At 41.0% G+C, this 144,179-nt stretch overlaps 3 protein-coding genes across 4 annotated transcripts; 2 read left to right on the forward strand and 1 right to left on the reverse strand.

The window, feature by feature from the left end:
• Nucleotides 1-25,048: 25,048 nt before the first annotated feature.
• On the reverse strand, nucleotides 25,049-116,427 carry LOC145875797 (uncharacterized). Its single transcript, XM_082971611.1, has 2 exons — nucleotides 115,878-116,427; nucleotides 25,049-25,411 (listed from the first exon to the last, which is right to left on the reverse strand). Exons 1-2 carry the CDS (start codon nucleotides 116,206-116,208, stop codon nucleotides 25,398-25,400), a joined length of 345 nt encoding a protein of 114 aa, XP_082827737.1. The 5' UTR covers nucleotides 116,209-116,427; the 3' UTR covers nucleotides 25,049-25,397.
• On the forward strand, nucleotides 26,911-29,892 carry LOC145875796 (haptoglobin-like). The gene is made up of 4 exons (XM_082971610.1): nucleotides 26,911-27,066; nucleotides 27,395-27,507; nucleotides 28,674-28,942; nucleotides 29,128-29,892. Exons 1-4 carry the CDS (start codon nucleotides 27,062-27,064, stop codon nucleotides 29,689-29,691), a joined length of 951 nt encoding a protein of 316 aa, XP_082827736.1. The 5' UTR covers nucleotides 26,911-27,061; the 3' UTR covers nucleotides 29,692-29,892.
• LOC145875795 (NLR family CARD domain-containing protein 3-like) lies at nucleotides 36,209-60,963 on the forward strand. Of its 2 annotated transcripts, XM_082971608.1 has the most exons (9): nucleotides 36,209-36,324; nucleotides 37,146-37,334; nucleotides 44,042-44,158; nucleotides 46,072-46,188; nucleotides 48,908-48,997; nucleotides 57,480-57,596; nucleotides 57,950-58,034; nucleotides 58,164-58,392; nucleotides 58,750-60,963. In XM_082971608.1, exons 2-9 carry the CDS (start codon nucleotides 37,162-37,164, stop codon nucleotides 60,543-60,545), a joined length of 2,724 nt encoding a protein of 907 aa, XP_082827734.1. In that variant the 5' UTR covers nucleotides 36,209-36,324; nucleotides 37,146-37,161; the 3' UTR covers nucleotides 60,546-60,963. The 2 variants fall into 2 exon arrangements, with proteins under 2 accessions (XP_082827734.1, XP_082827735.1); XM_082971609.1 differs by lacking the exon at nucleotides 46,072-46,188 and having other exon boundaries at nucleotides 58,750-60,962.
• Nucleotides 116,428-144,179: the final 27,752 nt, after the last annotated feature.

Below are 144,179 nucleotides of genomic sequence, written 5' to 3' on the forward strand. Positions count from 1 at the left end.
TCCTACAGAGACCATCAGGTCATCATCAATATAAAGGATATTTAAAACATTTCCTACAGAGACTATCAGGTCATCATCAATATAAAGGATATTTAAAAACATTACCTACAGAGACCATCAGGTCATCATCAATATAAAGGATATTATCTAAACATTTCCTACAGAGACCATCAGGTCATCATCAATATAAAGGATATTATCTAAACATTTCCTACAGAGACCATCAGGTCATCATCAATATAAAGGATATTATCTAAACATTTCCTACAGAGACCATCAGGTCATCATCAATATAAAGGATATTATCTAAACATTACCTACAGAGACCATCAGGTCATCATCAATATAAAGGATATTATCTAAACATTTCCTACAGAGACCATCAGGTCATCATCAATATAAAGGATATTATCTAAACATTTCCTACAGAGACCATCAGGTCATCATCAATATAAAGGATATTATCTAAACATTTCCTACAGAGACCATCAGGTCATCATCAATATAAAGGATATTATCTAAACATTACCTACAGAGACCATCAGGTCATCATCAATATAAAGGATATTATCTAAACATTTCCTACAGAGACCATCAGGTCATCATCAATATAAAGGATATTATCTAAACATTTCCTACAGAGACCATCAGGTCATCATCAATATAAAGGATATTATCTAAACATTTCCTACAGAGACCATCAGGTCATCATCAATATAAAGGATATTTAAAAACATTTCCTACAGAGACCATCAGGTCATCATCAATATAAAGGATATTATCTAAACATTTCCTACAGAGACCATCAGGTCATCATCAATATAAAGGATATTTAAAACATTTCCTACAGAGACTATCAGGTCATCATCAATATAAAGGATATTTAAAAACATTACCTACAGAGACCATCAGGTCATCATCAATATAAAGGATATTATCTAAACATTTCCTACAGAGACCATCAGGTCATCATCAATATAAAGGATATTATCTAAACATTTCCTACAGAGACCATCAGGTCATCATCAATATAAAGGATATTATCTAAACATTTCCTACAGAGACCATCAGGTCATCATCAATATAAAGGATATTATCTAAACATTACCTACAGAGACCATCAGGTCATCATCAATATAAAGGATATTATCTAAACATTTCCTACAGAGACCATCAGGTCATCATCAATATAAAGGATATTATCTAAACATTTCCTACAGAGACCATCAGGTCATCATCAATATAAAGGATATTTAAAAACATTTCCTACAGAGACCATCAGGTCATCATCAATATAAAGGATATTATCTAAACATTTCCTACAGAGAGCATCAGGTCATCATCAATATAAAGGATATTATCTAAACATTTCCTACAGAGACCATCAGGTCATCATCAATATAAAGGATATTATCTAAACATTTCCTACAGAGACCATCAGGTCATCATCAATATAAAGGATATTATCTAAACATTTCCTACAGAGACCATCAGGTCATCATCAATATAAAGGATATTATCTAAACATTTCCTACAGAGACCATCAGGTCATCATCAATATAAAGGATATTATCTAAACATTTCCTACAGAGACCATCAGGTCATCATCAATATAAAGGATATTATCTAAACATTACCTACAGAGACCATCAGGTCATCATCAATATAAAGGATATTTAAAAACATTTCCTACAGAGACCATCAGGTCATCATCAATATAAAGGATATTTAAAAACATTTCCTACAGAGACCATCAGGTCGTCATCAATATAAAGGAGATTATCTAAACATTTCCTACAGAGACCATCAGGTCATCATCAATATAAAGGATATTATCTAAACATTACCTACAGAGACCATCAGGTCATCATCAATATAAAGGATATTATCTAAACATTTCCTACAGAGACCATCAGGTCATCATCAATATAAAGGATATTATCTAAACATTTCCTACAGAGACCATCAGGTCATCATCAATATAAAGGATATTATCTAAACATTTCCTACAGAGACCATCAGGTCATCATCAATATAAAGGATATTATCTAAACATTTCCTACAGAGACCATCAGGTCATCATCAATATAAAGGATATTATCTAAACATTTCCTATAGAGACCATCAGGTCATCATCAATATAAAGGATATTATCTAAACATTTCCTACAGAGACCATCAGGTCATCATCAATATAAAGGATATTATCTAAACATTTCCTACAGAGACCATCAGGTCATCATCAATATAAAGGATATTTAAAAACATTTCCTACAGAGACCATCAGGTCATCATCAATATAAAGGATATTATCTAAACATTTCCTACAGAGACCATCAGGTCATCATCAATATAAAGGATATTATCTAAACATTTCCTACAGAGACCATCAGGTCATCATCAATATAAAGGATATTTAAAAACATTTCCTACAGAGACCATCAGGTCATCATCAATATAAAGGATATTATCTAAACATTACCTACAGAGACCATCAGGTCATCATCAATATAAAGGATATTATCTAAACATTTCCTACAGAGACCATCAGGTCATCATCAATATAAAGGATATTATCTAAACATTTCCTACAGAGACCATCAGGTCATCATCAATATAAAGGATATTTAAAAACATTTCCTACAGAGACCATCAGGTCATCATCAATATAAAGGATATTATCTAAACATTTCCTACAGAGACCATCAGGTCATCATCAATATAAAGGATATTATCTAAACATTTCCTACAGAGACCATCAGGTCATCATCAATATAAAGGATATTATCTAAACATTTCCTACAGAGACCATCAGGTCATCATCAATATAAAGGATATTATCTAAACATTTCCTACAGAGACCATCAGGTCATCATCAATATAAAGGATATTATCTAAACATTTCCTACAGAGACCATCAGGTCATCATCAATATAAAGGATATTATCTAAACATTTCCTACAGAGACCATCAGGTCATCATCAATATAAAGGATATTATCTAAACATTACCTACAGAGACCATCAGGTCATCATCAATATAAAGGATCATATCTCAAGCCTGCTCTCTCTATTGAATGTTTGACGACTTAACTTCATAATAATTAGCCTAGACTTACCAGAGTCTGTCTGTCTTTCCTTCAAATCAACACATTTATCCGACTTCTAATTGTACAGAGAAATATGTGCCACAGTTTCTACAGCCATTTTGTAACTGCGTGGGCTACAAACTTATTTATAATTTCACGTGAGGAAATCACATATTTTCTGACGCTCTTGCAGAGGAAGTAGTCTATATTACAAACTTCAAAATCCTTTTTATATTAATCTCAAATACACTACAAGTTTTAAATTCCCTACATTGCAGGAAAGTTCTCATGCAAAAGGTTATACAGTTCAGATCCTGTACAGAGTTTGTCTTTGGTTTCGGGAAGGCTGAAAGATAACATTGAAATCCCCCCAAGTATTGAAAACAGGATGTTAACTTAGTCACAAGGTTGCGCTAACTACAGTAGTGTTGCAAAATCCTTTACACCCCACTCTTCCCCATCAGTCTTAAGAACAAAACATGTGGTTTAATGTAGATACATTTAGATACAACAGAAACAATATGTGGTATTCTCAACTTCTCTTTTAACAGAACAGAGACATTTCAGAGGAAAGGCTGGTGGGAAGTGTTATAGGAGGACGGGTTCATTTTTATGGCTGAAATGGAATAAATAAATGAATTCCATTTATTCCATTCCAGTCTTTACACTGAGCCTGTCCTCATATTGCTCCTCCACCAGCCTCCTCTGGTTTGTATGTGAAAGTATGCAGGTATTCATGTTGTTGTGGAGGCAAATTATATTTAAACAAAATACTTTTAAAAGGTATAATGCAGCCGTAAAAATAAAATAAAATCAGACAGTAGAATCAGACCTGCTCCCTGACTTTTAACACTAGAATCAGTCCTATATGATAATATCAGTTTTTACCTTTATTTAACTAGGCAAATCAGTTGAGAAAAAATTATTATTTTCAATGACGGCCTACGAACAGTGGGTTAACTGCCTTGTTCAGGGGCAGAACGACAGATTTTTACCTTCTCAGCTCAGGGATTCGATCCAGCAACCTTTCAAGTACTGGCTCAACACTCTAACCAGTTGGCTACCTGCCGCCTCTACACTCTAACCACTAGACTACCTGTCGCCTCTACACTCTAACCACTAGACTACCTGCCACCTCTACACTCTAACCACTAGGCTACCTGCCGCCCCTCCACTCTAACCACTAGGCTACCTGCCGCCTCTCCACTCTAACCACTAGGCTACCTGCCGCCCCTCCACTCTAACCACTAGGCTACCTGCCGCCTCTCCACTCTAACCACTAGGCTACCTGCCGCCTCTACACTCTAACCACTAGGCTTCCTGCCGCCCCTCCACTCTAACCACTAGGCTACCTGCCGCCTCTACACTCTAACCACTAGGCTACCTGCCTCCCCTCCACTCTAACCACTAGGCTACCTGCCACCCCTCCACTCTAACCACTAGGCTACCTGCCGCCCCTCCACTCTAACCACTAGGCTACCTGCCGCCCCTCCACTCTAACCACTAGGCTACCTGCCACCCCTCCACTCTAACCACTAGGCTCCCTGCCCCCCCTCCACTCTAACCACTAGGCTACCTGCCTCCCCTCCACTCTAACCACTAGGCTACCTGCCCCCCCTCCACTCTAACCACTAGGCTACCTGCCGCCCCTCCACTCTAACCACTAGGCTCCCTGCCCCCCCTCCACTCTAACCACTAGGCTACCTGCCCCCCCTCCACTCTAACCACTAGGCTACCTGCCGCCTCTACACTCTAACCACTAGGCTACCTGCCGCCTCTACACTCTAACCACTAGGCTACCTGCCGCCTCTACACTCTAACCACTAGGCTACCTGCCGCCTCTACACTCTAACCACTAGGCTACCTGCCGCCCCCAAATGAGGCCTAACTGAATGATAAGAAGGATGAAGGGGTTGATTTAATGTAGAAAGACAATAGTGTAATGATGAGTTTGTGTTCTGCCTATTTATCAGCAGCAAATCATTTGACCACACCCCCTTGTGGGTTAATAATATTCTCTTTTATGTTTTACTTTCCACAAATAAACTGTTGTGGGTCTGTTTTATTGACTGTAACTCGAACACTAATCACATGTATTGTAAGGAAATGAACACATGCTATGAGTTACAGTAGGCCTTTAGAGTGATGTAAAACATGTCCTGGACTCTGTCCAAGTTGATGAGCGGGAAACAAACAATAGCAGTCAACCTTCACAGCCGGCCCATCGACACTACTCCTAAACTGTACCAAAACTAATTTCACACATGATAAGAGTTATCCTGATCAGCTGGCCCATCGACACTACTCCTAAACTGTACCACAACTAATTTCACACATGAAAAGAGTTATCCTGATCAGCTGGCCCATCGACACTACTCCTAAACTGTACCACAACTAATTTCACACATGATAAGAGTTATCCTGATCAGCCGGCCCATCGACACTACTCCTAAACTATACCAAAACTAATTTCACACATGATAAGAGTTATCCTGATCAGCTGGCCCATCGACACTACTCCTAAACTGTACCAAAACTAATTTCACACATGATAAGAGTTATCCTGATCAGCTGGCCCATCGACACTACTCCTAAACTGTACCAAAACTAATTTCACACATGATAAGAGTTATCCTGATCAGCTGGCCCATCGACACTACTCCTAAACTGTACCAAAACTAATTTCACACATGATAAGAGTTATCCTGATCAGCTGGCCCATCGACACTACTCCTAAACTGTACCACAACTAATTTCACACATGATAAGAGTTATCCTGATCAGCCGGCCCATCGACACTACTCCTAAACTATACCAAAACTAATTTCACACATGATAAGAGTTATCCTGATCAGCCGGCCCATCGACACTACTCCTAAACTATACCAAAACTAATTTCACACATGAAAATAGTTATCCTGTAGACAAGGTTACGTTTACAATAATCTGATGAGTGACAATATTAGGCCTATCAGTTGTCATATTGAACATGAAGAGGTGTGAGCATCTTGTAATTGACAGATGCAGTGAAAGGAGCATCTCTTTATCAAATCCTCCTTCAGAGTCACATGCAGGTTAAACATTGTGATTTCTATATAATACTGTATCTGAAAGAGCAGATTCTGCAGGTTAAACATTGTGATTTCTATATAGTACTGTATCTGAAAGAGCAGATTCTGCAGGTTAAACATTGTGATTTCTATATAATACTGTATCTGAAAGAGCAGATTCTGCAGGTTAAACATTGTGATTTCTATATAGTACTGTATCTGAAAGAGCAGATTCTGCAGGTTAAACATTGTGATTTCTATATAGTACTGTATCTGAAAGAGCAGATTCTGCAGGTTAAACATTGTGATTTCTATATAATACTGTATCTGAAAGAGCAGATTCTGCAGGTTAAACATTGTGTTTCTATATAGTACTGTATCTGAGAGAGCAGATTCTGCAGGTTAAACATTGTGATTTCTATATAGTACTGTATCTGAAAGAGCAGATTCTGCAGGTTAAACATTGTGATTTCTATATAGTACTGTATCTGAGAGCAGATTCTGCAGGTTAAACATTGTGATTTCTATATAGTACTGTATCTGAAAGAGCAGATTCTGCAGGTTAAACATTGTGATTTCTATATAGTACTGTATCTGAAAGAGCAGATTCTGCAGTTTCCTTGACACTTACCTTTATCAAATAACTCTCAACATTCAAGAGGTGCAGCTTTATTTCCAAAGTTCAATTTTTCTTCAACAATATCCGTGTTGTCCATGTTTTAATCACATGACCACTCCAGCAGCAGCATTGATCTGGCGACTAAGCAAAAACTAGTAACACAATCAAATTAAAATCAGCTATTCTGTCGTCAATGGATGAACGGCCAATAGAAACCAGATAGAAACTGATCGTGGTGCATGTGACTTCAGGTCTGGTTAGCCACAGATGTAGAAACCAACTTGCTCAATGTCTTTCCATGTCTGGGGAAAGATGAAACCAGGCCAGCGGGTGACTGTCTGAGACTGTCTGAGACTGTGGTTTTGAGTCACGTGGAGCCTTACATGGGCAAATGCAGAAATGTGACCATGGACAGCTTCTTCACATCAATTTCCCTCAGACAAGTTGATTGCGAAGAAGACTAGCATGCTAGGACAGTGAACACACAAAGAAGACTAGCCTGCTATGAACAGTGAACACACAAAGAAGACTAGCCTGCTATGAACAGTGAACACACAAAGAAGACTAGCCTGTTATGAACAGTGAACACACAAAGAAGACTAGCCTGCTATGAACAGTGAACACACAAAGAAGACTAGCCTAGCCAGGTCATTACAGTATATACAGTATCTCTACCATATACAGACACCAACTAGTATCCCCTTTATGATCTAGCCAGGTCATTACAGTATATACAGTATCTCTACCATATACAGACACCAACTAGTATCCCCTTTATGATCTAGCCAGGTCATTACAGTATATACAGTATCTCTACCATCTAGCCAGGTCATTACAGTATATACAGTATCTCTACCCTATACAGACACCAACTAGTATCCCCTTTATGATATAGCCAGGTCATTACAGTATATACAGTATCTCTACCATCTGCCAGACACCAACTAGTATCCCCTTTATGATCTAGCCAGGCCATTACAGTATATACAGTATCTCTACCATATACAGACACCAACTAGTATCCCCTTTATGATCTAGCCAGGTCATTACAGTATATACAGTATCTCTACCATCTAGCCAGGTCATTACAGTATATACAGTATCTCTACCATCTAGCCAGGTCATTACAGTATATACAGTATCTCTACCATATACAGACACCAACTAGTATCCCCTTTATGATCTAGCCAGGTCATTACAGTATATAAAGTATCTCTACCATATACAGACACCAACTAGTATCCCCTTTATGATCAAGCCAGGTCATTACAGTATATACAGTATCTCTACCATATACAGACACCAACTAGTATCCCCTTTATGATCTAGCCAGGTCATTACAGTATATACAGTATCTCTACCATATACAGACACCAACTAGTATCCCCTTTATGATCTAGCCTGGTCATTACAGTATATACAGTATCTCTACCATATACAGACACCAACTAGTATCCCCTTTATGATCTAGCCAGGTCATTACAGTATATACAGTATCTCTACCATCTGCCAGACACCAACTAGTATCCCCTTTATGATCTAGCCAGGTCATTACAGTATATACAGTATCTCTAACATCTGCCAGACACCAACTAGTATCCCCTTTATGATCTAGCCAGGTCATTACAGTATATACAGTATCTCTACCATATACAGACACCAACTAGTATCCCCTTTATGATCTAGCCAGGTCATTACAGTATATACAGTATCTCTACCATCTAGCCAGGTCATTACAGTATATACAGTATCTCTACCATATACAGACACCAACTAGTATCCCCTTTATGATCTAGCCAGGTCATTACAGTATCTCTACCATATACAGACACCAACTAGTATCCCCTTTATGATCTAGCCAGGTCATTACAGTATATACAGTATCTCTACCATCTGCCAGACACCAACTAGTATCCCCTTTATGATCTAGCCAGGTCATTACAGTATATACAGTATCTCTACCATCTGCCAGACACCAACTAGTATCCCCTTTATGATCTAGCCAGGTCATTACAGTATATACAGTATCTCTACCATATACAGACACCAACTAGTATCCCCTTTATGATCTAGCCAGGTCATTACAGTATATACAGTATCTCTACCATATACAGACACCAACTAGTATCCCCTTTATGTTCTACCCAGGTCATTACAGTATATACAGTATCTCTACCATATACAGACACCAACTAGTATCCCCTTTATGATCTAGCCAGGTCATTACAGTATATACAGTATCTCTACCATCTGCCAGACACCAACTAGTATCCCCTTTATCATCTAGCCAGGTCATTACAGTATATACAGTATCTCTACCATATACAGACACCAACTAGTATCACCTTTATGATCTAGCCAGGTCATTACAGTATATACAGTATCTCTACCATATACAGACACCAACTAGTACCCCCTTTATGATATAGCCAGGTCATTACAGTATATACAGTATCTCTACCATATACAGACACCAACTAGTATCCCCTTTATGATCTAGCCAGGTCATTACAGTATATACAGTATCTCTACCATATACAGACACCAACTAGTATCCCCTTTATGATCTAGCCAGGTCATTACAGTATATACAGTATCTCTACCATATACAGACACCAACTAGTATCCCCTTTATGATCTAGCCAGGTCATTACAGTATATACAGTATCTCTACCATATACAGACACCAACTAGTATCCCCTTTATGATCTAGCTAGGTCATTACAGTATATACAGTATCTCTACCATCTGCCAGACACCAACTAGTATCCCCTTTATTATCTAGCTTGGCCATTACAGTATATACAGTATCTCTACCATATACAGACACCAACTAGTATCCCCTTTATGATCTAGCCAGGTCATTACAGTATATACAGTATCTCTACCATCTGCCAGACACCAACTAGTATCCCCTTTATGATCTAACCAGGTCATTACAGTATATACAGTATCTCTACCATATACAGACACCAACTAGTATCCCCTTTATGATCTAGCCAGGTCATTACAGTATATACAGTATCTCTACCATATACAGACACCAACTAGTATCCCCTTTATGATCTAGCCAGGCCATTACAGTATATACAGTATCTCTACCATATACAGACACCAACTAGTATCCCCTTTATGATCTAGCCAGGTCATTACAGTATATACAGTATCTCTACCATATACAGACACCAACTAGTATCCCCTTTATGATCTAGCCAGGCCATTACAGTATATACAGTATCTCTACCATATACAGACACCAACTAGTATCCCCTTTATGATCTAGCCAGGTCATTACAGTATATACAGTATCTCTACCATATACAGACACCAACTAGTATCCCCTTTATGATCTAGCCAGGTCATTACAGTATATACAGTATCTCTACCATATACAGACACCAACTAGTATCCCCTTTATTATCTAGCCAGGTCATTACAGTATATACAGTATCTCTACCATATACAGACACCAACTAGTATCCCCTTTATGATCTAGCCAGGTCATTATAGTATATACAGTATCTCTACCATATACAGACACCAACTAGTATCCCCTTTATGATCTAGCCAGGTCATTACAGTATATACAGTATCTCTACCATATACAGACAGCAACTAGTATCCCCTTTATGATCTAGCCAGGTCATTACAGTATATACAGTATCTCTACCATATACAGACACCAACTAGTATCCCCTTTATGATCTAGCCAGGTCATTATAGTATATACAGTATCTCTACCATATACAGACACCAACTAGTATCCCCTTTATGATCTAGCCAGGTCATTACAGTATATACAGTATCTCTACCATATACAGACAGCAACTAGTATCCCCTTTATGATCTAGCCAGGTCATTACAGTATATACAGTATCTCTACCATATACAGACACCAACTAGTATCCCCTTTATGATCTAGCCAGGTCATTACAGTATATACAGTATCTCTACCATATACAGACACCAACTAGTATCCCCTTTATGTTCTAGCCAGGTCATTACAGTATATACAGTATCTCTACCATATACAGACACCAACTAGTATCCCCTTTATGATCTAGCCAGGTCATTACAGTATATACAGTATCTCTACCATATACAGACACCAACTAGTATCCCCTTTATGATCTAGCCAGGTCATTACAGTATATACAGTATCTCTACCATATACAGACACCAACTACTATCCCCTTTATGATCTAGCCAGGCCATTACAGTATATACAGTATCTCTACCATCTGCCAGACACCAACTAGTATCCCCTTTATGATCTAGCCAGGTCATTACAGTATATACAGTATCTCTACCATCTGCCAGACACCAACTAGTATCCCCTTTATGATCTAGCCAGGTCATTACAGTATATACAGTATCTCTACCATCTGCCAGACACCAACTAGTATCCCCTTTATGATCTAGCCAGGTCATTACAGTATATACAGTATCTCTACCATATACAGACACCAACTAGTATCCCCTTTATGATCTAGCCAGGCCATTACAGTATATACAGTATCTCTACCATATACAGACACCAACTAGTATCCCCTTTATGATCTAGCCAGGTCATTACAGTATATACAGTATCTCTACCATATACAGACACCAACTAGTATCCCCTTTATGATCTAGCCAGGTCATTACAGTATATACAGTATCTCTACCATATACAGACCGTCTTCCATCTGCCAGACACCAACTAGTATCCCCTTTATTATATTACATTCATATTATTACTTTTAGATGTCAAGACTCTGTAAAATGAGGTACTTGCTGCTGGACTGTTGCAGTGTTCTACAATGTGCTCGACATGGCTGCTATCAACACGTGTTGTACAAGCAATGCCTTGTCAAGACAGTCAGCAGGAGAGATTTCATGATGGATCTGGCATGTGAGCTTTGTGAGAACCACATGAACGCAGAGAAAGAAGCTACAGTCACCAAGCAGGAAGCAGGTCCTGTTCTCTCTCTTCCCCCAGGCACCACATCTCCCTCGGGGGAGAAAGAAGCTACAGTCACCAAGCAGGCAGCAGGTCCTGCTCTCCCTCTTCCCCCAGGCACCACATCTCCCTCGGGGGAGAAAGAAGCTACAGTCACCAAGCAGGCAGCAGGTCCTGTTCTCCCTTTTCCCCAAGCACCACATCTCCCTCGGGGGAGAAAGAAGCTACAGTCACCAAGCAGGAAGCAGGTCCTGTTCTCCCTTTTCCCCCAGGCACCACATCTCCCTCGGGGGAGAAAGAAGCTACAGTCACCAAGCAGGAAGCAGGTCCTGCTCTCCCTTTTCCCCCAGGCACCACATCTCCCTCGGGGGAGAAAGAAGCTACAGTCACCAAGCAGGAAGCAGGTCCTGTTCTCCCTTTTCCCCCAGGCACCACATCTCCCTCGGGGGAGAAAGAAGACAGAATGTCAAGTCGGCAGGTGCCCACCGAACAAGGCCAATGAAAACCGATTAGATTTGTTTGTGGACGCGAAGCATAAAGAGAAGATGGGATTGATTCACGTGTAAAGGCGCGGTACAGTGTCTGATACAATCAACAAATTATTGTTTTAATATCTTGTCATCAATATATTTCCACAAATATTTATTTATGAAATTCATCTTTTACAATTGTTCACTGTTTTTTTTGTTTCTAATTTGTCAAAAGAAACTGTAAATTGACTTTATTAATTACTATAACTCCATTACTAATCAAATCTACAAATACAGTTGATCAAATGGATTCCACTGTAGTGTTTTATTGTCAGGGAAATAGGCTGTAGGACAATTTTATTTTCTACTTTGTAGAATTAACAATTGTTGTTATTTTATTTATATATTTCCACTCATATTTCTTCATGTAATTTATCCTTTACAATAGTTTATACACTATGTATCAAGTGTTTATTTAACAAACCATGTTTTCACACTTTGCACCTTGCTGGTTGATATGCATCTGATGCTTATGCTAATGTGGACGCCTGGCAACTTTCTCTAGCGGGGACGTATATGCTGATAGACCAGGTGGTTCTAGTGTTAATGACTGGTAGATGGGTGTTCTGATAGGCTGGTAGACCAGTTGGTTCTAGTGTTAAGGACTGGTAGATGGGTGTTCTGATAGGCTGAAAGACCAGGTGGTTCTAGTGATAAGGACTGGTAGATGGGTGTTCTGATAGGCTGATAGACCAGGTGGTTCTAGTGTTAATGACTGGTAGATGGGTGTTCTGATAGGGTGATAGACCAGGTGGTTCTAGTGATAAGGACTGGAAGATGGGTGTTCTGATAGGCTGAAAGACCACGTGGTTCTAGTGTTAAGGACTGGTAGATGGGTGTTCTGATAGGCTGATAGACCAGGTGGTTCTAGTGTTAAGGACTGGTAGATGGGTGTTCTGATAGGCTGATAGACCAGGTGGTTCTAGTGATAAGGACTGGAAGATGGGTGTTCTGATAGGCTGAAAGACCACGTGGTTCTAGTGTTAAGGACTGGTAGATGGGTGTTCTGATAGGCTGATAGACCAGGTGGTTCTAGTGTTAAGGACTGGTAGATGGGTGTTCTGATAGGCTGATAGACCAGGTGGTTCTAGTGTTAATTAATGACTGGTAGATGGGTGTTCTGATAGGCTGAAAGACCACGTGGTTCTAGTGTTAAGGACTGGTAGATGGGTGTTCTGATAGGCTGAAAGACCAGGTGGTTCTAGTGTTAAGGACTGGTAGATGGGTGTTCTGATAGGATGATAGACCAGGTGGTTCTAGTGTTAAGGACTGGTAGATGGGTGTTCTGATAGGCTGATAGACCAGGTGGTTCTAGTGTTAAGGACTGGTAGATGGGTGTTGACCATTCACTCATGCTGACCGGCTCCAGTACTTTGTTCTTGACTAAAGCCTCCAAGTCAGCCTAGACTTTTGGTCTGATAGCATAAGATACAGGTCCTGCTTTCAGAAACTTTGGTTTGCTGTCTGGCTTAATGCCAAGCTTCCCTGTGATGTCGTTCATACAACCCTGTTGTCCGTTAAATCCATCTGTTTCTTTAAGATGGCAGGTAGGTCTCTGTCTCTATATGTGTCATTGTATTCCCTGATGGCCAGTCCAGTGTGATTTTCTCCAACTATGAACATCCCAGTAGTGATGTATAGTCTCCCTTCACAACATAGCAGCTTTTCAGTTGGTCTGTTTACCTGAACTGTGACTTCAGTGATGTCTCTCAAGGTGACAGATTCACCTGTGTAAGTCTTTAACACGAGGTGCACTGGTTAAAGTGGAAGGTGTTTCAGTGTCTTTTTTCTGGCACAAGAGATACAGCTGCCCCTGTGTTAATCTCCATACCGGGAGACATAGTAGCCGTGCAGCCCGCCAGGAAAAAGTCTGTATTTTCAGTGTGACTTCCTGGTCTGATGAGTCACTCCCCTCAGTGTTCTCTTACTCAGCAGTGTGAACATGTCTATTTGTCTTTCCTTGGAATGTCTGTTTCTTGTTTTCAGTATGATGCTTTCTCTGTTCTCTTTTTGTTTCTGGAGACTTGTTCGATGTGGTCCTTTTTAACAGAGGCTGGACAATCCATGTCCTTACACCAGCATGTAGAAGACTGATGTCCCACCTTGCTGCAGTGGAAGCATGTGACTTCATTTCCTTTCCCTTGATTTTCAGTTGAAACTCTGCGCACTTCTCCTTTTTTGTGATCAACTTTTTATTTATTATAAAGAAACACAGACAAGAACAAATAGCAGCAGGAATGGTTATACAGCTAGAGACACAATACTATCAAAAAATATATATAAGTATAATATGTAAACCAGGTATTGCAGGTAAAAACAATTATAATTAACCACATATACAATCACTCACCTGAGCCGCATCAACCCCTCCTGGGACCACCCCACCCCACCCTCCATCCCCTCCTGGGACCACCCCACCCCCTCCTGGGACCACCCCATCCCACCCTCCAACCCCTCCTGGGACCCACCCCAACCCCTCCTGGGACCACCCCAACCCACCCTCTAACCCCTCCTGGGACCACCCCAACCCACCCTCCATCTCCTCCTGGTACCACCCCAACCCACCCTCCATCCCCTCCTGGTACCACCCCAACCCACCCTCCATCCCCTCCTGGGACCACCCCAACCCCCCCTCCAACCCCTCCTGGGACCACCCCAACCCACCCTCCATCCCCTCCTGGGACCACCCCAACCCCCCCTCCAACCCCTCCTGGGACCACCCCAACCCACCCTCTAACCCCTCCTGGGACCACCCCAACCCACCCTCCATCTCCTCCTGGTACCACCCCAACCCACCCTCCATCCCCTCCTGGTACCACCCCAACCCACCCTCCAACCCCTCCTGGGACCACCCCAACCCCCCCTCCAACCCCTCCTGGGACCACCCCAACCCCCCCTCCATCCCCTCCTGGGACCACCCCACCCCAACCCACCCAACCTGATCGCTATGAAATAAAATACAAAATCAGTAAAAAATCAGTAAGGCCACATTTGCACTAAAATTAGAATGAACGTCAATCAGTTGGGTAAAAAACTAACTTGTATAGTTTCAGCTGCAGATAACCAGCTGTCAATTGTTTTATAAATGATATCTATAAAAGTGCTGATCCAATGAGGTGTGGTGGTAGACATCTTAGGTCCAACATCTGTTTAGCTGCTGTCAAACCTGACAACATTAAAGCTATTTTCTGTAATGATAGTGGTGAATGATCATTAAGTGATAACAGTTTGGGGGAACAAGGTATGATGATATCCACTACAGCAGATAAGACAGAGGGTACCTCTTTCCAAAACATGTCCCCTGGTCACTCCCAGTTGATAAGAGAATTATCTAATAAAGGTAAATGAATCAATAAACCATGATGAATTATTAGTCATACAGCATGGTTAATGAATAATCAATGTAATGATCAATGTAGGGATCGATCAGTCTGATTAGTTCCGGAAAGTCCAGGAACCACTGGAGAGGGAAAGAAATGTGTGTATGCAATTAGTATAGAGAGATAGAGAAACAGATGGTAAAGGGGGTGAAAGCTTCAAAGCATTTCTAACCTTGAGGGAAAGGAACAGGCTGAGCTCGGGATAGTGATAAACAGTGTGAGAAGTTTATGGGGGATGCAGGTGACCAACGGATTGTGTGTAAATGCATGTGCGTAAGTAAGCAAGAACTATATAATGACTGTTTTGTTATCCTGACGGCAGAACGTTCTCATGAATAAAGCTACAGAAACCTTTTGCAGAAAGCTGAGTCCTTGACTAATTATTTTAACCCATGGTCTTACAAACCTTGGGCATTAGTCAAGGCGAATTGATTATTGATTATTATCATCAAGATATAAAATTCCTTTAACAATTGGTCCTTCGAGCCGGATCTCAAACTGCCGCTGTCGTTCCAAGGAGACACTGAAACCGGGCGGATGAAATATCCGTAAATCACCTGGCCCTTTACTGTGGGTTCTTTACAAACTGGTACGCGACAGAGGTGGTGACGAGATTCAACGAACATTGAAAAACTCAGCTGCAAATAACAAGGTTAGTAAGCTTTATTCATTGTTTTGGGGAATAGCACCTGCATGATTACATTAAATAAGGAATGAGTGAGAGCACCTGAATGTCTGCGTTGCATGATGAGTGATACACCTGTAGGTCTGCATTACATGATGAAATGAGGAATACACCGGTATGTCTGCATTGCATGATGGAATAAGGGACACAATTGGGTGTTGGCATTAAATAGCTCAGTCTTATCACTCAATATGAGTCAAAATCTGTCACTTCCAGGAGTGCTCATTTTGTCAAAAATGAAAAAATAACAACTCACAGCTGTGTTAATAGACCCAACTCAAACATCTGCTATCTTGAAATGTCCAAAAAAGGTATTTAAATGGGCCTACCAGACATCTTCTGGAGAGAAGATAAGGTCAGGGACTCCTGTCTTACTCTCCGTCATGTTGAAATAGGTTTCCCTGTCTTACTCTCCGTCATGTTGAAATAGGTTCTCCTGTCTTACTTTCTGTCATGTTGAGATGGGTTAGTTCTTCTTGAGAGAACTAACCCAAAATGAGTCGAACTAACCCAAAATTAGTCGAAAGGCTAAGGGATTCTCTTCCTGAGAAGAAGCTGACAGCCTTCAAACAGAGCAAAAAAAGTGGTCCCAAACAATATGTCAAAATGAATAAAAAAATGATACAGCTGTCTTTAATAAGATCAAACTGAACTAACTGCTATCTTGAAATGTTGAAAAAGTGTTTTTAAATAGGCATCCTATCATTTGAAAATTAGTTGAAAGGCTAAGTGATTCTCCTCCTGACAAGAAGTTGACAGCCTTCAAACAGAGCAAAAAAAGTGGGCGTGAACATAGAATATTTTTGGGTCCAAAAAAAGAATATACAGCTGTCTTAAATAAGATCAAACTGAACTAACTGCCATCTTGAAATGTTGAAAAAGTGTTTTTAAATAGCTCAGTCTTATCACTCAATATGAGTCAAAATCTGTCACTTCCAGGACTGCTCATTTTGTCAAAAATTAAAAAATGAAAAAAATAACAACTCACAGCTGTGTTAATAGACCCAACTCAAACATCTGCTGTCTTGAAATGTCCAAAAAAGGTATTTAAATGGGCCTACCAGACATCTTCTTGAGAGAAGATAAGGCCAGGGATCTCTCTGGTCACCCACAAAGCCATTTCCTCCTTTGGCCGTCTCTCCTTCCAGTTCTCTGCTGCCAATGACTGGAACGAACTACAAAAATCTCTAAAACTGGAAACACATATCTCCCTCACTAGCTTTAAGCACCAGCTGTCAGAGCAGCTCACAGATTACTGCACCTGTACATAGCCCATCTATAATTTAGCCCAACTACTTCTTCCCCTACTGTATTTATATATTTATTAATTTATTTTGCTCCTTTGCACCCCATTATTTCTATGTCTACTTTGCACTTTCTTCTACTACAAATCTACCATTCCAGTGTTTTACTTGCTATATTGTATTTACTTTGCCACCATGGCCTTTTTGCCTTTACCTCCCTTATCTCACCTCATTTGCTCACATTGTATATAGACTTATTTTTTAACTGTATTATTGACTGTATGTTTGTTTTACTCCATGTGTAACTCTGTGTTGTTGTATGTTGTCGAACTGCTTTGCTTTATCTTGGCCAGGTCGCAATTGTAAATGAGAACTTGTTCTCAACTTGCCTACCTGGTTAAATAAAGGTGAAATAAATAAAAATGTATATACTGTATTCAAGTCATGGTTCATCCTATATAACTACTGCTGTCCACTTCATATGTATATACTGTATTCTAGTCCTGGTTCATCCTATATAACTACTGCTGCCCACTTCATATGTATATACTGTATTCTAGTCCTGATTCATCCTATATAACTACTGCTGTTCACTTCATATGTATATACTGTATTCTAGTCCTGGTTCATCCTATATAACTACTGCTGTCCACTTCATATGTATATACTGTATTCTAGTCATGGTTCATCCTATATAACTACTGCTGTCCACTTCATATGTAAATACTGTATTCTAGTCAAGGACTATCCTATTTAATTATTGCTGTCCACATACTATTCTTCAGATATACTACATATTTGATCCATATTACCTATACATCCCTTTACATTTATATATACACTACCGGTCAAACGTTTTAGAACAATTAAGGGTTTTTCTTTATTTGTACTATTTTCAACATTGTAGATTAATAGTGAAGACATCAAGACTATGAAATATCAGATATGGAATCATGTAGTAACCAAAAAAAGTGTTATATTTATATATTTTATATTTGAGATTCTTCAAAGTAGCCACCCTTTGCCTTGATGACAGCTTTGCACAATCTTGGCATTCTCTCAACCAGCTTCATGAGGTAGTCACCTGGAATGCATTTCAATTAACAGGTGTGCCTTGTTAAAGTTAATTTGTGGAATTTCTTTCCTTCTAAATGCGTTTGAGCAAATCAGTTGTGTTGTGACAAGGTAGGGTTGGTATACAGAAGATAAGCCCTATTTGGTAAAAGACCAAGTCCATATTATGGCAAGAACAGCTCAAATAAGCAAAGAGAAACGACATGAATGTAAAAATAAAGAAAAACCCTTGAATGAGTAAGTGTGTCCCAACATTTGACTGGTACTGTATATACACTGCTCAAAAAAATAAAGGGAACACTAAAATAACACATCCTAGATCTGAATGAATGAAATAATCTTATTAAATACTTTTTTCTTTACATAGATGAATGTGCTGACAACAAAATCACACAAAAATAATCAATGGAAATCCAATTTATCAACCCATGGAGGTCTGGATTTGGAGTCACACTCAAAATTAAAGTGGAAAACCACACTACAGGCTGATCCAACTTTGATATAATGTCCTTAAAACAAGTCAAAATGAGGCTCAGTAGTGTGTGTGGCCTCCACGTGCCTGTATGACCTCCCTACAACGCCTGGGCATGCTCCTGATGAGGTGGCGGATGGTCTCCTGAGGGATCTCCACCCAGACCTGGACTAAAGCATCCGCCAACTCCTGGACAGTCTGTGGTGCAACGTGGCGTTGGTGGATGGAACGAGACATGATGTCCCAGATGTGCTCAATTGGATTCAGGTCTGGGGAACGGGCGAGCCAGTCCATAGCATCAATGCCTTCCTCTTGCAGGAACTGCTGACACACTCCAGCCACATGAGGTCTAGCATTGTCTTGCATTAGGAGGAACCCAGGGCCAACTGCACCAGCATATGGTCTCACAAGGGGTCTGAGGATCTCATCTCGGTACCTAATGGCAGTCAGGCTACCTCTGGCGAGCACATGGAGGGCTGTGCAGCCCCCCAAAGAAATGCCATCCCACACCATGACTGACCCACCGCCAAACCGGTCATGCTGGAGGATGTTGCAGGCAGCAGAACGTTCTCCACGGCGTCTCCAGACTGTCATGTCTGTCACATGTGCTCAGTGTGAACCTGCTTTCATCTGTGAAGAGCACAGGGTGCCAGTGGCGAATTTGCCAATCTTGGTGTTCTCTGGCAAATGCCAAACGTCCTGCACGGTGTTGGGCTGTAAGCACAACCCCCACCTGTGGACGTCGGGCCCTCATACCACCCTCATGGAGTCTGTTTCTGACCGTTTGAGCAGACACATGCACATTTGTGGCCTGCTGGAGGTCATTTTGCAGGGCTCTGGCAGTGCTCCTCCTGCTCCTCCTTGCACAAAGGCGGAGGTAGCGGTCCTGCTGCTGGGTTGTTGCCCTCCTACGGCCTCCTCCATGTCTCCTGATGTACTGGCCTGTCTCCTGGTAGCGCCTCCATGCTCAGGACACTACGCTGACAGACACAGCAAACCTTCTTGCCACAGCTCGCATTGATGTGCCATCCTGGATGAGCTGCACTACCTGAGCCACTTGTGTGGGTTGTAGACTCCGTCTCATGCTACCACTAGAGTGAAAGCACCGCCAGCATTCAAAAGTGACCAAAACATCAGCCAGGAAGCATAGGAACTGAGAAGTGGTCTGTGGTCCCCACCTGCAGAACCACTCCTTTATTGGGGGTGTCTTGCTAATTGCCTATAATTTCCACCTGTTGTCTATTCCATTTGCACAACAGCATGTGAAAGAAATGTATTGTCAATCAGTGTTGCTTCCTAAGTGGACAGTTTGATTTCACAGAAGTGTGATTGACTTGGAGTTACATTGTGTTGTTTAAGTGTTCCCTTTATTTTTTTGAGCAGTGTATATTAATTTAACCTTTATTTAACTAGGCAAGTCAGTTAAGAACAAATTCTTATTCACAATGACAGCCTACCCGGCCAAACCCGGACGACACCGGGCCAATTGTGCGCCGCTCTATGGGACTTTCAATCACGGCCGGATGTGATACAGCCTGGATTCAAACCAGGGACTGTAGTGACACCTCTTGCACTGAGATGCAGTGCCTTAGACCGCTGTGCCACTCGGGAGCCCCAGCCTCCTGTACATGTACATATTTACCTCAACTACCACGTATCCCTGCACATTGATATGGTATTGGTACTCCTTGTATATAGCTTCATGCTTGTGTGTTTTATTTCTCGCTTTTTTTATCATTTTATCTAAAACTCTACATCTTTGGGAAAGAGTTTGTAAGTAAGCATTTCACTGTTGTATTTGGCGCATGTAACAAATAACATTTGATTTGACACACACACACACACACACACACACACACACACACACACACACACACACACACACACACACACACACACACACACACACACACACACACACACGTGAAATGCTAAATGTAATGTAATGGCTGCTGGCAGATGGGTGTTTTTATCTGTACACGTACCTGTACATCATGTCCTGTCCTGTAGTGTGATACCCAACACAACACACAGGTTCCAGTCTGGAATCACAAGCACTAAGGACAATCAGTGGTTGTGACAGTGTGACATAGAGCCACAATGACGTTACCAGTCTTATGTAACATCAGGCACTAAGAGCATGACAGTTCAGAGACATCAACAGCATTACAGTGCCAGGCAATCCATCCCTCTGTCCTTGCATCAGTCATTGCGTTATGCCAGCCCGCCCACTTGTTTCAGAAACATGAATGAATGATACCGATGAGACCATCTGAGAGACAATCTGCTAACTCGTTAGCCCTGACAGTTCCTATTAACAATGGCTGTTGTATATGCTTTAATTACACAGATGAGGTACATGATACTGTTCAGCCAGTATCAATCCCTAGATCTACAGCAATATAAGTACACGACAACATACTGTACGTTGTACGCTCACCTCTTTGCTACAAAGCACTGCAGCTTTTTTTCTGTTTGTCAATGAAAGCCTCTCATTTTACATTTAATCGATACTATAGCAAAATAATTTTGCACGGACAAAAAGGAGGATGGCTATGAACAAACTACTCCACTCCAACGAGTGGCCATAAGAATGAGATCGCACACTGATGCATGTCAGAAGGTGCTTTCAACTGGGATGTGGTAGTATCCCTGTCCTGCAGTCAAATGATCTAGTGGCCTCACGGGTGGAGTGATATCCTTATTTTTCATAATTTAATCATTTATAAACATTATTCGATTTTTTTTTATGCAGAAAATCCGGTGTTTCTATGTCTAACAGTTTTGTTATATTCAGTATTCTATGACGTATATAAAGTGTAATATTGGGATGCAAACTCAGAATTGAATACATCAGATAATGACCAGATCTCCCAGTGGAAGAAAGTCACATAATACTACAATTTCTTTCCCCAACACCAGCAAATTCTTTAGTTGCAAGGCTGGACTTTTCCTAATGTTGTTGAGAGACAAGAAGCATGGCAAAGGGACAGACTAATAGTTTACTCAACTTTACACTACTAGGCTACCTGTTCTCTCTCCCTCTGTCAACAGCCAAGTGGAATTCACATGATTTCACAAAGCTGGAACTCAGTCAGCTGTATAAGGAAATAAGCAAACAGGAAACCACTCACCCAGAGGTGGAGCTCCTAGTGGCCGGAGACTTTAATGCAGGGAAACTTAAATCAGTTCTACCAAATTTATATCAACATGTTAAATGTGCATCCAGAGGGAAAAAAATTCTAGATCACCTTTACTCCACAGACAGAGACGCATACAAAGCTCTCCCTCGCCCTCCATTTGGTAAATCCGGCCACAACTCTGTCCTCCTGATGCCTGCTTATAAGCAAAAATGAAAGCAGGAAGCAGCAGTGACTCGGTCAATAAAAAAGTGGTCAGATGAAGCAGATGCTAAACTACAGGACTGTTTTGCTATCACAGACTGGAAAATGTTCCGGGATTCTTCCGATGGCATTGAGGAGTACACCACATCAGTCACTGGCTTTATCAATAAGTGCATCAAGGACGTCGTCCCCACAGTAACTGTATGTACATACCCCAACCAGAAGCCATGGATTACAGGCAACATTCGCACTGAGCTAAAGGGTAGAGCTGCCGCTTTCAAGGTGCGGGACTCTAACCCGGAAGCTCATAAGAAATCCTGCTATGCCCTGTGACAAACCATCAAGCAGGCAAAGTGTCAATACAGGGCTAAGATTGAATCATATTACACTGGCTCCGATGCTCGTCTTATGTGGCAGGGCTTGCAAACTATTACAGACTACAAAGGGAAGCACAGCCGCGAGCTGCCCAGTGACACGAGCCTACCAGACGAGCTAAATCACTTCTATGCTCACTTCGAGGCAAGCAACACTGAGGCATGCATGAGGGCATCAGCTGTTCCGGACGACTGTGTGATCATGCTCTCCGTTGCCGACGTGAGTAAGACCTTTAAACAGGTCAACATACACAAGGCTAGCCTCCCGGGTGGCGCAGTGGTCTAAGGTGCTAGCTGTGCCACCAGAGATTCGAGGTTTGAGCCTAGGCTCTGTCGCAGCCGGCAGCGACCGGGAGGCCCATGGGGCAGTGCACAATTGGCCCAGCATCGTCCGGGTTAGGGAGGGTTTGGCCGGCAGGGATATCCTTGTCTCATCGCGCACTAGCGACTCCTGTGGCGGGCCGGGCGCAGTGCACACTGACCAGGTCACCAGGTGTACGGTGTTTCCTCCGACACATTGGTGCTGCTGGCTTCCGGGTTGGATGGGCATTGTGTCAAGAACCAGCGTGGCTAGGTTGGGTTGTGTTTCAGAGGACGCATGGCTCTCGACCTTCGCCTCTCCAGAGTCCGTATGGGAGTTGCAGCAATAGGACAAGACTGTCACTACTACCAATTGGATACCATGAAATTGGGGAGAAAAAAAGGGGTAAAAATAATAAAAAATAACATACACAAGGCTGCGGGGCCAGATGGATTACGAGGATGTGTGCTCCTGGCATGTGCTGACCAACTGGCAGGTGTCTTCACTGACATTTTCAACATGTCCCTGATTGAGTCTGTAATACCAACATGTTTCAAGCAGACCACCATAGTCCCTGTGCCCAAGAACACTAAGGTAACCTGCCTAAATGACTACCGACCCGTAGCAACAGTTAGTGGAAGGCTGGTAATGGCTCACATCAACACCATTATCCCAGAAACCCTAGACCCACTCCAATTTGCATATCGCCCTAACAGATCCACAGATGATGCAATCTCTATTGCACTCCACACTGCCCTTTCCCACCTGGACAAAAGGAACACTTATGTGAGAATGCTGTTCATTGACTACAGCTCAGCGTTCAACACCATAGTACCCTCAAAGCTCATCACTAAGCTAAGGATCCTGGGACTAAACACCTCCCTCTGCAACTGGATCCTGGACTTCCTGACGGGCCAGGCGGTGAGGGTAGGTAGCAACACATCTGCCACGCTGGTCCTCAACACTGGAGCTCCCCAGGGGTGTGTGCTCAGTCCCCTCCTGTACTCCTTGTTCACCCATGACTGCATGGCCAGGCACGACTCCAACCTAATCATTAAGTTTGCAGTCGACACAACAGTGGTAGGCCTGATCACCGACAACGACGAGACAGCCTATAGGGAGGAGGTCAGAGACCTGGCCAGGTGGTGCCAGAATAACAACCTATCCCTCAACGTAACCAAGACTAAGGAGATGATTGTGGACCACAGGAAAAGGAGGACCGAGCACGCCCCCATTCTCATCAACGGGGCTGTAGTGGAGCAGGTTGAGAGCTTCAAGTTCCTTGGTGTCCACATCAACAACAAACTAGAATGATCCAAACACACCATGACAGTCGTGAAGAGGGCACGACAAAGCCTATTCCCCCTCAGGAAACTAAAAAGATTTGATATGGGTCCTGAGATTCTCAAAAGGTTCTACAGCTGCAACATCGAGAGCATCCTGACTGGTTGCATCATTGCCTGGTATGGCAACTACTCGGCCTCTGACCGCAAGGCACTACAGAGGGTAGTGCGTACGGCCCAGTACATCACTGGGGCTAATCTGCCTGCCATCCAGGACCTTTACACCAGGCGGTGCCAGAGAAAGGCCCTAAAAATTGTCAAAGACCCCAGCAACCCCAGTCATAGACTGTTCTCTCTACTACCGCATGGCAAGCGGTACCGGAGTGCCAAGTCTAGGACAAAAAGGCTTCTCAACAGTTTTTACCCCCAAGCCATAAGACTCCTGAACAGGTAATCAAATGGCTTTTACTAGAATTAAATGTCAGGAATTGTGAAAAACTGAGTTTAAATGTATTTGGGTAAGGTGTATGTAAACCTCCGACTTCAACGGTATATCTCCCTGACTAACTTCAAGCATCATTGCAGCTGTACATCAGCTGAAATCTCAAAGTGCTGTACAGAAACCCAGCCTAAAACCCCAAACAGCAAGCAATGCATGTGAAAGAAGCACGGTGGCTAGGAAAAACTCCCTAGGAAAAACTCCCTAGAAAGGCCAAAAACCTAGGAAGAAACCTAGAGAGGAACCAGGCTATGAGGGGTGGCCAGTCCTCTTCAGGCTGTGCCGGGTGGATATTATAACAGAACATGGTCAAGATGTTAAAATGTTCATAAATGACCAGCATGGTCAGATAATAATAATCATTGTAGTTGTCGAGGGTGCAACAAGCACGTCCGGTGAACAGGTCAGGGTTCCATAGCCGCAGGCAGAACAGTTGAAACTGGAGCAGCAGCATGGCCAGGTGGACTGGGGACAGCAAGGAGTCATCATGCCAGGTAGTCCTGAGGCATGGTCCTAGGGCTCAGGTCCTCCGAGAGAAAGAAAGAAAGAAAGAGAGAAAGAGAGAATTAGAGAGAGCATATTTACATTCACACAGGACACCGGATAAGACAAGAGAATACTCCAGATGTAACAGACTGACCCTAGCCCCCCGACACATAAACTACTGCAGCATAAATACTGGAGGCTGAGACAGGAGGGATCAGAAGACACTGTGGCCCCATCCGATGATACCCCCGGACAGGGCCAAACAGGCAGGATATAACCCCACCCACTTTGCCAAAGCACAGCCCCCACACCACTAGAGGGATGTCTACAACCACCAACTCACCGTCCGAAGACAAGGCCGAGTATAGCCCACAAAGATCTCCGCCATGGCACAACCCAAGGGGGGGGGCGCCAACCCATCCCCATATTGTTTTATTAACTTTTTTTGTTCTTTTGCACACCAGTATTTCTACTTGCACATCATCATCTGCACATCTATCACTCCAGTGTTAATAACACTGGATTTTTTTATTGTGTTATTGACTGTACTTCTGTTTATTCCATGTGTAACTCTGTGTTGTTGTTTGTGTCGAACTGCTTTGCTTTATCTTGGCCAGGTCGCAGTTGTAAATGAGAACTTGTTCTCAACTAGCCTACCTGGTTAAATAAAGGACTTGTTCTCAACTGGCCCACCTGGTTAAATAAAGGACTTGTTCTCAACTGGCCTACCTGGTTAAATAAAGGACTTGTTCTCAACTGGCCCACCTGGTTAAATAAAGGACTTGTTCTCAACTGGCCTACCTGGTTAAATAAAGGTGAAATAAATGTTTTTGTTTATAAAAAAAAAATGTCTGACATCAATGTGTGAGCAACTACAATAATTGAATATGGTCAATTTCAAACATTTGTATATAACATAAACATACTGTTGACATGTAGGCTATGGTGTAATGGAATGGTTTGCCTTGTGTGGTAGGTTTTGTGGGTTTTGACACTCTTATGTAGGTGTTATAACCAGCCATAAAATAACTCAATATATGTCACAACAGGTCCAAATATGTGTCATAAGTGTTATGACCATATTATAACAGGCTATGACAAGTTATGTCAGCTGTTATGACATATTATGACATGGTTATGACTGTGTCATAATGTTTTATGACGCTGGATGTCAAGTACAGTGTTACCAAAGTGAGTCGTAAACAGCAAATGTGAGTCAACAACAAACAACAACAACTATGACGGTATCACATTTTTTAAATAACACACTCTGATGCGGCATTTATATGCACCTCATTTACTTTCAATAAACCAAATTGACGCACAAATTATAGATGTGCTGTATCCTGTTCTGATTTCATAATTCATACCCTATGAAATGATTTATCCCTCAGATGGTCTTCTCTGATACTAGTTGGCTGTGGCTGAGCTCCAGATGGGGTCAGGGTTAGGGTTTGGACACGATTCCAATAATGGGTTGGCATGAACAGAGATTTTGCAATCTCTCCGATTTTCGGGAATCAGAACTGAAGCTGTGTCCAGCAAAATTCCCAGCGGTGGGCAGACAGGGGGTGAGTTCTCTCCTCAGCAGATATAAGGCCTTGGTCCTATAACTTCTCACGGAGTACCATCGTCTTTACAGAGGAGACACAGCTCAACATACAAACTGATAAACAGATATTTCCATCAAAATGTGGTATGTTATACTTTTCATATTCTTTCTTCAACAAAACCCTAGTTGCCTGGCAATTGTTGTCATTGCAGTACCAATCCAAATGAATCTCTGAAATGTCTTTGGACAATGGATCTTTGTAAAATGGCAGGGAAACACAGCTACTTAAATCTTTCAAAAAACATTCAAATTGCTTTAGCTAGAGACCTTTTCTAAATATAGGTTAACAAGCAAGCCCAGAGACTTCCTAAGTAAAGGAACCGTTAGTTGTGGTACTAGTGAGTGTTTGGACGCTGTCTGTCAGTTGGCTCTGTGTGTGTGTACTGTACTTATGTGTTCCTTCTGTCCGCAGGTCATCCCTGGTAGTGCTCCTCGCGGCCTCCTGTGTCTGTCTGGAACAGGACAAAATCAAAATCAAAATCAAAATCAAAACCAAATCAATTGATGAGATGTCAGACAATTCAGGTAGCTATCTGTCTAACTGACACATAACCAACTCCCTGCCTTATGCCAATACGGGCTTACTTTTTCTGATTTAGATTGAAATGTCAACAAAGTGAGAGGGATGAAACGTTTTCAAACAAAAACATGTACATTTTAAAGATCATTGACAACCTTTCTTGTCCCATGTCTATGTTAAGGTGGGTGTTAGTGACACCATTGATGCAGAATATCGCCCAAAAATATTGGACTTACACATTACACGTGTGTTTTCACACGTGCAATTTGTCTATTTCCGAAACATATTATATTTGCTGGCCCATTGTGACTGGTTCGTGTAAGGATATCACTCACATTTCAATTACACTGTCACTCTCATCGGATGTTCTGAAGCCAATCTTCACTATGGATCCCCTTACGCAACTCTGAGCTGAGCAGACACAAGCTGTTCCTATTCAGCCTGTTGGAGAATACAGTAGCTGTGGCCAAAATGAGGATGTCACCATCACTTTCAAGTGAGAACCTTGTTAAGTCTCACGGCTCACAGCTATTATCCCGATTATCTTAAAAATCGATTCAGCAGCGACACACATGAGATGACAGGGATCAAAGAGAAGGCAAGCAGGGAGGAAAGGAAGGAGAGATCCTCAGTCTCAGCTTCCTCCAAGCTGGATGGTAAAATATGTCATTAGGAAAATCTACAGAGCATGAAAGCCTTGAAAAGTAAAATTCCTCAAAATCCACCTCTCATCAAACGTTTCAGGAAAATGTTTGAGAAGAGAAATGACACTAATTCCATCCTCATCTAGGTTTCTGCGTATTGTGACCTCCAAGGTAATTCTGTGAAAGCTAGCCTTGTCTGGCTCAAGTCATGACAACACTTATTTTTTTTAGATAATAGTAGATGATTAATGAATTTACTGAACTTTTGTCAGGTCAAAGCTAAAAGGTTCCAGAAAGCTACTACCAAATGTTATGTGTATTCAAGTGAATAGTGTTGATTTTAGCAAACTCAAACTCAAACTAAAACCAAGGCTGGAATTGTATTGAGGCACATTTCATTTTTCTGCAATAATCTTTTATGGTTGTGTTTGAGTTGCACAGCAGTAAGTGCTAGGTGGTGCTGAGTTGGGGATGTTTTAACCATATAGAGATTGTATAGAAATAATGTTGTTGTGTTTCTTGCCCAGACCTGCGCTTCAGGCGTATGGTTGGGGGCACCCTGGCCCCTCATGTCCCCTGGCAGGCCATGGTCTATCTGAGTAAAAACGTCATGAACGGGGGCTTCGCTGGGGGAGCTCTAATCTCTGACCGCTGGGTCCTGACCGCTGGCAGGAACTTGTTTGTCAGGAAGAGTAGGCAGGACACCCAGGGGAAAGAACCAATCATCCCCAAGGTGTACCTAGGCATCACGCGATACTCCCAAGCCAATGACTCCAAAGAAGTTGCTGTAGAAAAGGTGAGCTAGTATACCCATTACCATCTCTTTCAAACAATATACAGACAATTCAGTATTTACAGCAAGCAGAACTGCACTGGGCTCTCTCACCTACATCATCATTTTCAGTCTTATAGGTAGTTAGAGCACAAATACAGTAGATCGTCAAAAAAAAGGTCCTATGAATTATTCCCTTCCCCTTCTAGGTGGTTCTGCACCCAGGCTTCCAGAGCGTGTCAGACTGGGACAACGACCTGGCTCTGATTCAGCTGAAGGAGCCATTCACCTTGAGCGAGGCTGTGATGCCCATCCCTCTGCCTGAGAGGGGTGAGGACCTGGCTGAGGCAGCCCAGGAGAAAGGCATCATCACAGGCTGGGGTTGGGGGGTCCACTTCACCCCCGCTGAGTCACTGAAACACCTGGTATTGCCTGTGGCATCGCATAGCTTCTGTAAGGCAGAGTACAACCGTGGTGGCAGCACTCCAACCATAGACGACAACATGTTCTGTACTGGAGCCAGCAAGTACCAGGAGAATGTGTGCTTTGGGGATGCAGGTGGTGCCCTGGCAGTCCAGGACCCCAAAGACGGCAGAGTGTATGCTGCAGGGATCCTGTCCTTCGATAAGGCCTGTGCCGTGAGGAAATACGCTGTCTACATGAAGCTCTCTGCCTACATGCCTTGGATCAACAGTGTCCTCAGGGGTGACAGTGAGAAATCAGCCAGTCTCCGCTCCAGTGTAATGTCTGAGATGTTTTCGAGGCAGTTGTAGCCTCCACTCAGCACAGTTTCAGATATGAGAGCCGGGGCTCATAATCTCCATTATGCCTTTGCTAACAAAGTAATTTTCTGACTTGATCTTGTAAAACTCTCTCAAGTTTCGACTTTCATTGAGTGTGTGCCCCCGCCTGATTGAGTGTGTCTTCCGATGTTGATTTCAAAGGATTTTCAATAAATTAATCTCTCCTAAGAAGTTTGGTTTCCGATGTTTCACCTTATAACTTTTATTCACATTTTCTTCAACTCCTTTTAGAATGCTGGGAAACATGTTTTAGATCATCTCTACAAGCTGGAACCTTAGAGCATGTTAGAGCCATTAAAACAAGTAGCCTACAGCTAGGACATGAGACGATTCTGAAGTTCATTTAAGTAATGGAATTATTAAGGAAAATTGTTATCTGGCCAAGGAGGATATTGTGTTGAGACCAGCAAGGGTTTTTTAGTAGATTTGTCATGAAAATCATTCAAGAAGGAAATAACTTGTTCTAAAATAGAGCTACATAAACGAGGGTCTAGAATCCCTCCCAGCAGGGGAATGGAGGTCATGTCACTCCTGGTTAGTGACTAATTTAAATACAGAAGACAAAAGGCTTGTCATCACAGCTCAACACTAGTTAATAGCTCTCTTGCTTTGGAGCAGCCTGCTGTACCACAATTTGTTCAGTTTCAACAAGAGATATCTCAGAAATGGTGCCGAAGAGTATGGCTGATGTTTTACATGCCCGTAATCAATTGTGCTATTTTGTTAATTTTTTTGTGTTGTTTGTAACTTATTTTTTAACTTATTTTGTACATAATGTTGCTGCTACCGTCTCTTACGACCGAAAATAACTTCTGGACATCAGAACTGGGATTACTCACCACGGACTGGTAGAAGCTTTTTCCTTTAATCTCTATGTACTAGGGGCTATGTGGGACGCATGCGTCCCACCCCTGGTACACCCTATCAACAACAGGTGAAATATCAAGAGTGCCAAATTTGAAAACAATTAAATGTCATAATTCAAATTTCTCAAAAATACAACTATCTTACACCCTTTGAAAGATAAACATCTCCTTAATCTAACCACGTTGTCCGATTTCAAAAAGGCTTTACGGCGAAAGCATAAAGTTAGATTATGTTAGGAGAGTACATTGACAATAGCTGTGTGTAATGTTTTGTCAATTCAAAGACAGGCATCACCAAAAGCAGAAAACCAGCTAAAATTATGCACTAACCTTTGACAATCTCCATCAGATGACACTCCTAGGACATTATGTTAGACAATACATGCATTTTTAGTTCTATCAAGTTCATATTTATATCCAAAAACAGCGTTTTACTATGGCGTTGATGTTGAGGAAATCGTTTCCCTCCAATAACCGCCAGTCAAATCAGCACGACAAATTAAATAATTACTATTCGAAAACATTGGTAAAATATTATATTGTCATTCAAAGAATTATAGATTTACATCTCTTGAACGCAACCGGATTGCCAGATTTAAAAATAACCTTACTGGGAAATCACACTTTGCAATAATCTGAGCACTGCGCCCATAAAAATACGCTTTGCGATACAGACTAACCGCCATGTTGGAGAGATCTAAAATCGAAAATACTATGTAAATAATCCATTACCTTTGATTCTCTTCATCAGATGTCACTTCCAGGAATCCCAGGTCCATAACAAATGTAGTTTTGTTCGAAAAAGCTAATAATTTATGTCCAAAAAGCTCTGTGTTGTTAGCACATGATCTATGCCAGCCGAACTTCTCATCATGAACGAGGGGAAAAAAAATATTTATGTTCGTTCAAACATGTCAAACGTTGTATAGCATAAATCATTAGTGCCTTTTGCAACCAGAACATGAATAATATTCAAGGCGGACATTTGCATTCTCTTTTCAAACGTTTCGGAACGAGAGTACCCAACATGAACTCGCGCGCCAGAGTCTAATCGGCCACCACCGTTCCAAGGCTCTTGTTCGTTCAGTTCTCACAGTATAAGACTCAAACCACTTTCTAAAGACTGGTGACATCTAGTGGAAGCCATAGGAAGTGCTCAACAATTAATAAGCCCCTGTGTGTTTCAATGGCATAGGCTTAAAGGTAATTCAACACATCAGGTATCCACTTCCTGTCAGAATTTGTCTCAGGGTTTTGACTGCCATATGAGTTCTGTTATCCTTACAGACACCATTCAAACAGTTTTAGAAAATTCAGAGTGTTTTCTATCCAAACCTGAACAATAATATGCATATTCTAGCTTCTGAGTTGGTGTAGGAGGCAGTTAAAAATGGGCACATATTTTTTTCAAAATTCTCAATACTGCCCCCTAGCCCCAAGAGGTTGTTCCTTTTTCCCCCACGCTGTTTGTGGGGTGTTGCCTCTTTGTGTTTTGAGCAGTTAACGTATCTGCATTTTCTTGGTTTTGTGTACGTGTTTATTTCAGTGTGAAGAATAAACATGTGTTTGCTCCCAGCTGCGCTTTGGTCCTCTTCCTCATCACCCGACGACGATCGTTACACAGAGATGTTAAAAATCTGTTTAAAAAATCGTCAAAGAGTAATTATTTTAACCTAAAGCATTTAATAAAGACACTTATAGTACAATATTATGGGGAATAGGAATGAGAGGGCTACGTACACCATTTTAGGAAGGGATCACAGCAGTGATTGAATGAGGGTATGAGGCATGAGTTGAGGTGTTCAGAGGCTTGACCAGTGCAGGACAGGATTTGACTGGGAAGACAATAACACAAAAACACTACACAGTGAGACAAAAGAGCTAAGAATGAGTCATAGATGTGTAATAATGTGATTGTGTTTGTGATTGACTCTACACAAAGTAATGAGAGAAAATTGACAGGGGTTTCCTCACAGTGCTTGGAGAGGAAACATTCAATGTGCCAGTGGATGAGTGGGCCACATGAGACATGGCTTCCAGTTCATGTGAGGAGGTAGTTGACAATGGTAGTGGAGTGGTCATCGCTTGTTAAATCATGGAACAGGAGGGAATTCAGTTGGAAATACAAATAGCAGATACGTTCCCTTGAAGCTGAGCCATCGTAGGTTTGAACAACAAGTTTGTCCATGAAGATAAACACGGAATTCAAATCTCACCCACTTGGCAAATCAAAGTAGCCCAAGAAACTTTTTCTGAATAAAGCCCTGATCATCCACATACAGTACCTGACGATAACTGAGAACGGCAAGCAGACTGGTGGCAACCATAGGTCCCAGAGTGGGGGGGGGGGGGGGCAATTTTTTTGCCCTGGGACCCAGAGTTTATCCTTATCTGTTGACCTAACCAGGAAAACTCTGGACCCTATGAGGTATGACAATGATGAATCAGTTGTAAAAGGTTTTGTAAGGGCTCTGATGGAACCAGTTTTAACTAAATCAGGGCACATGGTTTTAATAGCTCTTAGGGCTCGCGGACCGCTACCGGGACACCTACGACAACATCCGGTGAAATTGCAGAGCACCAAATTCAAAATAGAAATATCGTAATATTAAACATTCATGAAAATACAAGTGTCATACATCATTTAAAAGCTTAGAATCTTGGCAATCGAACTGCGTTGTCAGATTTCAAAAAGGCTTTACGGTGAAAGCATAGCATTCGATTATCTGAGGACAGCACCCCACAATAACATATTTTCCAAACAAGCACAGGCGTCACAGAATCCCAAATAGCGATAAAATAAATCACTTACCTTTGAAGATCTTCCTCTGTTTGCAATCCCGAGGGTCCCAGCTACACAATGAATGGTCGAGTCCTTCTTTATATCCCAAATCAGTCTGTTTAGCAGGCGCCATGACTTCAGAAATCCACTCCTTCAACATGCAGACACCAGCACACCACTGAAGCCATTAAGAACTATATTCAAAAACACACCTGGTAAACTGTTCAATCACCAGGCACACGACTCAACATAGTTCAATGACAGAGACTGTGGACTTAGAATAAAAAATAAAAATTGTGAAAATTAATAAAATAAAGTTGCAGCTGTCTTTGATATGCTCAAAATTAACTAACTGCTATCTTGAAATGTAGAGAAAGTGTTTTAAAATAGGCATCCAATCATTTGAAAATTAGTCGAAAGGCTAAGTGATTCTCTTCCTGAGAAGAAGCTGACAGCCTTCAAACAGAGCAAAAAAAGTGGTCCCAAAAAATATGTCAAAATGAATTTAAAAAATGATACAGCTGTCTTTAATAAGATCAAACTGAACTAACTGCTATCTTGAAATGTTGAAAAAGTGTTTTTAAATAGGCATCCTATCATTTGAAAATTAGTTGAAAGGCTAAGTGATTCTCCTCCTGAGAAGAAGTTGACAGCCTTCAAACATAGTGCAAAAAAAGTGGGCGTGAACATAGAATATTTTTGGGTCCAAAAAAATAATATACAGCTGTCTTTAATAAGATCAAACTGAACTAACTGCTATCTAGAAATGTTGAAAAAGTGTTTTTAAATAGCTCAGTCATATCACTCAATATAAGTCAAAATCTGTCACATCCAGGAGTGCTCATTATGTCAAAAATGAAAAAAATAACAACTCACAGCTGTGTTAATAGACCCAACTCAAACATCTGCTATCTTGAAATGTCCAAAAAAGGTATTTAAATGGGTCTACCAGACATCTTCTGGAGAGAAGAAGGCTCGATCTTTTCTCAAGAAGAACAATCTTCATACCATAAGACAGTTCTTCTTGAGAGAAGATAAGGTCAGGGACTCCTGTCTTACTCTCCGTCATGTTGAAATAGGTTCTCCTGTCTTACTTTCTGTCATGTTGAGATGGGTTTCCCTGTCTTACTTTCTGTCATGTTGAGATGGGTTAGTTCTTCTTGAGAGAACTAACCCAAAATTAGTCTAACTAACCCAAAATTAGTTAGGTGTGTCCATCCAGGGGAACGTCCCTGGTGGTGTGTCCTTCCAGGGGAACGTCCCCGGAGGTGTGTCCTTCCAGGGGAACGTCCCCGGTGGTGTGTCCTTCCAGGGGAACGTCCCCGGTGGTGTGTCCTTCCAGTTGAATCAGTGCCAGTAGCTCTTCTTTAAAGTAATTTCCATGAAAATAACAGACATAAACACACATCTGTGCTACATGGGTGTTGTCAGTTCTCTCATCAATAGCCAGGGGAAAATGCTCAGCCTGACTGAGCCCCTCCAGAACAATCCTATACACGTCATCCGCCAGAGCACAGACACGGCGTCCGGCTGATGTCACAGACAGGGGCACCTGTTTGACAGACGCAATTAGGCTATCCATAGACTTGTCTGTAGCCAATTCCTCCAAAACTGTCACCATGCATTTTTTAAACAGCTCTGCGTCTGTGAAGGGCATGTTGTGTTTGGTTAGAACCCAGGATGCTTTTAGGAAAGCACTTGTGACCTTCTGTTGTTGGATCAGGCCATGAAGGAGGATTCTACTGCCGTGTTTGTAGCTTGTAGTTAATGCTTCAGTGATTCTGCTTCAGGCCTCTGTCTGGGGCGGGAAGGCTACTTTGAAAGTACCATGTTTAGATTCATAATGCCGTCTGAGATTGAATTCTTTGCAAACAAGACACACTCTGGCTTGGCATTGGAGAAATATGGTAAGATGAATGGATCTCTCTGTCCGTTCTTCCCTGAAACTTTGATTTTCATTATCCACCTTTCTTTTGTTACTTTTTGAGAGCGACATGTTCTCTTGCTATCAAGCTCATTGTTCTGAATGAATGTTGACATTAATAAAGTAGTGTAGACTACAGTAGGCTACGTAGACCTGTTTTTCCCCACCAATCAACGCACAGAGAAATAAACAAAAAGTTATAATTGAATAGAGATATTGGTGATTTTATGATTTTATCAGATCTAAATTATTTTATTGTCACTGAATGTACTATGTACTAATCAAATGTGTTAAACATGTTGTTAAATTTGTAGTGTAGGCCTATTAATTGTGCTAATATTATACGCTAATTATGTTCTGGCCCGCCCACTTTAACTCAGAAAAACATTCTCCCGATGTCACGTCCTGACCAGAGAAAGCTGTTATTTTCTATGGGAGAGTAGGTCAGGGCGTGACAGGGGGGTTTTCTAGTTTAGTTTTTCTATGTTGTTTTCTAGTTTTGTATTTCTATGTTGGGTTTTGTTTGGGATGATCTCCAATTAGAGGCAGCTGGTCATCGTTGTCTCTAATTGGAGATCATACTTAAGTAGGTGTTTTTCCCACCTGGGTTTGTGGGAGATTGTTTTTGAGTAGTGTATGTTTCACCTCTGCATCACGGTTTGTTGTTTTTTTGTTCTTTAGGTTATGTGTATGTATTGCATAGTTTCACAGTTCAATAAAATATGTGAAACGATAATCACGCTGCACTTTGGTCCGCTCCTCTCTATGACAACCGTGACACCCGAAGCCAAATCTAGTTGACAAACCCTGTTTTATAGTATGTCATGGCCTTTACTGGCCAACTGCTGTTATGTTTATGATATACTATGGTGTTGTGTCACTAGACTTTGACCAGATATTATTGCATCCAAAGATCGACTGTACCTAGAACATAGATACAGAGACACTTGTTATCAGGAAGGTGCTCTCTCAGAACAACGGAAAATATCTCAATGACTTGACATGTTCTGGTTGTGAATTCAGGCTACAAGGTAAGAATCTTCCCAGGGATTATTGTAAAGTGTGTAGAGAAATTAAATGTATGGTGTTATTTTAGTATAGTGACTGACAGTAAAACACTCAGATCTAAAAGTCCATTTCACCTGGGACAGTTATGTGACAGTTCAATCATACAAAATGGCGCTAACTGGGCGTAGGCAAGTCAAATTCAATAACATATTGTTCATATATTCGTTTATTGTGGTTATTTTATAATTTGTATATTTTTATGTATAAGTTGTAAATCGTCTTTCAAAATATCGTAAAATTTGTTTTCTAAACTATAATGAGCTCCTCTTTCCTGTGTAATTTGGTTTGAAACCACTGAACATACTTTTCTTAACATTGTTATTATGAACTGAATTCAGTAACAGCATAATAATATCATACCTGTTAAACAAAGCAACACACTAGAATGAGAGAAATTATTAAAAGAGAAAGTGAGACATTATTATTATTATTAATATTATTGTTGTTAAATTGTTTTATTATTATTAGTTCCACTACATGGAGAAAGGGTGAAAAATATTAAATCACCTGACTGTTTGGATGTGTCTTTCTATGTCTGTTAGTAAATGTTTTATTTCTAAGAGATAATGAATAAAAGAGAACAATTGACCTTCAATAATTAGTTGGCCCTGTGTTAATCACAACCAACATGCTGGATCTCTGTTTAGTTGTCACTGTGTTGACCACAACCAACATGCTGGATCTCTGTTTAGTTGTCACTGTGTTAACCACAACCAACATGCTGGATCTCTGTTTAGTTGTCACTGTGTTAACCACAACCAACATGCTGGATCTCTGTTTACAGGGGTCAGTGCTCTAAAATGAGTCTCTCTGGGGAGAGAGAGGAGGGGGGCCCTGCCTCTAAAATTAGTCTCTCTGGGGAGAGAGAGGAGGGGGGCCCTGCCTCTAAAATTAGTCTCTCTGGGGAGAGAGAGGAGGGGGGCCCTGCCTCTAAAATTAGTCTCTCTGGGGAACATGACAACAAAGCTAAGAGGTAAGATGACTATGTTGTTTAAGGACTGTTTCTAAAACATTATTTCCACCATTTTTTCACATTTGTTATTTTTCATGGGATATGATTGCTTACGGGAACCGTCATGTGTCTGTAAAATATTGTTGTTGTAAGATTTTAATTCATAGATTTTTGTGTATTAATTTTTGTTTTGCAAAACGCTATATAGCTGGAATGAAATGTTTGTATCCTGTATATTTCACTGTGATATGTGGTTGTCTCACCAGCACACACACACACACACACACACACACACACACACACACACACACACACACACACACACACACACACACACACACACACACATCTTTACCAGTATACACACACACATATCTATAGAATTTTAGCATGACACAATCATTTAGTCTACTCTTAATTATTGCCTAATATGTTGGCAGGCATAACTTTATTGTTCTTACTAATTCTGATCGTTGTTACAAGCTGAATTTGGACAATATATCCGTTATATCAACCCAGTCTTCACTCCTGTTTAAACCAAAAAGGGTTCTATCTTTCTTAATATACGGAACCACTAAAGTTCTACATAGAACCCTTTATAGGAGGTTAGCCTGTCTGAGTATACAGTATATATAGAATATATATAGAACCCTTTATAGGAGGTTAGGAAGTGTCTGAGTATACAGTATATATATAATATATATAGAACCCTTTATAGGAGGTTAGGAAGTGTCTGGGTATACAGTATATATATAATATATATAGAACCCTTTATAGGAGGTTAGGAAGTGTCTGAGTATACAGTATATATAGAATATATATAGAACCCTTTATAGGAGGTTAGCCTGTCTGAGTATACAGTATATTTAATATATATATATAGAACCCTTTATAGGAGGTTAGCCTGTCTGAGTATACAGTATATATATAATATATATAGAACCCTTTACAGGAGGTTAGCCTGTCTGAGTATACAGTATATATAGAACCCTTTATAGGAGGTTAGGAAGTGTCTGAGTATACAGTATATATATAATATATATAGAACCCTTTATAGGAGGTTAGGAAGTGTCTGGGTATACAGTATATATATAATATATATAGAACCCTTTATAGGAGGTTAGGAAGTGTCTGAGTATACAGTATATATAATATATATAGAATCCTTTATAGGAGGTTAGGAAGTGTCTGAGTATACAGTATATATAATATATATAGAATCCTTTATAGGAGGTTAGGAAGTGTCTGAGTATACAGTATATATAATATATATATAGAATCCTTTATAGGGCTCTTTGATCAGAACTCTAGAGGTTCTTCTTCGCTGAATTGATCTTCATTATATCCAAACACACTGGTGGTCAGGGAGGCTTCTCTTTGTTTGAACGATGGCCCACGTCAACTCTGGCTGACTTTTTTACAATATGATATATTACAACACTTTACAATACATTATAATACAATATATTATAATTAAATACATTATAATACAATACATTATAATACAATACATTATAATACAATACATTATAATACAATAAAGACAGACAACAACTGACTTTTTTACATTACTATACATTACTATACAATACTATACATTACTATACAATACTATACAATACTATACATTACTATACAATACTATACAATACATACATTACTATACATTACTATACAATACTATACAATACTATACATTACTATACATTACTATACAATACTATACAATACTATACATTACTATACAATACTATACAATACTATACATTACTATACATTACTATACAATACTATACAATACTATACAATACTACACATTACTATGCATTACTATACATTACTATACAATACTATACATTACCACACAATACTATACAATACTATACATTACTACACAATACTACACATTACTATACAATACTATACAATACTATACAATACTATACAACACTATACAATACTATACATTACTATACAATACATTACTATACAATACTATACATTACTACACAATACTGCACATTACTATACATTACTATACAATACTATACAATAGTATACATTACAATACATTACTATACAATACTATACATTACTACACAATACTATACACTACTATACATTACTACACAATACTACACATTACTGTACAATACTATACAATACTATACATTACTATACATTACTATACAATACTATACATTACTACACAATACTATACAATACTATACAGTACTATACATTACTATACAATACAATACATTACTACACAATACTATACAATACTATACAATACTATACATTACTATACATTACTATACAATACTATACAATACTATACTTTACTATACAATACTATACATTACTATACATTACTATACAATACTATACATTACTATACAATACTATACATTACTATACATTACTATACAATACTATACATTACTATACAATACTATGCAATACTATACAATACTATACAATACTATACATTACTATACAGTACTACACAATACAATACAATACATTACAATATATTACAATACAATACAATACTATACATTACTATACAATACTATACAATACTATACACTACTATACAATACTATACGATACAATACTATACATTACTATACAATACTATACAATACTATACAATACTATACATTACTATACAATACTATACATTACTATACATTACTATACAATACTATACAATACTATACAATACTACACATTACTATACACTACTATACATTACTATACAATACTATACATTGCTACACAATACTATGCAATACTATTCATTACTACACAATACTACACATTACTATACAATACTATACAATACTATACGATTCTATACATTGCTATACAATACTATACAATACTATACATTACTATACAATACATTACTATACAATACTATACATTACTACACAATACTACACATTACTATACAAGACTATACAATACTATACAATACTATACGTTACTATACATCACTATACAATACTATACATCACTACACAATACTATACAATACTATACATTACTACACAATACTACACATTACTATACAATACTATACAATACTATACACTACTATACATTACTATACAATACTATACATTACTACACAATACTATACAATGTTATACAATACTATGCAATACTATACATTACTATACAATACTATACATTACTACACAATACTATACAATACGATACAATACTATACAATACTATACATTACTATACATTACTATACAATACTATACAATACTATACAATACTATACAATACAATACATTACAATATATTACAATACAATACAATACTATACATTACTATACATTACTATACAATACTATACATTACTATACAATACTATACAATACAATAGAATACAATACAATACATTACATTATATTACAACACAATACAATACAATACATTACAATATATTACAACACAATACAATACAATATATTACAACACAATACAATACAATACATTACAAAACATTGCAATACCACTTTGTCCCCCCCATATACCTATAAGAGTAAATTGTCTTCATTGTCAGCACCTCTAAAACCAATCTCAAAATATTGTTTTAAAAAATGAATAATTTAGTTTTTCATAATAATAATAAAAAATGAATATTACTAATGTAACCCACTGCAAAGACTGGGTTTAGTTGATTGTGTGGCACTGCTCATGTCCGCGTTCTGGAACTGTCCCCGTCCCTGTACAAAACTGCCCGCGTCCACGTCCGGTGCGGTGCCAAGCATATTGTCCCGGTTACGCGCAGAGAGGCTGAGGTGATCTTGGATACCAACGATGGAGTTCGCTACAGTGTTGAGATGTCAAAGTTTATTGTTCAATTTGCTTTCTGCTTTACGGTCAGGGACAGTATGAGTGTCGCCAGAGCTAGCTACTCTACCAGCAGCATCCTAGTTATCCTAGCTAGTCGGTACAGCTAGGTAAGCTAGCTAGCTACTCTACCAGCAGCATCCTAGTTATCCTAGCTAGTCGGTACAGCTAGGTAAGCTAGCTAGCTACTCTACCAGCAGCATCCTAGTTATCCTAGCTAGTCGGTACAGCTAGGTAAGCTAGCTAGCTACTCTACCAGCAGCATCCTAGTTATCCTAGCTAGTCGGTACAGCTAGGTAAGCTAGCTAGCTACTCTACCAGCAGCATCCTAGTTATCCTAGCTAGTCGCTACAGCTAGGTAAGCTAGCTAGCTACTCTACCAGCAGCATCCTAGTTATCCTAGCTAGTCGCTACAGCTAGGTAAGCTAGCTAGCTACTCTACCAGCAGCATCTTAGTTATCCTAGCTAACACTACATCATCACCGGCTGCCTGCATTTCTTGTGGACCGATGGAGCTCCCCGGTTGTTTCTTCCACCTGTTAAATCCCGTGGAGGGCTTCTCCCTTTCTCATTGATGGATGCTGTAATGCGTTGCGTGCTGGTGGCAGGGAAGTCAGGCGCAGGAGAATGAACTTGGTAAAAATGGAGCTGTTTAATAAACATCAAAACCTCAGAAAACCAAAGTATACAAAATAACAAATAGAGGGTGCGAAACCTGTCCCACACCAGAATAACAATAAACACCTACATACAACAAACAATCTCCGACAAGGACATGAGGGGAAACAGAGGGTTAAATACACAACATGTCATTGATGGGATTGGAACCAGGTGTGTAGGAAGACAAGACAAAACCAATGGAAAATGAAAAATGGATCAGTGATGGCTAGAAGGTCGGTAGTGTCGACCGCCGAACACCGCCCGAACAAGGAGAGGGACCGACTTCGGCAGAAGTTACCTCTGTCCGATTCTCCTCTCTTCACTAGATGGACTGTAACTTTAGTGTTTAACCCCTCTATGTCCAAGGACCGAACTTTTGAATATTATTTTCGGGCGCCTCAAGTAGGCTGGACACATGACATTTTTAACAATGTTTTTTTTCTGATGAAAACTAGTTCATTGCATCCTCCATGGAGCTCAGTTTCATAATATTACGTTATGTTATGAAGTAATCGCTAAAAAACAGACCTTATTTTAGGTCATTTTTCACCCTGCCAGCTCCTACTAGTTCAATTGAGCACCGTGACGCCAACTCACCTTCTGAACGTTATATTCCCAGCTCATTGTTCTGCGTTAAAATGGCAGCTTCTCTATTGTTATCAATGAGACCTGTCGGCAATAACCGTGAACGCCGACCTCGGGTAAATTACTATTAACCTTGTAGGCTGACCTCAATTATTATTATTATTATTATTATTATTATCAGGTAACTTATTATTATTAACAGGGTTCTGGCTACTTTGTGAGTGCTATCCCTGTTCGCTTGGGTACATATTGTGGTGGCCCACAGTCCTAAACGTTAACCATTTTCTGGTCATGGTTAACCATATTTGTTTTCAGAAAAAGGTATACCACCTAAACAAAACGCATGTCCCTGTCCTCTTTTTCAGATGTGGCCGATTTTAAACATCCAGAATACATTTTTTAATTAAGAAATAACACTTTTTTTGATGACTTGTTGTTTCTAAATGGCTGCTGGGTAATTGGATATGCATTGAAATCGTTGCATCGCAGGTTCACAGAGTTGCGTAGGTTCACAGAGTTGCAAACCAAATGGATAGGTCTAGCTCATTGATTTGTAGATCTGACGTAGTTGCTACCTCAGATTATGAGCCTAGTTCAAAGATGAAAAAATAAAAACATGGAGTCTCCTCGTGCATGCGCCCCCAGTCTCATTGTTCTCAGATCGACCACTATCCAAATGCGCTACTGTTTTTCAGCCATGGCCTGCAAAGTCATCATTCAAAGTTCTGGCGCCTTCTGAGAGCCCATGGGAGCGTTAGAAAATGTCACGTTATGCCAGAGATCCCCTGTTTTGGATAGAGATGATCAAGAAGGCCAAGAAATGGTCAGACAGGGTACTTCCTGTACAGAATCTTCTCAGGTTTTGGCCTGCCAAATGAGTTCTGTTATACTCACAGAACCATTCAAACAGTTTTAGAAACGTTGGAGTGTTTTCTATCCAAAGCTAATAATTATATGCATATTCTAGTTTCTGGGCAGGAGTAATAATCAGATTAAATCGGGTACGTTTTTTATCCGGCCGTGAAAATACTGCCCCCTATCCATAACAAGTTAACCATAAACATCACACATTTAGTTAATTATATATATAAAACTATTTATTTAGATGGGTGACATTATCTGCCAAAATAACATGTAGATGCAAAATGCAAAAACATGTACATGCAAAATAATGTAGACCAAAAAGAGCTCTCCAGCAGGTATCAAAACATTAAAAGGCCATTTTCTCAAAAGTGAGGTTACAAGTATATCATCTTCCAAAGCAGAAACACTTTTCCACTGTTCCTCAACTGTAGTGATATACCATGTTCTAGCTCTGAGGCTCTACTATTATCAAATGTGAAAAACACAATTTCAAATTTTGCTACATAAGACCGAGCCGTTCATTTGAGAGAAAGGCAGATATATAACATTTTGCAAAAAAACATTGTCTCTCTGAAATGAAACCATCAAGTGATAGATTTTTAACAAATACATGTCTGTCGTTGAACAATCCGATGCCATGATTAGATAGTGAAAAAACACACTTAAACAATAAAATCTAATTTATGAACATTTCTGAAAATGAGTAGATGAGAGATGTAATGTTTGTCTCTGTTGTGTTGAAGTCCAATCAAGCAGGAGAGACCAGCCTCCCCTGTACCCAGCTGTGTGTCCATGAAGAGTGACTGGTCTATGGGTCCTCCTATACTGTTTAGAGAGGGAGACTTTTCTACTGAACAAAGGTAAGAAGAACTCATGGGTCATGGTCAGTGAGTTAAACAACACTGTCTCTAGTCATTTCTCCTCTCCCATTTTCACATTTCTTTTGGTTGTTTTCATAATCCATAGGCTAATCCTTTTATCCATTTATATATTCCTAAAACAATATTAAACAAACACAACATTCCCTCCCTGTTTGTGTGTGTGTGTGTGTGTGTGTGTGTGTGTGTGTGTGTGTGTGTGTGTGTGTGTGTGTGTGTGTGTGTGTGTGTGTGTGTGTGTGTGTGTGTGTGTGTGTGTGTGTGTGTGTGTGTGTGTGTGTGTGTGTGTGTGCACTCCCTGGATGAAGAGATATAATCTCTATCCTGATAGCCTAGTCACTTTTACCCCTACCTACATGTACATATTACCTCAACTTTCCTCAACTACCTGGTACCCCTGCACATTGACTCAGTACTGGTACTCCTTATAGTCTCATTATTACCTCAACTACCTGGTACCCCTGCACATTGACTCAGTACTGGTACTCCTTATAGTCTCATTATTACCTCAACTACCTGGTACCCCTGCACATTGACTCAGTACTGGTACTCCGTATAGTCTCATTATTACCTCAACTACCTGGTACCCCTGCACATTGACTCAGTACTGGTGCTCCTTATAGCCTCATTATTACCTCAACTACCTGGTACCCCTGCACATTGACTCAGTACTGGTACTCCTTATAGTCTCATTATTACCTCAACTACCTGGTACCCCTGCACATTGACTCAGTACTGGTACTCCTTATAGTCTCATTATTACCCCAACTACCTGGTACCCCTGCACATTGACTCAGTACTGGTACTCCTTATAGTCTCATTATTACCTCAACTACCTGGTACCCCTGCACATTGACTCAGTACTGGTACTCCTTATAGTCTCATTATTACCTCAACTACCTGGTACCCCTGCACATTGACTCAGTACTGGTACTCCTTATAGTCTCATTATTACCTCAACTACCTGGTACCCCTGCACATTGACTCAGTACTGGTACTCCGTATAGCCTGATCTCTGAGAGTGAGACAGAAATATACTCTTACTGTGTTAAACCTAGCAGTTCTACTGATTTCTCTGAGAGGCAGATATATATTATTACTGTGTTAAACCTAGCAGTACTACTGATTTCTCTGAGAATGAGGCAGATATATATTATTACTGTGTTAAACCTAGCAGTACTACTGATTTCTCTGAGAGTGAGGCAGATATATATTATTACTGTGTTAAACCTAGCAGTACTACTGATTTCTCTGAGAGTGAGGGAGATATATATTATTACTGTGTTAAACCTAGCAGTACTACTGATTTCTCTGAGAGGCAGATATATATTATTACTGTGTTAAACCTAGCAGTACTACTGATTTCTCTGAGAGTGAGACAGATATATATTATTACTGTGTTAAACCTAGCAGTACTACTGATTTCTCTGAGAGGCAGATATATATTATTACTGTATTAAACCTAGCAGTACTACTGATTTCTCTGAGAGGCAGAAATATATTATTACTGTGTTAAACCTAGCAGTACTACTGATTTCTCTGAGAGTGAGGCAGATATATATTATTACTGTGTAAAACCTAGCAGTACTACTGATTTCTCTGAGAGTGAGGCAGATATACGTAAAGCATTTTGAAAATAAAAACATTTGACTCTGAAATGAAAACATCAAATGATACATTATAAACATGTACATGTCGGTCATTGAAAAATTGCATGCCATGATTAGGGAGTTAAAAAACACCTATCTCATTTATAATTTCTTTAAACAATAAAAGTTAACATATGAATGTTTCTGAAAGTGATATATAGCGTTTTGTAATGAAACTCTTCTTATGTTTCCCATCTGAGATCAGAGTAGATGAGAGATGTAATGTTTGTCTCTGTTGTGTTGAAGTCCAATCAAGCAGGAGACACCAGCCTCCCCTGTACCCAGCTGTGTGTCCATGAAGAGTGACAAGTCTATGGGTCTACCTATACTGTTTAGAGAGGGAGACTTTTCTACTGAACAAAGGTAAGAAGAACTCATGGGTCATGGTCAGTGAGTTAAACAACACTGTCTCTAGTCATTTCTCCTCTCCCATTTTCCCATTTATTGTTGTTGTTTTCATAATCCATAGGCTAATCCTTTAGTCCATTTTCATAGTCCTAAAACAATATTAAACAAACACAACGTTCCCTCCCTGTGTGTGTGTGTGTGTGTGTGTGTGTGTGTGTGTGTGTGTGTGTGTGTGTGTGTGTGTGTGTGTGTGTGTGTGTGTGTGTGTGTGTGTGTGTGTGTGTGTGTGTGTGTGTGTGTGTGTGTGCTCTCCCTGGATGAGGAGATATAATCTCTATCCTGATTGCCTAGTCACTTTTATCCTTACCTACCTGTACATATTACCTCAATTACCTCAACTACCTGGTACCCCTGCACATTGACTCAGTACTGGTACTCCTTATAGCCTCATTATTACCTCAACTACCTGGTACCCCTGCACATTGACTCAGTACTGGTACTCCTTATAGTCTCATTATTACCTCAACTACCTGGTACCCCTGCACATTGACTCAGTACTGGTACTCCTTATAGTCTCATTATTATCTCAACTACCTGGTACCCCTGCACATTGACTCAGTACTGGTACTCCTTATAGTCTCATTATTACCTCAACTACCTGGTACCCCTGCATATTGACTCAGTACTGGTAGTCCTTATAGTCTCATTATTACCTCAACTACCTGGTACCCCTGCACATTGACTCTGTACTGGTACTCCTTATAGTCTCATTATTACCTCAACTACCTGGTACCCCTGCACATTGACTCAGTACTGGTACTCCTTATAGTCTCATTATTACCTCAACTACCTGGTACCCCTGCACATTGACTCAGTACTGGTACTCCTTATAGTCTCATTATTACCTCAACTACCTGGTACCCCTGCACATTGACTCAGTACTGGTACTCCTTATAGTCTCATTATTACCTCAACTACCTGGTACCCCTGCACATTGACTCAGTACTGGTACTCCTTATAGTCTCATTATTACCTCAACTACCTGGTACCCCTGCACATTGACTCAGTACTGGTACTCCTTATAGTCTCATTATTAGCTCAACTACCTGGTACCCCTGCACATTGACTCAGTACTGGTACTCCTTATAGTCTCATTATTACCTCAACTACCTGGTACCCCTGCACATTGACTCAGTACTGGTACTCCTTATAGTCTCATTATTACCTCAACTACCTGGTACCCCTGCACATTGACTCAGTACTGGTACTCCTTATAGCCTCATTATTACCTCAACTACCTGGTACCCCTGCACATTGACTCAGTACTGGTACTCCTTATAGCCTCATTATTACCTCAACTACCTGGTACCCCTGCACATTGACTCAGTACTGGTAATCCTTATAGCCTCATTATTACCTCAACTACCTGGTACCCCTGCACATTGACTCAGTACTGGTACTCCTTATAGCCTCATTATTACCTCAACTACCTGGTACCCCTGCACATTGAATCAGTACTGGTACTCCTTATAGTCTCATTATTACCTCAACTACCTGGCACCCCTGCACATTGACTCAGTACTGGTACTCCTTATAGTCTCATTATTACCTCAACTACCTGGTACCCCTGCACATTGACTCAGTACTGGTAATCCTTATAGCCTCATTATTACCTCAACTACCTGGTACCCCTGCACATTGACTCAGTACTGGTACTCCTTATAGTCTCATTATTACCTCAACTACCTGGTACCCCTGCACATTGACTCAGTACTGGTACTCCTTATAGTCTCATTATTAGCTCAACTACCTGGTACCCCTGGACATTGACTCAGTACTGGTACTCCTTATAGTCTCATTATTACCTCAACTACCTGGTACCCCTGCACATTGACTCAGTACTGGTACTCCTTATAGTCTCATTATTACCTCAACTACCTGGTACCCCTGCACATTGACTCAGTACTGGTACTCCTTATAGCCTCATTATTACCTCAACTACCTGGTACCCCTGCACATTGACTCAGTACTGGTACTCCTTATAGCCTCATTATTACCTCAACTACCTGGTACCCCTGCACATTGACTCAGTACTGGTAATCCTTATAGCCTCATTATTACCTCAACTACCTGGTACCCCTGCACATTGACTCAGTACTGGTACTCTTTATAGTCTCATTATTACCTCAACTACCTGGTACCCCTGCACATTGACTCAGTACTGGTAATCCTTATAGCCTCATTATTACCTCAACTACCTGGTACCCCTGCACATTGACTCAGTACTGGTACTCCTTATAGTCTCATTATTACCTCAACTACCTGGTACCCCTGCACATTGACTCAGTACTGGTACTCCTTATAGTCTCATTATTACCTCAACTACCTGGTACCCCTGCACATTGACTCAGTACTGGTACTCCTTATAGTCTCATTATTACCTCAACTACCTGGTACCCCTGCACATTGACTCAGTACTGGTACTCCTTATAGCCTCATTATTACCTCAACTACCTGGTACCCCTGCACATTGACTCAGTACTGGTACTCCTTATAGTCTCATTATTACCTCAACTACCTGGTACCCCTGCACATTGACTCAGTACTGGTACTCCTTATAGCCTCATTATTGCCTCAACTACCTGGTACCCCTGCACATTGACTCAGTACTGGTACTCCTTATAGCGTAATTATTGTTATTTTGTGTTACTATTTCCTTTTTTTTATTTACAAGGTATAAGGTCAACGTATCATGTCTGGTGAACAGGGCAGAGCTCCATACCCGCAGTCAGACCAGCAGAAACTGGATCAGCAGCACTACAAGGTATCACGTCTGGTGAACAGGTCAGAGTTCATATCCTCAGGCAGACTAGCAGGAACTGGATCAGCAGCACTACAAGGTATCACGTCTGGTGGACAGGTCAGAGTTCATATCCTCAGGCAGACCAGTAGAAACTGGATCAGCAGCACTACAAGGTATCACGTCTGGTGAACAGGGCAGAGCTCCATACCCGCAGTCAGACCAGCAGAAACTGGATCAGCAGCACTACAAGGTATCACGTCTGGTGAACAGGTCAGAGTTCATATCCTCAGGCAGACTAGCAGGAACTGGATCAGCAGCACTACAAGGTATCACGTCTGGTGGACAGGTCAGAGTTCATATCCTCAGGCAGACCAGTAGAAACTGGATCAGCAGCACTACAAGGTATCACGTCTGGTGGACAGGTCAGAGTTCATATCCTCAGGCAGACCAGTAGAAACTGGATCAGCAGCACTACAAGGTATCACGTCTGGTGGACAGGTCAGAGTTCATATCCTCAGGCAGACCAGTAGAAACTGGATCAGCAGCACTACAAGGTATCACGTCTGGTGGACAGGTCAGAGTTCATATCCTCAGTCAGACCAGTAGAATCTGGATCAGCAGCACTACAAGGTATCACGTCTGGTGGAGCATGTATCAATACTGATAGGATGGAAAGAAAGGGAGCGCTGCTCTCGGATCAGTTTTCTCCATTCAGATATTTCCTTAACATTATAGTTATGTCACAATACTGACCCAGGATCAGCTTCTATTAGCACCTATGGCTGCAAGTATTGGGGAGGCTTAGTCTAATGCTTACCCAATAAAAACGCACTAAATCACAGATTTGGCACATCATTGTGTTCATGTTTGGATACACATCATGAAATATATTGAGACATATTTCAGACAGTAGCCTACAAGTATCAAAATATTACTCAATATATTGAACAATATGATTGAAATAGGCCTAAAGACTACTGTTCATATTTTAATGTAGTCATCTCGGTTTTCATTTGAAGAATAATTTTATGCGTCGCTTGTTTTTATCAAATGCAAAGACATTGGCAACTTCGTATTTGTAGTCAACTTTGTTCTGAAATCATCTGCTGACACAGAGAGATGGATAAACTATATGATTCTATGTTTAGCAGAGATCTTCTGTGTATAAAGTCAAGTGGAAGGGCAAAAAAAGCATCTAATGACGCACTCAGCTGTTCTAGTGGTCTGAGGGAGGAGGTAGATTACTCAGCTGTTCTAGTGGTCTGAGACAGGAGGTAGATTACTCAGCTGTTCTAGTGGTCTGAGACAGGAGGTAGATTACTCAGCTGTTCTAGTGGTCTGAGACAGGAGGTAGATCACTCAGCTGTTCTAGTGGTCTGAGACAGGAGGTAGATTACTCAGCTGTTCTAGTGGTCTGATACAGGAGGTAGATTACTCAGCTGTTCTAGTGGTCTGAGACAGGAGGTAGATTACTCAGCTGTTCTAGTGGTCTGAGACAGGAGGTAGATTACTCAGCTGTTCTAGTGGTCTGAGACAGGAGGTAGATTACTCAGCTGTTCTAGTGGTCTGAGGGAGGAGGTAGATTACTCAGCTGTTCTAGTGGTCTGAGACAGGAGGTAGATTACTCAGCTGTTCTAGTGGTCTGATACAGGAGGTAGATTACTCAGCTGTTCTAGTGGTCTGAGGGAGGAGGTAGATTACTCAGCTGTTCTAGTGGTCTGAGGCAGGAGGTAGATTACTCAGCTGTTCTAGTGGTCTGAGGGAGGAGGTAGATTACTCAGCTGTTCTAGTGGACTGAGACAGGAGGTAGGTTACTCAGCTGTTCTAGTGGTCTGAGACAGGAGGTAGATTACTCAGCTGTTCTAGTGGTCTGAGACAGGAGGTAGATTACTCAGCTGTTCTAGTGGACTGAGACAGGAGGTAGATTACTCAGCTGTTCTAGTGGTCTGAGACAGGAGGTAGATTACTCAGCTGTTCTAGTGGTCTGAGACAGGAGGTAGATTACTCAGCTGTTCTAGTGGTCTGAGACAGGAGGTAGATTACTCAGCTGTTCTAGTGGTCTGAGACAGGAGGTAGATTACTCAGCTGTTCTAGTGGTCTGAGACAGGAGGTAGATTACTCAGCTGTTCTAGTGGACTGAGACAGGAGGTAGATTACTCAGCTGTTATAGTGGTCTGAGACAGGAGGTAGATTACTCAGCTGTTCTAGTGGTCTGAGGGAGGAGGTAGATTACTCAGCTGTTCTAGTGGTCTGAGACAGGAGGTAGATTACTCAGCAGTTCTAGTGGTCTGAGACAGGAGGTACATTACTCAGCTGTTCTAGTGGTCTGAGACAGGAGGTAGATTACTCAGCTGTTCTAGTGGTCTGAGACAGGAGGTAGATTAATCCGCTGTTGTAGTGGTCTGAGACAGGAGGTAGATTACTCAGCTGTTCTAGTGGTCTGAGGGAGGAGGTAGATTACTCAGCTGTTCTAGTGGTCTGAGACAGGAGGTAGATTACTCAGCTGTTCTAGTGGTCTGAGACAGGAGGTAGATTACTCAGCTGTTCTAGTGGTCTGAGGGAGGAGGTAGATTACTCAGCTGTTCTAGTGGTCTGAGACAGGAGGTAGATCACTCAGCTGTTCTAGTGGTCTGAGACAGGAGTAAGATTACTCAGCTGTTCTAGTGGTCTGATACAGGAGGTAGATTACTCAGCTGTTCTAGTGGTCTGAGACAGGAGGTAGATTACTCAGCTGTTCTAGTGGTCTGAGACAGGAGGTAGATTACTCAGCTGTTCTAGTGGTCTGAGGCAGGAGGTAGATTACTCAGCTGTTCTAGTGGTCTGAGACAGGAGGTAGATTACTCAGCTGTTCTAGTGGTCTGAGACAGGAGGTAGATTACTCAGCTGTTCTAGTGGTCTGAGGCAGGAGGTAGATTACTCAGCTGTTCTAGTGGTCTGAGGGAGGAGGTAGATTACTCAGCTGTTCTAGTGGTCTGAGACAGGAGGTAGATTACTCAGCTGTTCTAGTGGTCTGAGACAGGAGGTAGATTACTCAGCTGTTCTAGTGGTCTGAGGGAGGAGGTAGATTACTCAGCTGTTCTAGTGGTCTGAGACAGGAGGTAGATTACTCAGCTGTTCTAGTGGTCTGATACAGGAGGTAGATTACTCAGCTGTTCTAGTGGTCTGAGGGAGGAGGTAGATTACTCAGCTGTTCTAGTGGTCTGAGGCAGGAGGTAGATTACTCAGCTGTTCTAGTGGTCTGAGGGAGTATGTAGATTACTCAGCTGTTCTAGTGGACTGAGACAGGAGGTAGGTTACTCAGCTGTTCTAGTGGTCTGAGACAGGAGGTAGATTACTCAGCTGTTCTAGTGGTCTGAGACAGGAGGTAGAATACTCAGCTGTTCTAGTGGTCTGAGACAGGAGGTAGATTACTCAGCTGTTCTAGTGGTCTGAGACAGGAGGTAGATTACTCAGCTGTTATAGTGGTCTGAGACAGGAGGTAGATTACTCAGCTGTTCTAGTGGTCTGAGACAGGAGGTAGATTACTCAGCTGTTCTAGTGGTCTGAGACAGGAGGTAGATTACTCAGCTGTTCTAGTGGTCTGAGACAGGAGGTAGATTACTCAGCTGTTCTAGTGGTCTGAGACAGGAGGTAGATTACTCAGCTGTTCTAGTGGACTGAGACAGGAGGTAGATTACTCAGCTGTTATAGTGGTCTGAGACAGGAGGTAGATTACTCAGCTGTTCTAGTGGTCTGAGGGAGGAGGTAGATTACTCAGCTGTTCTAGTGGTCTGAGACAGGAGGTAGATTACTCAGCAGTTCTAGTGGTCTGAGACAGGAGGTAGATTACTCAGCTGTTCTAGTGGTCTGAGACAGGAGGTAGATTACTCAGCTGTTCTAGTGGTCTGAGACAGGAGGTAGATTACTCCGCTGTTCTAGTGGTCTGAGACAGGAGGTAGATTACTCAGCTGTTCTAGTGGTCTGATACAGGAGGTAGATTACTCAGCTGTTCTAGTGGTCTGAGACAGGAGGTAGATTACTCAGCTGTTCTAGTGGTCTGAGACAGGAGGTAGATTACTCAGCTGTTCTAGTGGTCTGAGGCAGGAGGTAGATTACTCAGCTGTTCTAGTGGTCTGAGACAGGAGGTAGATTACTCAGCTGTTCTAGTGGTCTGAGACAGGAGGTAGATTACTCAGCTGTTCTAGTGGTCTGAGGCAGGAGGTAGATTACTCAGCTGTTCTAGTGGTCTGAGGGAGGAGGTAGATTACTCAGCTGTTCTAGTGGTCTGAGACAGGAGGTAGATTACTCAGCTGTTCTAGTGGTCTGAGACAGGAGGTAGATTACTCAGCTGTTCTAGTGGTCTGAGGGAGGAGGTAGATTACTCAGCTGTTCTAGTGGTCTGAGACAGGAGGTAGATTACTCAGCTGTTCTAGTGGTCTGATACAGGAGGTAGATTACTCAGCTGTTCTAGTGGTCTGAGGGAGGAGGTAGATTACTCAGCTGTTCTAGTGGTCTGAGGCAGGAGGTAGATTACTCAGCTGTTCTAGTGGTCTGAGGGAGTATGTAGATTACTCAGCTGTTCTAGTGGACTGAGACAGGAGGTAGGTTACTCAGCTGTTCTAGTGGTCTGAGACAGGAGGTAGATTACTCAGCTGTTCTAGTGGTCTGAGACAGGAGGTAGAATACTCAGCTGTTCTAGTGGTCTGAGACAGGAGGTAGATTACTCAGCTGTTCTAGTGGTCTGAGACAGGAGGTAGATTACTCAGCTGTTATAGTGGTCTGAGACAGGAGGTAGATTACTCAGCTGTTCTAGTGGTCTGAGACAGGAGGTAGATTACTCAGCTGTTCTAGTGGTCTGAGACAGGAGGTAGATTACTCAGCTGTTCTAGTGGTCTGAGACAGGAGGTAGATTACTCAGCTGTTCTAGTGGTCTGAGACAGGAGGTAGATTACTCAGCTGTTCTAGTGGACTGAGACAGGAGGTAGATTACTCAGCTGTTATAGTGGTCTGAGACAGGAGGTAGATTACTCAGCTGTTCTAGTGGTCTGAGGGAGGAGGTAGATTACTCAGCTGTTCTAGTGGTCTGAGACAGGAGGTAGATTACTCAGCAGTTCTAGTGGTCTGAGACAGGAGGTAGATTACTCAGCTGTTCTAGTGGTCTGAGACAGGAGGTAGATTACTCAGCTGTTCTAGTGGTCTGAGACAGGAGGTAGATTACTCCGCTGTTCTAGTAGTCTGAGACAGGAGTTAGATTACTCAGCTGTTCTAGTGGTCTGAGACAGGAGGTAGATTACTCAGCTGTTCTAGTGGTCTGAGACAGGAGGTAGATTACTCAGCTGTTCTAGTGGTCTGAGACAGGAGGTAGATTACTCAGCTGTTCTAGTGGACTGAGACAGGAGGTAGATTACTCAGCTGTTATAGTGGTCAGAGACAGGAGGTAGATTACTCAGCTGTTCTAGTGGTCTGAGGGAGGAGGTAGATTACTCAGCTGTTCTAGTGGTCTGAGACAGGAGGTAGATTACTCAGCTGTTCTAGTGGTCTGAGACAGGAGGTAGATTACTCAGCTGTTCTAGTGGTCTGAGACAGGAGGTAGATTACTCAGCTGTTCTAGTGGTCTGAGACAGGAGGTAGATTACTCCGCTGTTCTAGTGGTCTGAGGGAGGAGGTAGATCACTCAGCTGTTCTAGTGGTCTGATACAGGAGGTAGATTACTCAGCTGTTCTAGTGGTCTGAGGGAGGAGGTAGATTACTCAGCTGTTCTAGTGGTCTGAGGCAGGAGGTAGATTACTCAGCTGTTCTAGTGGTCTGAGACAGGAGGTAGATTACTCAGCTGTTCTAGTGGTCTGGGCAGGAGGTAGATTACTCAGCTGTTCTAGTGGTCTGAGACAGGAGGTAGATTACTCAGCTGTTCTAGTGGTCTGAGACAGGAGGTAGATTACTCAGCTGTTCTAGTGGTCTGAGGGAGGAGGTAGATTACTCAGCTGTTCTAGTGGTCTGAGACAGGAGGTAGATTACTCAGCTATTCTAGTGGTCTGAGACAGGAGGTAGATTACTCAGCTGTTCTAGTGGTCTGAGGCAGGAGGTAGATCACTCAGCTGTTCTAGTGGTCTGAGACAGGAGGTAGATCACTCAGCTGTTCTAGTGGTCTAAGACAGGAGGTAGATCACAAGCATTTTCCAAGTGTAATGTTATTGATGGTTTCGGGAAACAGCTCTTTTACGAAATCCATGCGGGTTACTGTTATCAGCTCCTCACAACCCCAAGCTGAACATCCCCCACAACCAGAGCCTGATCGTCAAGGGGGAACCATAAACCTGCCTCTCCAACTCTCCCTGACCTGAGTGTTTTAACTCCTGAGTGTCTAGGGGGGAACCATAAACCTGCCTCTCCATCTCTCCCTGACCTGAGTGTTTTAACTCCTGAGAGTCTAGGGGGGGGGGGGGGGGGGGGGGGAACCATAAACCTACCTCTCCAACTCTCCCTGACCTGAGTGTTTTAACTCCTGAGAGTCTAGGGGGGGGGGAACCATAAACCTGCCTCTCCAACTCTCCCTGACCTGAGTGTGTTAACTCCTGAGAGTCTAGGGGGGGAACCATAAACCTGCCTCTCCAACTCTCCCTGACCTGAGTGTTTTTACTCCTGAGAGTCTAGGGGGGAACCACAAACCTGCCTCTCCAACTCTCCCTGACCTGAGTGTGTTAACTCCTGAGAGTCTAGGGGGGAACCATAAACCTGCCTCTCCATCTCTCCCTGACCTGAGTGTGTTAACTCCTGAGAGTCTAGGGGGGGGGGAACCATAAACCTGCCTCTCCATCTCTCCCTGACCTGAGTGTGTTAACTCCTGAGAGTCTAGAGGGCGAACCATAAACCTGCCTCTCCATCTCTCCCTGACCTGAGTGTGTTAACTCCTGAGAGTCTAGGGGGGAACCATAAACCTGCCTCTCCAACTCTCCCTGACCTGAGTGTGTTAACTCCTGAGTGTCTAGGGGGAACCATAAACCTGCCTCTCCAACTCTCCCTGACCTGAGTGTGTTAACTCCTGAGAGTCTAGGGGGGAACCATAAACCTGCCTCTCCATCTCTCCCTGACCTGAGTGTTTTAACTCCTGAGTGTCTAGGGGGAACCATAAACCTGCCTCTCCATCTCTCCCTGACCTGAGTGTGTTAACTCCTGAGTGTCTAGGGGGAACCATAAACCTGCCTCTCCAACTCTCCCTGACCTGAGTGTGTTAACTCCTGAGTGTCTAGGGGGGAACTATAAACCTGCCTCTCCAACTCTCCCTGACCTGAGTGTGTTAACTCCTGGGCTACTTTATTCCCCTCTGGCTGGGGGTGGAGTCAGTGAGTCACAAACCAGTAAAATAGGTAGAGACGGGTCGCTCTCTTTCAAGCTCTGAGATTTAACGATGTTCCTATGAAGGTTCTAACAATTAATTTAGCCTTCAGATGCTTTTGGGAAACCAGGCCCTGGATAAGAACATCTGCTAAAAAAAGTGTTAAATGTAAAAAATTTACAAACAGATCACATATACATTTCTTGAATATTTAAAAAAATATATATATATATTGATGTCACAAATGTATCATTTGTACATATCTTTATTAAAAATGTAGTAATTTGTTATATTTGACTGTATGATTTCTCTGAGAGTGAGGCAGATATATATTATTACTGTATTAAACCTAGCAGTACTACTGATTTCTCTGAGAGTGAGGCAGATATATATTATTACTGTGTTAAACCTAGCAGTACTACTGATTTCTCTGAGAGGCAGATATATATTATTACTGTGTTAAACCTAGCAGTACTACTGATTTCTCTGAGAGGCAGATATATATTATTACTGTATTAAACCTAGCAGTACTACTGATTTCTCTGACAGTGAGACAGATATATATTATTACTGTATTAAACCTAGCAGTACTACTGATTTCTCTGAGAGTGAGGCAGATATATATTATTACTGTGTAAAACCTAGCAGTACTACTGATTTCTCTGAGAGGCAGATATATATTATTACTGTGTAAAACCTAGCAGTACTACTGATTTCTCTGAGAGGCAGATATATATTATTACTGTGTTAAACCTAGCAGTACTACTGATTTCTCTGAGAGTGAGGCAGATATATATTATTACTGTGTTAAACCTAGCAGTACTACTGATTTTCTCTGAGAGTGAGGCAGATATATATTATTACTGTATTAAACCTAGCAGTAGTACTGATTTCTCTGAGAGTGAGGCAGATATATTGCATTTAGCAAAAAACATTATTTGTCTCTGAAATGAAACCATCAAGTGATAGATTTTAAACAAATACATGTCTGTCGTTGAACTACCCCATGTAATGATTAGATAGTGAAAAAACACACCAATCTCTTTACTAATTTCTTTAAACAATAAAGACTAATTTACGAACATTTCTGTAAAGTGAAATGTTGCGTTTTGTAATGAAACTCTTCTTATGTTTCCCCATCTGAGCTCAGAGTAGATGAGAGATGTAATGTTTGTCTCTGTTGTGTTGAAGACTAATCAAGCAGGAGAGACCAGCCTCCCCTGTACCCAGCTGTGTGTCCATGAAGAGTGACAAGTCTATGGATCAACCTATAAAGTTTAGAGAGGGAGACTTTTCTACTGAACAAAGGTAAGAAGAACTCATGGGTCATGGTCAGTGAGTTAAACAACACTGTCTCTAGTCATTTCTCCTCTCCCATTTTCACATTTCTTTTGGTTGTTTTCATAATCCATAGGCTAATTCTTTAGTTCATTTTCATAGTCCTAAAACAATATTAAACAAACACAACGTTCCCTCCCTTTGTGTGTGTGTGTGTGTGTGTGTGTGTGTGTGTGTGTGTGTGTGTGTGTGGTGTGTGTGTGTGTGTGTGTGTGTGTGTGTGTGTGTGTGTGTGTGTGTGTGTGTGCGTGTGTGTGTGTGTGATGTGTGTGTGTGTGTGTACTCCCTGGATGAGGAGATGTAATCTCATGTTTTGTGCACAGAAACCAACAGGAGAGATCAGAGTCAGAGATTCTCAGTGGTCAGTCTTCCCAGAGTCATCAAACAGACCTGGCCTCCATATTCAGTGTATGTGGTCCTGTTATGAACATTTGTTTTTGTTGACCTCAAGTAAAGTTGATCTGTCAATCATTCATTAATGTGTTAATGAGAAAGCCTTTCTTCTCTTGCTTAACTTATTTACTTGATTTATTTCAGTTGCTTGAAGAGAAAATGATGACATTTGTGAAGAACGAGCTGAAGATGTTCAAGACGATTCTTAGTCCAGAACTCCCAGAAGGCTTTGAGAGTCAGAAGCAGGATAAGGAAGTGGTGGATGCTGAAGATGAGAAGCAGGAGAGCAGTGCCAGAGAGGGGGCTCTGAAGATCACACTGCACATCCTGAGGAAAATGAACCAGAAGGAGCTTGCTGACACACTGGAGAAATGTAAGACCTGTCTGCCTCATGTTGAATGCTGTTTTATAACATTTAAAAGCTGTAGCTAAAGTACAGCTAAAGTAGCTGTGTAACTCAATGATATTGTAGCAGCCTTAACACAACACCTAGTGACCTCATCACGTAGCAGCAGAGAGAGAGAGAGACAACATTAATAATACCATCAATAATACCAAAAATAATGTAATCAGTCACACCAGTCTGTAATGCATTATGAAAACATTTACACATTTATACAGTCAGTTAAGAGAATAAATGATTATAATTTAACTTTATAACAGTCCTACAATACTGTAGGCATTAAAACAAATGTAATATTAATATCATCCTTGTTATTTCTTCATTCAGATGAACTTGCTGTGATTTGCCAACGTGAACTCAAATCTAATCTAAAGAAGAAGTTTCAATATGTATTTGAGGGGATCGCTAAACAAGGAAACCCAACACTTCTCAATAAGATCTACACAGAGCTCTACATCACAGAGGGTGGAACAGGAGAGGTCAATAATGAACATGAGCTGAGACAGATTGAGACAACAACCAGGAAACAAGCAAGACCAGAGACTGCAATCAAATGTAACGACATCTTCAAACCCTTAACTGGACAAGACAAACTCATCAGAACTGTGCTGACAAAGGGAGTCGCTGGCATTGGAAAAACAGTCTCTGTGCAGAAGTTCATTCTGGACTGGGCTGAAGGAAAAGCAAATCAGGATGTTCAATTTGTGTTTTCATTCCCTTTCCGGGAGCTGAATTTGATGAAAGGGGACAAACACACTTTCATTGAACTTGTCAATCACTTCTCAATGGAAACCAAACAATCAAGAATCTCCAATTACAACAAGTACAAAGTTCTGTTCATCTTTGATGGTCTGGATGAGTGCCGACTGCCCCTAGACTTCCAGAAGAACAAGATCTGTTGGGACGTCACAGAGTCAACCTCAGTGGATGTTCTGCTGACAAATCTCATCAAGGGAAATCTGCTTCCCTCTGCTCTCCTCTGGATAACTACCCGACCTGCAGCAGCCAATAAGATCCCTTCAGGGTGTGTTGACCAGGTGACAGAGGTACGAGGGTTCAATGACCCACAGAAGGAGGAGTACTTCAGAAAGAGATTCATTGATGAGGACCTGGCCAGCAGAATCATCTCACACATAAAGACATCAAGGAGCCTCCACATCATGTGCCACATTCCAGTCTTCTGTTGGATTTCTGCAACAGTCCTCGAACACATGCTGAAACATAAGAGAGAAGAGATGCCCAAGACTCTGACTGAGATGTACACACACCTTGTGGTGTTTCATACCAAACAGAAGAATGAAAAGTATCTTGGGAAAGAAGAGACAGATCCACACTTGAGTAACGAGAGCATTCTGTCACTGGGAAAACTGGCTTTTCAACAGCTTGTGAATGGCAATCTGATTTTCTATGAAGAAGACCTGAAAGAGGCTGGCATTGATGTCAATGAAGCCTCAGTGTACTCAGGATTGTGCACACAGATCTTTAAAGAGGAATGTGTGCTGCACCAGATGAAGGTGTACTGCTTCGTGCATCTGAGCATTCAGGAGTTTCTGGCTGCTGTGTATGTGTTCCTCTCATTCATCAACAACAATGAGAATCTAATGGACAAACAGCAAACAAAGTCCAGTATATTTTCTTTGCTGTACAGAGACGAGCCTGAAGTTACTGTCTACAAGAGTGCTGTGGATAAAGCCTTACAAAGTGAGACAGGAAACCTGGACCTTTTCCTCCGCTTCCTTCTGGGCCTCTCACTGGAGTCCAATCAGAAGCACTTACGAGGTCTACTGACAAAGACAAGAATCAGCTCACAGAGCCATGAAGAAACAGTCAAGTACATCAAGGAGAAGATCAGGGAGAATACCTCTCCAGAGAGGAGCATCAATCTGTTCCACTGTCTGAATGAACTGAATGACCATTCTCTAGTGGAGGAAATCCAAAGCTACCTGAAATCAGGAAGTCTCTCAAAACCCAACCTGTCACCTGCACAGTGGTCAGCTCTGGTCTTTGTGTTGCTGACTTCAGAAAAGGAGCTGGATGTGTTTGACCTGAAGAAATACTCCAGATCAGAGGAAGGTCTTCTGAGGCTGCTGCCAGTGGTCAAAGCCTCCAGAGCTGCTCTGTGAGTAAATAAAATGACATATAAGAAGTAATCATCAGGAAGAAAGAAATATTATGTTTAGAGAAAAATGTGTATTATAATATGTATATAATATTAAATTGAATAACATATTGAATCAGATATTCAATCTAGTATTACAATATGACCATACAATTCTAGGAGACGGAAGATGAATCTATATGTTGTTTGAGAGAATAAACCAAATGCATCTACCGTTGTCCTTCTACACTACTGGTGTTAAATTAACAGTGTGTTTGTGAAGTCATGATGATCTCGTTGCAGGCTGTCAGGCTGTGGAGTCACAGAGGAAGGCTGTGCTTCTCTGGTCTCAGTTCTCAGTTCAAACCCCTCACACCTGAGAGAGCTGGACCTGAGTAACAATGACCTGAAGGATTCAGGAGTGAAGCTGCTCTCTGCTGGACTGGGGAATCCCCACTGTAAACTGGAGACTCTGAGGTCAGTATTCCTGTAGTTGGTCAACAAGTGATAACTGTTCACCAGATCCACATGTGTTTACCAGGACACACATAGTCCACACCAAATGTGTTTGGACAGTGAAGCTTACAGTTGTACATTTGGTTGTGTTTTAGATTGTAGCCTCTGTTATTGGTAATGGTGAGAGGTTAGTATGTTTTGTTGTATCCTCTGTTATTGGTAATGGTGAGAGGTTAGCATGTTTTGTTGAAGCCTCTGTTATTAGTAATGATGAGAGGTTAGCATGTTTTGTTGTAGCCTCTGTTATTGGTAATGGTGAGAGGTTAGCATGTTTTGTTGTAGCCTCTGTTATTGGTAATGGTGAGAGGTTAGCATGTTTTGTTGTAGCCTCTGTTATTGGTAATGGTGAGAGGTTAGCATGTTTTGTTGTAGCCTCTGTTAATGGTAATGGTGAGAGGTTAGCATGTTTTGTTGTAGCCTCTGTTATTGGTAATGGTTAGTATGTTTTGTTGTAGCCACTGTTTTTGGTAATGGTGAGAGGTTAGCATGTTTTGTTGTGTCCTTTGTTATTGGTAATGGTGAGAGGTTAGCAGGTTTTGTTGTATCCTCTGTTATTGGTAATGGTGAGAGGTTAGCATGTTTGTTGTAGCCTCTGTTATTGGTAATGGTGAGAGGTTAGCATGTTTTGCTGTAGCCTCTGTTATTAGTAATGGTGAGAGGTTAGCATGTTTTGTTGTATCCTCTGTTAGTGGTAATGGTGAGAGGTTAGCATGTTTTGTTGTAGCCTCTGTTATTGGTAATGGTGAGAGGTTAGCATGTTTTGTTGTAGCCTCTGTTAATGGTAATGGTGAGAGGTTAGCATGTTTTGTTGTAGCCTCTGTTATTGGTAATGGTGAGAGGTTAGCATGTTTTGTTGTAGCTTCTGTAACTTTTCTCACTCATTATTATTAAAATAACTGCAAATGCGTCAATGTCACCTCTTATGAAACATTTGATCTGAAATCCAAAATGCTGGAGTGTAGGGCCACATTTAAATGTTTTGCTTCACTATCAAAATAGATATGGTGTGGACTGTATACTCAATACAATCTAAATCTGATACCTCACTGTCTGTCTTTTGACTGATACTGCTTTTAAACTGGTCTGGTCAGTCTACTCAAATATTTGTACTATACATGTTTCTATCTGCAGGAAAAACTTTGATAATTTGTCATTTTTAATGACGATATATTAATTTACAAATAGATATGGAAGGTTTCATATGTTGAAAAAATATACCGCCACTATTTTCACCACCAAAGAATAGCAGTGTGATTTTAATATGATTTGACTCTTTGCAGGCTGTCAGCCTGTGGAGTCACAGAGGAAGGCTGTGCTTCTCTGGTCTCAGTTCTGTGATCAAACCCAACACATTATTTGTAAACGGGTAACAGTGTAAACAGGGAAAGCTAAGCGTATCATTTTAATACAAAATGTCTGTCATTGTATTTCTTCTGTGTTGGCAGACTCACTGGCTGTAAACTCACAGACACATCCTGTAAAGTGTTGGCCTCAGTTCTCAGTTCAAACCCCTCACACCTGAGAGAGCTGGACCTGAGTAACAATGACCTGAAGGATTCAGGAGTGGAGCTGCTCTCTGCTGGACTGGAGGATCCACACTGTAAACTGGAGACTCTGAGGTCAGTATTCCTGTAGTTGGTCAACAAGTGATAACTGTTCACCAGATCCACATGTGTTTACCAGACACACATAGTCCACACCATATGTGTTTGGACAGTGAAGTTTACAGTTTTAAATGTGGTGCTATGCTCCAGCATTTTGGATTTGAGATGTTTCATATTAGGTGACAGTACAGAATGTCACCTTTTATTTAAACGTATTCATACATATACAGTCGTGGCCAAAAGTTTTGAGAATGACACAAATATTAATTTCCACAAAGTTTGCTGCTTCAGTGTCTTTAGATATTTTTGTCAGATGTTACTGTGGAATACTGAATTATAATTACAAGCATTTCATAAGTGTCAAAGGCTTTTATTGACAATTACATGAAGTTGAAGCAATGAATCAATATTTACATTTAAAAATTATTAATTATTTGGACAAATGTATTTAGTCAAAAGTTGAATGTTTTGTCCCATATTCATGCCTGCAGTGATTACATCAAGCTTGTGATTCTACTAAATTGTTGAATTAATTTGCTGTTTGTCCTAGTTGTGTTTTAGATAATATTTTTCCTAATAGTAACTTAATGGTGAATAATGTCCTGTAATTTTGGAGTCACTTCACTTGTATTGTCAGTAAGAATAGAAGATGTTTCTGAACACTTCTACATTCATGTGGATGCTACCATGATTATGAATAATCAGGAATGAATCGTGAATAATGATAAATGAGCCTCTGTTATTGGTAATGGTGAGAGGTTAGCATGTGTTGTTGTAGTCTCTGTTATTGGTAATGGTGAGAGGTTAGCATGTTTTGTTGTAGCCTCTGTTATTGGTAATGGTGAGAGGTTAGCATGTTTTGTTGTAGCCTCTGTTATTGGTAATGGAGAGAGGTTAGCATGTTTTGTTGAAGTCTCTGTTATTGGTAATGGTGAGAGGTTAGCATGTTTTTTTGCAGCCTCTGTTATTGGTAATGGTGAGAGGTTAGCATGTTTTGTTGTAGCCTCTGTTATTGGTAATGGAGAGAGGTTAGCATGTTTTGTTGTAGCCTCTGTTATTGGTAATGGTGAGAGGTTAGCATGTTTTGTTGTAGTCTCTGTTATTGGTAATGGTGAGAGGTTAGCATGTTTTGTTGCAGCCTCTGTTATTGTTAATGGTGAGAGGTTAGCATGTTTTGTTGTATCCTCTGTTATTGGTAATGGTGAGAGGTTAGCATGTTTTGTTGTAGACTCTGTTATTGGTAATGGTGAGAGGTTAGCATGTTTTGTTGTAGCCTCTGTCATTGGTGATGCTGAGAGGTTAGCATGTTTTGTTGTAGCCTCTGTTATTGGTAATGGTGAGAGGTTAGCATGTTTTGTTGTAGTCTCTGTTATTGGTAATGGTGAGAGGTTAGCATGTTTTGTTGTAGCCTCTGTTATTGGTAATGGTGAGAGGTTAGCATGTTTTGTTGTATCCTCTGTTTTAGGTAATGGTGAGAGGTTAGTATGTTTTGTTGTAGCCTCTGTTATTGTTAATGGTGAGAGGTTAGCATGTTTTGTTGTATCCTCTGTTATTGGGAGTGTTGAGAGGTTAGCATGTTTTGTTGTAGCCTCTGTTATTGGTAATGGTGAGAGGTTAGCATGTTTTGTTGTAGTCTCTGTTATTGGTAATGGTGAGAGGTTAGCATGTTTTGTTGTAGCCTCTGTTATTGGTAATGGTGAGAGGTTAGCATGTTTTGTTGTAGCCTCTGTTATTGGTAATGGTGAGAGGTTAGCATGTTTTGTTGTATCCTCTGTTATTGGTAATGGTGAGAGGTTAGCATGTCTTGTTGTAGCCTCTGTTATTGGTAATGGTGAGAGGTTAGCATGTTTTGTTGTATCCTCTGTTATTCGTAATGGTGAGAGGTTAGCATGTCTTGTTGTAGCCTCTGTAACTTTCTCACTCATTATTATTCATGATTCATTCATGATTTGTAGTAATCATGGCATAATCAGGATTCATTTAGTAGTGTTTAGAAACATGTTATCTACTCACTTAGACAGAAAATTATCCAGTCATCATCCACCATTTTATTATTGGGCAAAACACAACCAAAACAAACTGCAAATGCAACCAACTAGTTTACAACGAAACACTAATCTATTGACTACTTTAATACACTATAAATGAATTGGTCAGAATACTTATGACTTCTTCAAATGGGGGGACTAGATACATAAACTGCTTTCATTTCTAAATGGTGAATCAGATATGTATGAAAATATCCTCAAATAAAAGGTGACATTATATACTGTTACCTCATATGAAACATTTGATCTGAAATCCAAAATGTTGGAGTTTAGAGCCACATTTAAAATATTAGCTTGGATCATCATTGGATCATCATTGCAGGCTCCGTGCCTTGGATCACCACTGGAGGCTCCGGGCCATAGATCATCACTGGAGTCTTCGTGCCATGGATCATCACTGGAGGCTCCGGGCCATGGATCATCCCAACAGCCTTCTTGCCATGGATTATCACTGGAGACTCCAGGCCATGGATCATCACTGGAGGCTTCGTGCCATGGATCATCACTGGAGGCTTCGTGCCATGGATCATTATTGGAGGCTTCGTGCCATGGATCATCACTGGAGTCTTCGTGCCATGGATCATCATTGGAGGCTTCGGACCATGGATCATCACTGGAGGCTTTTTACATGGAGCCGGAACAGGTCTCACCGGACTGGGGAACGTCGCTGGAGGCTCCGGACTGGGGGACGTTGCCGGAAGCTCTGGACTGGGAAGGCGTACTGGAGGCCTGATGCGTGGGGCTGGCACAGGTGGCGCCAGACTGGTAACACACACCTCAGGGCAAGGAGCAGGAACAAGACACACCGGACTGGGCAGGCGCACTAGAGACCTGATGCGTGGGGCTGGAACAGGTGGCGCCCGACTGGTGACACGCACCTCAGGGCAAGTGCGAGGAGCAGGAACAGGGCGTACCAGGCTGGATAGACTCACTGGAGGCCTGGTACGTGGGGCAGGCACAGAGCTCACCGGGCTGTGAATGCGCACTGGCGACACAGTGCGCATCACCGCATAACACGGTGCTTGCTCAGTCACTCGCTCCCCACGGGTAAGCATGAGGAGCTGGCTCAGGTCTCCAACCTGACTGTGCCAATCTCCCTAATTTTTTGGGGGGGTGTGTCTGCCTCTCGTGCTTCCCTTGTTGCCGCGCTCTCGCTGCCTCCACCTGTTCTCGTGGGAGGTGCTTTTCTCCTGCCCCTAATTCCTCCAAAGCCCTGGATATACTCCTCCTAACCTCCGCAATAGTCCACAGGTCCATATCACGTTGGAATGACAAGTGGACTACACGTCTCGAATGTTCAGAAAGTTAAGCTTACGTTGCAAAAATCTTATTGACTAAAATTACAAATGATGCAGTACTGCTGGCTGGTGAAGTAGGCTAGCTAGCAGTGGCTGCGTTGTTGACTTTGCCATACTTGTTGTAGTCAACACCATCAGCCTCATTCATCTATTCCTCCATCAATATCACCATCGTTGTTGTAGTCATCACCCTCAGCCTCATTCATCTATTCCTGTCAAAATAGATATGGTGTGGACTGTATACTCAATACAATCTAAATCTGATACCTCAATGTCTGTCTTTTGACTGATACTGCTTTTAAACTGGTCTGGTCAGTCTACTCAAATATTTGTATTATATATTTTTCTCTCTACAAGATGATTTTACTCGTTGCAGGCTGTCAGGCTGTCTAGTCACAGAGGAAGGCTGTGCTTCTCTGGTCTCAGCTCTGTGGTCAAACCCAACACATTATTTGTAAACGGGTAACAGCGTAAACATGGAAAGCTAAGAATATAATTTTAATACAACCTGTCTGTCATTGTATTTCTTCTGTGTTGGCAGACTCACTGGCTGTAAACTCACAGACACATCCTGTAAAGTGTTGGCCTCAGTTCTCAGTTCAAACCCCTCACACCTGAGAGAGCTGGACCTGAGTAACAATGACCTGAAGGATTCAGGAGTGAAGCTGCTCTCTGCTGGACTGGAGGATCCACACTGCAGACTGGAGACTCTGAGGTCAGTATTCCTGTAGTTGGTCCACAAGTGTTTTGTTGTAGTCTCTGTTATTGGTAATGGTGAGAGGTTAGCATGTTTTGTTGTAGCCTCTGTTATTGGTAATGGTGAGAGGTTAGCATGTTTTGTTGTAGCCTCTGTTATTGGTAATGGTGAGAGGTTAGCATGTTTTGTTGTAGCCTCTGTTATTGGTAATGGTGAGAGGTTAGCATGTTTTGTTGTAGTCTCTGTTATTGGTAATGGTGAGAGGTTAGCATGTTTTGTTGTAGCCTCTGTTATTGGTAATGGTGAGAGGTTAGCATGTTTTGTTGTAGCCTCTGTTATTGGTAATGGTGAGAGGTTAGCATGTTTTGTTGTAGCCTCTGTTATTGGTAATGATGAGAGGTGTCGTGTCTTTGGGGGTACCATTAAACGGAAGATATGTTTATCAATTAGCTCCCTGTAATTATTATCACGCGATTAAACTGATTAATCATTTAATTGTAATTAACTAGGAGGTCGGGGCACCAAGGAGAATATTCAGATTACAAAGCTATAATTTTCCTAATATAACTTTCCTGTACTATAATATTATATTCTATTATAATATAGGTCGATTATCTTCTAAGTTTAAATGGTGTATTTACCTCTAGTCCAGTCTCATTCCAAAACGTCATAAATTGTTGTATCTGCACGAACCCAGTCTTTACTAAAATCATCCATACATCAATTGTCTTAAAATCATTTATTTACTACACTAAGTAATTAACAGAAAAACATACAAACAGTAATTATCGTCACAAAGGATTGGTAGAGGAATGTGCCCTTGTGGGCTAAACAGGCAGGTCGGCCTGTTGAACAATGGGTCATAAACGGTCCGCTGAGAAGTTACACAGAGTTCATTAATATTAACAATTGACAATTGAAGGCTCACTCATTCGGGAACAATTGCAATCAATATATATTTACGCTCAGTGTGTCGTCGTTCTTTGTTGGAGAGTTCGGTTCTGTTGGAGAGTCTCTCTCGGTTAGAATGGATCTTTCAAAGCAACATTCATTAATGTCGTCATAGAATGGTGGTTTCGTTGGTCTTCGCGTTCGATGATATAATTTACTTAGCTGCAGACTAATAATTAATATCAAAGACTTGTTCTTATTCTGTCGGTATCAATAGTCTAAAAGTTAACCACGTGGTATGGTTCATGTGACGTTCAGAACTAGCATACCCCCCGCAAACTTACGGGGAATTCGCTAACATTTTACTAAATTACTCACGATAAACGTTCACAAAAAGCATAACAATTATTTTAAGAATTATAGATACAGACCTCCTCTATGCACTCGATATGTCCGATTTTAAAATAGCTTTTTGGTGAAAGCACATTTTGCAATATTCTAAGTACATAACCCAGGCATCACGGGCTCGCTATTTAGACCACCCGGCAAGTTTAGCACTCACCATAATCATATTTACTATTAAAAAAATGTCATTACCTTTTGTTGTCTTCGTCAGAATGCACACCCAGGACGTCTACTTCAATAACAAATGTTGGTTTGGTCCAAAATAATCCATCGTTATATCCGAATAGCGGCGTTTTGTTCGTGCGTTCCAGACACTATCCGAAATAGTAAAGAAGTGTCGCGCGCTTGGCGCAATTCCTGACAATAAAATTCAAAGTATTCCATTGCCGTACGTCGAAGCATGTCAACCGCTGTTTAAAATCAATTTTTACGTCATTTTTCTCGTAGAAAAGCGATAAAATTCCGACAGGGAATCTCCTTTTCGGCAAACAGAGGAAAAAATCCCAAAGGCGGGGGCCGGTCGGGGTCACGCGCATAAGCTAGTGTCTCTTGATGGGCCACTTGAGAAAGGCGATAATGTGTTTCAGCCTGGGGCTGGAATGACGACATTCTCTTTTTCCCGGGCTCGGAGAGCCTAATGGACGACGTGGGAAGTGTCACGTTAGAGCAGAGATCCTTAGTAAATGATAGAGATGGCAAAGAAGTTCCAGAAATGGTCAGACAGGCCACTTCCTGTAAAGGAATCTCTCAGGTTTTTGACCTGCCATTTGAGTTCTGTTATACTCACAGACACCATTCAAACAGTTTTAGAAAATTTAGGGTGTTTTCTATCCATATGTAATAAGTATATGCATATTCTAGTTACTGAGTAGGAGTGGTAACCAGATTAAATCGGGTATGTTTTTTATCCAGCCGTGTCAATGCTGCCCCCTCATAACAATTATTTTAAGAATTATAGATACAGAACTCCTCTATGCACTCGATATGTCTGATTTTAAAATAGCTTTTTGGTGAAAGCACATTTTGCAATATTCTAAGTACATAGCCCAACCATCACGAGCTAGCTATTTAGACACCCGGCAAGTTTAGCACTCACCAATATCAGATTTACTATTATAAAAGTTTGATTACCTTTTGTTGTCTTCGTCAGAATGCACTCCCAGGACTGCTACTTCAATAACAAATGTTGGTTTGGTCCAAAATAATCCATCGTTATATCCGAATAGCGGCGTTTTGTTCGTGCGTACCAGACACTATCCGAAATGGTAAATCAGGGTCGATGGCGCATGGTGCAATTCGTGACCAAAAAAAATCTAAATATTCCATTACCGTACTTCGAAGCATGTCAACCGCTGTTTAAAATCCATTTTTATGCCATTTTTCTCGTAAAAAAGCAATAATATTCCGACCGGGAATGTCCATTTAGCTAAACAGAGGAAAGAAAACAAAGCTTTCGGTCGACGCGGGCACGAGCCTGAGTCTCACAGTACTGTAACCAGCCACTACCCAAACGCGCTACTTTGTTTCAGCCAGAGCCTGCAAAGCCACGATTCAGCGTTTTGCCGCCTTCTGAGAACCTATGGCAGTCGTTGGAAGTGTCACGGGACAGCTAAGATCCTCACTCTTCAATAAACAGAGACAAGAAGAACGACACCTTGTCAGACAGGCCACTTCCTGCATGAAATCTTCTCAGGTTTTTGCCTGACATATGAGTTCTGTTATACTCACAGACACCATTCAAACAGTTTTAGAAACTTTAGGGTGTTTTCTATCCAAAGCCAATAATTATATGCATATTCTAGTTACTGGGCAGGAGTAGAAACCAGATTAAATCGGGTAAGTTTTTTATCCAGCCGTGTCAATACTGCCCCCCTAGCCCTAACAGGTTAAGAATTATAGATACAGAACTCCTCTATGCACTCGATATGTCCGATTTTAAAATAGCTTTTCGGTGAAAGCACATTTTGCAATATTCTCAGTAGATAGCCCGGCATCACAGGGCTAGCTATTTAGACACCCAGCAAGTTTAGCCTTCACCAAAATCAGATTTACTATTAGAAAAGTTTGATTACCTTTCCTGTTCTTCATCAGAATGCACTCCCAGGACTTCTACTTCAATAACAAATGTTGGTTTGGTCCAAAATAATCCATAGTTATGTTCCAACAGCGGCGTTTTGTTCGTGCGTTCTAGACACTATCCGAAATGGTAAATAAGGGTCACGCGCACGGCGCATTTCGTGACAAAAGATTTCTAAATATTTCATTACCGTACTTCGAAGCATGTCAACCGCTGTTTAAAATCAATTTTTATGCCATTTTTCTCGTAAAAAAGCGATAATATTCCGACTGGGAATCTGCAATTAGGTAAACAGACGAAAGAAAATATATCACTGGGTCGAGTCGGGCACGCACCTAATTCCTTTGTCCTCTGATCGGCCACTTGGCAAAGGCGATAATGTGTTTCAGCCAGGGGCTGCCTCAATATCGTTCAGCTTTTTCCCAGGCTCTGAGAGCCTATGGGAGCCGTAGGAAGTGTCACGTTACAGCTAAGATCCTGACTCTTCAATAAACAGAGACAAGAAGAACGACCACTTGTCAGACAGGCCACTTCCTGCATGAAACCTTCTCAGGTTTTTGCCTGCCATAGGAGTTCTGTTATACTCACAGACACCATTCAAACAGTTTTAGAAACTTTAGGGTGTTTTCTATCCAAAGCTAATAATTATATGCATATTCTAGTTACTGGGCAGGAGTAGTAACCAGATTAAATCGGATACGTTTTTTATCCGGCCGTGTCAATACTGCCCCCTAGCCCTAACAGGTTAATCATATTATTTCCATTACAATCCACCCTATTGGCTAAATATTTCACATACACATTAACACATCTATTTTTATTGGATTCAGAAATGTCACACAAAATCAAACTAGATCAAAGAAAACGAATACATGTATTTTCATTACATACTTATCAATGACTGTTCTAAGCCTATGTCCAGTCAGGATTAGGATTTTTGCTATGACCTTCATTTAGAGAAACAGTCTTCCTAAACATGGGCTCCTCGTAATTGAATGAATCCTGCACCAGGCTCGGCGGTAGGTATTTGTCATCCCACTGGTCTGAACTTGGAATCGGTCTGTATCTCACCATCTGCTCCATCATCGATCTCTCCAGAGCCCTGGAAATGAGACCTCTCGCACAAGGGACCAAACAACAACCACATAATATCAACACAGTCATACAGGTGAAAGCAGCCCACAACACAGTGATTACAACCTTTTTCCATTTTCCGAACGTACTATCAAACATCCCGTGAGTGCCGTGTCCACCCTGGAATTTTCTGCTAACTCCTGAACTAAATTGTTTAGACCGACCAGGGCCTTGGTCAATAATCCATCTGGAGCAGTGTTCTCAGGGATGAAAGTACAGCATTCAGATCCGAACATCACACACACACCACCCTTTTCAGCCAGAAGCATATCCAAAGCTATTCTATTCTGCAATACCATCAAAGTGGTCGCAGCTGTCTGTTCTGCTAACCCTTGAATTGCCTCTCTGGTATAGTTGATGAAACGCTGTTGGTTATAATAAATGTAATTTATCCAATCCACATTTTTATTGAGAGTTGACCACCAAAAAGACTTGATTCCAATCCAGCCCATATCTGATTCCTAGCTTTAAACTCATCAGGCACCCCCCTTGGAACCCCAATGCTATCAATATAAATTCTATCCTCAAAGGACCCTGACGGAGCACTCCTCCCCTCTCTTTCACCTGGCACTAGGTCTTTGTGTTGTATAAGGGTGAAGGGCATGCCTAACTGTACCAATGCACAAATACCAGTCCAATTTGCAGGCAGGTTTGGCCACAGCTTCATACCTCCACAAAACCACCAGACATCCGCTCTCGGCCTTTTTATCTTACTAAAGTCCTCGGAACTCAACCACCCAGTCAGGTCCCTCATTGTCTCGTCCGTTGTAACATTCTCTGTCCTATTGCATGTTCTTACTTCCCCTACGTTCCATCCGTGTGTGTTGTGTCGAGCCACGCAATAATAGTCTCCTCCTGCGACTATGAAAGGGGGAAGTCTGGATCTAATGGGCACATAGGATACAGATAATGCAGATCAGTGCAACTGTCTGGCTTCCTTGCCTTCATGAACAGCTTTACCATACAGGCCATTCCCCTTGGTAAATTAATTCCATCGAGTAGAAAGGGGATGGTTGTCAACTGAAGTTTGGCTGTTGCGCAGGCATAACCTTCTTCTTTAGCTACTGATCTAGCTGTATACTGAATCCATTCCAGCCATAGGTTGGAATCCCCAAACCAAGTCTCCACCTCAATCACTTCCTTAAGATCTTTCGTCTGAACTATCCTCACCGGTCCTTGGCTCTGGATGACTACACGGGTAATGTCCGTTTTATCAGGGGTACTACTGGTATTCTGGCTGGCAGTAGAACCATCTCCTGTCCTAACCTCTACTACTCGGAATGGTACCGCAGTGTCGACAATGGTCTGGTCAAGGCCAACATACCATAACCCTAAATCCTCTTTATTTATGCTTTTAATGGTCATTCCTATCTTCAAGCAATACTTCCCTTGCTCTGGATTGCAGTCAAAAACCCTGGCCTTCACTATACTCCATCTGTTTCTATATTGGGTGTGTGGATTGACATAGCCTTCTCTCTCTGTGTGAGCTATGATTCCATGAGTTACACCGGGATCTTCACATATCTTCCCCATGAAGTCCGAGTCCTAGACTGCCAGGAGGTTAGGGACCCCATTTGGTCTGCATAGAACTCTATTGAGACATCCTTCCCTAACTCTACTCTCACTTCCTTTTTATCCAGATCGAGTGACCTTTTGTACCTAGGCCATAAAAACTCCTCATCTTCTACACTATGGGTCAAGTTACCACTTTCTGACTTCTCGAGTGGTTCCTGGTGTATTAGGAATATGGCTCCCACAATCAGACAGCTCAGACTGACCAGTACCCCTGTAAAGCCCCACCCCCTCCTGGAGAATGTATCACTGGCTAGAGGCCAACCCACACTTTCACTTCTATGAACGCACACAGTGAGGATCGGGCGGGTTAGGGAATCTTCGTTAGAGAGGTAACCCCCGAACCTTATTGGTATTCGGTTCTTCTCCTAACTCTGTGATTGTTCGACAGTGTCAGTGTGTCTTACCCTCCCGCAATGTGTGATATGAACCCAGGTAGCTCTTTCAGCTATTCTCACCGCGAAGGCTATTACCAGGAACACTTGGTATGGGCCCCCCCACCGTGGCTGCTTCCAGTTCTTTTCTCCTCAGGGACTGGATCCACACCCAGTCTCCTGGTTGGATTGAGTGAATCGTCTTCTCCTGTAATTCACCTGTTGGACACAAAGTCTCGGACATACGGGTTTGGTTAACCATGTGTTCTGTTAGTATATCTTCAACTTTTATGTCTACCTGTTCTGGCCTCCCTAACTCTGGCATTCTATATGGTTTACCTGATCAGCTAAAATGTAATCCATTATTTAAAGAGATAGATCCTAGTAAACCAACTACCCTAATCGTGTCCACCCAGTATGTTGGGACCGCTTCTTCCCATTTAATATACTTATCTATTATAAAAAATGTTTTTTTAAGTAGTTTGTTATCCAATAGGCCACAAAGGGTTTCCGAACCTGCTCTACTATCCCCCTGTTGACACATGGCTCTGCCCATGTGTCAATCTTGCCGCATCTCTAAAGAATGACTTAGGTAGTATTGGTAACTTATCATGATACCAAATACCGTCCTTATTAAAATTGCTCCTAACTTCTCCCATTTCAAAATCCCTTTCACTGGTGCTCTAGACTGACAATTTTAATATAGCTTTGTCTATGTTTACTTCCTCTTTTAAGAACTGCTGTGTCGACGGCTGCAGTTTAACCTCTTGTCGTTCGTCTAGGATAGGCGGCGCTACAGCGATTTTTGAAAAAAAAATTGCCCATTTTAAACGGCCTCCTACTCAAACTCAGAAGCTAGGATATGCATATAATTAATACTTGTGGATAGAACAGACCCTAAAGTTTCTAAAACTGTTTGAATGGTGTCTGTGAGTAAAACAGAACTTATATGGCAGTCAAAACCCCGAGACCGATCGTAACAGGAAGTGGAATTCTGAATTGCGGACTCAACTTCATCAGTTTGACTGTAAATCACACAGTGAGCAATGGTTCATTGAGCAGTTCCTATTGCTTCCACAGATGTCCCCAGTCTTTACAAAGTGATTTGAGCCTTCTACTGTTAGCCTTCCCTGGCTACCCTCCCCTTTCGAAACGTTTTGAAACACAATGCAATCGTCCCCCTTGAATCTTATTGGAGCTCTGGTTGAAAAAGGCCCTAAAGATTTATGTTATACAACGTTTGACATGTTTGAACGAACCTAAATAAAAAAAATGCATTTTTTCGAAAGTGGAGTCCCGCGCACAACGGAACTTTTGGTGCAGCCTTCAGAACGCGCTAACATTTACATTTACATTACATTTAAGTCATTTAGCAGACGCTCTTATCCAGAGCGACTTACAAATTGGTGCATTCACCTTATGATATCCAGTGGAACAACCACTTTACAATAGTGCATCTAAATCTTTTAGGGGGGGGTAGAAGGATTACTTTATCCTATCCCAGGTATTCCTTAAAGAGGTGGGGTTTCAGGTGTCTCCGGAAGGTGGTAATTGACTCCGCTGTCCTGGCGTCGTGAGGGAGCTTGTTCCACCATTGGGGTGCCAGAGCAGCGAACAGTTTTGACTGGGCTGAGCGGGAACTGTGCTTCCTCAGAGGTAGGGAGGCGAGCAGGCCAGAGGTGGATGAACGCAGTGCCCTTGGTTGGGTGTAGGGCCTGATCAGAGCCTGAAGGTACGGAGGTGCCGTTCCCCTGACAGCTCCGTAGGCAAGCACCATGGTCTTGTAGCGGATGCGAGCTTCAACTGGAAGCCAGTGGAGAGAGCGGAGGAGCGGGGTGACGTGAGAGAACTTGGGAAGGTTGAACACCAGATGGGCTGCGTCGTTCTGGATGAGTTGTAGGGGTTTAATGGCACAGGCAGGAAGCCCAGCCAACAGCGAGTTGCAGTAATCCAGACGGAAGATGACAAGTGCCTGGATTAGGACCTGCGCCGCTTCCAGTGTGAGGCAGGGTCGTACTCTGCGAATGTTGTAGAGCATGAACCTACAAGATCGGGTCACCGCCTTGATGTTAGTGGAGAACGACAGGGTGTTGTCCAGGGTCACGCCAACGTTCTTAGCACTCTGGGAGGAGGACACAAGGGAGTTGTCAACCGTGATTGCGAGATCATGGAACGGGCAGTCCTTCGCCGCGAGGAAGAGCAGCTCCGTCTTGCCGAGGTTCAGCTTGAGGTGGTGATCCGTCATCCACACTGATATGTCTGCCAGACATGAAGAGATGCGATTCGCCACCTGGTTATCAGAAGGGGGAAAGGAGAAGATTAATTGTGTGTCGTCTGCATAGCAATGATAGGAGAGACCATGTGAGGATATGACAGAGCCAAGTGACTTGGTGTATAGCGAGAATAGGAGAGGGCCTAGAACAGAGCCCTGGGGGACACCAGTTGTGAGAGCACGTGGTGCGGAGACAGATTCTCGCCACGCCACCTTGTAGGAGCGACCTGTCAGGTAGGACGCAATCCAAGCATGGGCCGTGCCGAAAATGCCCAACTCGGAGAGGGTGGAGAGGAGGATCTGGTGGTTCACAGTATCAAAGGCAGCAGATCGGTCTAGAAGGATGAGAGCAGAGGAGAGAGAGTTAGCTTTAGCAGTGCGGAGAGCCTCCGTGAGACAGAGAAGAGCAGTCTCAGTTGAATGACCAGTCTTGAAACCTGACTGATTTGGATCAAGAAGGGCATTCTGAGAGAGATAGCAGGAGAGCTGGCCAAGGACGGCACGTTCAAGAGTTTTGGAGAGAAAAGAAAGAAGGGATACTGGTCTGTAGTTGTTGACATCGGAGGGATCGAGTGTAGGTTTTTTCAGAAGGGGTGCAACTCTCACTCTCTTGAAGACAGAAAGGACGTACCCAGCGGTCAAGGATGAGTTGATGAGCGAGGTGAGGTAAGGGAGAAGGTCTCCGGAAATGGTCTGGAGAAGAGAGGAGGGGATAGGGTCAAGCGGGCAGGTTGTTGGGCGGCCGGCCGTCACAAGACGCGAGATTTAATCTGGAGAGAGAGGGGAGAAAGAGGTCAAATCACAGGGTAGGGGAGTGTAAGCAGGATCAGCGGTGTCGTTTGACTTAGCAAACGAGGATCGGATGTCGTCGACCTTCTTTTCAAAATGGTTGGCGAAGTCATCCGCAGAGAGGGGGGAGGGGGAGGAGGATTCAGGAGGGAGGAGAAGGTGGCAAAGAGCTTCCTAGGGTTAGAGGCAGATGCTTGGAATTTAGAGTGGTATAAAGTGGATTTAGCAGCAGAGACAGAAGAGGAAAATGTAGAGAGGAGGGAGTGAAAGGATGCCAGGTCCGCAGGGAGGCGAATTTTCCTCCATTTCCAATCGGCTGCCCAGAGCCCTGTTCTGTGAGCTCGCAGTGAGTCGTCGAGCCACGGAGCAGGAGGGGAAGACCGAGCCGGCCTGGAGGATAGGGGACATAGAGAATCAAAGGATGCAGAAAAGGAGGAGAGGAGGGTTGAGGAGGCAGAATCAGGAGAAAGGTTGGAAAAGGTTTGAGCAGAGGGAAGAGATGATAGGATGGAAGAGGAGAGAGTAGCGGGAGAGAGAGAGCGAAGGTTGGGACGGCGCAATACCATCCGAGTAGGGGCAGAGTGATAATTGCTGGATGAGAGCGAGAGGGAAAAGGATACAAGGTAGTGGTCGGAGACTTGGAGGGGAGTTGCAATGAGATTAGTGGAAGAACAGCATCTAGTAAAGATGAGGTCAAGCGTATTGCCTGCCTTGTGAGTAGGGAGGGAAGGTAAGAGGGTGAGGTCAAAAGAGGAGAGGAGTGGAAAGAAGGAGGCAGAGAGGAATGAGTCAAAGGTAGACGTGGGGAGGTTAACCTCTCTAGGGTAGAAATCGTCCCACCTACGTAACAGCCAGTGGAATCCTGTGGCGCGTTATTCAAATACCTTAGAAATGCTATTACTTCAATTTCTCAAACATATGACTATTTTACACCATTTTAAAGACAAGACTCTCGTTAATCTAACCACACTGTGCGATTTCAAAAAGGCTTTACAACGAAAGCAAAACATTAGATTATGTCAGCAGAGTACCCAGACAGAAATAATCAGACACCCATTTTTCAAGCTAGCATATAATGTCACATCAACCCAAACCACAGCTAAATGCAGCACTAACCTTTGAAGATCTTCATCAGATGACACACCTAGGACATTATGTTATACAATACAATACAACTTGTTCAATGAAGTTCATATTTATATCAAGAACCAGCTTTTTACATTAGCATGTGACATTTCAGAACTAGCATACCCCACGCAAACTTCCGGTGAATTGACTAAATTACTCACGATAAACGTTCACAAAAAACATAACTATTATTTTAAACACCCATTTTTCAAGCTAGCATATAATGTCACAAAATCCCAGAAGACAGCTAAATGCAGCACTAACCTTTGATGATCTTCATCAGATGACACACCTAGGACATTATGTTATACAATACATGCATGTTTTGTTCAATCAAGTTCATATTTATATCAAAAAACAGCTTTTTACATTGTCATGTGACGTTCAGAACTAGCATACCCCCCGCAAACTTCCGGGGAATTTACTAACAATTTACTAAATTACTCACGATAAACGTTCACAAAAAGCATAACAATTATTTTAAGAATTATAGATACAGAACTTCTCTATGCACTCGATATGTCCGATTTTAACCTGTTAGGGCTAGGGGGCAGTATTGACACGGCTGGATAAAAAACATACCCGATTTAACCTGTTAGGGCTAGGGGGCAGCATTTGCACGTCTGGATAAAAAAATGTACCCGATTTAATCTGGTTACTAATCCTACCCAGTAACTAGAATATGCATATACTTATTATATATGGATAGAAAACACTCTAAAGTTTCTAAAACTGTTTGAATGGTGTCTGTGAGTATAACAGAACTCATTTGGCAGGCAAAACCCTGAGACATTTTCTGACAGGAAGTGGATACCTGATGTGTTGTATTACCTTTAAACCTATCCCATTGAAAAACACAGGGACTGAGGAATATTTTGGCACTTCCTATTGCTTCCACTAGATGTCACCAGCCTTTACAAAGTGTTTTGAGTCTTCTGGAGGGAGATCTGACCGAACAAGAGCCATGGAACGATGATGTCCCATTAGACACCTGGCGCGCGAGTTCATGTTGGGTACCCTCGTTCCAATACGTTATAAAAGAGTATGCATTCGTCCACCTTGAATATTATTCATGTTCTGGTTAAAAAAGGCCCTAATGATTTATGCTATACAACGTTTGACATGTTTGAACGAACGTAAATATATTTTTTCCCCTCGTTCATGACAAGAAGTCCGGCTGGCTTAGATCATGTGCTAACAAGACGGAGATTTTTGGACATAAATGATGAGCTTTTTTGAACAAAACTACATTCGTTATGGACCTGTGATACCTGGAAGTGACATCTGATGAAGAGAATCAAAGGTAATGGATTATTTACATAGTATTTTCGATTTTAGATCTCCCCAACATGACGTCTAGTCTGTATCGCAACGCGTATTTTTCTGGGCGCAGTGCTCAGATTATTGCAAAGTGTGATTTCCCAGTAAGGTTATTTTTAAATCTGGCAAGTTGATTGCGTTCAAGAGATGTAAATCTATAATTCTTTAAATGACAATATAATATTTTACCAATGTTTTCTAATTTTAATTATTTAATTTGTGACGCTGACTTGACTGCTGGTTATTGGAGGGAAACGATTTCCTCAACATCAATGCCATAGTAAAACGCTGTTTTTGGATATAAATATGAACTTGATAGAACTAAAAATGCATGCATTGTCTAACATAATGTCCTAGGAGTGTCATCTGATGGAGATTGTAAAAGGTTAGTGCATCATTTTAGCTGGTTTTATGGTTTTGGTGACCCTGTCTTTGAATTGACAAAACATTACACACAACTCTTGTAAATGTACTGTCCTAACTTACTCTAAATGTATGCTTTCGCCGTAAAACCTTTTTGAAATCGTAAAACGTGGTTAGATTAAGGAGATGTTTATCTTTCAAAGGGTGTAAAATAGTTATATGTTTGAAAAATTTGAATTTTGACATTTATTTGGATTCAAATTTGCCGCTCTTGAAATGCACCTGCTGTTGATGGAGTGCACCACGGGTGGCACGCTAGCGTCCCACCTAGCCCATAGAGGTTAATCTGGTTACCACTCCTACCCAGTAACTAGAATATGCATATACTTATTACATATGGATAGAAAACACCCTAAATTTTCTAAAACTGTTTGAATGGTGTCTGTGAGTATAACAGAACTCAAATGGCAGGTCAAAACCTGAGAGATTCCTTTACAGGAAGTGGCCTGTCTGACCATTTCTTGAACTTCTTTTCCATCTCTATCATTTACTAAGGATCTCTGCTCTAACGTGACACTTCCCACGTCGTCCATAGGCGCTCAGAGCCCGGGAAAAAACAGAATGTCGTCATTCCAGCCCCAGGCTGAAACACATTATCGCCTTTCTCAAGTGGCCGATCAAGGGACACTGGCTTATGCGCATGACCCCGACCGCCCCCGCCTTTGGGATTTTTTCCTCTCTTTGCCGAAAAGGAGATTCCCTATCGGAATATTATCGCTTTTCTACGAGAAAAATGTCGTAAAAATTGATTTTAAACAGCGGTTGACATGCTTCGAAGTACGGTAATGGAATACTTAGAATTTTATTGTCACGAATTGCGCCATGCGCGTGACACTTCTTTACTATTTCGGATAGTGTCTGGAACGCACGAACAAAACGCCGCTATTCGGATATAACGATGGATTATTTTGGACCAAACCAACATTTGTTATTGAAGTAGCAGTCCTGGGTGTGTATTCTGACGAAGACAACAAAAGGTAATGAAACTTTTATAATAGTAAATATGATTATGGTGAGTGCTAAACTTGCCGGGTGTCTAAATAGCGAGCCCGTGATGCCTGGGCTATGTACTTAGAATATTGCAAAATGTGCTTTCACCAAAAAGCTATTTTAAAATCGGACATATCGAGTGCATAGAGGAGGTCTGTATCTATAATTCTTAAAATAATTGTTATGCTTTTTGTGAACGTTTATCGTGAGTAATTTAGTAAAATGTTAGCGAATTCCCCGGAAGTTTGCGGGGGGTATGCTAGTTCTGAACGTCACATGCTAATGTAAAAAGCTGTTTTTTGATATAAATATGAACTTGATTGAACAAAACATGCATGTATTGTATAACATAATGTCCTAGGGTTGTCATCTGATGAAGATCATCAAAGGTGAGTGCTGCATTTAGCTGTCTTCTGGGTTTTGGTGACATTATATGCTGGCTTGAAAAATGGGTGTCTGATTATTTCTGGCTTGGTACTCTGCTGACATAATCTAATGTTTTGCTTTCGTTGGAAAGCCTTTTTGAAATCGGACAGTGTGGTTAGATTAACGAGAGTCTTGTCTTTAAATGGCTGTAAAATAGTCATATGTTTGAGAAATTGAAGTAATAGGATTTTTAAGGTTTTGAAAATCGCGCCACAGGATAGCAGTGGCTGTTACGTAGGTGGGACGAATTCGTCCCGCCTAGCCTAGAGAGGTTAATCTAACCACATTGTCCAACACCCAAATGGATACTGTCATTAACGCGGTTCTTCAATAATTACACATAATTATTAATGCTTTAGCAAACATTTTATTAAACAGGACATTCAAATGAGCCTTACAATTATAATCCAAAGTAGTGTGAAATGAACTCATAAGCAACCTGGAAATGGATGTTACTCCCCTGAATTTCCCCCATTCACATTCAGAATACATTGTGAAAAACTAAAATCTTTGCTCACCATTTTTGCTCCAGGCAGATATAGTACATCCGTAACTATCGGTTTCCTCATTAGCAGGGAGGAGTTTCTGCAATCAAATTGCCCTCGTGCCGCAATTTTAGCAAACACAGAAAGGGGCCTATATTGGAGACCAAAACTAGTCTGGCACACTGCTTAGAGGTTCAACAACATGAATATCTTATTTCTAGCCTACAATCATCAATGTCACTACGAATGTGAAAACAAGACAAAATATGACTATTCTTGCTCATTTTAAGGCAAATATCAAATAATTTTAACATTCATTACAGACGTCAATTGTTGTCCAACATCATGGCTCCGCTGTTGGCATCACCTTTTACAGTGGATTACCGCTGTTGTGGGCCTTTAACCATCTGTCTGACTTTGTTGTTCACACAGGAGAGATACGGGACTATCGTGGATCCTCTGGGGAGCCTCAACAACCTCTTGATGCTGAAGAGGCAGAGAAGAGTCTCTCCATATCAGAACACCTCAATAAACACCTGCAGACACCCACAGGGAAGAGAACTCACTGCTGCTCTGACTGTGGGAAGAGATTCACCTCCCCATCAGGCATTAAAATTCATCAGAGAATCCACACAGGAGAGAAACCTTATAGCTGTACTCAATGTGGGAAGAGTTTTGGTCTATCTGGAAGTCTGACTGCACACCAGAGAACACACACAGGAGAGAAATCTTATAGCTGTGATCAATGTGGGAAGTGTTTTACTCAGTTAACCACCCTGATATCACACCAGAGAACACACACAGGAGAGAAATCTTATAGCTGTGATCAATGTGGGAAGTGTTTTGGTCAATCTGGAGGGCTGACAGTGCACCAGAGAACACACACAGGAGAGAAACGTTATATCTGTGGTCAATGTGGGAAGAGGTTTGCGGCATCTTTCACTCTGACTCTACACCAGAGAACACACACAGGAGATTAATCTTATAGCTGTGATCAATGTGGGAAGAGTTTTACTATATCTAGCACTCTGACTCAACACCAGAGAACACACACAGGAGAGAAACCGTATGCTGTGGTCAATGTGGGAAGAGTTTTACTACATCTAGATATCTGACTCAACACCAGAGAACACACACAGGAGAGAAACGTTATAGCTGTGGTCAATGTGGGAAGAGTTTTACTACATCTAGATATCTGACTTTACACCAGAGAACACACACAGGAGAGAAACCTTATAGCTGTGGTCAATGTGGGAAGAGTTTTACTACATCTAGCACTCTGACTAAACACCAGAGAACACACACAGGAGAGAAACCTTATAGCTGTGGTCATTGTGGGAAGAGTTTTACTACATCTAGCACTCTGACTCAACACCAGAGAACACACACAGGAGAGAAACCTTATAGCTGTGATCAGTGTGACAAGAGATTCACAGATAAAAGACCTCTGATCAAACATCAGAAAATACATACATGAAGGAGTTGTTTCATGATATCAATGAAATGATGTCACAATGTAGAATGTTTAAACATTGTAGTAGGAGTATTTTAATAGTGTCACAATGTAGAATGTTTTAACATTGTAGTAGGAATATTTTAATGATGTCACAATGTAGAACCCTCAAAATTTGTCCCCTGTTCTATTGATTTCAACATGATATGGATATTAGCCTCAGGGGGAAAATCCAGGCTCTGAAATGGAAGAGTTACTATTTATGTGATTTAACAAAAAGTGACTAACACAAAAAGAGTTGTGTTACACTTACCATGTTGGTGACCCACTTGAATCAAAATGCAACACTTCAAAATGTAACTAGCTGTTTTCTACAAGTTGTCCTCTAACCAGGGATGTACACATTATTCCCAGATTCCGTGTGGTTTTTGAGCTGTTCGTTTTAACAGGACGTGCAACCTCATCTTCCTCCTTTCGCACAATTGTTGCCAGCAGCATACCACCCTGCATCCCACTGCTTGCTTGCTTCTCAAGCTAAGCAGGGTTGGTCCTGGTCAGTCCCTGGATGGGAGACCATATGCTGCTGGAGGGCCAGTCGGAGGAACTCTTTCCTCTGGTCTAAACAATATCCAAATTCCCCGGGACAGTGCCCAGTGTAGGGTGCCGTCTTTTGGATGGGACGTTAAATGGGTGTCCTGACTCTCTGAGGTCATTAAAGATCCCATGGTGCTTATCGTAAGAGTAGGGGTGTTAACCCCTGGTGTCCTGGCTAAATTCCCAATCTGGCCCTCATACCATCACGGTCACCTAATCATCCCCAGCTTACAATTGGCTCGTTCATTCCCCTCCTCTCCCCTGTAACTATTCCCCAGGTTGTTGCTGTAAATGAGAATGTGTTCTCAGTCAACTTAACTGGTAAAACAACGGTAAAAAGAAAAAAAAATCCACATGATATCGATGAGTTATGACAAATAAGTGTTGTGTTCCTTTGTTTAGGGACCCCTAAATTTAAATGCATCACTCCAAAATGTAGCTGACTGTCTTCTGCAGGTTGTCCTCTAACCAGTGAGGTAAAAGATATCTCCCATTTCCATGTGTTTTTTAGTTGTGTTAGTTTCAACATCACGTTCAACCTGATTTCCCCCCTAATCGATATCAGTGATTTATTGCTACTTGTCAAAACAACAGTGTTTCTGGTGCTTGTACAGTTTTATAAGGTGCTTGTTTTAAATAATACAAGTAATATAATTATTGTGGCAGATGTTTGTGTATATAGCACATGTTATGTTTAGGTTTTCAATTTATCACAAACTGTTTCTGCATATTGGTTATTGATTTGGACACGTTAAAACTGTTTTGACATTGGGGATATCCCATCTAGCAAAATGACGTTGAAAATATGACTATGCAATCAAATATTTACATTTCATGTAACATTTAGTAGTGATAATTATTTATGCAACCAACTGACAATTTTTTTGGTACAATTATAATGACATTGTTGCCCTGTTTTTAGAATATCAGGGTTCATTCTCAGATGTGCCAACCCAAATGTACTAGAGCATGACATTGGGGACTGGGCCCCGTTCCAACAACATGCCTATCTAGTGAACCCTGAATAGAGAGAGAAGCTCCGCAGTGAGGTGGAAAGTTACTACGGATATTGCAGGAGTTTCCTCTTGAAATCAGACATGTCTGTGGTAAGGACAACTTGGTTTCTGATTGTCTCAAGGGTGGGCAGTCAAGAAGATTAGTTTTTTTGCGTTTAGCTAGTGCGTTGCTATAGATCACAATTTATTTTGACTGCACGTTTTTCCGTGTCGGAGATGAGTTTTGTTTGGGCTCGTTCCAAGGGGACGAGAGTTCTAGAAGCTAGTGAGTTTTAGGAAGATGAGAGTTCTAGAAGCTAGTGGGGAGAATATATATATTTTTTCTTGTTTATAGTTGTTGACAGCCAGTAGACACCATGTTTATATTGGTGAAGGTGAAGCATTGTAGTTGATTATAATGTGAAATAGAAGTTATTTTCAACTAGTAGAAAAATGAGGAAGGGAAGCGCTACTGAGGTACACAATAGTAAATGTTGGTAGACAGAAGGTGCTCTTTGGTAAAAGGGGTGAGTAGGTCATCAAAAAGAAAGGAGGACCAAGGCACTCTTCATATAATTGATTAAAATGCCTTTATTAGTATGGCAGGTTCAATAGAAACAATGTTAAAAAAAAAATCCAACGCGTTTCGGCTGCATGGCCTTCGTCAGGGAGTACAAAGAAATGATACAATGTCCTCTTTTTAACAGCTTTTCCAATTAGCCCTAATTGGAGAGGGAGTGGTTACAAAATTGATTGGACACACCTAGTAAGCAATAGTATACACATTAAAAAGTGAAACACTGTGGCTGTGTTATCACAAAAAAGGAAAGATAATACAACTCCAAGCTAGAGGCACTAGAACACCCAGCAAGGTAGTTCCAACCCTAAACATGTCTGGGAGAGAAGTCAAGAACAAGAAAGCAATCTATTCCCTAGTACACTTGAACCCAACAAAACATGAACAACAGTCTAAACATAGCTGAGGGCAATTGAGAAGAAAGACCACTAGATGACAGCAAATGGACCTATCACAACCCTACAGGAATGGACCTATCACAACCCTACAGGAATGGACCCATCACAACCCTACAGGAAGGGTGAGAAATCCATATCTTCATGTGAACCAGGGTATTTAGTGGCTTGTAGTTTGTAAATCCATATCTTCATGTAAACCAGGGTATTTAGTGGCTTGTAGTTTGTAAATCCATATCTTCATGTAAACCAGGGTATTTAGTGGCCTGTAGTTTGTAAATCCATATCTTCATGTAAACCAGGGTATTTAGTGGCCTGTAGTTTGTAAATCCATATCTTCATGTAAACCAGGGTATTTAGTGGCCTGTAGTTTGTAAATCCATATCTTCATGTAAACCAGGGTATTTAGTGGCCTGTAGTTTGTAAATCCATATCTTCATGTAAACCAGGGTATTTAGTGGCCTGTAGTTTGTAAATCCATATCTTCATGTAAACCAGGGTATTTAGTGGCCTGTAGTTTGTAAATCCATATCTTCATGTAAACCAGGGTATTTAGTGGCCTGTAGTTTGTAAATCCATATCTTCATGTAAACCAGGGTATTTAGTGGCCTGTAGTTTGTAAATCCATATCTTCATGTAAACCAGGGTATTTAGTGGCCTGTAGTTTGTAAATCCATATCTTCATGTAAACCAGGGTATTTAGTGGCCTGTAGTTTGTAAATCCATATCTTCATGTAAACCAGGGTATTTAGTGGCCTGTAGTTTGTAAATCCATATCTTCATGTAAACCAGGGTATTTAGTGGCCTGTAGTTTGTAAATCCATATCTTCATGTAAACCAGGGTATTTAGTGGCCTGTAGTTTGTAAATCCATATCTTCATGTAAACCAGGGTATTTAGTGGCCTGTAGTTTGTAAATCCATATCTTCATGTAAACCAGGGTATTTAGTGGCCTGTAGTTTGTAAATCCATATCTTCATGTAAACCAGGGTATTTAGTGGCCTGTAGTTTGTAAATCCATATCTTCATGTAAACCAGGGTATTTAGTGGCCTGTAGTTTGTAAATCCATATCTTCATGTAAACCAGGGTATTTAGTGGCCTGTAGTTTGTAAATCCATATCTTCATGTAAACCAGGGTATTTAGTGGCCTGTAGTTTGTAAATCTAAAAACTTTCCCTTTGGTTTAACTGTTTAAGACGGTCCCCTTTTCTAATAGAGGCCGGAATGTGATCAATACCCACAAAATACAGTACTGAAGCAGAGAACATTAAAATAATCATTAAAAATAATTGGGGAATTATCCAAAGTGATACTCTACTACGCCAAGTCTTTTCTGAGCCACCAGTCATAAGCTTTAAAAGATGTCCTACCCTAAATGATAAATTAGTACACAGTTATCTTCCGGGTGACTCTCAAAAAACTTGGCTTGACCACAAACCCAAGGGCTCTTTTAAATATAACCACTGCATAAATATTGCACAGAAAAAGTATTTTGTTGATACAGCTTCCAAAATGGAGTATTACGTCAAGCATTTCATTAACTGCAAAACCACTCATGTCATCTATAGATTGGAATGTCCACAGTGCAAGGTGTTCTACATTGGACGGACAAAGAGACGCCTTCAAGACCGCCTAGCGGAACACAAGTATGCCATACGGGTAGGCAATGACGACTACCCCATGGCAAGGCACTATAAGTCCTTACACCAAGGCAACCCTGCCTCCATCTCTTCGCCCCAACCCGGGCTCAAACCAGGGACCCTTGCACACATCAACAACTGACACCCCACGAAGCAACGTTACCCATCGCGCCACAAAAGCCGCGGCCCTTGCAACGCAAGGGGAAACCCTACTTCAAGTCTCAGAGCGAGTGACGTCACCGATTGAAACGCTATTAGCGCGCACCACCGCTAACTAACTAGCCATTTCACATCGGTTACACCTACAAGCTGTGGGTATTGATCACATTCCGGCCTCTATTAGAAAAGGGGACCGTCTTAAACAGTTAAACCAAAGGGAAAGTTTTGGGATTAAATATTTATGTCCCCTTAGTGGTTCATCACGTCAGCAAAAGGGAATATGTTCCATTTATGTTTATTTAGTGCAAATTGTCCACTGGTATTGCTGTATGAAAGTGAATTTCCCCCCAGGCATACATACATGTTCTTTGTTATTACCCGAGCCACTGCCTGTTCACCCCGCTATCATTCAGAAGGCGAGATCAGTACAGGTGCATCAAAGCTGAGACCGAAAGACTGAAAAACAGCTTCTATCTCAAGGCCATCAGACTGTTAAATAGCACAGAGAGGCTGCAGCCTACATATAGACTTGACATCATTGGCCACTTTAATAAATGGAACACTAGTCACTTTAATAATGTTTACATATCATTTCTCATCTCTATGTATAAACTGTATCTCAGTCTATGCTGCTCTGACATTGTTTATTCATATATTCCTAATTCCATTACGAACCAGCTCTGAGTTCGCAACAAAAGGGAGACAATGTGGAGACAAGGAGTATCAAAAATATATATTTATTAGATAACACAACCAAAATCAACAAGGTGTCTGCATGGAGAGAGTCTCCCTTCATGACTGTGGAAGAGGTCTATTTATCCTGGGACACACCCGGGCCCAGGTGCTTCCCATTTAGCTGACGACCCTCCCAGCTCCGCCCACCGGCATCCTAATAAGGAAACAAGAGCAGAGAGAATACGGCAGACAGAGGGAGGGGCGTTAAATATATTACTCTATTGTTATCATATAGAAACATCACTTGTTAGATATTACTGCACTGTGGGAACTAGAAGGACAAGCATTTCACTACACCTGCAATAACATCTGCTGAACACCTGTATGTGACCAACAACATTTGATTTATTATGAAGGTCATTTGTGTCAAATTTACTTTTCCCCTCATTCACCCCATCTCTTTACATTGCTGATGCATATTCAGTGGCCTGACTGTGTCAAAGGCCCATCCTGGTAGATCTGAACCTAATGCAGCTTGGAGTGATCAGAAGTCACATTTAGGTGCCAGGTGTAACTGAGGCCATAGATGCTCCATATACATTACTTTGAGTGTTATATATAATATAACTAAATGTGTTTCTGTGTTGCAGGGACAGTCAATAAATGGAACAGCAAGGCCACAGAACATGACATAAGCAGAGCTGTGGGAGACCACCTCAAGCCCCTGGTAGAGCCGGGGGTGGTGTTTACCACTCCACCACGCCTTCAGCAGGCTGGAAACGTGATACTGTTTTTCATACCAAGAGTCTGTTGATTGGTCAGTCATTGGGTTAATTTGTTGAAATCAAATCAAGCTTTATTTATACAGCACATTTCAGACATGGATGCAACACAATGGCTTCACAGGAAAAAATAAAAAAATGAAAATAAACAGAAATATTTAGTAAACAACAAACAGAAGACTAACAACTGAAAGACTAATGAACATTCTAAGGAATTGCCATTGATTAAAATATTAATTGGATGCAATATCCAACCCAAAATACCAGCTTGTTTTACTACTTTGTTTGTTGTTACGTTCCCCACCAAGAAAAATCTCAAATGTTGCTCAAATAGAAGAGGAAACTAACAAAGAGTCACTGACAACAACCACAACTAAACAGATGGGGTTTTAGGAGGGGTTCTGAAAGACACTATGGGGGTGTCCACTGGAAGTTGACTAGTAACAACAACTGGGACCTAAAAGACACCCACCATGAGACCCACTAAATCTGCCCAAGAAGAGGAAAACAAAAGAAAATCCCACACCAAACTTAAAGACAGGAAGCAAACCAAAAAGGTGGAGCAACTAAAGGTGTTGACTCTCCACATGTATCAAGACAACTGGAGCACTGGGCCAGACACTCTTAAATAGAACCTGGACCAGCTCAGGTGAAACACCTTCCCACTAACGAGATGGACAAGCCAGCACAGGTGTAACACATACTGACTAACCAGGCGACACCAATATGTACCCAAGACACATTTCAGTTGAATGCATTCAGTTGTACAATCAATCAATTCAGATCAAATTTATTTATATAGCCCTTCTTACATCAGCTGATATCTCAAAGTACTGTACAGAAACCCAGCCTAAAACCCCAAACAACAAACAATGCAGGTGTAGAAGCACGGTGCCGAGGAAAAACTCCCTAGGAAAAACTCCCTAGAAAGGCCAAAACCTAGGAAGAAACCTAGAGAGGAACCAGGCTATGAGGGGTGGCCAGTCCTCTTCTGGCTGTGCAGGGTGGATATTATAACAGAACATGGCCAAGATGTTTAAATGTTCATAGATGACCAGCAGGGTCAAATAATAATAATCACAGTGGTTGTCGAGGGTGCAACAAGTACCTCAGGAGTAAATGTCAGTTGGCTTTTCATAGCCAATCATTCAGAGTATCTCTACAACTTCCATTTCACATTATACTCAACTACAAAGCTTCACCTTCACCAATATAAACATGATGTCTACTGGCTGTCAACAATTAAAAACAAGAAAAAAACACGTATTTCTAAATAATAATATACAATAGGATTATTTGTTTCTCCTTTTTCTTTCTATAGAATCCTAAATCCCACTAGATTCTAGAACTCTCGTCTTCCTAAAACTCACTAGATTCTAGAACTCTCGTCTTCCTAAAACTCACTAGCTTCTAGAACTCTCGTCTTCCTAAAACTCACTAGATTCTAGAACTCTCGTCTTCCTAAATCCCACTAGCTTCTAGAACTCTCATCTTCCTAAAACTCACTAGATTCTAGAACACTCCTCTTTCTAAATCCCACTAGCTTCTAGAACTCTCATCCCCTTGGAACGAGCCCAAACAAAACTCATCTCCAATACGGAAAAACGTGCAGTCAAAATAAATTCTGATCCATGGCAACGCACTGCCTAAACACAAAACACAAATCTTATATCCATTTGGGGGGAAATCAGGTTGAACCTGCTCCTGAAACTAGCACAACTAAAAAAACACATGGAAATGGAGATATATTTTACCTCACTGGTTAGAGGACAACCTGCAGAAGACAGTCAGCTACATTTTGGAGTGATGCATTTAAATGTAGGGGTCACTAAACAAAGGAACACAACACTTATTTGTCATCACTCATCGATATCATGTTGAAATCAATTGTGTGAGAGGAGGGAGATGAGGTTGCACATCCTGTTAAAACTAACAGCTCAAAAACCACACGGAATCTGGGAATAATGTGTACATCCCTGGTTAGAGGACAATTTGTAGAAAACAGCCAGATACATTTTGATTCAAGTGGGTCACCAATGCTGTAAATGTAACACAGCTCTTTTTTTGTTAGTCACTTTTTGTTAAATCTCATAAATAGTAATCCTCCAATTCGGAGCCTGGATTTTCCCCCTGAGGCTAATATCCATATCATGTTGAAATCAATAGAACAGGGGGCAAACGTTTAGGGTTCTACATTGTGACATCATTAAAATATATTGATATCATTTAACAACTCCTTCATGTATTTTCTGATATTTGATCAGAGGTCTTTTATCAGATTATCTCTGGTCACAGCTATAAGATTTCTCTCCTGTGTGTGTTCTCTTGTGTACTGTCAGCTCTCCAGATCGACCAAAACTCTTCCCACAATGATTACAGCTAAAAGGTTTCTCTCCTGTGTGTATTCTCTGGTGCACTGTCAGCTCTCCAGATCGACCAAAACTCTTCCCACACTGATCACAGCTAAAAGGTTTCTCTCCTGTGTGTGTTCTCTGGTGTAAAGTCAGAGAGCCAGACTTACTAAAACTCTTCCCACATTGATCACAGCTATAAGGTTTCTCTCCTGTGTGTATTCTCTGGTGTAGAGTCAGAGAGCCAGACATACTAAAACCCTTCCCACATTGATCACAGCAATAAGGTTTCTCTCCTGTGTGTGTTCTCTGGTGTGATATCAGGCTGGTTGACTGAGTAAACCTCTTCCCACATTGACCACAGCTATAAGATTTCTCTCCTGTGTGGGTTCTCTGGTGCACTGTCAGCTCTCCAGATCGACCAAAACTCTTCCCACACTGATCACAGCTAAAAGGTTTCTCTCCTGTGTGTGTTCTCTGGTGTAAAGTCAGAGAGCCAGACTTACTAAAACTCTTCCCACATTGATCACAGCTATAAGGTTTCTCTCCTGTGTGTATTCTCTGGTGTAGAGTCAGCGTGCTAGATGCAGCAAAACTCTTCCCACATTGACCACAGCTATAAGGTTTCTCTCCTGTGTGTGTTCTCTGGTGTAAAGTCAGAGAGCCAGACATACTAAAACCCTTCCCACATTGATCACAGCAATAAGATTTCTCTCCTGTGTGTGTTCTCTGGTGTGATATCAGGCTGGTTGACTGAGTAAACCTCTTCCCACATTGACCACAGCTATAAGGTTTCTCTCCTGTGTGTGTTCTCTGGTGCACTGTCAGATCTCCAGATCGACCAAAACGCTTCCCACACTGATCACAGCTATAAGGTTTCTCTCCTGTGTGCGTTCTCTGGTGTCGAGTGAGAGTGCTAGGTGCAGCAAAACTCTTCCCACATTGACCACAGCTATATGGTTTCTCTCCTGTGTGTGTTCTCTGGTGTAAAGTCAGAGAGCCAGACTTACTAAAACTCTTCCCACATTGATCACAGATATAAGATTTCTCTCCTGTGTGTGTTCTCTGGTGTAAAGTCAGCTGGCCAGATGCAGCAAAACTCTTCCCACATTGATCACAGCTGTAAGATTTCTCTCCTGTGTGGATTCTCTGATGAATTTGAATGCCTGTTGATGAGGTGAATCTCTTCCCACAGTCAGAGCAGCAGTGAGTTCTCTTCCCTGTGGATGTCTGCTGGTGTTTCTTGAGGTGTTCTGATGTGGAGAGACTCTTCTCTGCCTCTTCAGCATCATGATGTTGTTGAGGCTCCCCAGAGGACCCACGATAGTCCCGTCTCTCTCCTGTGTGCACAACAAAGTCAGACAGATGATATAAAGGCCCACAACAGCAGAAATCCACTGTAAAAGGTGATGCCTACAGAGTAGCCATGATGTTGTACAACAATTGATGTCTGTAATGAATGTTTAAATAATTTATTCATTGCACTTATGAGTGCATTTCAGTGCATTTCACACTACTTTGGATTATAATTGTAAGGCTCGTTTGAATGTCCTGCTTAATATAATGTTTGCTACAGTATTAAGAATTATGTGTAATTATTGAAGAACCACATTAATGTCAATAAAGTTAATATGTTTTTACTTCATTTTTTTAGTTCACCTTTATTTAACCAGGTAGGCTAGTTGAGAACAAGTTCTCATTTACAACTGCGACCTGGCCAAGATAAAGCAAAGCAGTGCGACAAAAAAAAACAACAGACTTACACGTGGGATAAAAAGTAGTCAATAACACAACAGAAAAATCTATATACAGTTGTGCAAATGTAGCAAGGAGGTAAGGCAATAAATAGGCCATAGTAGCGAAGTAATTACAATTTAGCAAATTAACACTGGAGAGATAGATGTGCAGATGATGTGCAAGTAGAAATACTGGTGTGCAAAAGAGCAGAAAAAGTAAATAAAAACATGGGGATGAGGTAGGCAGTTGGATGGGCTATTTACAGATGGGCTATTTACAGATGGGCTGTGTACAGCTGCAGCAATCGGTAAGCTGCTCAGATAGCTGATGCTTAAAGTTAGTGAGGGAGATATATGTCTCCAACTTCAGCGATTTTTGCAATTCGTTCCAGTCATTGGCAGCAGACAACTGGAAGGAAAGGCGGCCAAAGTAGGTGTTGGCTTTGGGGCTGACCAGTGAGATATACCTCCTGGAGCGCGTGCTATGGGTGGGTGTTGCTCTGGTGACCAGTGAGTGAAGGCGGCCTAGCAAAGACTTATAGATGACCTGGAGCCAGTGGGTTTGGCGACGAATATGTAGCGAGGGCCAGCCGACGAGAGCATACAGGTCCCAGTGGTGGGTGGTACATGGGGCTTTGGTGACAAAACGGATGGCACTGTGATAGACTGCATCCAGTTTGCTGAGTAGAGTGTTGGAGGCTATTTTGAAAATGACATCGCCAAAGTCAAGGATCGGTAGGATAGTCAGTTTTACGAGGGTATGTTTGGCAGCGTGAGTGAAGGAGGCTATGTTGCGAAATAGGAAGCCGATTCTAGATTTAATTTTGTATTGAAAATGCTTAATATTTTAATATGAGGCTGGAAGGAGAGTTTTCAGTCTAGCCAGACACCTAGGTATTTATAGTTGTCCACATATTCTAAGTTAAAACCGTCCAGAGTAGTGATGCTGACGGGCGGGTGCGGGCAGCGACCGGTTGAAGAGCATACATTTAGTTTTACTAGCATTTAAGAGCAGTTGGAGGCCACAGATGGAGTGTTGTATGGCATTGAAGCTCGTTTGGAGGTTTGTTAACACAGTGTCCAAAGAAGGGCCAGATGTATACAGAATGGTGTCGTCTGCGTAGAGGTGGATCAAGGAATCACCCGCAGCAAGAGCAACATTGTTGGTATATACAGAGAAAAGAGTCGGTCCGACAATTGAACCCTGTGGTAGCTCCATAGAGACTGCCAGAGGTCCGGACAACAGGCCCTCCGATTTGACACACTGAACTCTGTCTGAGAAGTAGTTGGTGAACCAGGCGAGTCAGTCATTTGAGAAACGAAGGCTGTTGAGTCTGCCAATAAGAATGTGGTGATTGACAAAGTCGAAAGCCTTGGCCAGGTTGATGAAGACGGCTGCACAGTACTGTCTTTTATCGATGGCGGTTATGATATCGTTTAGTACCTTGAGCGTGGCTGAAGTGCACCTGTGATCAGCTCGGAAAGTGGATTGCACAGCAGAGAAGGTACGGTGGGATTCAAAATGGTTAGTGATCTGTTTGTTAAGCATATCCCAGTTTAGGTCACCTAACAGAACAAACTCTGAAGATAGATGGGGGGCCAATCAATTCACATATGGTGTCCAGGGCAGCTGGGAGCTGAGGGGGGTCTGTAACAGGCGGCAACAGTGAGAGACTTATTTCTGGAGATTCATTTTTTTAATTAAAAGCTTGAACTGTTTGGGCTTAGACCTGGAAAGTATGATAGAACTTTGCAGGCCATCTCTGCAGTAGATTGCAACTCCTCCCCCTTTGGCAGTTCTATCTTGACGGAAAATGTTGTAGTTGGGGATGGAAATTGATGACTGGCTCCCTCTAGTCAGGTTATAGTGATGACTGGCTCCCTCTAGTCAGGTTATAGTGATGACTGGCTCCCTCCCTCTAGTCAGGTTATAGTGATGACTGGCTCCCTCCCTCTAGTCAGGTTATAGTGATGACTGGCTCCCTCCCTCTAGTCAGGTTATAGTGATGACTGGCTCCCTCCCTCCAGTCAGGTTATAGTGATGACTGGCTCCCTCCCTCCAGTCAGGTTATAGTGATGACTGGCTCCCTCCCTCCAGTCAGGTTATAGTGATGACTGGCTCCCTCCAGTCAGGTTATGTTGACGACTGGCTCCCTCTAGTCAGGTTATAGTGATTTTGGGGCTCCCGAGTGGCGCAGCGGACACTGCATCTCAGTGCTTGAGGCTTCACTACAGACACCCTGGTTCAAATCCAGGCTGTATCACAACCGGCCGTGATTGGGAGTTCCATAGGGCGGCGCACAATTGGCCCAGTGTTGTCCGGGTTAGGCAGTCATTGTAAATAAGAATTTGTTCTTAACTGACTTGTCTAGTTAAATAAAGGTTACATTTAAAAAAAATTGAGTTTCATGACAAACCATTTTTTACAAATCCGGCAAGGCACCAATTTTGAGAAGGGTTTAAAACAAAGGTTTCAAACCAATTCATGAATGTAATTGAATCTAGGTATGTCTTGCCTTTAATGTAATGGCATGAAAAACAATTGGCTGAATATTATACAATGACTTATCAACAGCTCTAATAATTTGCCTCCACAGGAAATCTACACTGGCAGTTATAGAATATACTATATATCCTAGAAACCTGGTTAAACTATCATTATGACATCCTGGATGAATTCTAGAATATACTATACATCCTAGAAACCTGGTTAAACTATCATTATGACATCATGGATGAATTCTAGAATATACTATATATCCTAGAAACCTGGTTAAACTATCATTATGACATCATGGATGAATTCTAGAATATACTATATATCCTAGAAACCTGGTTAAACTATCATTATGACATCATGGATGAATTCTAGAATATACTATATAGCCTAGAAACCTGGTTAAACTATCATTATGACATCATGGATGAATTCTAGAATATACTATATAGCCTAGAAACCTGGTTAAACTATCATTATGACATCATGGATGAATTCTAGAATATACTATATATCCTAGAAACCTGGTTAAACTATCATTATGACATCCTGGATGAATAAATTTGAGTGGTTACACTCCTCCTTCCCCCATCCCTCAGCTGTTTACCAAACCAAGCCTCTGGGCAGCCATTTTGTTACTGTTGAAAAAACCCACACAACCCAGCAATCTGCCGTTCATACAACAACAAAGCTGTAATTCCACCACTGTTTTGGTTATAAGATGATTATGGGTCTGGAGAAATGTAACTACTTTCAAATTCATAGACAGACCTATGGATGCAAGGACTGACCATCCATGATATCAACATTATAGTTTTAACTATGTTGAGGCTATACAGTGTTGGTTTACATTTCTAGACATTGGAGTAAAAAAAGCTTATTTGGGGTTCTGATGTGGTACAACAGTTGAACTAAGCTCATGAGGCATGTGGTATATTCTTCAAGAATCAATGGCTATAAATTAATAATTTAAAAGTCACAATATGGATGTAGCTATTGCATATTTCCGCTTTAACACCACACATCAGTTCAACAACTGCAGAGTTTGTGCCTCTGTATTTAAGACAGTACTTACTAGTGTTAATCAGGGAACGGTTTCTCAAAACCATCTTATGGCTAAGTTCACCGTTAGAACCATTGGATGCCTTAAGATGCGTTTGGGAAACCGGGCCCAGATGTCCAGTTTCCTCCTCTATCGATGTAACAGTCATCTCCCCCTCTTCCTCTTTCACTCCATAAACTGCATCCTCCTCTTCTTTTACTGTAACATCCTCCTCCTCTTTCACTCTGAACGCGTATTTTTCTTCTTTCACAGTAACGGCCTCACCCTCTACTTCTTGTTTTACTGTGATATTCTCTTCTTTAGCAGGAGAGTAGCTCAGTGACCGCATGGTCGGAGATGTTAGCTAGCTAGGCTAATGCTAACTTAACCAGCCCGCTAGCTGACCAATAACAACAACACCGTAAATATGAAATTAAATCGGATAACTAACTAGACGACAGAAGTGGGTTTAAAACACAGTGGTTAATATACACTAACGCGTCTAATGAGCTTTATCGGTTCGGCTATTTTGTCTAGCAAGCTACCGTGGTGTCTGACTAACTGTTGCTGCTGTTGAAAGAAGAGTTCCGTCCACTAGATTATACGTCACACCAACAGCATCGCCTTAAATTCCCAGACCGCCATCTGCTGACTGGAGTGGGTAACGCAGTTGAGTAAAATGTTAATTTTGTCAGACAAAAGTTAAAGGGTAGGAATAAGGGACATCGCTGGTCCTAAAATATTCATTAGCCCCCCCCCCCCTAAATAAATCAATATCAGTCAATATATTTTTTCTGTGATTTATATTTTGTCGTCAACCGTTCCATCGCATCTTAAACTTCTTACCAGGCCGACACTAGGACCGGGGGAGGCTGCTGCTGCACTAGTGACTGTTAGACTTTCTTCAGCAATACTAGGAGAGAGGGGTACCCCTACACAGAACTCATCTGGATCAAAGATGGAGGACAGAAATACTAGGAGAGAGGGGTACCCCTACACAGAACTGAACTGGATCAAAGATGGTGGACAGCAATACTAGGAGAGAGGGGTACCCCTACACAGAACTGAACTGGATCAAATATGGCGGACAGAAATACTAGGAGAGAGGGGTACCCCTACACAGAACTGAACTGGATTAAAGATGGCGGACAGAAATACTAGGAGAGAGGGGTACCCCTACACAGAACTGAACTGGATCAAAGATGGTGGACAGAAATACTAGGAGAGAGGGATACCCCTACACAGAACTGATCTGGAACAAAGATGGCGGACAGAAATACTAGGAGAGAGGGATACCCCTACACAGAACTGAACTGGATCAAATATGGTGGACAGAAATACTAGGAGAGAGGGGTACCCCTACACAGAACTGAACTGGATCAAAGATGGCGGACAGAAATACTAGGATGGAAGCAAATGTAAGGGATTATAACGTCATAACGAATCATGCAGAAACATGTACAGTTGACAGGAATGTTAGTTAATGTAGAGACAAACGATTATGCTTTTTTTTTATCGTAAAGTTCATTTACGAAAATCGCGATTTAGCAAGCTAGCTGACTAGCTAACATTAGCCAACTAGCTGACTAGCTAACATTAGCCAGCTTGCTGACTAGCTAACATTAACCAACTAGCTGACTAGCTAACATTATCCAGCTAGCTGACTAGCTAACAATAGCCAGCTAGCTGACTAGCTAACTTTAGCCAGCTAGCTGACTAGCTAACATTAGCCAGCTAGCTGACTAGCTAACATTAGCCAGCTAGCTGACTAGCTAACATTAACCAGCTAGCTGACTAGCTAACATTAGCCAGCTAGCTGACTAGCTAACATTAACCAGCTAGCTGACTAGCTAACAATAACCAGCTAGCTGACTAGCTAACATTAACCAGCTAGCTGACTAGCTAACATTAGCCAGCTAGCTGACTAGCTTTATGGCTGTTGTGACATGAGTATGTAATTGTAATTCTGGTTGTTTTAGGGACTCCTGAAATAACCAGCAAACCAGGCGGTCGTTTTGTGAAACAGTGGATGTATAGAATCTAGTTAGCTGAAGAATTTACTGCAAATTGAATGTACAATTGTGTAAGCTTCCCTTGCTGATATTTGCCATGCAGATAGATGAAATAACGTAGCTAGCGATGTTCTTGCTTATTGTGCAGTGGATGATTAAAATACCTGTATGCCTATGGATGTGTAGCTAGCTATCTAGCCGATCTGTGTATGGACCCAAACGTTTGGTATACATATTAGTTCAGAACCTAGCTATGAACCTCAGCTATCATAGCCAGTTGTATCAACTTCAAAACAGCCTGAATGACATTAATGAAGCCTATGGATTGAGTAGAATATAATATCATGTTGTACCAAGGATGCAAGTCGTATATACTTGTAGTTATTACCATGCATGAGATCCCCACATTGTAGCCTGTACATTTAATATATTCACTGATGATGTACTCTACCTTGGCAAATAAAGGTGCAGTTTAGGTATGAATGTCTTTGAGATTATTTTTCAGTCATATCCAATACCAGGAGTATCAAATTCCAGTCTTTGAATGACGCTGTGTCTGCATGTATGTATTACAATTATACACTTCAACAGTGTTTACCAATCTTGATCCTGGGACATCAATGGTTACACATTGTAACTAATAGACTAGAAACAGGATTTAACTAGTTAATTCATATATACAGAAATATAATGTTAAAAAACAGAACACTACACTTCCTATGCATCATGTAAATACTCTAACACTGGTTCATCTCAACATCTAATGCCCTTCATCTGCATTGATCTGATAAACACAGGATAGGTGGAGTATTTCATCACATTACACTTCATTTCAACCAGTAGAGAATGTGAAATGCTTTATTGAAAAGCTCATTATCCAAGTGTTATAAATACAAGTTTAATCTGTACTTCAATGCACATCTGTTGTGCATTATAAAAACAGAGGAAGAAAGAGGAGGTGGTGAGAGAGGTGTAAAAGACAGAAAGGGAAAGAGGTAAGCACATAGGAGCAGGGAAGGCAGCACATGATTAATGAATCACAGTGCTACATAAATATTCTCTCAGTTCATCACAATCACATAATAGTGTCTCTCGTCGGCCCAAAGGTTCTTAAAAGCAGGTGAGGTGGTGATGATGGGACTGGGGGTTGGCATTCTCTCACATCAAAACATATCTGCAGACGAGGGACAGATGGAGAGAGAAAGAGAGCATGTTTAAACCTTGTTTTTATTTTTTATTCTAACATTGTTAGTCATCAATCAGGAGGTGAAATAAAAAACTGACCTGGGATCATTAATTCTGGGACGACTGCATCTCTGTCTGTATTTCAATGTAAAGCATCTCTTTAATAATACTTCCTGTATAATATAAACTGACCTGGGATCATTAACTCTGGGACTACTGCATCTCTGTCTGTATTTCAATGTAAAGCATCTCTTTAATAATACTTCCTGTTGACCTGACCAAGTGACCTCTCACCTCTGATCATGCTGTGCCCTCTATGTAGCCAGTTCAGATGCAGGAGGGGTTCGTCGACACAGCTGATATAACCTAGAGGATTTAGGGAGAAGAGGAGAGAGGGATGAAGGGAAGGAGAGAGACTGTTATTGAGAAAATAAGGTAGTTAAAGCGACAGTGTTCAACAGGAATCTGTGTGTGGCCTCACCTGGTGTCCACACCAAACTAAGTGACTGCAGAGTACTTTATGCTGAAAAACATGAACGGACACACGAGGACAAACAATACAGCGTAGTTATAGAAATAATTAAGTGTCTTACTATTCTCCATGGTTGGCCCTCTTGCCTATTCTTTGAAGGTGGAAGGAGCCACAGTTATATACGCCTGAACCTGCTTACTGCACAACACAATCCATCAATCCGATTGATACATGAGTGTGTAGGTGTGGGTTATAGGGTGTCTAATTGTTCTACATTTTTTCAATATGGGTGATTTAAAATAGCCTGTTTTGTTTTTGCACAGACATCACACCCTTACCTAAACAGCACCCTCACCTGAGAAGTAGAAATCAAAGGGAGAGAAACTGTGAATTGAATAACTGCAGTTGACATAGCTCAGTAAATGGAAGAATACTCTTATTGCAATGTGAATGGCTCTTAAAAGAGCTTTTGGTTGTGCATAGTGTAGTCTATGGTGTTGCCAGGGAACAGCACCCTCTTTGAAGAAGTAGGAGGTGAAGATCTCCTGCACACGGATTGCCTCTCTTGCTGCGTTGTTGGACCCCATCCTTGAAACATCCTGCAGAGCAGCAGACTCCTCCTCTGGCCCACGGCGGTGAGCTGCAGATCCCCTCCTGGTCCTCGTGTCCATCCTCATGAAGTTACGCAGGACACAGGTAGCCTTCACACACCTGAATTCCTCCAGGAGGCAGTCCCAGATGACCCTGGTCACCCAACCTTGCAGTGCCCTACACGGTAACTGTAGGCAATCGTTTTGAAGGAATCTCCAGTTACAAGGTATCTGTAGGAATATGGAAGACAATGTAATTATTAGACTGTTACATCACCAGGTCATTGTGGATTACTAAAGTATAATATCCCTGATAACAAATCATGATAACATTGGATTGATAGATGCATGGGCACACATATGTACATGTGTAGCATGTGACAATAACAGAATCATATCAAGGATGGCATCACAAATGAATACATAAATACCACTTGAAGCTTGATGATGAGTTTGAATCATTTGAATCAGCTGTGCAGTGTGAAGGCAAAAACAAAAATGTGCCCCTCTTTGAGTCCCCAGAACTGAGAACCACTGCTCTTCATTGGGACCTCTTCATATGTAGACTGGCTTTCATAGAGCTCTTTATCTGAGGACAGAAAACCTCACAAGAAACAGACTTCATTATAGTCAAATTACACCACACTGAATATTATGTTACTATTATCTCCATCCTCACTTCTAGGGACAGGAACTACACAAAAGTACCTGCCCTATCCAGAATAGCCTCCTCTCTCACTGACAGTTGGGGCTGCTATCCTTTCACCCTCCTCCATGGCTGTTAGCTAGCTACCTACAAATGCATGTGGAGTTTGTTTTTTACAGTGATAAATAGATAGCTAGCTAATATGAAGTTAGGTAGCTGGTGATATTTAATTATATCTATACAGAATGTGATATTTAATTATATCTAGCTATCTATCTATACAGAATGTGTAGTTGGCTAGATAGCTAGCTCATTTAGCAGCTCATTTGAGTTAGCCTGCACTGTAGCTAGTTAGCTAATAATACATCGTTTTTTTTTTACATTTTCAAAATCTATTTACTTACTTACTTGAATAGGTTCTCCCAGCCATGTGGACAATTGGAAACAGGGCAGCAAAGTTTGTCACCAGAGCGTTTTAGAGGATATTACTATTGAACTATGTACCCATTTAATAGCCAGACCTTCATACAAACTTGCTCTGCTGAATTCTTGATGGAGTCACAATGGGCGGCCTAAGAGGCATCTAGTCCATCTGCTGACTGGACGCAGTTCAGTAAAATGTACATTTTATTTTCAGACAACAAGTTAAAGGGTAGGAAGCACGAGTTTTTACTCAGCAGTGTAACAACACAGTGTGGTTAAAGACTTAGTAACTGAGTTCTAGTCACGATCTGGTTCCCTATAAGGACAAACAGTTATGTTTCTGTTTTAAATTTACAAAATTAAAAGGACATTTTAAATTTTTTCTTTACTCAAGTATGACAATTGGGTACTTTTTTCACCACTGTATTTTTTATAAAGATCCCTTGCGTCATCCAGCCATTCCTCTGGGTGACCCCGCTATCTGAAACACTCATCCAGCCGTTCCTCTGGGTAACCCCGCTGTCTGAAACACTCATCCAGCCATTCCTCTGGGTAACCCCGCTGTCTGAAACACTCATCCAGCCATTCCTCTGGGTAACCCCGCTGTCTGAAACACTCATCCAGCCATTCCTCTGGGTAACCCCGCTGTCTGAAACACTCATCCAGCCATTCCTCTGGGTAACCCCGCTGTCTGAAACACTCATCCAGCCATTCCTCTGGGTAACCCTGCTGTCTGAAACACTCATCCAGCCATTCCTCTGGGTAACCCCGCTGTCTGAAACACTCATCCAGCCATTCCTCTGGTTAACCCCGCTGTCTGAAACACTCATCCAGCCATTCCTCTGGGTAACCCCGCTGTCTGAAACACTCATCCAGCCGTTCCTCTGGGTAACCCCGCTGTCTGAAACACTCATCCAGCCATTCCTCTGGGTAACCCCGCTGTCTGAAACACTCATCCAGCCGTTCCTCTGGGTAACCCCGCTGTCTGAAACACTCATCCAGCCATTCCTCTGGGTAACCCCGCTGTCTGAAACACTCATCCAGCCATTCCTCTGGGTAACCCCGCTGTCTGAAACACTCATCCAGCCATTCCTCTGGGTAACCCCGCTGTCTGAAACACTCACCCAGCCATTCCTCTGGGTAACCCCGCTGTCTGAAACACTCAGACAGCCATTCCTCTGGGTAACCCCGCTGTCTGAAAACACTCAGACAGCCATTCCTCTGGGTAACCCCGCTGTCTGAAACACTCATCCAGCCATTCCTCTGGGTAACCCCGCTGTCTGAAACACTCATCCAGCCATTCCTCTGGGTAACCCCGCTGTCTGAAACACTCATCCAGCCATTCCTCTGGGTAACCCCGCTGTCTGAATCACTCATCCAGCCATTCCTCTGGGTAACCCCGCTGCCTGAAACACTCATCCAGCCATTCCTCTGGGTAACCCCGCTGTCTGAAACACTCAGACAGTCAGCTTGTTTGTCATAGTCACTCTGTGTACTACAAATCCTGTGTATGCGACTTTATTGGTTGATGGTGAGGATCTCTTTTAGGGGTGTAGGGTGGATGCTGTCTACGTGTAACAGGGAAGTCCTGTCCATCGGCTTCCTGTATAGGTCTGTGCTAAAACCAACCCCCGTCCCTCTTTATCAAAATGTCCAGATAACTTGTTTCATGCACATGAAAGGTGAGGGTGAATTTCAGATGTTCACTGCTTGTATTGATGAAGGAGTGGAATCGATGAAGTTCCTCTGCTGTCCCCTGGAATAGATGGAACACGTCATCAATGAAGTCTTTTTCAGAGCCTGGTGAGGTGCTAGAATGGATTGTTAGGGCTGACAATCACATTCTTCTCTAACAACCCCACATACAGATTGGCATAATTAGAAGCTATTTTTTTTTTTAACTACAATGACCATAATGCACTGCGTGCCTACTTGTCTTGTCTGTGTTTCTTTTACACCTGCTTTGTAAAAGAGACAGAAGAATGCACAATGGTCAATGCTATCTGGGATCCTTGGTACATCCCTACCCTAAACCCTAACCTTAACCCCTACCTTAACCATTTTAAATGTCAACTTCAACGGGCTAGGGACGTCCCAAGGATGTATCTCTACCTGAAAATACATGATCTAAGTGATTGATAGTTGGTATTCAGCAGTCATAAAGCGTTATTTACTTTAATGAACTACTAAAATAGTGATTTTGTCAGACAGCATAGACAGCAGCTCTACACTTTATTGACTGACTGATCCATTCATCCTTCCATCCCTCCTCAGCCTTCCTCTCCTCTGAAGACCCAGTGAGGGTGGAGCTCAGTCAGAGTGCTGTTGAGGGACTGGTTAGGAAGAACACTTCTACAGCCAGAGAGGTGAGAGGTCACACATGGTTTACATGGTAAATATTTATGTCCCCTTAGTGGTTCATCACATCAGCTAAAGGGAATATGTTCCATCATCTATGTTTATTTACATTAGTGCAAATTGTCCACTGATATTGGTGTAATTTCTCACCCCTTTTGGCTGTATGAAAGTTCATTTCCCCTCAGACACACATTTGTTCTTTGATATTATGAAGGTCATTTGTGTCAAATGTACTTTTCCCCACTCATTCACCCCATCTCTTTACATTGCTTATGCATATTCAGTGGCCTGACTGCGTCAAAGGCTCATCCTGGTAGATCTGAACCTAATGCAGCTTGGAGTGATCAGAAGTCACATTTAGGTGCCAGGTGTAACTGAGGCCATAGATGCTCCATATCCATTACTTTGAGTGTTTTATATAATATGACGAAATGTGTTTCTGTGTTGCAGGGGCAGTCAATAAATGGAACAGCAAGGCCACAGAACATGACATAAGCAGAGCTGTGGGAGACCACCTCAAGCCCCTGGTAGAGCCGGGGGTGGTGTTTACCACTCCACCACGCCTTCAGCAGGCTGGAAAAGTGGGATTGATCTGGTTGATCCATTTGTTTGTTTCGGTTTGCAGTAATTGAATCCTTTGACGTATTGTTGAATTAAACATTTATCTTCAACAAATGCACTGGGTTGGTTGAAAAGTGATACTAAACGTACATACCAGCACTATTTTGACATAGTGGGAGATATACTGAATTTATACTGTTTTTCATAATAAGATGGACCAAGATATGTATTGGTTTAGCAAGAGTCTGTTGATTGTCAGTCATTGGGTTAATTTCTTTTGCAATATGTTCAAATCAAGCTTTATTTATACAGCACATTTCAGACATGGATGCTTCACAGGAAAAAATAATAAAACAATGAAAATAAACAGAAATATTTACCACAACAAACATAAGATTAACAACTGAAAGACGAATTAGCATTCTAAGGAAAATCCATTGATTAAAATATTAATTGGATGCAACATCCAACCCAAAATATAAGCTTGTTTTTTAGGAGGGTCTCTGAAAGACACTATGGGGGTGTCCACTGGAAGTTGACTAGTAACAACAACTGGGACCTAAAAGACACCCACCATGAGACCCACTAAATCTGCCCAAGAAGAGGAAAACAAAAGAAAATCCCACACCAAACTTAAAGACAGGAAGCAAACCAAACAGGTGGAGCAACTAAAGGTGTTGACTCTCCACATGTATCAAGACAACTGGAGCACTGGGCCAGACACTCTTAAATAGAACCTGGACCAGCTCAGGTGAAACACCTTCCCACTAACGAGATGGACAAGCCAGCACAGGTGTAACACATACTGACTAACGAGGTGACACCAATCAGTGCGTCCTACGTGCTAACGAGCTAGCTTGTTATGGATAGGGGGCAGTATTTTCACGGCCGGATAAAAAACGTACCCGATTTAATCTGATTATTACTCCTGCCCAGAAACTAGAATATGCATATAATTATTAGCTTTGGATAGAAAACACTCCAAAGTTTCTAAAACTGTTTGAATGGTGTCTGTGAGTATAACAGAACTCATTTGGCAGGCCAAAACCTGAGAAGATTCCAAACAGGAAGCGCCCCCTCTGACTATTTCTTGGCCTTCTTGATCATCTCTATCCAAAACAGGGGATCTCTGCTGTAATGTGACATTTTCTAACGCTCCCATAGGCTCTCAGAAGGCGCCAGAACTTTGAACTTTGCAGGCCATGGCTGAAAAACAGTAGCGCATTTGGATAGTGGTCGCTCTGAGAACAATGAGACTGGGGGCGCGTGCACGAGCCGACACCATGTTTTTATTTTTTCGTCTTTGAACGAAAACAGGGTTTCCCAGTCGGAATATTATCGCTTTTTTACGAGAAAAAATTGCATAAAAATTTATTTTAAACAGTGTTTGACATGCTTTGAAGTACGGTAATGGAATATTTTGAAATTTTTTGTCACGAAACACGCCGGGCGCGTCACCCTTCTTTACTCTTCGGATAGTGTCTTGAACGCACAAACAAAACGCCGTTATTTGGATATAACTATGGATTATTTGGAACCAAACCAACATTTGTTATTGAAGTAGAAGTCCCGGGAGTGCATTCTGACGAAGAACAACAAAGGTAATCCAATTTTTCTTATAGTAAATCTGAGTTTGGTTAGTACCAAACTTGGTGGCTGTCAAAATAGCTAGCCATGATAGCCGGGCTATCTACTCAGAATATTGCAAAATGTGCTTTCACCGAAAAGCTATTTTAAAGTCGGACACCGCGATTGCATAAAGGAGTTCTGTATCTATAATTCTTAAAATAATTGTTATGTTTTTTGTGAACGTTTATCGTGAGTAATTTAGTAAATTCACCGGAAGTGTTCGGTGGGAATGCTAGTTCTGAACGTCACATGCTAATGTAAAAAGCTGGTTTTTGATATAAATATGAACTTGATTGAACAAAACATGCATGTATTGTATAACATAATGTCCTAGGAGTGTCATCTGATGAAGATCATCAAAGGTTAGTGCTGCATTTAGCTGTGGTTTTGTTTTTTGTGACATTATATGCTAGCTTGAAAAGTGGGTGTCTGATTATTTCTGGCTGGGTAATCTCCTGACATAATCTAATGTTTTGCTTTCGTTGTAAAGCCTTTTTGAAATCTGACAGTGTAGTTAGATAAAGGAGAGTCTTGTCTTTAAAATGCTGTAAAATAGTCATATGTTTGAAAAATGGAAGTTTTCGGATTTTCGAGGACTTTGTATTTCGCGCCACGCCCATCATTGGATATTGGAGCAGGTGTTCCGCTAGCGGAACGTCTAGATGTAAGAGGCTAGACGTGCTAACGAGCTAGACGTGCTAACGAGCTAGACGTGCAAAAATCCAAACCTCAAAACATAAATGGAAAAACCAAAGACTGTAACACCTTAAGAGAATGCTTACCACCAACAGAAAACAACTTCCATTTCACATTATAATCAACTACAATGCTTCACCTTCACCAATATAAACATGGTGTCTACTGGCTGTCAACAATTAAAAACAAGAAAAAACACGTATTTTTTTCCCCACTAGCTTCTAGAACTCTCGTCTTCCTAAAACTCACTAGCTTCTAGAACTCTCGTCCCCTTGGAACGAGCCCAAACAAAAATCATCTCCAATAAGGAAAAACGTGCAGTCAAAAAAAGATCCATGGCAACTCACTGGCTAAACGCAAAACTTTTTGACTACCCAACCTTGAGACAGTTACAAACCAAATTGTCCTCGTCATGGACACAACAATCAAAAACACTGTTGTTTTGACAAGTAGCATTAAATCAATGATATCGATTAGGCGGGAAATCAGGTTGTACGTGCTGTTGAAACTAACACACCTAAAAAACACATGGAAATGGAGATATATTTTACCTCGCTGATTAGAGGACAACCTGCAGAAGACAGTCAACTACATTTTGGAGTGATACATTTAAATGTAGGGGTCGCTAAACAAAGGAACACAACACTTATTTGTCATCACTCATTAATATCATGTTGAAATCAATTGTGTGAGAGGAGGGAGATGAGGTTCCACGTCCTGTTAAAACTAACAGCTCAAAAACCACACGGAATCTGGGAATAATGTGTACATCCCTGGTTAGAGGACAATTTGTAGAAAACAGCCTGTTGCATTTTGATTCCAGTGGGTCAGCAACATGGTAAGTGTAACACAACTCTTTTTTTGTTAATCACTTTTTGTTAAATCACATAAATAGTAACTCTTCCATTTCAGAGCCTGGATTTTCCCCCTGAGGCTAATATCCATATCATGTTGAAATCAATAGAACAGGGGACAAACGTTTAGGGTTCTACATTGTGACATCATTAAAATATTCCTACTACAATGGTAAAACATTTTACATTGTGACATTAATTCATTGATATCATGAAACAACTCCTTCATGTATGTATTTTCTGATATTTGATCAGAAGTCTTTTATCAGATTATCTCTGGTCACAGCTATAAGATTTCTCTCCTGTGTGTGTTCTCTTGTGTACTGTCAGACCGCTAGATGAAACAAAACTCTTCCCACATTGACCACAGCTATAAGGTTTCTGTCCTGTGTGTATTCTCTTGTGTTGAGTCAGATGGCTAGATCGACCAAAACTCTTCCCACATTCACCACAGCAATAAGGTTTCTCTCCTGTGTGTGTTCTCTGATGAATTTTAATGCCTGATGAGGTGAATCTCTTCCCACAGTCAGAGCAGCAGTGAGTTCTCTTCCCTGTGGATGTCTGCAGGTGTTTATTGAGGTGTTCTAATGTGGAGAGACTCTTCTCTGCCTCTTCAGCATCATGAGGTTGTTGAGGCTCCCCAGAGGATCCACGATAGTCCCATATCTCTCCTGTGTGAACAACAAAGTCAGACAGATGATTAAAGGCCCACAACAGCGGTAATCCACTGTAAAAGGTGATGCCAACAGCGGAGCCATGATGTACAACAACTGACGTCTGTAATGAATGTTACAATTATTTAATTTCTTAAAATGAGCAAGAATAGTCATATTTAGTCTTGTTTTCACATTAGTAGTAAAACTGATGATTGTAGGCTAGAAATCAATTATTAAAGTTGTTGAAATCCTAAGCAGTGTGCCAGACGACTTTTGGTCTCCAATACAGGCCCCTTTCTGTGTTTGCTAAAATTGCGGCACGAGGGCAAAGCACACACAATTTGGTTGCAGAAACTCCTCCCTTCTAATGAGGAAACAGCAAGTTATGGATGTAGAATATCTGGTAATGAGGAAACCACTAGTTATGGATGTAGTATATCTGGTAATTAGGAAGCCACTAGTTATGGATGTAGTATATTTGGTAATGAGGAAACCACTAGTTATGGATGTAGTATATCTGGTAATGATGAAACCACTAGTTATGGATGTAGTATATCTGGTAATGAGGAAACCACTAGTTATGGATGTAGTATATTTGGTAATGAGGAAACTACTAGTTATGGATGTAGTATATTTGGTAACGAGGAAACTACTAGTTATGGATGTAGTATATTTGGTAACGAGGAAACCACTAGTTATGCATGTAGTATATCTGGTAATGAGGAAACCACTAGTTATGGATGTAGTATATCTGGTAATGAGGAAACCGCTAGTTATGGATGTAGTATATTTGGTCATGAGGAAACCACTAGTTATGGACGTAGTATATCTGGTAATGAGGAAACCCCTAGTTATGGATGTAGTATATCTGCTAATGAGGAAACCACTAGTTATGGATGTAGTATATCTGGTAATGAGGAAACCACTAGTTATGGACGTAGTATATCTGGTAATGAGGAAACCCCTAGTTATGGATGTAGTATATCTGCCAGGAGAAAAAAATGGTGAGCAAAGATTTTAGTTTTTCACGATGTATTCTGAATATTACAGCACAAGATCAGGAGTGCTACTCAAGGAAACTCACATTAAGCTCTGTGTCTATTCACTAATTCACCACCATGGGGGAAATCTCAGGGGAGTTCTCATAGGCTGACTGCAAAAATAGCCTCCATTTCTAGGTTGATTATGAGTGCATTTCACACTACTATTAGATTATAACTGTAAGGATCGTTTGAATCTCCAACTTAACTTTGTGATATAAACCAACTGATTTATACTTAAACACTTCAACCAGTAAAATGCTCTTTGGCAAGTTTAGCTTTGCCATCAGCCTGACAATGAGGGTTTGTACACTAAGTGTTTAACTTCTTACGGATCAGTGTTCTGCTAGCGTTCCACTTAGACAACATCCGGTAAATTGCAGAGCGTGAAATTCAAAATACAAAAATCGTAATATTAAACATTCATGAAAATACAAGTGTCATACATGATTCTTTAGTTTAGAATCTTGGTAATCGAACCGCATTGTCCGATTTACAATAGGCTTTACGGTGAAAGCATAGCATTTTATTATCTGAGGACAAAGCTAACCTACAAAGCATTACATGGGCTTCCTCCTACCTATCTTTCCGATTTGGTCCTGCCGTACATACCTACACGTACGCTACGGTCACAAGACGCAGGCATCCTAATTGTCCCTAGAATTTCTAAGCAAACAGCTGGAGGCAGGGCTTTCTCCTATAGAGCTCCATTTTTATGGAATGGTCTGCCTACCCATGTGAGAGACGCAGACTCAGTCTCAACCTTTAAGTCTTTACTGAAGACTTATCTCTTCAGTAGGTCCTATGATTAAGTATAGTCTGGCCCAGGAGTGTGAAGGTGAACGGAAAGGCTGGAGCAACGAACCGCCCTTGCTGTCTCTGCCTTGCCGGTTCCCCTCTTTCCACTGGGATTCTCTGCCTCTAACCCTATTACAGGGGCTGAGTCACTGACTTACTGGTGTTCTTCCATGCCGTCCATGGGAGGGGTGCGTCACTTGAGTGGGTTGAGTCACTGACGTGGTCTTCCTGTCTGGGTTGGCGCCCCCCCCTTGGGTTGTGCCATGGCGGAGATCTTTGTGGGCTTTACTCGGCCTTGTCTTCGGACGGTAAGTTGGTGGTTGTAGACATCCCTCTAGTGGTGTGGGGGCTGTGCTTTGGCAAAGTGGGTGGGGTTATATCCTGCCTGTTTGGCCCTGTCTGGGGGTATCATCGGATGGGGCCACAGTGTCTTCTGATCCCTCCTGTCTCAGCCTCCAGTATTTATGCTGCAGTAGTTTATGTGTCGGGGGGCTAGGGTCAGTCTGTTACATCTGGAGTATTCTCTTGTCTTATCTGGTGTCCTGTGTGAATTTAAATATGCTCTCTCTAATTCTCTCTTTCTCTCGGAGGACCTGTGCCCTAGGACCATGCCTCAGGACTACCTGGCATGATGACTCCTTGCTGTCCCCAGTCCACCTGGCCATGCTGCTGCTCCAGTTTCAACTGTTCTGCCTGCGGCTACGGAACCCTGACCTGTTCACCGGACGTGCTTGTTGCACCCTCGACAACTACTATGATTATTATTATTTGACCATGCTGGTCATTTATGAACATTTTAACATCTTGACCATGTTCTGTTATAATATCCACCCGGCACAGCCAGAAGAGGACTGGCCACCCCTCATAGCCTGGTTCCTCTCTAGGTTTCTTCCTAGGTTTTTGGCCTTTCTAGGGAGTTTTTCCTAGCCACCGTGCTTCTTTCACATGCATTGCTTGCTGTTTGGGGTTTTAGGCTGGGTTTCTGTACAGCACTTTAAGATTTCAGCTGATGTACGAAGGGCTATATAAATACATTTGATTTGATTTGATAGCGCCCCGCATACTTGCTGCATAGAAATATTTCTCAAACCAGCACAGCCGTCACAAAAATCAAAAATAGCGATAAAATAAATCACTTACCTTTGAAGATCTTCCTCTGTTTGCAATCCCAAGGGTCCCAGCTACACAATAAATGGTTGTTTTGTTTGATAAAGTCCCTCTTTATATCCCAAAAACTCAGTTTGGTTGGCGCGTTTTGTTCAGTAATCCACCCGTTCAACATGCAGACAAAATAATCCAAAAAGTTACCAATAAACTTCATCCAAACAAGTCAAACAACGTTTCTAATCAATCCTCAGGTACCCTAATATGTAAATAAACAATAAAACTGTAAATCAAGCAAAGTGTTTTCTATCAAATACAACCAATTATATGCATATCCTAGCTTCTGGGTCTGAGTAACAGGCAGTTTCCTTTGGGCATGCCAGACTCTCCGAACTTCCGAACACTGCCCCCTAGCCCGAAGAAGTTAACAAATTGGCCCATAACTTCAACAAACAATAACATAGACATACTGCAGGACCCATAACTTCACCTAACAACAACATAGACCTAGGACTATAAATAATTTCATACTTCAGGTGAAACATGGAAACTAAAATGTCTTTCATGACATTTCATAACCTGATCACCAGATAATTTTGTGAATAATCCCACTAGGCTATTCTGTAATGTGTTGTCATTCTAAATGTCCTGAATAAAGGAAAATAGCTCTGTGTGTTGTACAATAGCCTATCCATCAAGGAACAGTTCTCTACACATTATGAGCTAAGTATCTCTGTGTGCAAACAGACTAACGAGACGCTACTGTAAATCAGGCAGACAATAACACATTATAAACATCAATTTCTTAGGGATGTTGGATCCAACGTGGAGCACGGCATAACTGTCTTTACCAGAGTAATGAATGAAGAAGCACTTTGGTTGTTGTTGCATGTCGTGATGTTTGTCATGTGACTGTCATTCAGAAAATGATTTCCTGGATCAGCTGATGATAGTTGAACATGTGACTAACTAAACAGCTACAGTATTAAGAATTATGTGTAATTATTGAAGAACTGCGTTAATGACAGTATCCATTTGGGTGTTGTCAATAAAGTAAAGATGACTCTTGGTTAGAACCATTGGATTTAGCAAACTCTGAAATGATTTAGGATTTCTGTGCCCATGAAAACTATTTTCCCAGCGTACCATAAGGAGACACTAAATGTTACGTAATTAGAGAGCATTTCAGAGATCTGAATACAAAAAAACTGTCCGACAGCAAGATCCAGTATTTAAGTTAAAGTTCATCATTTGACAAGCGTAACGTTATGACTATAACTACTGTTCCCTGAAGGAGGGAAACTAGGTACAACATACTATTAAATCCACACGTTATGACTATAACTACTGTTCCCTGAAGGAGGGAAACTAGGTACAACATACTATTAAATCCACGCCTCGCTGGAAGCCCCGCCTTCTACAGGTGATGAGCGCGAGGCTCGGATTTCTTCCTTAAATTTAATACCGCTCTTCACCGACCCAGGAAGGGGTGGGGCCAAACAGGTGTTGTACCTCGTTTCCCTCCTTCAGGGAACAGTAATTATAGTCAAAGTTACATTTGGGGATGTCTGATAGTATTTCTGATTGTCTTAACACACCACCACTAATGAGTTGGCGTGTTTAAATTTTTGGGCTTTATGTAGGTCATTTTAAACTTAGCAATGGAAATAAAAATGTATATTTATAATTTTCATTTAAATAGAATGTAGATTAACCACAGAGAATGATGTTGAGATAAAGACAATTATAATTATTAATACTATTATAAATTAAATGAAACTGTTCCAGTAAAATGTGAATATGAAAATCATAACTAGCACCAGATCAGTAGAAATGATCAGAAATTGGCACCAAATGGAAAAGGTTGCTGACTGCTGGTGTAGCCTATTACCAGAAACTATAGGAGCATAACGACTGCTGGTGTAGCCTATTACCAGAAACTATAGGAGCATAACGACTGCTGGTGTAGTCTATTACCAGAAACTATAGGAGCATAACAACTGCTGGTGTAGCCTATTACCAGAAACTATAGGAGCATAACAACTGCTGGTGTAGCCTATTACCAGAAACTATAGGAGCTTTGTGGGCTATACTCGGCCTTGTCTTCGGACGGTAAGTTGGTGGTTGTAGACATCCCTCTAGTGGTGTGGGGGCTGTGCTTTGGCAAAGTGGGTGGGGTTATATCCTGCCTGTTTGGCCCTGTCCGGGGGTATCATCGGATGGGGCCACAGTGTCTTCTGATCCCTCCTGTCTCAGCCTCCAGTACTTATGCTGCAGTAGTTTATGTGTCGGGGGGCTAGGGTCAGTCTGTTACATCTGGAGTATTCTCTTGTCTTATCCGGTGTCCTGTGTGAATGTAAATATGCTCTCTCTAATTCTCTCTTTCTCTCTTTCTTTCTTTCTCTCGGAGGACCTGAGCCCTAGGACCATGCCTCAGGACTACCTGGCATGATGACTCCTTGCTGTCCCCAGTCCACCTGGCCATGCTGCTGCTCCAGTTTCAACTGTTCTGCCTGCGGCTATGGAACCCTGACCTGTTCACCGGACGTGCTTGTTGCACCTTCGGCAACTACTATGATTATTATTATTTGACCATGCTGGTCATTTATGAACATTTTAACATCTTGACCATGTTCTGTTATAATATCCACCCGGCACAGCCAGAAGAGGACTGGCCACCCCTCATAGCCTGGTTCCTCTCTAGGTTTCTTCCTAGGTTTTTGGCCTTTCTAGGGAGTTTTTCCTAGCCACCGTGCTTCTTTCACATGCATTGCTTGCTGTTTGGGGTTTTAGGCTGGGTTTCTGTACAGCACTTTGAGATTCCAGCTGATGTACAAAGGGCTATATAAATAAATCTGATTTGATGATAACGACTGCTGGTGTAGCCTATTACCAGAAACTATAGGAGCATAACGACTGCTGGTGTAGCCTATTACCAGAAACTATAGGAGCATAACGACTGCTGGTGTAGACTATTACCAGAAACTATAGGAGCATAACGACTGCTGGTGTAGACTATTACCAGAAACTATAGGAGCATAACGACTGCTGGTGTAGTCTATTACCAGAAACTATAGGAGCATAACGACTGCTGGTGTAGCCTATTACCAGAAACTATAGGAGCATAACGACTGCTGGTGTAGCCTATTACCAGAAACTATAGGAGCATAACGACTGCTGGTGTAGACTATTACCAGAAACTATAGCTTAACGACTGCTGGTGTAGCCTATTACCAGAAACTATAGGAGCATAACGACTGCTGGTGTAGCCTATTACCAGAAACTTTAGGAGCAGAACATCAGAATGTACGAAGGCCAGCAGCAGCAGGAGGAGTAGGCTAAGGAAGAGGTTTTTCTGATGGTTAGGCTATCTTGTTTCAGAGGGGTGTCATCAATAGCCCATAATGACAAAGTGAAAACAGGTAAAAAACAGAAATACCTTATTTACTGAAGTATTCAGACCCTTTGCTATGAGACTCGAAATTGCTTTCAGGTGCATCTTGTTTCCATTAATCATCCTTGAGATGTATCTACAACTTGTTCGGAGTCCACCTGTGGGAAATTCAATTGATTGGATATGATTTGGAAGGCACACACCTGTCTATATAACGTCCCAGAGTTGACAGTGCATGTCAGAGCAAAAACCAAGCCATGAGGTCGAAGGAACTGTCCGTAGAGCTCCAGGACAAGCTTGTGTCGAGGCACAGATCTGGGGAAGGGTACCAAAAACACATTCTGCAGCATTGAAGGTCCCCAAGAACACAGTGACCTCCATCATTCATAAATGGAATACTCTTCCTAGAGCTGGTCACCAGGCCAAACTGAGCAATTGGGGGAGAAGGGCCTTGGTCAGGGAGGTGACCACAAACCTGATGGTCACTCTGACAGAGCTCCAGAGTTCCTCTGTGGAGATGGGAGAACCTTCCAGAAGGACAACCATATCTGCAGCACTCCAACAATCAGACTTTTATGGTAGAGGCCAGACAGAAGCCACTCCTCAGTATAAAGCATATGACAGCCTGCTTGGAGTTTGACAAAAGGCACCTTAAGGACTCTAAGACCATGAGAAACAAGATTCTCTGGCTTAATGAAACCAAGATTTAACTCATTGGCCTGAATGCCAAGAGTCAGGTCTGGAGGAAACCTGGCACCATCCCTACGGTGAAGCATGGTGGTGGCAGCATCATGCTGTGGGGATGTTTTTCAGCAGCAGGGACGGGGACACTAGTCCGGAAAGTATTATGTGAAATTATTTTGATGTGATATTTAAATATTGTGTGAAATTACTCTGAATTGATATGAAAGTACAGCAATTTATGCTTCTAGAAACGTATTGCAATTGAGAATCGATTCACATTTAGATGGAATATTTGGCTATTTTACCTGAACAGAGCCAGTCTACCTCTGAAAATAACATACAGTCCTTGGACCTTGAGGAGTAACGGGGGCAGCAATCAGCAGTAGAAACAATAACAAAGCGTACTCCCTGCCCGTTTCAGTAAAAAGCTGAGGGATGGGGCTGGAGAAATGTAACCATCCATGATATCAACATTCTAGTTTTAACCATGTTTTGAGGATATACAGTCTTTGTTTATATTTACTGATAAACATTGGAGTAAAAAAAGCTTATATTTTGGGTTCTGATGGGGTACAACAGTTGAACTAAGCTCATGAGGCATTTATAAGGGATTTCTTCAAGAAACAGATGGGTACATATCATTAATGTATAAGTCCCTAAATGGATGTAACAACTGCTGATTGCCCCTTTAAGAGAACATCTTGGGCTAATCTAATAGGAGATATTGAGGACTACAGTATTTCAGGCATTGTCATTGGATGCATTTGATCAATTGTTAACGTTTTGTTGATGGTCCAGTCTTGATGTTCTACACGTTACAGTGTAGCTTCAGCCATTCCTACAGAACAACATTAAAGTGTAGAACCCCTTTACTGCATATTGGTTCAACGACTGCAGAGACGGTACTTACTGGTGTTAAACACATCTCCAACCTGCTCTTCTTCCTCCAATGTAACAGTCATCTCCCCCTCCTCCTCTTTCACTCCATAAACTGCCTCCTCTTTCTCTTCCTCCTCTTCTTTTACTGTAACATCCTTCTCCTCTTTCACTCTGAATGCGTCTTCCTCTTCTTTAACTGAAACGTCTTTCTCTTCTTCTTTCACGGTAACAGCCTCACCCTCTACTTGTTTTTGTATTGTAACAGCCTCCTCTTCCTCCTCCTCCTCCTCTTTCACTAGAGCTTCTTTCTCCGTCCAGCAGACCTCCTCTTTAACAGGAGGAGAGTAGCTTAGTGAACTCATGGTCGGGGATGTTAGCTAGTTAGCATTAGCGACTAGCTTAGTTCTAAGCTAACTTAGCAAACCAGCTAGCTGACAAACAACGTAAATATATAATTAAATGGGCCAACAAGTACATACAACAGAAGTGTGTTTAATACACAGCGACTAATATACACCAAAACAGTGTAAAGAGCGTGAATGTTGTAGCTATGTTTGCTAGAAAGCTACCGAGGTGTCTGACTAGCTGTTGTTGTTGAAGGAGCGTCCCGTCCACTAGATTATACGTCACACTGGCAGCATCGCCTGAACCTAAAAGACGCACATCGCCATCTGCTGACTGGAGGGGGCAACGCAGTTGAGGAACCAAACGTTTATTTTTCATTTATTTCAGGAAAGTTTAATATTATATTAAGTCGTTCAAAGAGAAGCATGTGTTGATTGATTCGTGTTTAATGAGTTAGAATTTAATACAAACTTTACACCCACTACATATTTGCATTGAACCATACTTCTGACATGGATCATTTTGATCCCAGAGGCATATCTTTTTATCATGGCCAAAATGTGGTTTATTCAATTCTTCCAATTTTTCACGACTTTGTCAATCAACTTGTTCTTAATAAATCTAAATCATGGTTTAGTGTTTCTGTATCAATATGGACTTTTAACAAATTCAAATCCTTTGGAGTCATTTTGACCCCAGACAAAAGCACCTTTGATAAATAGGACGTTTATTTAAAATCAAAATCACATTTTATTGGTCACATACACGTGTTTAGCAGATGTTATTGCAGGTGTAGTGAAATGCTTGTGTTTCTATCTCAGACGGTGCAGTAATATCTAACAAGTAATATCTAACAATTTCACAACATAGACCCAATACACACAAATCTAAGTATTTGAATCTAGGTTTCTCTGTAGACATGATCCATCCCACCAGAGGGTAGAGGGGCACCTGTAACAGTGGTTTTGACCAGATAGACACCTGCAGATATAGTGCCTCCCATGTACTCTCCTAAGATTGGACTTTTCTATACCACGTATCACATGACTGTGTACAAAACTGCCAATGGTAGAAAACTCTGCCAGCGGTTTACAATGCATTCGTTAAGTATTCAGACCCCTTCACTTTGGAGGAGAGAGCAGCTGTAACACAGTACCTGGTCTAGTTCATGGCATTGAGGAGGAGAGAGCAGCTGTAACACAGTACCTGGTCTAGTTCATGACATTGAGGAGGAGAGAGCAGCTGTAACAGTACCTGGTCTAGTTCATGACATTGAGGAGGAGAGAGCAGCTGTAACACAGTACCTGGTCTAGTTCATGACATTGAGGAGGAGAGAGCAGCTGTAACACATTACCTGGTCTAGTTCATGACATTGAGGAGGAGAGAGCAGCTGTAACAGTCCCTGGTCTAGTTCATGACATTGAGGAGGAGAGAGCAGCTGTAACACAGTACCTGGTCTAGTTCATGGCATTGAGGAGAGAGAGCAGCTGTAACACAGTACCTGGTCTAGTTCATGACATTGAGGAGGAGAGAGCAGCTGTAACAGTACCTGGTCTAGTTCATGACATTGAGGAGGAGAGAGCAGCTGTAACACAGTACCTGGTCTAGTTCATGACATTGAGGAGGAGAGAGCAGCTGTAACACAGTACCTGGTCTAGTTCATGACATTGAGGAGGAGAGAGCAGCTGTAACAGTACCTGGTCTAGTTCATGACATTGGGAAAGGGACAAGGGGGATACTAAGAGGGACCAAGAGTCTGTTGATTGGTCAGTCATTGGGTTCATTTGTTTTACAATATGTTCAAATCAAATCAAGCTTTATTTATACAGCACATGTCAGACATGGATGCAACACAATGGCTTCACAGGAAAAAACTATGAAAATAATCAGAAATATTTAGTACACAAATATGAGGATAAAAAACAATAATAACAACTGAAAGACTAATGAGCATTGTAAGGAAATGCCATTGATTAAAATAACAATATGATGCAATATCCAACCCAAAATATAAGCTTGTTTTTTAGGAGGGGCTCTGAAAGACACTATGGGGGTGTCCACTGGAAGTTGACTAGTAACAACAACTGGGACATAAAAGACACCCACCATGAGACCCACTAAATCTGCCCAAGAAGAGGAAAACAAAAGAAAAACCCACACCAAACTTAAAGACAGGAAGTAAACCAAAAAGGTGGAGCAACTAAAGGTGTTGACTCTCCACATGTATCAAGACAACTGGAGCACTGGGCCAGACACTCTTAAATAGAACCTGGACCAGCTCAGGTGAAACACCTTCCCACTAACGAGATGGACAAGCCAGCACAGGTGTAACACATACTGACTAACGAGGTGACACCAATCAGTGCGTCCTACGTGCTAACGAGCTAGACGCTAACGAGCTAGACGGGCTAACGAGCTAGACGCGCTAACGAGCTAGACGTGCTAACGAGCTAGACGCGCTAACGAGCTAACGAGCTAGACGTGCTAACGAGCTAGACGTGCTAACGAGCTAGACGTGCTAAAGTCCAACCTCAAAACATAAATGGAAAAACCAAAGCCTGTAACACCTTAAGACAACAAATATATACTATATTTATGTTGGACAAGTTTGCTCACCACCAACAGAAAACAACTTCCATTTCACATTATAATCAACTACAATGCTTCACCTTCACCAATATAAACATGGTGTCTACTGGCTGTCAACAATTAAAAACAAGAAAAAAACACATATTTCTAAATAATAATATACAATAGGATTATTTGTTTCTCCTTTTTCTTTCTATAGAATCCTAAATCCCACTAGCTTCTAGAACTCTCCTCTTCCTAAAACTCACTAGCTTCTAGAACTCTCGTCTTCCTAAAACTCACTAGCTTCTAGAACTCTCATCTTCCTAAATCCCACTAGCTTCTAGAACACTCGTCTTTCTAAATCCCACTAGCTTCTAGAACACTCGTCCCCTTGGAACGAGCCCAAACAAAACTCATCTCCAATACGGAAAAACGTGCAGTCAAAATAAATAAAGATCCATAGCAACGCACTAGCTAAACACAAAACACAAATCGTATATTCATTTGGGGGGAAATCAGGTTGAACCTGCTCTTGAAACTAACACAACAAAACAAAAAACACATGGAAATGGAGATATATTTTACCTCACTGGTTAGAGGACAACCTGCAGAAGACAGTCAACTACATTTTGGAGTGATGCATTTAAATTTAGGGGTCACTAAACAAAGGAACACAACACTTATTTGTCATCACTCATCGATATCATGCTAAAATCATTTGTGCGAGAGGAGGGAGATGAGGTTGCACGTCCTGTTAAAACTAACAGCTCAAAAACCACACGGAATCTGGGAATAATGTGTACATCCCTGGTTAGAGGACAACTTGTAGAAAACAGCTAGCTACATTTTGAAGTGTTGCATTTTGATTCCAGTGGGTCACCAACGTGGTAAGTGTAACACAACTCTTTTTTTGTTAGTCACTTTTTGTTAAATCACATAAATAGTACTCTTCCATTTCAGAGCCTGGATTTTCCCCCTGAGGCTAATATCCATATCATGTTGAAATCAATAGAACAGGGGACAAACGTTTAGGGTTCTACATTGTGACATCATTAAAATACTCCTACTACAATGTTAAAACATTCTACATTGTGACATTAATTCATTGATATCATGAAACAACTCCTTCATGTATGTATTTTCTGATATTTGATCAGAAGTCTTTTATCAGATTATCTCTGGTCACAGCTATAAGATTTCTCTCCTGTGTGTGTTCTCTTGTGTACTGTCAGACCGCTAGATGAAACAAAACTCTTCCCACATTGATTACAGCTATAAGGTTTCTCTCCTGTGTGTGTTCGTTGGTGTATAGTCAGATAGCAAGATTGACTAAAACTCTTCCCACATTGATCACAGCTATAAGATTTCTCTCCTGTGTGCGTTCTCTGGTGCATTGTCAGATAGCTAGATTGACTAAAACTCTTCCCACATTGACCACAGATATAAGGTTTCTCTCCTGTGTGCGTTCTCTGGTGCTTTGTCAGATAGCTAGATTGACTAAAACTCTTCCCACATTGACCACAGATAAAAGGTTTCTCTCCTTTGTGCGTTCTCTGGTGCATTGTCAGATAGCTAGATTGACTAAAACTCTTCCCACATTGATAACAGATATAAGATTTCTCTCTGGTGTGAAGTCAGAGAGCCAGATGTAGTAAAACTCTTCCCACATTGATTACAGCTATATGGTTTCTCTCCTGTGTGTGTTCGTTGGTGTATAGTCAGATAGCAAGATGTAGTAAAACTCTTCCCACATGGATCACAGCTATAAGGTATCTCTCCTGTGTGTGTTCTCTGGTGTAGTGTCAGAGTTCTAGATGCAGCAAAATTCTTCCCACATTGACCACAGCTATAAGGTTTCTCTCCTGTGTGTATTCTCTGGTGAGCTGTCAGCTCTCCAGATCGACCAAAACTCTTCCCACATTGATCACAGCTATAAGATTTCTCTCCTGTGTGTGTTCTCTGATGAATTTTAATGCCTGATGAGGAAGTAAATCTCTTCCCACAGTCAGAGCAGCAGTGAGTTCTCTTCCCTGTGGATCTCTGCAGGTGTTTCTTGAGGAGTTCTGATCTGGAGAGACTCTTCTCTGCCTCATCAGCATCATGATATTGTTGAGGCTCCCCAGAGGATCCACAATAGTAAAGTTTTTCTCTCCTGTGTGAACAACAAAGTCAGACAGATGATTAAAGGCCCACAACAGCGGTAATCCACTGTAAAAGGTGATGCCAACAGCGGAGCCATGATGTTGAACAACAATTGACATCTGTAATGAATGTTAAAATTGTTGGACAAATGTCTTAAAATGAGCAAGAATAGTCATATTTTGTCTTGTTTTCACATTAGTAGTAACATCGATGATTGTAGGCTAGAAATAAGTTATTCATGTTGTTGTAACTCTAAGCAGTGTGCCAGGCGACTTTTGGTCTCCAATATAGGCCCCTTTCTGTGTTTGCTAAAATTGCGGCACGAGGGCAATTTGATTGCAGAAACTCCTCCCTGCTAATGAGGAAACCGATAGTTATGGATGTACTATATCTGCCTGGAGCAAAATGGTGAGCAAAGATTTTAGTTTTTCACAATGTATTCTGAATGTGAATGGGGGAGACTCAGGGGAGTAACCTCCATTTCCAGGTTGATGATGAGTTCATTTCACACTACTTTAGATTATAATTGTAAGGCTCGTTTGAATGTCCTGTTTAATATAATGTTTGCTACAGTATTATGAATTATGTGTAATTATTGAAGAACGGCGTTAATGACAGTATCCATTTGGGTGTTGTCAATAAAGTTAAGATTCAATTTTTTATTTTTTTATTTCACCTTTATTTAACCAGGTAGGCCAGTTGAGAACAAGTCCTTTATTTAACCAGGTAGGCCAGTTGAGAACAAGTCCTTTATTTAACCAGGTAGGCCAGTTGAGAACAAGTCCTTTATTTAACCAGGTAGGCCAGTTGAGAACAAGTCCTTTATTTAACCAGGTGGGCCAGTTGAGAACAAGTCCTTTATTTAACCAGGTAGGCCAGTTGAGAACAAGTTGAGAACATCACTGCTCTCGGTGATGCATTTTCTTCTTTGACGCACCTCATGTCTAAACTTCTTTACAGTGAAATGATTTTGATTGGTGATCTTAACTGGTGTTGGTTAATGCCGGTGTCTGATGATTTAAAATTGTTTTGTAATTCTATGAATCTTACCCAGTTGATTAACTCACCCACTCGCTCTAATCTAAAATGCCCAGAAAAATCTACCCTGATTGATTTGATATTGACAAATGTTCCACATAAATATTCTGCGGTTGGTGTTTTTTGTAATGATTTAAGTGACCATTGTGCTGTTGTTGCTATTAGAAATACTAAGATTTCTAAGTCTAACCCGCGTTTTATTCGTAAGAGAAATCTGAAGTGTTTTAATGAGCAGGCTTTCTTTCATGATTTGTTTTATTTTGACTGGAGCAAGATTGAGCTTATCCCTGATGTGGAAACTGCCTGGAAATTCTTTCATGATGGTTTTCTCCAAATAGTAAACAGACATGCTCCATTCCGCAGGTTCAGGGTTAAAGGGAGGGATAATCCATGGTTTTCGTCTGAGCTTTCTTGCATTGTTCACGACCGTAATCTAGCCTGGGCTAAAGCAAGGAAATCGTGTTCTGATGCTGGTTGGCTTGTTTTTAGGCAGTTACGAAACAAGTGTTCTTCTCTTCTCAGGAAGGCCAAATCTGAATATTTTATGTCTGTTACCACTGATAACCTGAATGACCCTAGAAAGTTTTGGAAGGCTATTAAGTCTATGTCTGGTAACAGTAATGTTAATGAATTACCGTCATGTGTATTGAAGGACTCTGTTGCTATATATGACAAAACTGAAATGCTGAATTGTTTCAATGAGCACTTTGTATCATCTGGTAGACTGTTTGATTCAGTGTCCTCTGTCTCTGTACAACCTTGTGTTGATGAACCAGTGAGAGCTGGTCAAACTTCTAGCTTTTTGCCATTCTCAGTGCAGGTGGTACATAAGGCCCTGAAATCCTTAGATCAGAGAAAGCCTGCAGGTCCTGATCTTTTGGATCCCTGCTTTTTAAATCTGGCAGCTGATTTCATAGCTGAACCACTTACATATCTGTTTAATCTAACCCTGGAATGTAATGAAATTCCAAAGATCTGGAAATCAGCATTTGTCCTGCCACTTTTAAAAGGGGGAGATCCAACTCTTTTAAATAATTGTAGGCCAATCTCAAAGTTGTCACCCCTGGTGAAAATACTTGAAACCCTTGTGAGTGACCAGCTAAAAGAGTTTTTATATACTAACTCTATTTTCTCAATGTACCAATCCGGTTTCAGGAAGAAGCATAGCACAATTACAGCAGCCATGAAGGTTTTAAATGATATCACTGAAGCTCTTGACAAAAAACAGCATTGTGTCTCACTTTTTATTGATCTCTCGAAGGCTTTTGATACAGTTGATCATGCTATACTAAGGCAGAGATTGTCGAGTGTAGGTCTTTCAGAGCATGCAGTTGCATGGTTTGTTAACTATCTGTCTGATAGAACTCAGTGCACTCAATTTGATGGGCTTAGGTCTGTTAAATTGTCTGTCTTAAATGGTGTGCCCCAAGGCTCTGTACTTGGTCCTCTCTTATTCACTATTATATAAATAATTTAGACAAAAATGTCCAAAATGCACAACTTCATTTTTATGCTGATGATACTGTTATTTACTGTTGTGCTTCATCTCTTACAAAAGCTTTCCAGAACTTGCAAACTGCTTTTAATACTGTTCAACATACCTTGTCTCGATTGAAGCTTATCCTCAATACTGACAAAACTAAACTACTGGTGTTTTCTAAAGCCAGAAATAGACCCCTGAACCTTTCACCTATTACTACCTGTCAGGGCAAGGAGATTGAGGTTGTAACCTCATATAAATATCTTGGAATTTTGTTTGATGATGGCCTCTCTTTTAAAATGCATATTCAACAACTTACAAAAACATTGAAGCTGAAATTAGGATTTTATTTTAGGAATAAGGCTTGTTTTTCTTTTGAAGCCAGAAGGAGGCTAGTATCAGCTACATTTATGCCTTTACTAGACTATGGGGATATTTTATATATGAATGCTTCCGCTCAGTGTTTGAGATCAATTGACACCCTTTACCATGGCACTTTGAGATTTATTTTAAACTGCAAAACCCTTACGCACCACTGCACTTTATATACCAGGGTTGGCTGGCCTTCTCTAGTCACTCGCAGGCTCAGTCACTGGTATACTTTTATTTACAAAGCCATTTTGGGTTTACTACCTTTTTATTTGGGCATTTTTATTGTTCAGAAATGTGGTGGGTACTCTCTTCGTTCGCGGGACTTTATCCTGCTAACTGTTCCAAATGTCCGAACTGAATTTGGTAAAAGGGCTTTTATGTCCTCTGCGCCATCGGCTTGGAACGCCTGACAAAATACTTTTAAACTGGAAGAACTTGTCCCGATTGGTGTTTTTAAATCACTGATGAATGATCTGGAGACTGATTCCCTGACATGTCAATGTTTTTAATTTGCTGTTTTATGATTTTGTTATACTCTTTGTGAATTCTATGGTTTTTACTAGATTACTTGTAGTTTTTCATGTTTGTCTGTAATTTTTGTAATGACTTGGCGCTGCCTATCTTGGCCAGGACGCTCTTGAAAAGGAGATTTTAAATCTCAATGAGCCCTTCCTGGTTAAATAAAGGTCAAAAAAATAAATAAAAAGTTCTCATTTACAACTGTGACCTGGCCAAGATAAAGCAAAGCAGTGGGACAAAAACAACAGAGTTACACATTGGATAAACAAACGTACAGTCAATAACACAATAGAAATATCTATATACAGTGTGTGCAAATGGAGTAAGGAGGTAAGGCAATATATAGACCATAGAAGCAGAGTAATTACAATTTAACAAATTAACACTTGAGGGATAGATGTGCAGATGATGATGTGTAAGTAGAAATACTGGTGTGCAAAAGAGCAAAAAAAAGTATATAAAAACATGGGGATGAGGTAGGCAGTTGGATGGGCTATTTACAGATGGGCTGTGTACAGCTGCAGCGATCGGTAAGCTGATCAGATAGCTGATGCTTAAAGGTAATGAGGTAGATAGATATAAGTCTCCAACTTCAGAAATTTTTGCAATTTGTTCCAGTGATTGGCAGCAGAGAACTGGAAGGAAATGCGGCCAATGTAGGTGTTGGCTTTGGGGATGACCAGTGAGATATACCTGCTGGAGTGCGTGCATTGGGTGGGTGTTGCTATGGTGACCAGTGAGCTGAGTGAAGTCGGCCTAGCAAAGACTTATAGATGACCTGGAGCCAGTGGGTTTGGCGACGAATATGTATACCAGGTCGATTAGAAAGGCCTGCTCGCAGAAGTGTTCTAGGGAGCATTTGACAGTGATGAGGGGTGGCCGTTTGACCGCAAACCCATAACGGATGCAGGCGATGAGGCAGTGATCGCTGAGATCCTGATTGAAAACAGCAGAGGTGTATTTGGAGGGCAAGTTGGTCAGGATAATATCTATGAGGGTACCCATGTTTACAGATTTAGGGGTTGTACCTGGTGGGTTCCTTGATAATTTGTGTGAGATTGAGGGCATCTAGCTTGAATTGTAGGACGGCCGGGGTGTTAACCTCACTAGGGTAGGGGGCACTATTTTCACCTCCGGATGAAAAGCGTGCCAAAGTAAACTTGGTAGATTTGGATAGAAAACACTCTAAAGTTTCCAAAACTGTTAAAATAATGTCTGTGAGTATAACAGAACTGATATGACGGCGAAAACCTGAGAAAAATACATCCAGGAAGTGGGATTTGTTGTTGTTGTAGTTTTCCATTGACTGCCTATACAGATTCCATTGACTTAGGTCTCAAATTGCACTTCCTATGGCTTCCACTAGATGTCAACAGTCTTTAGAAATAGTTTCAGGCTTGCATCCTGAAAAATGAGAGTGTAAGACCACTCTGAATGAGTGGACCATTCAGTATCTCAGAGATTTTTCATGCGCGAGACCGAGAGCGCACCTTTCTTGTTTACCTTTTATATTGACGACGTTATTGTCCGGTTGAAATGTTATATATTATTTAGGCTAAAAACAACCTGAAGATTGATTATAAACATCGTTTGACATGTTTCTACGAACTTTACTGATACTTTTCGGATTTTTCGTCTGGCTGTTGTGATTGCCTTTGAGCCTGTGGATTACTGAACAAAACGCATGAACAAAACTGAGGTTTTTGGATATAAAGAGAGACTTTATCGAACAAAACAAACATTTATTGAGTAAATGGGAGTCTTGTGAGTTGCAACGATATGAAGATCATCAAAAGTAAGTGATTCATTTTATCGCTATTTCTGACTTGTGTAACTCCTCTACTTGGCTGGTAACTGTTTGTAATGATTTGTCTGCTGGGCGCTGTTCTCAGATAATCGCATGGTATGCTTTCACGGTAAAGCCTTTATGAAATCTGACACCGTGGTTTGATTAACAAAAAGTTAATCTTTAAACCGATGTATAACACTTGTATGTTTTATGAATTCATATGAGTATTTCTGTTTTTGAATTTGGTGCTCTGCAATTTCACTGGATGTTGGCCATGTGGGACGGTAGCGTCCCACACCCCCTAGAGAGGTTAACCTCTTATGGCTAGGGGGCAGTATTTTCACGGCTGGATAAAAAACGTACCCGATTTAATCTGATTATTAGTCCTGCCCAGAAACTAGAATATGCATATAATTATTAGCTTTGGATAGAAAACACTCCAAAGTTTCTAAAACTGTTTGAATGGTGTCTGTGAGTATAACAGAACTCATTTGGCAGGCCAAAACCTGAGAAGATTCTGTACAGGAAGTACCCTGTCTGACCATTTCTTGCCCTTCTTTGTCATCTCTATTCATTACAAAGGATCTCTGCTGTTACGTGACACTTCCTACGGCTCCAATGGGCTCTCAGAGCCCGGGAAAAACCTGAATGACGTAATTCAAAACCCTGGCTGAAACACACGAGCGCTTTTGCTAAGTGGTCTATCAGAGGACAAAGGGCTTAGGCGCGAGCACTGGCCGCCCCCGCCTTTCTGTTTTTCCCTCCGTTTACAGACACACAGATTCCCGGTCGGAATATTATCGCTTTTCTACGAGATAAATTGCATAAAAATTGATTTTAAACAGCGGTTGACATGCTTCGAAGTACGACAATGGAATATTTCAAAAAAATGTCACGTTATGCGCCATGCGTGCGACCGTGATTTACCATTGGGATAGTGTCTAGAACGCACGAACAAAACAGAGGATATTTGGATATAACGATGGATTATTTGGGACCAAACCTACATTTGTTATTGAAGTAGAAGTCCTGGGAGTGCATTCTGACGAAGAACAGGAAAGGTAAGACCATTTTTCTTATAGTAAATCTGATTTTGGTGAAGGCTAAACTTGCCGGGTGTCTAAATAGCTAGCCCGTGATGGCTGGGCTATGTACTTAGAATATTGCAAAATGTGCTTCATCCGAAAAGCTATTTTAAAATCGGACATATCGAGTGCATAGAGGAGTTCTGTATCTATAATTCTTAAAAGAATTGTTATGCTTTTTGTGAACGTTTATCGTGAGTAATTTAGTAAATTGTTAGTAAATTCCCCGGAAGTTTGCGGGGGGTATGCTAGTTCTGAACGTCACATGCTAATGTAAAAAGCTGTTTTTTGATATAAATATGAACTTGATTGAACAAAACATGCATGTATTGTATAACATAATGTCCTAGGTGTGTCATCTGATGAAGATCATCAAAGGTTAGTGCTGCATTTAGCTGTCTTTTGGGTTTTTGTGACATTATATGCTAGCTTGAAAAATGGGTAGTCTGATTATTTCTGGCTGGGTAGTCTGCTGACATAATCTAATGTTTTGCTTTCGCTGTAAAGCCTTTTTGAAATCGGACAGTGTGGTTAGATTAACGAGAGTCTTGTCTTTAAATAGCTGTAAAATAGTCATATGTTTGAGAAATTGAAGTAATAGCATTTCAAACGTTTTGAAAACCCCCTAGAGAGGTTAAGTATATCCCAGTTTAGGTCACCTAACAGAACAAACTCTGAAGATAGATGGGAGCCAATCAATTCACATATGGTGTCCAGGGCAGCTGGGAGCTGAGGGGGGTCTGTAACAGGCGGCAACAGTGAGAGACTTATTTCTGGAGAGATTCATTTTTTAAATTAAAAGCTTGAACTGTTTGGGCTTAGACCTGGAATGTATGATAGAACATTGCAGGCCATCTCTGCAGTAGATTGCAACTCCTCTCATTTTGATGGAAAATGTTGTAGTTGGGGATGGAAATTTCAGAATTTTTGGTGACCTTCCAAAGCCAGGATTCAGACACGGCAAGGACATCAAGGTTGGCGGAGTGTGCTAAAGCAGTGAGTAAAACAAACTTAGGGAGGAGGCTTCTGATGTTAACATGCATGAAACCAAGGCTTTTACGGTTACAGAAGTCAACAAATGAGAGCGCCTGGGGACACACAGGGCCTGGGATAACGTCTACATCACCAGAGGAGTAGGATGAGGGTACGGCAAAAGGCTTTCAGAACTGGTCGGCTCCCTCCAGTCAGGTTATAGTGACGACTGGCTCCCTCTAGTCAGGTTATAGTGACGACTGGCTCCCTCTAGTCAGGTTATAGTGATGACTGGCTCCCTCTAGTCAGGTTATAGTGATGACTGGCTCCCTCTAGTCAGGTTATAGTGATGACTGGCTCCCTCTAGTCAGGTTATAGTGATGACTGGCTCCCTCCCTCTAGTCAGGTTATAGTGATGACTGGCTCCCTCCAGTCATTTGTGTGTTTTAATTATTTCATCAAATAGCATGCTCAAAGCATCAGACAAGTTCAGTACATATAGTTGATTGTATTAAAACACATGGGGCGATTGGTAGAAAGAACAGATGACTCTTGGTTGACCAAGATGTATTTTAGTTGGGGACAGCACTAGAACATGATTTTGGGGCTCCCGAGTGGCGCAGCGGACACTGCATCTCAGTGCTTGAGGCTTCACTACAGACACCCTGGTTCAAATCCAGGCTGTATCACAACCGGCCGTGATTGGGAGTTCCATAGGGCGGCGCACAATTGGCCCAGCGTTGTCCGGGGTAGGAAGTCATTGTAAATAAGAATTTGTCCTTCCCGACTTGTCTAGTTAAATAAAGGTTACATTTAAATACATTTAAAAAATAGAGTTTCATGACAAACCATTTTTTACAAATCCGGCAAGGCACCAATTTTGATAAGGGTTTAAAACAAAGGTTTCAAACCAATTCAGGAATGTAATTGAATCTAGGTATGTCTTGCCTTTAAAACCTCTTGGGGCTAGGTGGGACGCTAGCGTGCCACCCGTGGTGCACTCCATCAACAGCAGGTGCATTTCAAGAGCGGCAAATTTGAATCCAAATAAATGTCAAAATTCAAATTTTTCAAAAATACAACTATGTTACACTATTTGAAAGATAAACATCTCCTTAATCTAACCACGTTTTACGATTTCAAAAAGGTTTTACGGCGAAAGCATAAATTTAGAGTATGTTAGGACAGTACATTTACAAGAGTTGTGTGTAATGTTTTGTCAAGTCAAAGACAGGGTCACCAAAACCATAAAACCAGCTAAAATGATGCACTAACCTTTTACAATCTCCATCAGATGACACTCCTAGGACATTATGTTAGACAATGCATGCATTTTTAGTTCTATCAAGTTCATATTTATATCCAAAAACAGCGTTTTACTATGGCATTGATGTTGAGGAAATCGTTTCCCTCCAATAACCGGCAGTCAAGTCAGCGTAACAAATTAAATAATTAAAATTAGAAAACATTGGTAAAATATTATATTGTCATTTAAAGAATTATAGATTTACATCTCTTGAACGCAATCAACTTGCCAGATTTAAAAATAACCTTACTGGGAAATCACACTTTGCAATAATCTGAGCACTGCGCCCAGAAAAATACGCGTTGCGATACAGACTAGACGTCATGTTGGGGAGATCTAAAATCGAAAATACTATGTAAATAATCCATTACCTTTGATTCTCTTCATCAGATGTCACTTCCAGGTATCACAGGTCCATAACGAATGTAGTTTTGTTCAAAAAAGCTCATCATTTATGTCCAAAAATCTCCGTCTCGTTAGCACATGATGTAAGCCAGCCGGACTTCTCGTCATGAACGAGGGGAAAAAATATATTTCCGTTCGTTCAAACATGTCAAACGTTGTATAGCATAAATCATTAGGGCCTTTTTTAACCAGAACATGAATAATATTCAAGGTGGACGAATGCATACTCTTTTATAACGTATTGGAACGAGGGTACCCAACATGAACTCACGCGCAAGGTGTCTAATGGGCCATCATCGTTCCATGGCTCTTGTTCGGTCAGATCTCCCTCCAGAAGACTCAAAACACTTTGTAAAGGCTGGTGACATCTAGTGGAAGCAATAGGAAGTGCCAAAATATTCCTAAACCCGTGTTTTTCAATGGGATAGGTTTAAAGTCAATACAACACATCAGGTATCCACTTCCTGTCAGAAAATGTCTCAGGGTTTTGCCTGCCAAATGAGTTCTGTTATACTCACAGACACCATTCAAACAGTTTTGGAAACTTTAGAGTGTTTTCTATCCATATATAATAAGTATATGCATATTCTAGTTACTGGGTAGGATTAGTAACCAGATTAAATCGGGTACATTTTTTTTATCCAGACGTGCAAATGCTGCCCCCTAGACCCAACAGGTTAATGTGATGGCATGAAAAACAATTGGCTGAATATTATACAATGACTTAACAGTTCTAATAATTTGCCTCCACAGGAAATCTACACTGGCAGTTATAGAATATACTATATAGCCTAGAAACCTGGTTAAACTATCATTATGACATCATGGATGGATTCTAGAATATACTATATAGCCTAGAAACCTGGTTAAACTATCATTATGACATCATGGATGAATTCTAGAATATACTATATAGCCTAGAAACCTGGTTAAACTATCATTATGACATCATGGATGAATTCTAGAATATACTATATATCCTAGAAACCTGGTTAAACTATCATTATGACATCCTGGATGAATAAATTTGAGTGGTTACACTCCTCCTTCCCCCATTCCTCAGCTGTTTACCAAACCAAGCCTCTGGGCAGCCATTTTGTTACTGTTGAAAAAACCCACACAACCCAGCAATCTGCCGTTCATACAACAACAAAGCTGTCATTCCACCACTGTTTTGGTTATAAGATGATTATGGGGTTGGAGAAATGTAACTACTTTCAAATTCATAGACAGACCTATGGATGCAAGGACTGACCATCCATGATATCAACATTATAGTTTTAACTATGTTGAGGCTATACAGTGTTGGTTTACATTTCTAAACATTGGAGTAAAAAAAAGCTTATTTGGGGTTCTGATGGGGTACAACAGTCGAACTAAGCTCATGAGGCATGTGTTATATTCTTCAAGAATCAATGGCTATAAATTAATAATTTAAAAGTCGCAATATGGATGTAGCTATTGCATATTTCAGCTTTAACACCACACATCAGTTCAACAACTGCAGAGTTTGTGCCTCTGTATTTAAGACAGTACTTACTAGTGTTAATCAGGGAACGGTTTCTCAAAACCATCTTATGGCTAAGTTCACCGTTAGAACCATTGGACGCCTTAAGATGCGTTTGGGAAACCGGGCCCAGATGTCCAGTTTCCTCCTCTATCGATGTAACAGTCATCTCCCCCTCTTCCTCTTCATAAACTGCATCCTCCTCTTCTTTTACTGTAACATCCTCCTCTTTCACTCTGAACGCGTCTTTTTCTTCTTTCACAGTAACGGCCTCACCCTCTACTTCTTGTTTTACTGTGATATTCTCTTCTTTAGCAGGAGAGTAGCTCAGTGACCGCATGGTCGGAGATGTTAGCTAGCTAGGCTAATGATAACTTAACCAGCCCGCTAGCTGAATAATAACAACAACACCGTAAATATGAAATTAAATCGGATAACTAACTAGACGACAGAAGTGGGTTTAAAACACAGTGGCTAATATACACTAAAGCGTCTAATGAGCTTTATTGGTTCGGCTATTTTGTCTAGCAAGCTACCGAGGAGGCTTAATAACTGTTACTGCTGTTGAAAGAAGCGTTCCGTCCACTAGATTATACGTCACACCAACAGCATCGCCTTAAATTCCCAGACCGCCATCTGCTGACTGGAGTGGGTAACGCAGTTGAGTAAAATGTTTATTTTATTTTCTGACAAAAAGTTAAAGGGTAGGAAGCGTTCGTTTTTACTCACCAGTGTAACAACACAGTGTGGTTAAAGACTTAGTAACTTAGTTGTAGTCACAATCTGGTTACCTATAAGTACAAACAGTTATGTTTTTGCGTTGTTACATATTTCTTAAACTTATTTCCGGATATCTTCTAAACTACCCACAATGCACTATGTGCTACAGAGTTTGTATGCTAGCTCGGTATCTAGCTCCAGCTTGTAAACGTCAGCCACACCTCATGCTTTCATATACTGTGTGGTTGTGATATCTAGTGGGAACGCATTAGCACGGTAGACTCTGCTGCCTTGTTGTCAGTAGGGATGTTACTTTTGATACCGGAGCTACGAGGCCTGCGTCCAAATCGATAAGCAGTAAACTTCAAAGCAGTGTACCGATGCCTGTATCACTTTATCAGCAGCACGTCATCAATGGCGTCTGAAGCTTCATTTCATCAAACAACCACCTGATTGGTTTGGTATTGGGCTTGTTCGACACTGCAGGCGACTGCAGACTGACTGATCTACAAATCCCCTGTTGCTGCTGTTGAAAGAAGCGTTCCGTCCACTACATTATACGTCACACTAACATCGCCTTAAAGCCCCACATGATGTATTGTTACACCATGTAGGAGCAGTATAGACCTAGTCTGTTCATTATATACATCTACATGATGTATTGTTACACCACGTAGGAGCAGTATAGACCTAGTCTGTTCATTATATACATCTACATGATGTATTGTTACACCACGTAGGAGCAGTATAGACCTAGTCTGTTCATTATATACATCTACATGATGTATTGTTACACCATGTAGGAGCAGTATAGACCTAGTCTGTTCATTATATACATCTACATGATGTATTGTTACACCATGTAGGAGCAGTATAGACCTAGTCTGTTCATTATATACATCTACATGATGTATTGTTACACCATGTAGGAGCAGTATAAACCTAGTCTGTTCATTATATTCATCTACATGATGTATTGTTACACCATGTAGGAGCAGTATAGACCTAGTCTGTTCATTATATACATCTACATGATGTATTGTTACACCATGTAGAAGCAGTATAGACCTAGTCTGTTCATTATGTACATCTACATGATGTATTGTTACACCATGTAGGAGCAGTATAGACCTAGTCTGTTCATTATATACATCTACATGATGTATTGTTACACCATGTAGCAGCAGTATGGAGGTACAGTGGGGGACAAAATTGTTGACACCCTTGATAAAGATGAGCAAAAACGACTCTATAAAATAAAGAATTCAAATACTGAGCTATATTGTATAAAAAATAAAGGGAAATTATATTATTTTATACTAATACAATTGCTCAGAGAAAAATATAGAGTTTAACATGTAATTCTCAAAAGGTAGGGGTCTGAATTATTGCCACCCATGTTTTCAATACTCCAGCACCCTCCCCTTGGGAGAATAACGACACTGAAATGTTTTATGAGATTAGAGTACACATTGGGTGGTATCTTAGACCCTTCCTCCATACAGAATCTCTCCAGGTCCTTGATTTATTTTGTCTGCGCTTGTGGACTGCCCTGTTCAATTCAAACCACAGGTTTTCCATGGAGTTCAAGTCCGAAGACTGAGATAGCCATTGAAAATGTTGATTTTGTACCCAATTAACCATTTCTTTGTGGATGTTGATGTGTCTTGCTGGAATATTTACATTTTAGTCATTTAGCAGACACTCTTATCCAGTGTGACTTACAGTAGTGAATGCATACATTTCATACATTTTTTTTCTGTGCTGGCCCCCCGTGGGAATCGAACCCACAACCCTGGTGTTGCAAACACCATGCTCTACCAACTGAGCTACAGGGAAGATCCACTTTGGCCAAGTTTCAGCCTCCTAGCAGAGAGGTAACCAGGTTTTGGGCTAAAATATCCTGGTAGTGGGTAAAGTTGATTTATTTATTTTATACAGTAATTTTTGCTCATCTTTATCAAGGATATCAATAACTAGGTGCTTATTTTGATATCTAGTTATTTGACTGAATCAGAAATACAGATGTGGAGTAGATGTAGAGTTTGTTTAAAATTCTCATTAAAAATCTGAACTAATCAAACAACACTTGTTGCATCTTTGTACGTGTTGATATATTATTCATATTTAATGGAGAGAAAAAAACGTTTCCCTAAACTGCTTTATAATATTATAATTCAATGAAGAAGAATAAAAATAGTTTTCCCTCCTCAACTGCGTTTCCTCCCTCCAGACAGCAGATGGCGATATGTGTCTTTCAGGCGATGTTTCTAGTGTGACGTATAATCTAGTGGACGGAACGCTTCTTCAACAACTGCAGCCACCTCGGTAGCTCGCTAGGCGACAAAGTCGGAACATTCAAGTTCTTTAGACACTTTCCTGGTTTAATTGTAACTGTGATTTAAACATACTTATGTGTAAACAACTAGCTACCCCATTTCATTTAATATTTACGTTGTAAGTCAACTAGCTGGCTGGTTAAGTTAGCACTAGCCTAGCTAGCTAACATCTCCGACCATGCGCTCACTAAGCTGCTCTCCTCCTGCTAAAGAGGAGGTCTTTTTTTTTTTTTTTTTTTTTTAAGTTTGCACAAATCTTTATTTAACTTGCTGTAAATAACAGTAACATGCAAAACATAAACATAACATAACAGCCAGAGGGAATCCAAAGAAATTAGAGAAAAAAAAAAAATACTATTATATCAAATCAAATACAGACATATATCGAATAAATTTTTTTGACATATTGTTTTGTATTATACGTTTTAAAGATTCTACGTACTGTTCCAAATCAGATAAAAAAATTAAGAAAAGGGGCTTTTTCTTCATAAATTTTGATTTATGGATAAAAGATTTTCCTAATAAAATAAAGAGATTTATGACATACTCACGTTCAATTGTGGAATCAGTGTAGTAAAATAATATGTCAAACTTAGTAATATCAATGGTTGTATGCAATTTGCGGCTAAGATATAGTTTTACATCAGTCCAAAACACTTCACTATATAAACAATTACAGAATAAGTGTTCAATAGATTCAGTTTCTAGTTCACAAAAACTGCATTTACTGGTAACGTCAAATATATATTTAGAAATCAAGCTATTACACGGATAGCATCTATGGATTATCTTAAAGGAGATCTCCTTTACTTTATTGGTCACCATAAATCTGTGTGGAGTGAGCCAAGCACGGCGCCAGTTTACATCAAACGATGAAGCCCAACAAAATATCGCAGAGGGAATAGACTTCCTGTAGAAAATATCCCTTATTAAACGATTGTTGAATTTCGTATCTAGTAGACCAATGCCATTCAACTGAATATCGCTTACAATCGGAGATATTCCAAAATATGCATTATTCTGAAGTAAAGTTTTTATCCCACTAGGTATAGCTTTAATAACAGTGTCATATTCCTTGCTTGAAACCTCAAAGTTGTATATTTCCATAAATTCTCTCCGTGTAAATAGATTCCCACTGTTATTAACCAATTGGCTGACAAGAACAATGTTTTTCGAGAACCATTTATGGTTAAATAACATCTTATTTCTATGTAATATTGACCCATTGTTCCAAATAAAACATTTATGAGGTGAAAAGTTGTGTTTATACAACAAAGCCCTGCACATTAAAGCCTGCTTGTGAAAAACCGCCAGTTTCACAGGAATTTTACCCACAATATATGGACATTGTAGTAAAAAATTAAGCCCTCCAAACTTCTGAAAAACAAAATGAGGTATACTATTCCAGAAACTATGAGGATTTTTTATGTACCTTTTAATCCAGTTGACCTTTGATATCTGATTGAAGAGAGTGAAATCTAAGACATTTAGACCGCCATCACAAACCCTGTTGGTGATAACATCTCTTTTTATCTTATGTGGCTTGTTTTTCCATATGAAGTTGTACAAAAGCCTATCTAAGGTACAGCAAGTGGATTTGGGAATGTCAATAGATGAAAAAAGATAGGATGCACGAGATAGGCCCTCAGCTTTGGATAAAAGCACCCTTCCTTGAAGACTTAAATCCCTCCCTAACCATGAGGATAATTTTTTTTTGACAGATTCAGTTACAGGGTTCAAATTAAGATCATTCATAGCCTTAAGATTTTTGGTGATCTTTACACCGAGGTAGGTTACAGTATCTTTTTCAGAGATGTTACAATCTGCTGGGTTGACAGCCCCTTTCAAAACAAACAACTCACATTTGGAAAGATTTAAAGTCAAGCCTGAGATTTTGGAGAACTGCTTCACGATATCCAATGCTAATCTAGCTTGAGATACATTTTTCAAAAAAAGTGAGGTGTCATCCGCCAGTTGGGATATCTTGATCTCTCTGGACTGGAATGTAATGCCTTCAAATTGACTTTTATGAACTAATGAGCATAACATTTGAGAAACTAACAAAAATAAAAAAGGTGAAATTGGACAACCTTGTCGTATTCCTTTGTAAATGTTAAATCTTGAGGATGTTCCATGACAGAGTTTGATACAGCTACTGCCACCATTATACAGAGTTCTAATAGTATCAACAAAGAAACGACCAAATTTCAAATGCTTAAGACAATCAAAGATAAAATTGTGACTTACTGTATCAAATGCTTTCTGAAAATCCAGAAATAGGATAACAGGGAAGTCATCTAATAGATCACGATACTCAACCAAGTCTAATATCAGCCTCAGATTATTAGATATATGGCGCCCTTTCATAAACCCTGATTGACATTCATCAATCAGATCATTTAAGCAAGACTTTAACCTTTTTGCAAAGATTAAGGCTATAATTTTGTAGTCGTTATTTAGGAGTGTGATTGGACGCCAATTATCAATACTTAGGAGATCCTTGTGTGGTTTAGGTATAAGAGTAATAACCCCTTGCTTCAGAGAGGCAGGTAGTTCTCCCTTCTTTATAGCCTCCTTAAAGGTTTCAAGTAAAAAAAGGTGCTATTTCTACAAAGAAGGTTTTGTAAAATTCAGAGGTTAATCCATCACAACCTGGAGATTTGTTCTTTTTTAACTGAGCAACCCCGTACTGGATGTCCATAATGGATAAATCTTGGCAACAAGAGTGATTGAGTTCTTCACTAATCGAATTAACATTCTCTATAGAATCAAGGAGATCCTTAGAGTCACTCAAATTGTTATCTAAGGAGTAAAGATTCTCATAAAATGTAGTTGTAAATTCTGATAACAACTCTCTATCCTCAGTGGTAACCCCATTAATCTTAAGTTTCCGAAGTGTGTTGAGTTCCCCTCCCCTCTTCTCCAAATTAAAAAAGTATCTACTGTTCTTTTCTCCTTTTTCAAGCCATTGTTTTCTAGATCTTATGAAAGCTCCTCTAGCCTTTTCCTCATACAATGTATCTAGTTGATTCTGTAAATCATTCAATTTAGCTTTCTCATTAAGATCAAGATGCTCAATCTCTGTGATATCGGCAATTGTCTTAGAGAGTTCAGCTACCTCACATCTCCTTCTTAAAGCAAGCCGTTTTCCATAAGTAATACAGGCTGAGCGGATTTTAAATTTCAGCAGTTCCCAATATTTCCCATATTCTGCATTAGATGTAGCTAAACTCCAGTAAACAGCAATTAGATTCTTAATCACATTTTTTAAATCATCATGCAATAACAATGAGTTATTTAGTTTCCAGTAACCACCAGAGTATTTCTTACCATCATTACTGCATATTCTTACAGTCAACCATATGACTTTATGATCCGTCAGGACTGCAGGCAGTATTTTTACCTCTACAGTGTTGGGCACAAGACTAGAGGTTATCACCCACAAATCAATTCTTGATTGTAAGAAACGATCTCTATTACTCCATGTGTATTGTATCTCTCCAGGGTTTTTTACTCTCCATATGTCAATTAAGTCCAGGCTTTGGCAGAAATTCACCAACTTGTTCACACCAATGTTAGGCCTATGAGGCAATCTATCAGTCTCATTAGAATAAACCATATTAAAATCTCCACCAACTATTATCTGACTGGATGGATATTTTCTCAGAAGATTTTTAAGAATTTCTTCAATTTCCTCTAGAAGTAAGTTATTTGGAGGACTAGAACAGTATCCATATACATTACACAACACAAATAATCTGTCCATGTGGTTGATGACCGCTACTAGCCAATGTCCATTGGAGTCCATTTGAGTAAACAAAAATTTCTCTTTGGAATTGTGTGCTAAAATTGCAACCCCAGCTGAATGATTTGTCCCATGGGCCAAAAAAATGTCACTGCCCCACTGATTTTTCCAATAATTATAGTCCTCTTTGCATGAATGTGTTTCTTGAACGAATGCAAGATCTGCGTTGCAGTCCTTACAAAACAAAACAAAAGCTTTTCTCTTCAACATGTTACGTATCCCCCTGGCATTGATTGACATAAACTTCAAGTCCATATCTATAGAATAGAAAGAAAAATCCTATGCAATCTCAACTTTACCCTCTCTATAAAAAGTTGCTTCATATATGTATTAACAGAATTCTTAACTTGTAAAATAGTAACACCATGTTTCAAAAGTAGAACGTTCAGTTTGCAGTGGGGAAGGAACTACCTTGTAAACCTACCGACAGAACAAATCAAATCACCCCGGTCGTATTTCTTTACCGTTGGCGAAAAAAGCTCTGATTCCCCTGTAGTATCCACCGTTTCCTTGATTTCGGGCCTGTTGTACGAGAGGCCACAATTTTGCCTTTGCTGCCTTGTCTGCTACAGTCAAATCCTCCCCGAATCTAAGTTTTTTTCTTTCAGAAAGGCGCTTTCCTTTGCTTTCTTCCAAACTGCATCTCTCGCTGTGCGAAAAGCAAACTGGATGATGATCGATCGGCTGACGATGGCATCTTGTTTCTTCCCAATCCGATGAGCGACATCCACAGCCATATCCATATATCCATCGGGAAAGTCCGGTGCCACACGGTTACAGATGTCTCTTACTAAGCGCTTCACATTCTCATCCTGGTTCTCGGGGACACCGTAAAGCCGTAGCCCCCACCTTCTCCGGTATCGCTCTGCTTCCGATAAGCGCTCTTGCATGTCTGCGATGGTCTTCTCCTGAGCAATGCATTTCTCAGACGTAGCAGTGTTTGCAAGTTTAAGCTCTTCGATACTCTTGTATGCATGATTCAGAGAGGTCTCGAGGTCAACTATTTTTGATGTGTTTTCGCGTATCATTTTCTCCAGACCGTCGGCTCTTTCGTTTACAGCATCGATTATGTTGATCTGTAGTTCGCGCAAAGATAATTCTTTATGTGTCTTTTTGGGTGCAGGACTATTGACTGCATTGTCAGAATCAACCGAATGTCCAGAATCCTCCATTTCTTCTCCTGAGGAGTCAGGTGGCGGTTTTTCTCCACCGTATGAGTGCTCAGCTAGCAACTGCCTTCTCCTCCCTTTGCTCTTTCGCACATTTTTTCCTTCCATTTCTCAAAGTTATGAATCAAATTATCGGTCAACTAAGCGTTGTTCTCTATTGTGTTTACTATAAGCCAAGTTCCGTTACATTTAAGTAAGGTTACTCGGAGCAAGCTGAAATCTCGTCTACACTCGCCGCCATCTTCCAGCGCCTCCAACATGGCTACATACCTAGCCACCTAGCATATCGAAATATATATGATAGTTAGCTAAAGTTAGCTAGTTCAAAGTCACGGGAGTTATGTTGAGACAAGGCTGTTTGTCATAACCAGTTAGCCTGTCATTAGCCAGCAAGCTACATAACGTTGCTAACTCCGACTGCATTGCAAGAGGCTAGTCCTGCAGGCTAACTAGCTTAGCTTAGCTAACTTTTTATTTTAACAGTAACATATAAAACATAACAGCCAGAGGTTATTCCCAAAGAAATGAGAAAACAAAAAACAGAACCTATTCCACATTATATCAAATCAAATACAGACATATAGCTAACTAACTTACCTGGCTAAATACCTAGCCACCTAGCATATCGTCTGGACGCAAAACGCTGTAAAATTAGTTGAATATTTTTACAACCGTTTAGAGAAACTGTCAGGGAATATATATATATTTCTATTTGTTTTTTTTCCCTTATTCTCCTCCTTGTAATATACCCAAGCTGTTTTTAAAGTTGTATTTTGTCCGTTTTAATGACCATGACAGTAAATTCCTTGACTTGACTCGTAACCATGGATTTACCGCGGCCTTCAAAAACACAACATAGAAACATTATTAACTAACTTGCTTTTTTAAAATGTAATAAAATACAATGTTTCGCATGTAAATGCTGAAGTGAAAATGTCAGTTTAATTAATAAAAAAATTAATTAAAACCTGTAAACGTTTATTTTATTTTTTTACAGACAACCGACGTACCTATTCTGTCCGCCATCTTGTCCGGTGGAGACCGCAGTGGATGTCGGGATTAAAAATGGAAGGAGAGGATTGTGGGAGGACTGTGATTTTGAGTCTAGATGGGATACAGCTTTTGTCAACAAACAAACAAAAAAAAAACTTTTCGCAGTAAGTTTAGGAGAACGTACGTAGCAGGTTAGGAGAAAAAGGTTATGATAATTAGGTTAAGGTTAGGAAAATGGTTAAGTTTAGCTAAAATACACCAAAAATATATAATATACTTAGATGTCAATTTGACAAAAGCTGTATCCCATCTAGACATATTACCGCTTTCCATGTTGTCTGTAGCTTGTGAGGTGTGGAAACATAAAAGTATATATAATATTTTTGGGGGGGCATTTTAGCTAACCCTAACCATTTTCCTAACCTTAACTTAATTATCACAACCTGATACGTTTTTTTCTCCTAACCTGCTGCGTATGGTAAGATACGGACAACGAACACAATTGCATTTTATCAATGGCAATTTGAATGCACAGAGATACCGTGACGAGATCCTGGGGCCCCGTTGTCGTGCCGTTCTTCCTCCTCCATCACCTCATGTTTCAGCACGATAATGTCAACAAGGATCTGTACACAATTCCTGGAAGCTGAAAATGTCCCAGTTCTTCCATGGCCTGCATACTCACCAGACATGTCACTCATTGAGCATGTTTGGGATGCTCTGGATAGACGTGTACGACAGCGTGTTCCAGTTCTCGCCAATATCCAGCAACTTCACACAGCCATTGAAGAGGAAGTCGGACAACATTCCACAGGCCACAATCAGCAGCCTGATCAACTCTATGTGAAGAAGACGTGTCGCGCTGCATGAGGCAAATGGTGGTCACACCAGATACTGACTGGTTCTGATCCACACCCCTAACTTTTAACGGTATCTGTGACCAACAGATGCATATCTGTATTCCCAGTCATGTCTAATCCATAGATTAGGGCCTAATTTATTTATTTAAATGACTGATTTCCTTCTATGAACTGTAACTCAGTAAAATCTTTGAAATTGTAGCATGTTGCATTTAATATTTTTGTTCAGTATTTATACGGGGTCAGTTCCAATACCATATTTACAATGTGTAGGACACTGTGTAATTTATACGGGGTCAGTTCCAATACCATATTTACAATCGGTATTTATATTGTACTTGGTGGGCTACTGTTATTGAGATGAATAAAGTAGTATTTATATTGTTCTGTTATTGAGATGAATAAAGTAGTATTTATATTGTTCTGGCATTGAGATGAATAAAGTAGTATTTATATTGTTCTGTTATTGAGATGAATAAAGTAGTATTTATATTGTACTGGCATTGAGATGAATAAAGTAGTATTTATATTGTACTGGTATTGAGATGAATAAAGTAGTATTTATATTGTTCTGTTATTGAGATGAATAAAGTAGTATTTATATTGTACTGGCATTGAGATGAATAAAGTAGTATTTATATTGTACTGGCATTGAGATGAATAAAGTAGTATTTATATTGTACTGGTATTGAGATGAATAAAGTAGTATTTATATTGTACTGGCATTGAGATTAATAAAGTAGTATTTATATTGTACTGGCATTGAGATGAATAAAGTAGTATTTATATTGTTCTGGTATTGAGATGAATAAAGTAGTATATATACTGCTCAAAAAAATAAAGGGAACACTTAAACAACACATCCTAGATCTGAATGAAAGAAATAATCTTATTAAATACTTTTTTCTTTACATAGTTGAATGTGCTGACAACAAAATCACACAAAAATAATCAATGGAAATCCAATTTATCAACCCATGGAGGTCTGGATTTGGAGTCACACTCAAAATTAAAGTGGAAAACCACACTACAGGCGGATCCAACTTTGATGTAATGTCCTTAAAACAAGTCAAAATGAGGCTCAGCAGTGTGTGTGGCCTCCACGTGCCTGAATGACCTCCCTACAACGCCTGAGCATGCTCCTGATGAGGTGGCAGATGGTCTCCTGAGGGATCTCCTCCCAGACCTGGACTAAAGCATCCGCCAACTCCTGGACAGTCTGTGGTGCAACGTGGCGTTGGTGGATGGAGCGAGACATGATGTCCCAGATTTGCTCAATTGGATTCAGGTCTGGGGAACGGGCGGGCCAGTCCATAGCATCAATGCCTTCCTCTTGCAGGAACTGCTGACACACTCCAGCCACATGAGGTCTAGCATTGTCTTGCATTAGGAGGAACCCAGGGCCAACCGCACCAGCATATGGTCTCACAAGGGGTCTGAGGATCTCATCTCGGAACCTAATGGCAGTCAGGCTACCTCTCAATTTAGAACACACATTTAGAACCCTCATTTAGAATGCTCATTTAGAACCCTCATTTAGAACGTTCCTTTAGAACCCTCATTTAGAACGCTCATTTACAACAACAATCAGCATTTGAGCTGGACACACATTTTTCAGAAACTATTTACATAAAAACACACACAGTCCTTACAAAGTTTATCTCCAGAATGTGAGCAGTTTATTTTTTGAAGGAAATGGTTCATATATTCACAGAAGTATATATATTTAATCACTGAACAGTAGCAGACCTAACTTCATCTGTTCCTGACTCTGGATAGTGGATTGAAAAGACCACCTGTTGTTACATCAACACCAGACATCATGATTCATGGAAATGGACATTGTATTTTAGCAAATATGAAAACCTTAAATCTCTTCAAATTCAAATCAGTCAGAAAATAAGGATCGTACATAAAACAGAGCAGAATAAATCATCACATCTGGGGACCATCACCACCAGCATGACTAGTATCTATGTGGACCCTACTACAGTTTAACCAGCTCAGCTATAGACTACACCAGCATGACTAGTATCTATGTGGACCCTACTACAGTTTAACCAGCTCAGCTATAGACTACACCAGCATGACTAGTATCTATGTGGACCCTACTACAGTTTAACCAGCTCAGCTATAGACTACACCAGCATGACTAGTATCTATGTGGACCCTACTACAGTTTAACCAGCTCAGCTATAGACTACACCAGCATGACTAGTATCTATGTGGACCCTACTACAGTTTAACCAGCTCAGCTATAGACTACACCAGCATGACTAGTATCTATGTGGACCCTACTACAGTTTAACCAGCTCAGCTATAGACTACACCAGCATGACTAGTATCTATGTGGACCCTACTACAGTTTAACCAGCTCAGCTATAGACTACACCAGCATGACTAGTATCTATGTGGACCCTACTACAGTTTAACCAGCTCAGCTATAGACTACACCAGCATGACTAGTATCTATGTGGACCCTACTACAGTTTAACCAGCTCAGCTATAGACTACACCAGCATGACTAGTATCTATGTGGACCCTACTACAGTTTAACCAGCTCAGCTATAGACTACACCAGCATGACTAGTATCTATGTGGACCCTACTACAGTTTAACCAGCTCAGCTATAGTCTACACCAGCATGACTAGTATCTATGTGGACCCTACTACAGTTTAACCAGCTCAGCTATAGACTACACCAGCATGACTAGTATCCATGTGGACCCTACTACAGTTTAACCAGCTCAGCTATAGACTACACCAGCATGACTAGTATCTATGTGGACCCTACTACAGTTTAACCAGCTCAGCTATAGACTACACCAGCATGACTAGTATCTATGTGGACCCTACTACAGTTTAACCAGCTCAGCTATAGACTACACCAGCATGACTAGTATCTATGTGGACCCT

This window comes from Salmo salar, unplaced genomic scaffold, assembly GCF_965601325.2.
Source record: "Salmo salar unplaced genomic scaffold, fSalSal1 ptg000357l, whole genome shotgun sequence".
In the NCBI taxonomy this organism is placed as follows: Eukaryota; Metazoa; Chordata; class Actinopteri; order Salmoniformes; family Salmonidae; genus Salmo; species Salmo salar.

Coding starts and splice junctions, on each gene's coding strand:
- LOC145875796 (XM_082971610.1), top strand. Junction 27,508..28,673: donor TGAGATGTCAGACAATTCAG/GTAGCTATCTGT, acceptor TTTCTTGCCCAG/ACCTGCGCTTCAGGCGTATG. Junction 28,943..29,127: donor AAGAAGTTGCTGTAGAAAAG/GTGAGCTAGTAT, acceptor TTCCCCTTCTAG/GTGGTTCTGCACCCAGGCTT.
- LOC145875795 (XM_082971608.1), top strand. CDS start 37,162: ATGAGTCTCTCTGGGGAGAGAGAGGAGGGGGGCCCTGCCTCTAAAATT. Junction 46,189..48,907: donor GACTTTTCTACTGAACAAAG/GTAAGAAGAACT, acceptor TTTATTTACAAG/GTATAAGGTCAACGTATCAT. Junction 58,393..58,749: donor TGCTGACACACTGGAGAAAT/GTAAGACCTGTC, acceptor TTCTTCATTCAG/ATGAACTTGCTGTGATTTGC.
- LOC145875797 (XM_082971611.1), bottom strand. CDS start 116,208: ATGAGTTCACTAAGCTACTCTCCTCCTGTTAAAGAGGAGGTCTGCTGG.